The 144,179-nt window shown below is 39.7% G+C and overlaps 4 protein-coding genes, 1 long non-coding RNA gene and 1 other non-coding gene across 26 annotated transcripts; 1 reads left to right on the top strand and 5 right to left on the bottom strand.

Moving 5' to 3' along the window:
* Positions 1–5,462: 5,462 nt before the first annotated feature.
* On the bottom strand, positions 5,463–8,591 carry LOC104603744 (Tetratricopeptide repeat (TPR)-like superfamily protein). The gene has a single exon (XM_010267849.3). The coding sequence runs from the start codon at positions 7,576–7,578 to the stop codon at positions 5,839–5,841; it is 1,740 nt and encodes a 579-aa protein (XP_010266151.1). The 5' UTR covers positions 7,579–8,591; the 3' UTR covers positions 5,463–5,838.
* Positions 8,592–8,734: 143 nt separating this feature from the next.
* LOC104603745 (protein LAZ1-like) lies at positions 8,735–31,176 on the bottom strand. Of its 7 annotated transcripts, none has more exons than XM_010267850.3 (9): positions 30,838–31,163; positions 29,910–30,181; positions 29,749–29,805; positions 29,363–29,471; positions 25,481–25,665; positions 25,252–25,340; positions 12,502–12,763; positions 11,104–11,352; positions 8,735–9,372 (listed from the first exon to the last, which is right to left on the bottom strand). In XM_010267850.3, the coding sequence occupies exons 2-9, from the start codon at positions 30,057–30,059 to the stop codon at positions 9,019–9,021; spliced, it is 1,455 nt and encodes a 484-aa protein (XP_010266152.1). In that variant the 5' UTR covers positions 30,060–30,181; positions 30,838–31,163; the 3' UTR covers positions 8,735–9,018. The 7 variants fall into 7 exon arrangements, with proteins under 7 accessions (XP_010266152.1, XP_010266153.1, XP_088743601.1 ...); XM_010267851.3 differs by having other exon boundaries at positions 30,933–31,163; XM_088887475.1 differs by having other exon boundaries at positions 30,120–30,181; positions 30,838–31,162.
* Positions 31,177–34,585: 3,409 nt separating this feature from the next.
* Positions 34,586–36,228, bottom strand: LOC148791178 (uncharacterized). 2 transcript variants are annotated; one of them, XR_016076582.1, is made up of 2 exons: positions 35,814–36,228; positions 34,586–35,584 (listed from the first exon to the last, which is right to left on the bottom strand). It is a non-coding gene; the product is annotated as an uncharacterized LOC148791178 (long non-coding RNA). The 2 variants fall into 2 exon arrangements; XR_016076583.1 differs by having other exon boundaries at positions 35,818–36,228.
* Positions 36,229–41,310: 5,082 nt separating this feature from the next.
* LOC104603746 (BTB/POZ domain-containing protein) lies at positions 41,311–56,453 on the bottom strand. 9 transcript variants are annotated; one of them, XM_088887443.1, is made up of 16 exons: positions 56,321–56,453; positions 55,736–55,970; positions 55,103–55,137; positions 54,846–54,939; positions 53,776–54,617; positions 52,712–53,041; positions 51,699–51,929; positions 51,156–51,317; positions 50,503–50,715; positions 50,363–50,410; positions 50,227–50,285; positions 49,449–49,581; positions 49,289–49,363; positions 49,119–49,199; positions 41,901–41,969; positions 41,311–41,811 (listed from the first exon to the last, which is right to left on the bottom strand). In XM_088887443.1, the coding sequence occupies exons 5-16, from the start codon at positions 54,574–54,576 to the stop codon at positions 41,593–41,595; spliced, it is 2,421 nt and encodes an 806-aa protein (XP_088743569.1). In that variant the 5' UTR covers positions 54,577–54,617; positions 54,846–54,939; positions 55,103–55,137; positions 55,736–55,970; positions 56,321–56,453; the 3' UTR covers positions 41,311–41,592. The 9 variants fall into 9 exon arrangements, with proteins under 9 accessions (XP_088743569.1, XP_010266163.1, XP_088743568.1 ...); XM_010267861.3 differs by having other exon boundaries at positions 56,218–56,397; XM_088887442.1 differs by having other exon boundaries at positions 55,736–56,397.
* Positions 56,454–56,612: 159 nt separating this feature from the next.
* TRNAE-CUC (transfer RNA glutamic acid (anticodon CUC)) lies at positions 56,613–56,685 on the top strand. Its single transcript has one exon. It is a non-coding gene; the product is annotated as a tRNA-Glu (tRNA).
* A 2,341-nt stretch (positions 56,686–59,026) lies between these two features.
* On the bottom strand, positions 59,027–143,839 carry ATGRIP (Golgi-localized GRIP domain-containing protein). Of its 6 annotated transcripts, XR_016076237.1 has the most exons (23): positions 143,537–143,839; positions 142,418–142,921; positions 128,008–128,123; positions 125,096–125,265; positions 109,372–109,465; positions 108,156–108,242; positions 107,915–107,995; positions 106,639–106,764; positions 103,652–103,760; positions 103,486–103,565; positions 95,272–95,400; positions 95,085–95,185; positions 90,838–90,971; positions 90,637–90,734; positions 90,427–90,546; positions 90,273–90,300; positions 87,878–90,158; positions 87,452–87,557; positions 82,765–82,836; positions 82,647–82,694; positions 60,146–60,251; positions 59,957–60,015; positions 59,027–59,490 (listed from the first exon to the last, which is right to left on the bottom strand). XR_016076237.1 is itself a non-coding variant. In XM_088887747.1 (22 exons), exons 2-22 carry the CDS (start codon positions 142,875–142,877, stop codon positions 59,380–59,382), a joined length of 2,400 nt encoding a protein of 799 aa, XP_088743873.1. In that variant the 5' UTR covers positions 142,878–142,921; positions 143,537–143,839; the 3' UTR covers positions 59,027–59,379. The 6 variants fall into 6 exon arrangements, 5 of the variants coding, with proteins under 5 accessions (XP_088743873.1, XP_010266164.1, XP_088743874.1 ...); XM_088887747.1 differs by lacking the exon at positions 87,452–87,557 and having other exon boundaries at positions 59,027–59,502; positions 90,100–90,158; XM_010267862.3 differs by lacking the exon at positions 87,452–87,557 and having other exon boundaries at positions 90,100–90,158.
* Positions 143,840–144,179: the final 340 nt, after the last annotated feature.

The following is a 144,179-nucleotide window of genomic DNA, read 5'->3' as shown; positions in this document are numbered from 1 at the left end:
GAAATTGTAACAGCAGATTGCTGTAAACAAATCGTTCCTGTGGAAGCAAAAAGTAGGAGTTAAAATGAAAGGAGAAATATAGTGGGTTGACGGCATTCCCGTATGATGTAACCATTTTTGGTCACGTACCATTTTTTGGGATGTGTAAAATTTTTTGGCTAAGTACCTCGTGTTTGACCTGGTGGTGACGTGCCTTGGTGATGAGCTACTTGGTGGCGAACTGCCCGGTGGCGAACTGCCTGATTGCGAACTGCTTGATGGCGAACTGCCTGGTGGCGAACTGCCTGGTGGCGAACTGCCTGATGGCGAACTGCCTGGTGGCGAACTGCCTGGTGGCGAACTGCCCGGCAGTGCTCCCTGGTGGCAAACTGCCTGGTGACGAACTGCCTGGTGGCGAACTGCCCGGCAGTGCTACCTGGTAGCGAACTGCCTGATGGCGAACTGCCTGGTGACAAACTGCCTGATGGCGAACTGCCTGGTGGCGAACTGCCTGGCAGTGCTACCTGGTGGCGAACTGCCTGGTAGTGTTCCCTGATGGCGAACTCGTCACTTGACTTGCTCTTAGGCGGTCTGCAACTCAGAGGATGGTGGAGCTCCCTGGTGCAGCGCTACCCGACTACCCCCTGCGTGAGGTGATTTTCTCTCCTTTGTAAACGGCGGGAGCTGAGGGACCTGCGGGAACTGAATCAGAGGACCCGGGGGTATTTTCCCGGCGGGGACTCTCCGATGCCTAAGTTAGCATTCTGATTACAGAGGGCTTGGAGAGAAATGAGAGAGCTAGAGAGCGGGGGTTACCATACTCTTTTTTCTCCTTTTCTGGCTTTGGGGGTTGGAGTCCTTATATAGTGGTGCCCTCGCGGGTTAGGTGGGTAAAAAGCCTTCAAATGGTAAGACGTCATATCCCGTCAGAACCGGGGTACGGTGATGAACTCCTCGAGGTTGTCAGGTCGGCGCCTGTCAGTCGACGGGTCGGTGTCCGGGCCAGGTTGCCAGGCCGGCGCCTGTGTCTGTCGGCGGGTCGGTGTTCGGGCCAGGTTGCCAGGTCGGCGCCTGTGTCAGTCGGCGGGTCGGTGTCCGGACCAGGTTGCCAGGTCGGCGCCTGTGTCAGGGTCAGGTCATCAGGTCGGCGCCTATGTCCGGGTCATGTTGTCAGGTTGGCGCCTGTGTCCGGGCCAGATCGCTAGGTCGGCGCCTGCGTCCGGGCCAGATTGCCAGATCGGCGCATGTGGCAGGCTCATCCGGCCAGGTTGCGCAGGTCGCGCCAGGCTGCGCGCAGTTCGCGTGCAAGTCGCGCGCAGGCCGTGCCAGGTCGCGCGCAGGCCGCGCCAGGTCGCGCCAGGCCAGCCAGACCGGTGCCCAGGGGGGGGGGACCAACTTGGTAAGTTGTTGCCTGGGGGCTTGCCTAGTTGTCACGAGGTGCCACGTGTCGCAACTTCACTGGAGGGCCAAATCTGCCCTCATCAATTGCCCCCCACTTCCGAGCTGAGAGTAACTCAGCGAAGGGAGTAGATTTCTTTTGGCCCGTAAGTCGACGAGTTAGTAAGTTTTGATCCAATTCCTTAGGCTTTGGGAGCTGCCTGTATGTGGCGAGCTGCCAGTAAGACGAGGGGGTCTCCGCAGGTTTCAGTAGTGTAAACCTTAGGCTCTGGGGCAACTTATAGTTCACTTTTGCTGATTTTGTTCCTGTTGAGAAAGCGATTGGATATTTAGCAACAGTGTGGCCCGCAGGCTTTGGGAGGGACTCATAGTCTACTCTTTTTTATTTTCGCCCGTGCCGGAGAGGCGTCCGGGTCTTAAGTAGTAATGTGGCCCGTAGGCTTTTGGGAGTGACTCGTAGTCTACTCCTTTTTGACTTTTGCCCGTGCCGGAGGGGCGACCGGGTCTTAAGCAGTAATGTGGCCCGTAGGCTTTTGGGAGTGACTCGTAGTCTACTCTTTTTTGACTTTTGCCCGTGCCGGAGGGGCGACCAGGTCTTAAGCAGTAATGTGGCCCGTAGGCTTTTGGGAGTGACTCGTGGTCTACTCTTTTTTGACTTTGCCCGTGCCGGAGAGGCGACCGGGTCTTAAGCAGTAATGTGGCCCGTAGGCTTTTGAGAGTGACTCGTAGTCTACTCTTTTTTGACTTTTGCCCGTGCCAGAGGGGCGACCGGGTCTTAAGCAGTAATGTGGCCCGTAGGCTTTTGGGAGTGACTCGTGGTCTACTCTTTTTTTACTTTGCCCGTGCCGGAGAGGCGACCGTGTCTTAAGCAGTAATGTGGCCCGTAGGCTTTGCCTGTGAGGTGTCGAGCTATGATTGTGTTGCATCAGTTTCGTAATGCCAGTCACCCACTCCTACAAGAAGCTGCTAGGGGCTCGACCTTCGGGGGCAGCACTACTAACTTTAGGTTGCCAGCTCACACGGGAGCCTTGGAAGGCTCGACCGATAAGGGCGCCTATGTAGTCTGTTGGCCGTCAGCTCCCGCGGAAGCCACGAAGAGCTCATTTTTGTAGGGGGACCTTGTGGAGAGGACTGATGAGGCATCATCTGAATCGAAAGTAAGGTTGGTAGAGCTACTTAGTCTGTTAGCCCCCTGCATAGTTTTTGAGTTCATAAAAAATGTAAACTATAAAGTGATATCTTCAAAAAAGTGAGGACTTAGCTTTGGTAGGATGAGAACTTAGCTTTTGTAGGATGAGAACTTAGCTTTTCGTAGCGTATTCCCACAGACGGCGCCAATTGATGTAACCGTTTTTGGTCACGTACCATTTTTTGGGATGTGTAAAATTTTTTGGCTAAGTACCTCGTGTTTGACCTGGTGGTGACGTGCCTTGGTGATAAGCTACTTGGTGGCGAACTTCCCGGGGGAGAACTGCCTGGTGGCGAACTGCCTGGTGATGTTTCCTGGTGGCGAACTGCCTGATGGCGAACTACCTGATGGCGAACTGCCTGGTGACGAACTGCCTGATGGCGAACTGCCTAGTGACGAACTGCCTGATGGCGAACTGCCTGGTGACGAACTGCCTGATGGCGAACTGCCTGGTGGCGAACTGCCCGGCAGTGCTACCTGGTGGCGAACTGCCCGACAGTGCTACCTGGTGGCGAACTACCCGGCAGTGCTACCTGGTGGCGAACTGCCCGGCAGTGCTACCTGGTGGCGAACTGCCTGGTGGCGAACTACCTGGTAGTGTTCCCTGATGGCGAACTCGTCACTTGACTTGCTCCTAGGCGGTTTGCAACTCAGAGGATGGTGGAGCTCCCTGGTGCAGCGCTACCCGACTACCCCCTGCGTGAGGTGATTTTCTCTCCTTTGTAGACGGCAGGAGCTGAGGGACCTGCGGGAACTGAATCAGAGGGCCCGGGGGTATTTTCCCGGTGGGGACTCTCCGATGCCTAAGTTAGCATTCTGATTACAGAGGGCTTGGAGAGAAATGAGAGAGCTAGAGAGCGGGGGTTACCATACTCTTTTTTCTCCTTTTCTGGCTTTGGGGGTCGGAGTCCTTATATAGTGGTGCCCTCGCGGGTTAGGTGGGTAAAAAGCCTTCAAATGGTAAGACGTCATATCCCGTCAGAACCGGGGTACGGTGATGAACTCCTCGAGGTTGTCAGGTCGGCGCCTGTCAGTCGACGGGTCGGTGTCCGGGCCAGGTTGCCAGGCCGGCGCCTGTGTCTGTCGGCGTCGGTGTCCGGGCCAGGTTGCCAGGTCGGCGCCTGTGTCAGTCGGCGGGTCGGTGTCCGGGCCAGGTTGCCAGGTCGGCGCCTGTGTCAGGGTCAGGTCATCAGGTCGGCGCCTGTGTCCGGGTCATGTTGTCAAGTCGGCGCCTGTGTCCGGGCCAGATCGCCAGGTCGGCGCCTGCGTCCGGGCCAGATTGCCAGGTCGGCGCATGTGGCAGTCTCATCCGGCCAGGTCGCGCCAGGTCGCGCGCAGTTCGCGTGCTTGCCTAGTTGTCACGAGGTGCCACGTGTCGCAACTTCACTGGAGGGCCAAATCTGCCCTCATCACCGTACATGTCACAATGCTGGATTTTTTGCCGCCTTGCAGTCAGGACAGGTTAGGGTTAGGAGGAGACGAGGACAAGAGATGGGGAAGTGAGAGTTCGAAATGTTAGGGCTCGGATTTCTTGCCGCCAATTTATACTTTTTTTTTCTTTTGCGTTTTTATCTTTTTGCGGGTGGCTGAACTGAGTTTGTTCAGTTAACGGTTAAACACCCGTTAAAGTCAGTGGTTTTGTGAAAAGCAAACGTGGTCTTCTCTGATTGGCGCTTCACGCATCCTGTGAACCCACATATCCACATAACGCGGACTCCCCTGAAATAGGATAAATCTCAAAACAAGTTCGGATCATCTACCCACAAGAACTCTGCCCACGCCTACCCACAAAACACTACTCCCCGTGAATTAGGAATATCTCCCCCTGCATAATACTATGTAGAGGATGAGATGTTCTTCATGTGTGGCTCCGATAAACGTGAGCAGAATTCTCGTGGGTAGGAGATCGGGACTCTCTCAAAACAGTAAGGATTTCACATATTGCTGACCCACCCATAAGATATATCAGCTGATATGGGTATCGGGTATTGATTGATAGTTGATACGTAGAGCATAAATGCAAATATGTAGAGTGTAAAACGGTTCATATAAATTGCAAAATTGGGTTAGTTTTGCACTGACAAATTTACCTTCTTACCAAACAGACTTTTAGCTTTAATGGATGCAAACATGAATTCCAATAAAGCATATGATTTTTTTTTTTTATCAAAAGTCCACTTGAATGCAAATTTACTTCTTTTTTATTGACGTACTTTCACATCTTATTATCAATGTAAATATGCATTGGTCTGTTATTTGTCAATGCATAAATATAATGTTGCCAAATACAGGCAAAAGTGAACCAGAGTGCAAATTTACCCTGAACCCGGATTTACACTCCATTTGCATCGTTTCTAAACGCAGCCTTAGGTTCAGTTTGAAAGGAATACAAATGCAAATATGTAGAGTGCAAAACCTTATATTTTATACTATTTTGTATATATTTGTACTGTATATATTTGCATTTATACTCTTTCCAAACTAGCCTTAGGTTTCATACAATCATGCGATTAATCAATCCTATAGACTATTTTTAGGCTACAATCATGCATCAGCAATCAATTCCACTTCTATAAGCCTTGTTTTGATGCAGTTAAAATAATGCTTTGGAATGTCTTCCTCACAAACTTTTCGGCCTTTACCTGAAATGAAATAGTTTCCTTGTAGTTTTCATCTATTTTTATAACAAATCAATTGTCTAAAATGAATATGTTCTTGGCTAACACTATTTTGAATTGTGGGTTAGAATGCTATGCAACGGAACTGATATCGGCTCGGATTCCAAGCAAAACCAATGGAAAGAATTCATTTCATGTGATGGCATGAGACTCGATAATGAACCCTATTATCATATTTTAATTTACTTCTGACCCAACTGAAGAAGTTGCAACGGGGAGAATTTCTAACTCAGATGAGGCTTATAACTTGCATTCAAGAGTGAAACTCATTTATTCGTTGAATTCCAATCAGAAATCACGGGGAAACAAAACGTCGATAAATTTGACTGGTTGGCTGTAGTTCATTTGATGACTGTAGTCTGCACTGGTCCGTTAAGAATGAAGACCGAACCGTAGACATCGTGAGAAGCAGTAGATGATGCCAGAAGAAATGCACGACTGTTGGTCTGTTGCATTCCACAATCCACATGGCGTGCAGAATTCGGACTACTTTTATGGCGTGCAGGGATAATATGAACCGCTTTGGAACGTGAAAGATTCGATTCAGCATGCAGGTAGAAAATCTCTCTCATTTTCTTCTTTCTGGACTCGTCGTTACCAGTAATCTCCACAAGAACACGAACCGCTTTCGAATCGATGAAAGCGAAGCCGATCCCTCACCAAAATCACCCGGTTTAATACCTTTGAAACAACTTTCATCCATCCATGGCAGTCCAGGCAAGTCCTGAGGTTTTTTGAGACTCGAATTTCGGTTCTAGGACTGGTCTTTAGGATTCCATAGGCTGTCGCCAGCTTTTCGCTATGACAATTCAGGTTTCCTTCCTTTTCCTCCTCAGAAATATCCATCAAAACTAGTTCTCTGCTAGGAACAAATCCCTCCAGTTTAATCCGCCGACTCAATCTTTCCAACACCCTGTATATGGCCTGCGATTCAGGGTGTGTTTGATCACCCACCTTGAACTGGTGAACAACACCCCCCACCTCAATCCAACTCAATCCACTGTTCTTTCTAACTCCCTTCTTTCTCATCAATTGCCTCACTCTCTGAGCGCTATTCCATCTTTTTGCAGAAGAGTAGATATTCGAGAGCAGGACATAGTCTCCGCTGTCGGCGCGTGCCATTTGATTGATCGCAGCCTCACCTAATTCGGCCTTTCCGTGAATTCTACAAGCACTTAACAGCGCCCTCCATATTACGACATCCGGTTGAATCGGCATTTCCATTATCATTGAGTGAGCTTCTTCCAATAACCCAGCTCGACCTAGTAGGTCAACCATTGCTCCATAATGCTCGAGCTGTGGTTCGATTAGGTAATGCCTTTTCATTGAAGTGAAGTAGTCGCGACCTTGATCGACCAGGCCGCAGTGGCTGCACGCAGTTAAGATTCCAATGAAGGTGATAGAATCAGGAGTTTGACCTTCACGCTCCATTCGGGAGAGTATTGCCATTGCATCTGATGCAAGCCCGTGAATCGCTAGTCCTGTGATCATGGCATTCCACACAGATACATCATCCCGTCGAATGCTGTTGAAAATTTGCTTGGCAGTTTGGATCCTTCCACATTTTGAGTACATATCTATCAGTGCTGCGCTCAATATAAAATTGAGCTCGATTTGTTTCTCGATCATCAATTTGTGCACCCATTCGCCGTGGTTAAGAGCTCCAGTTCGAGCACACGCAGTGAGAACAGAAGCAAACGCGAACCCATCTGGACTGAAGTTCGAGTTGATCATCTGCTGAAATATATTTATAGCTTCCTTTGGGCGGGCGTTTCTAACACAACCCGCAATCATCGAGTTCCATGAGACAACATCTTTGCATGGCATTTGGGAAAACACTCGATTTGCATGATCAAATTCTCCTGTCTTCATATAACCTGCAATAATTAAATTTGCAGATACGAGATGAAAACCCCACCTGGGAATTTCACCGAGGAGTCGATTAGTGTCATCGATGCGACCACAGGCAACAAAGTTTGCTATCAGAGAGGATACAATGGATGGATAGGATTGGAACCCGGATTTAATAACGCTAGTGTGGATACAGCTTACGGTTTCGAAATTCAATGATATCTTGCAGGCTTCAAGAACAGAGAGAAGTGTTTGTTGATCGAGTTGGGTTACCCTGCAAAGAACTGTTTTATAGTCCAGAAGGGCCTTTTGTGGGGAACCCTTTTCTATGGAGGCTTGGATGACAGAACCACAGTGAGATGATAATAACTCTAGAGTTGATGTTTGTGCTCTGAGGCATTTTGTCGAACGGTTACGAACTGATTGAAGGTTCATAAACCATCCAAGTGACAATGGCGGCACTGTTATGTTTCTGAAGAACATATTCACAGTTTAAGTTGAGGGAATATACAACAACTTGCATCGAATTTTATAGGGGTAAAATGAAACTTGGAACTATCTATTCGGAGTGGACACTGGACAACGCGTCCTTCCTCTGTTGCCTGTTCCTGTTCTACCAAGGTTGGAGACTTGGAGTTGGAGGAACTCTTGATCCCAAGTGCCTTTTATTGTCGAACATAAATGATAAAACACAACGGAGGTTTTAAAGAAAAAAGGGGGAGAAAACAGTCAACAATAGTGTGTGATGTCATTAGAGATTTGGGCATTAAGGAGGCGGGTTTAAAGGTACCTCCCAAATCTCCTCTGTGGACTGTGGCACGAATTAATGGGCTCCAGTAAATGCTAATTGCTTAGCCCCACCTCCATCAACATATAGCATAGATGTCCAATCCATCAAACTAATGGACGCTCCAACTGGTCTGGGGGCAAAATAACTGATGAATCATTCTCATTGAGTACGAGGCATCAATCAAAACCTTTCGACCTTTTCATCCAGTTAGAAGTTTGGTCAGGAAGGGTGAACGGGTTTGGTGAGTTTGGTCCTAGTGTTTCTTTGACCTTTTCATTCCCTCTAAGATTATGAATGCTTGGCTGCTTCCAATAAAATATGTTTGTGTGCTGTGTGCATGCGTGTGACGGTGTGAATGAGGAGAGTGGATCTCAGATTTCCTGTATCTTTTTTATTTTCCCCTAAATTTCATACACTAAACACTCTGACAAGTATCAAGTACTTGTAAAACCAAGTCGCTCTCACATGTATGTGAGAGATCTTTGTGATCATAAAGCAGGCACATTCTTGACTCTCTTGAGGATTGGATGACGCACGAGTTGCCAGCTACTGAAGCATCAAGGATTTTTTCTTTTAAATGTATAAAGCCGCGGAGGAATATACCAAGACTTGGTTTTGAGATTGAATCCTTCAAGAGGAAACCTCTCTATCGATCCACTACTTGTGTCCGTGTTAAGGGATCATCGCATAAATCAGATAGGAAGGTGAAATTGTATGATGATGCTCATCTAGTTTGAGCGAGAGAAAGTCAAGAAAGCCAAATGATTAAAATTTAAAAGAACTTCTCAAGCAGATAATACCTGACTGCAGGATTCAGCCCCAAAACAACAGCTGGTAAGGGGAGTCTGATAACAAATGAATGCATTTGATGAGCTCAAATTAAATATACATAGAACTCACGGGTATAGTTATAGACAAGCACAAGGAATCATAAGTACAATACACAGCCCCCATTGTAAACTGCCTACAACAGCTAGCAAAAAATGGGGCCAGACGAACATGTACTCCAAAGACCATTTTCACATTTAGATCCTGTGCACCCCAGTACCTGAAAGCCTAATGAATGCCCAATTCCCAGGTAATGCCTCATCTCGCTTCATCCATGTCTAATGTTTTAGTATCAACATCTCTAGTTAATCTTTTGTGACCCATCTGTGCCCCCGAATTTGATACCCACCATAGGTTTGGTCACTGCTACTTTCTCCCCCACTTTCAGCACTCGTATATCCTGATTTTCTACGGTGCCTCTTTGACCTTGACACCCCACTATCACTGAAACTCCCATTCAAGAGAGGGTCATCTATTCCACGGATTACTCTTCGTGCTGGTGATGATGTAATGCAACTGTCATCCTTGGTTCTCCTTCTTTCCTTGTCATGCCTCTTTATGTTTTGGGAGATCTTGTGCAGTTTCTCATTAAACCGTGTGATCCCCCTCTCCACAGGCTCCACTGCTTGGTTCACCGTGAACCTCACATCATTCACAATCTGTACAAAAGCCAAATCCACTTTCATGTTAAGCTGATAACCATAACAAGAGGAATTCTAGCAACAGTGAGGTGCATTACTAAGTGCAACTACACACCAGAAGAGAAAACTGATAGGTATGGAACCCTTTTTTATTTCTCAAAAAAAGGGTAGGCCATTTGTCTTCAAGCATTTAGGCTATGTTTGGTTTGAAGGAAAAAGTAGGGAAAGGAAGGGAAATGTAGGGAAATCTTTACAAGCCTCATATAGGTTTTCCTACGTTTCCCTTCCTTTCCCTACTTTTTCCTTAAAATCACAGCCTTAGTTTAATGAAAATTAAGTTGACTGGTGCATCATAGTGCAAGAATTCCTACTACTAAATGTAGGATACAAAAATGAAAGGCAGAACTAACCAGCAGTCTACATTGCTAGTACTCACTTTAAGGTTTGGTTACAGATTCACATGGTACCTCAGGGAATGGTTGAAGATTCAAGGATAAATTTTTTAACAAGCTTCACAGGTCAGGTACTCCCCAACCAAGAAAAAATCCGTTCTGGACATCTAGAACATGGACTGTTTGTGCGCAAGAAGATTAAGGTCGACCTCAGGCAGCTGTTATATTCAGATTGATTCATTCTCTACTCAGGACAACCAGTTTGGCTAAGGTACTGCTATTAGCAGTTACGAGTCTGTGCCAACTGTGGATTAATAGGGCATGTGTGGATCAACTGTAAAAAGAAAGAGGAGGCCATCACAAATTACAAGCAATATCTTGAAAACAGAACGATAAACTTCCCCAGCAACTGGCTTAAAGCAGAGCACCAGCAAGAATTTCAAGCAGATCACCGGCCATCACAATGGTACTAGCACTCACAAACGCTTTATGGGTCCTGTAGCAACAGATTTCCAGACCAAGTTTTTGCCTCCTGGGAATTTCAAGTTAGGGCTGTAGCACTATGTTAAACTGGAAGAGTTTTGAAGAGGGAGAAAGTGATGCCTGAGTTTTAATTCGTGTGAAGGCCTTATAACTTTCTCTGTAGAACCCTAGGTTAATCTCTTCTTTTCTTAATGTCAAATTACATTAAAGATCTACTGTTCTACTTCAACCCTATAATATTCCTCATGAAAACTTAAGCTCAGTTATTTTTTGCCAGTAGCTATATCTATAGTTATGTCTTGTAATATTTTTCAATATCTTTATTATGCACTGTTGCAATGGTTTATTTTAGGGCAAATTATTGATTCCCTCACCTCCCAAATTTGTCATTGTTTGTAATGGTGACAGGTCGGGGAATCTGACACAATACAGGGGGTTTTTCAAAGTAAAATAAAAAAAAAGATTTGTGAGGTGAGGTAGACCATAATTTTCACTTTATTTTAACCTTAACCCTAATTCTTGGAAATTTAACAAGTAGTTATTGAAATCACTGTTCATACCACATCATGGGCAACCTGCAGAGGTATCAGACACAATGAGATACACAGATAGTAATGATGCCTTCAAAACTTTTATGACAATTTATTATGTGACATTTTGATGGTTTATTTCATTGCTATCGTAAGAATGCATATCTCAATATGCATTTGTATAGACCTTCCTATCCTGACCAACTGTTACATGGCTCCTTATCAGATTCACATGGACAACTGCATCTCCATCATTTGAGCAGTTGTTACAGTCCATGCAATTGTCACTTTAAATTGATGGGGTAACTTTGTCAGGTTCAACATAGGAAGTAGAGAAGACTTACATATTCGCCACCACCAATGACAACATCCCGAACACTTTCGCTGATAGTCATTCCACCTTTGACATCAATGTCAGGCTGGGGCAATCGTAACTTGGTGGGGCGCTCACTGTCTCTAACCTCATCAGGATCTAAAGGCTCCACAGATGCATAGTCTCCAAGAACAGAAACACTTCCAGGAAAGCGGTCTCCCATTAACTCGTATGGTTTCGCAGGAAATACATAGAGGTGAACAATGGAAGCAATGCCCATCTGTGCTGGAAGAACATATATACTTCTTAGACTTCAATATCTTGTTACAAAGAAGAATTGGTTAAAGAGGAACATCAATCAATATCCTGCTAGTTATAGTGTGTTTCCACTCTCCACTAAAACTAAATGGCCTTGCTTGACATCCAGTTACAGGGAAGGGTTCAATCATCACTAAAAAGTGTTTGATGACGACTAATCTACATGGCATGTCATGGTATAAAATTTAGTCATACCATGACCAGGCATCGGTTTTGGTCAAATATCCTCTTCTTCCTTTTTTCCCAAATGCACCAGTGAAAAAGAAAATGGGGCAAGATTCCATAAAATCATGCCTTTCTTGCTAAAGCTTCTTACTGCTCATGTGATAACGAGGGAGGAAGAAACCAGGAATAATCCATATCCAACCAAACAACCTCATGGTGTCAACAAATCTATTAAGAAAACAAGTGAATAAGCAGATGATCAAATAATTCCTCCTGCATGTCATGTAAGGCATATAAATTTTTGATGTCTCTATGTAAGATAAGACAATCTATTGTTAGGATCTTTATTAAGATAAGCTGTCAATGATTAATAATTATGGAATTACATTAACTCTCTCAACCCCAATTCCTAACAAGTATGTGTCAACAATTGTTAATAGGATGAAGCAAGGGCCACAATACATACAAGGACAAAATTGTCCAGCTAAAAGCTCAAGCAAATCAGATAAACACATTAGACTCTCATGCACAAAGGGTGGATGAGAAAACCAGGAAATGTGGTGGCATGTCATAAATCAAAAGGAGTAATTACAAATACCAGATTTCTCAATCACAAAATGGGCAAGGGGTTGATATGAAAAACTAAAATTCACATGTTCAACATGGACATGGGAAATGGCATATTATATTTTATTAAAATTTTTTTGTTACTTATCAAAAAAAGGAAACTGTCACATAGGTCGCAACTCAATAGATTCACATGAAAAACAATAGCTTTCAAAGATTAAAAGGGAAAGAACTAGCATGAATAGATGGCAAATATTCCAAAAAAGGACAATATGCAGTTTTGCACTTAAAGTTGTCTCTATCATACAAGAAACATGACAATACACAATCCTTAAGTCTAACATGGATACAAATGAAGAGAAACAAGTAAAATGAATACCTCTATACAAATGATGAAATCCTGAACGCTTGATTTGGATGGCAACCCTAGAGTTGAAGAACTTTTGAATATACCAAGTGTATAGATGAGTGCAATTCCCACACCTTGCCACCAGGTCAGAAAGACAATTGATTTAAATGTTAGAAACTTGGCCAATGGCTTTATGTGCTCCAGTTCATCTTTTGTAACAGTATAGAATTGAACTAAACAGTACAATGCCCATGATTGACTGAAATTGAGAACCACAGCCATGTATGGATACCTACAAATGGGAAAGCAGGTTAGGACAATCAGAAAAGCTTTATCAAAAAAAAAAAAGGAAATCCACCATAACTGAAAAAAAAGTGGAATCAACCAAGTATTTCATCATTTAGTATTCCCTGCTTATTGTAAACAATCAACAATTTCTCTTTGACATGCTAGCTTCACAAACTCCACGAAGTTAATAAAAGAATTATCAATGAGTAGTAATTTGGTTATATTCCCATTTTTACAAAAAAAAGGAAATTTTTTTAGGAAACAAAAAGAACCCAATAAAATTTTCCCACTGGAGGTGTGCCCTCAACTCAACTCAGTCTTAATTCCAATTCCCAACTATTTGGCATCAGCTATATTGGAAATGTATCCAAGTTGAAGTCCTACGGAAATTTTAGGGGGGGGGATGTTAAAGTTCTCTAGTTAAGACCTCAAAACAATGAGAAAAAATGCAAGCTCAACACCAATGTTTATTATCATGAGCATAATATTTTTTATTAGTAAGAGTAAATTTTATTGGTTACGAAAGATAACGGATTAAGTACAGTATGTGCTTAGCACCCCTCTTTTAGCTTAGACTAACCAACTACCTAACCCACTATAAACATGAATTCAATTACACATAACCCCTAAAATAACATACCTGTGGATCAATGTAAATTGCTCTCAGTTATGGCTGCTGTTAATCCATTAGAATGCAGTTTCCAAAATGAGGAAAGTGGATTGGGTGTGAGCAAAGTGGTAACTAGGAACTCCTCACTATTGGGGAAGTGGTTATAGAGGTTCCTTCTAGAGTCTAACAAACTGGGGCATGCTGCGAGAAGAAGCAATCGTGGTATGGTCATGGAGTGGCAGTCAATGGGTGGGATGTTGCTTTATCTGGTAGAGCTACCTTAGCCTCCACATGGGAGACTGTCACTATTCTCTTATCATCCTTTCTTCCTCTCATTACGTATGATGTTACTTTAGGGGACAGAATCAACTTTTGGGAGGATCTAGAGTGGGGGGATTTACCATTGATGCACAAATTCCTGAGTCTTTATGCTCTCTCTATTCACAGTAACAAAACCATAAACAATTGTGTCATGTTCAAGTGGAGAATTTATCTGTCACTAATTAATCTCCGGCACACCGCACACTTGTGTCTAAGAATTTGGGAGTGGTTATCTTCTCTCTTTGGTTGCAGGTGAATTCACCCTTTAGACATGGAAAGCTTGTTCCAACCGTTCTTTTTGACATTGCCAAGAGAGGAAGGATTATATGGAGGTATTTTCAAGGAAAAGACATTCATTTAAAATGATGAAAAATTTTAATTCATTTTCTATGGATGAATTACATTAGAGGCTACAAAGAACAAACCAAATTAAGCTAAACTTTGATAGCTCTGTATTGTGGGAAACCCAGGACAATCAGGTGGAGGGATCTATAGAGTAGTCCAGACATGCTAGGCTACTAGTGGTGTTATACGGTTTGAGAGTGGGAATATCACTAAGCTTTAAGAATTTAATAGTGGAAGGGGACCCAAAGGTAGTGGTGGCTGGTGGGTTTGATAATAGAATACTAAACAAATTGACAAAGGCTGTGGCAATATTGAGACATCATGAAAGAATTAATTGTTTGGCTGGGAAACTACAAATGACTTCCAAATTGAGTGTATAGATCAGCAAATGGTTTGGCTGATAAATTGGCCAAGCAACAGACAAGGGATTAAATATAATGTAATGATCACAAAAATGAGTTAGGCGGCAAGATGCCATCCTAAATTGAAGAATGTGTTGCAATATATGTATATAAATTAATCTTTTATTCAAATTCAATTAATAAAAAGTTACGATGTTACCAATTGAAAAAAAATAAAAAATTTTAATTTCTACATGTCCTGAACACCTTTCGCTTCCTAGCAAAACCTTCCAACTAGAGAACACTTCAGAAAATCTTTCCTCTCAGAAACAACAAAAATTTCGGTTCCACATACATCTTTATCCTCAACACAACATTTACCTTTGGGCAACTGCTTCTATAAATGATTGAGAGGAATCAGGCTGACTTCTGTTTATTTTGATATTCATATTTCTTTTCATTCTTTTATCCCCTTTTTCTTTCTTGATAACCATGAAAAGAACAATACACAGGAGTTCCACTTTTGTTTTCCCATTTGCTTGTCACCTTAGTTGTGCACTTGTGCTCTCCCACTTTTTTTTTTTTTTTTGGAAAAAAGGTAATTGATGAAAGAAGATTTGGCCCGACCTCGTAATCACTCAACACGTGGCAAAGGCAAACAGCTTGGCACAACAGCGCGCCCAGGGTGCGAGCACCAAAGGGAGGAAAACCAGCAGTCTGAACTCCCTACAAGGAGCCCGAACTCCCCACCAGCAATCCCTACGAGGAGCCCGAACTCTCCCTTAGGCCCCGAGCCACACAAGGCAATGACCCGAACTGGCCCGCCTCATGGCAGTTCGGGACACTCCTCTATCCGAACTCAAGACTTCACCTCGCTCGCCACTCCAGCACTTCGCCTCCGGGACGCCAAATTGAACAAACGTACCATACCTGACACCGAGGTGGTCCGTATCCAAGGGCGGCGCACCTGACTAACTTGGGATCTGACGCTTGACAGCCGCACTTCAACGGTCACCTACCACCGCCACCTGCCACCGTCATCGCCAGCCGCAGAGACGGCTCCGACAAAAGGGAGCAGTGGCAGTTCTATCCAGCAGAGGGGATGACACCCGAACTGGCAGAAGCCCAGAAGTAATCATACCCGACCTGACAGAAGCTTAGGAGTGAGTGCACGAGGTGGTTATAAAAGGCCCCCTACCCCCAAGAACAAGGTATGTGAACTTTGCGCCATCTGGTTTTATCTTGCCTAAGAAAGAATTCTAACTTGAGCTTCGGAGCAATCATACCGGGTTCCCCCCAGAGCTTCCTCATCTTCTCTGTTTCAGGCTCTCTGTAGCTCCGTTCAGAGGCAAGGTCGTTGACAGCTAAGACCAGCCGAATTGCGCACCATCAATTGGCGCCGTCTGTGGGAAATCGCTTCTAAAAGCCTCCCTCTAAACTCTCATAACCTCTTTTCTCCAAAAACCCCAACACTCATGGCTTCTTCCAACAACGCCGGACGTGGCACGGAGACAAACACCACCGGGGAACAACTTCAAGTCCCCGTGGTGTGCGTCGGATAGTTCACCATCCCCCTTTCGGTGGATGAGATCCCCAGCTTGAATGCGCCACATGCAGTGGCGCCCGTAAACCTTCCTGCCATGAGCATCCCCTTTCCTCTCCCTATCGAGACAACCTTTACTAAACCAACTGCCGTCCCCCTGGCAACCAGCCAGAACCAGTTGGACGACCTGATGCAATGCATGCGGGCAATGCAAGCCCAAATGCAACAATTCCAGCAACACCAGCTCCAGCAGCACCAAGTACTGCACAACATCTCCCGGTATCACTATCAACAACAGTTCCCCCAACTGCCTCTGAACCAACCACTACTTCCACCTCGGTACCCTACTACGAAGCCGGTTAAGGCCTCCCCACAGGATGGACGCCCCCACCAGGGAAAAGCCTCCCGGCCCCAGAACCCCCTAACAGCCAGGCCTCGTCCCCAAGCCGAAGAGAGAGAGAGATCACCCCCGCCTCGCAGCTCGCAGGCGGGTCAGGAACCTCGCCCGCAAGGTCAGCACCTCGGTGCTTCAGGCCCGAGTTCCCACTCACGAAGAACCGGTTCAGCGCCCTAGCAGCAGACTACGAGCATTCCGGGCCCATCGAACTCGGCAACACCAAGGCCAGTAGCGCCAGTACCAGGCCCACTCAACAACGAAGGCACCGGCGAAGTCGCCGAATTGCCACCCGTGTCCTGCCCAAGCTCAGAGGTAAGGAAGAGACGAGCTCGGACGAGGTAAAAGCTGCCCCGATTCTCTCAGTTCCTTCCCCCCTCGCATCAGAACTCCTGGTGGTCCCCATGCCCAGAGATTTCAAGCTCCCACCTTTGGACAAGTATGATGGGTCCTTCAACCCCAACGACCACATTGATGCTTTCCAGTCCCAAATGCACCTCGCCAGGGCCAGTGAATCGTGCATGTGCGTGGCCTTCACCACCACCTTCAGGGGGGTAGCCCGCACTTGTACAGGAACCTGGCCCCCGGGTCGATAAGATGCTAGTCCTAGTTCGTGCAGGTCTTCACCGCACACTTTGTCACCAACAAGCAGTGCCCCAAAACAGAGGAAAGCATCTTCAGAGTAGTCCAGAGAGAAGGAGAATCAATCTGGGGCTACATCAAGCGGTTCAATGAAGCGTGCTTGCAGATACCGCGGTTAGACCCCGCGGTGCAACTCGCGGCGGCCAAGAGAGGAGTAACGCACAAAGAGTTCAAATGGCACATGGTAGCTAACCAGCCCGCAACCGTGACCGAATTCCTCAAGCTCGCGGATAAGTTCATGAGAACAGAGGAAGAAATCAACCAACGGACCGAAAGCGGGAACGAGAAAAGAAAGAGGGAAGGCGAGCCCTCCAACCCAATCGACAGAAAAAACCCGACCCGGGAGCCAAAGCCGAACCAGTCGTTCCGAGCTCCCTTAGCAGTTCGGATGGATTACACGCCGTTAAACACGAGGCGGACCGAGATCTTAATGATGATCAAGGACACCCCATACGTAAAGTGGCCACCTCGCCTAAAGGGAAATCTGAACGAGAAAAATAAAAATTTGTATTGTAGTTTCCATAGAGACCACGGTCATAGTACCGAACAGTGTAATAATCTCCGGGATGAGATAGAGGGACTCGTCCGTCGCGGATACTTAAGGAATTTTGTACAGCATGATAATAATAATAACAATAAGGCAGGTTGGCAAGGGGAGCACAGAAAGGATGCCCCCAAATCTAGCAGCAGACCAGCCGAACCATTGCAGCGACAGCCTTCGGAAGAGAGGCCAGTTCGGGGAACCATCCATGTAATAGTGGGAGGTTTGGTGGTAGCAGGGTGTACTTCGGCAGCGGCCCGGACGTCAGTTCGCGAAGCAGCCCAAGAGGAACAGAACCCCCCAAAGAGACCAAAGATTGAAGAGCCAATCTCCTTCACGGAAGACGATGCGCGAGGGGTCCACTACCACCACGATGACGCGCTAGTCATAAAACTAAGGATCAGCGACTTCGAGGTCAGGCGCGTACTCGTGGATTCGGGCAGCTCGGCGGACATCCTCTTCAAGTCAGCATTTACCAGCTGCAGTTACAGAAGAGCGAATTAAAGCCCGCGAACACTCCTCTGGTGGGTTTCAGCGGAGAGGAAGTCAGGCCCCTCGGAAAAATAACAGTACCTGTGGAAGTCGGCACATGGCCTTGTGCGGTCAGACTCAACCATGATTTCCTGGTGGTCACGACCCCTTCCCCATACAATGCCATAATAGGGCGGCGAAGTACGCATATCCTGCGGGCAGTGGTCTCCACATACTATTTGGCAATGAAGTTCCCTACAGACTTCGGTGTAGGGGTAGTGCGGGGCGACCAGCTCGAGTCCCGCAAGTGTTATGTTGCCGCCCTGAAGGGAAAAACCAAGGCGGCCGATGACCTTGAACTGGAGCGGCCTACGGAGAAAGGCGAGGAACGAGCTTCGCCCACAGAGGAAACGGTCGCAGTCCCGACTTCGGCTATAGACCCAGCTCGCACACTACAGATCGGTGCTTCCGTCGAGGAACCACTACGAACCGAACTGGTGAGTTTTTTACTTCAAAATTTAGACATTTTTGCCTGGTCTGCGGCCGACATGCCCGGTATTAACCCTAGCTTGATAACTCACAAACTTAATACTGACCCTGTAGTCAGACCCGTTAGACAGAAGAAACGCAACTTAGCCCCAGAGCGCTGGAGAGCGGTCGACGAGGAGGTCGAAAAGCTCCTCGCAGCAGATTTCATAAGGGAAGTCCATTACTCGAGCTGGGTAGCCAACCCAGTGCTGGTGAAAAAGGCAAACGGCAAGTGACGCATGTGCGTCGACTACACCGACCTGAACCGAGCTTGCCCAAAAGATTGCTTCCCCCTCCCCACTGCCTAGTGGACGCGACCTCGGGACATGAGTTGCTAAGCTTCCTGGACGCCTACTCGAGCTACAACCAAATCAAGATGGACCAGTCCGTTGAGGAAAAAACCAGCTTCATAACCGAGTTCGGCCTGTACTGCTACAAGGTCATGCCCTTCGGATTAAAAAATGCCGGGGCAACCTTCCAAAGACTTGTAAATAGGCTGTTTCGGCCCTTGATTGGCACGAAAATAGAATGTTATGTAGACGACATGGTCGTCAAGACGCAGTTTTCACAGGAATTAATACAAGACTTAGATTCTGTCTTCCAAATCTTGCGTCAATTTAGCATGAAACTGAACCCTAACAAATGTGTCTTCGGTGTCACCTCGGGCAAGTTCCTAGGGTACATTGTCAACCGGCGCGGTATTGAGGCCAACCCGGACAAGATAAAGGCCATCCTAGATATGAGACCACCCCGGAAAGTAAAAGAAGTTCAGAGGCTAAACGGCCGCATAGTCACTCTGAGCCGCTTCATGTCCAAATCGACAGACAACTGCCTGCCCTTCTTCAAAGCAATCAAAGGCAAAGGGTTCGAGTGGACCCGAGACTGCCAGCTAACGTTCGACGAGCTAAAAAGCTACCTCGCTAGCGTGCCAACCTTAGCCCGGCCCGAGGAGGGCGAGGTCTTAGAACTGTACCTCTCGGCAAGCGACGAGGTGGTCAGTTCGGTACTAATAAAAGTAGACTGGGTCCAACGACCCATCTATTATGTTAGTAAAATTTTGCAGGGAGCAGAGACAAGGTACCCGCAGATAGAAAAGCTAGCATACGCACTAGTGATAGCAACTCAGAAACTCCGCCCGTACTTCCAGGCTCACACCGTCATCATCCTGACTGACAAACCTCTGAGGCAAGTTTTACTCAAGCCCAAGGTTTCCGGTCGATTGACAAAATGGGCCATCGAACTCAGCGAGTACGACCTCCAGTACAAGCCAAGAACTGCTATTAAGGCCCAAGCCTTGGCAGATTTTATCGCCGAGTGCACGTTTAGCCTCGAAGCCCCTCAGCCGGTCGAGCCCGAGATCCCCAGTTCGGGCGAGCCCGGAGCTCCCAAGCCAATAGAGTCTGAACCCCGTGAAGTAGCAGCCAGTGTAGCATCTCTCCTGGTTAGGCCAAACGCGAACTGGGATGAGGAGCCCTGGATCCTTCATGTAGATGGCTCCTCGAACCAGCAGGGCAGCGGGGCTGGAATAGTGCTACGCGGCCCGAACGGAACGAAATTGGAATACGCACTACGCTTTGAGTTCGCGGCATCCAACAATGAGGCGGAGTACGAGGCACTGATAGCCGGGTTGAACCTAGCGCGCAAGGTAGGAGCAAAGCACGTAGTTATCTGCAGTGATTCCCAGCTCATGGTCAACCAGATTACGGGCGAATATGAAGCACGCGAGCTCACTATGATTGCATACTTGGCAAAAATAAAGGAGGCTCTACTCAACTTCCAGTCACACTTCATCAGGCAAATCCCGAGGTCAGAGAACACTGAGGCCGACGCCATGTCCCGGTTAGCCAGCACGAGTCACAACGCCATGAGAACCGTGTACATAGATGACTTACCTCGGCCCAGCATTCTCGATGGGGCAGAAGAGGTCGCTCCCGTCCTTGAAGCAGAGCCGAGCTGGATCGACCCACTCGCGAGCTTCTTGCTAGATGGAACCCTCCCTGCGGACCGCAATGCAGCCAAGAGGGTGCAGTGCCAGGCAGCCAAATACATCATGATAGACGAACGGTTGTACCGACGATCCTACACGCTCCCCTACCTGCGTTGCTTGCGACCTGCCAAAGCTGAGCTCGTACTCCGCGACTCACGAAGGTCTGTGTGGCGGACACCTGGGGGGCAGAGCCCTCGCCCAAAAGGCACTTCGACAAGGATACTACTAGCCAACGATGAAGGCAGAAGCCGTCGAGCTCGTCAGAAAATGCGATAAGTGTCAGAAGCATGCCAATATCCACCATCAGCCTGCTGCCGACCTCAAGTACCTCACCAGTCCATGGCCCTTTGCACAATGGGGCATCGACCTCCTGGGGCCATTCCCGCCAGCAACAGGTGGGAGAAAGTTCCTAGTGGTGGCAGTAGATTACTTCACAAAGTGGATAGAAGCTGAACCTCTAGCAACAATCACAGCCCGAAACATACAGAACTTCTTTTGGAAGAACATAGTATGTCGCTTCAGACTACCTCGGGTATTGATCTCCGACAACGGCAAACAGTTCGAGGATATCAAGTTCCAAGAAAGGTGCCAAAATATGGGAATTCGTCAGAACTTCACATCGGTCGCACACCCGCAGGCAAACGGCCAGACAGAAGTAATGAATAGAGCCATCCTCCGCGGACTGAAAGCACAACTAGACCGAGCTAAAGGGTTGTGGGCGGACGAGCTACCAAGTGCTCTGTGGGCTCACCGAACTACGGAAAAAACCGCCATGGGAGAGACCCCTTTTAACCTCACCTACGGCACCGAAGCGGTAATCCCGGCGGAAATCGAAATACCTACATTGCGACTAGAAGCATATGACGATCAGACAAACGGAGATGAGTTACGCCCGAGGGCCCAGCTCGTGTATGAGTAGACCCAGAGTAAGCAGGAGCACCAGAGTAGGTGGGAGCCCCCATGTAAGTAGTCTTAGCATACGGGCCCCCTGTCGCTTCTTGCATTGGAGGAGCCATCTCGGGCTCCCTGGGCGGATCCCCTGACGGGTAGTCCGGTACCTCGGGCTCCGCAACCCGGGGCAGCTCGACGCGAGCTCGCTTGGCGACTCGCTTCCTCCTCTTCATGCCTTGAAACAAGTGCCCACCATGAGCCCTTCCTAAGTCCATCACACCTGCAAAAAAGAGTTCGGCATCAGAAAAAAGTCAGACAGAGCAAAATAGAACCTCCAAGTAAGGAACCTACCCGAACTCAGGCCGGCCGCAATGAGCTTGGCCTCCGTCAGATACTGTTGGCACTTTAGCCCAAGCCGCGCCCATTGCCGGAGGCCCTTCACCGTCTCTTTGTCAAGCGTAACACCAGAGTCAGGGGCGGCCACCCCCCACCCGGTCTGAAATGGCCACCCCAGCACACTTCGCACCCCAAAGTAGTCCCGCTTCCACGCCGGGACCTTGTTAGGAAGATCATGTAAAAGCTTAAAACCCGGGCGAGGAGACAGGTAATACGCCCGGGGAGGAGACCCGCTTGCTTCTTAAGCAATAGGATGGAAGAGAAGATCTCCAAGTCTAAAGGAAAGCCCTGTTCGCTAAACAAGGAGATTGTCCCCACCAAATTACGAATGGAGTTCGGGTGAAGCTGACCGACCGTAACGCCGAAGTGATTCAAGACCTCGACAAGGAGGGGATGGAAAGGCAATCGCAGCCCCGCAGCGAGCTGCTCCCGAAATATCACGATCTCATCAGGACTATGTTCCCAAGGAAAGCTACCCAAAGGTATGAAATAAGCGTACTCCCCAGGCAAATTGTAATAGGTAATGAGGGATTGGAGCCCCTCAGGCGTCATGGTCGAGGGGCCAAACTTGTCTAACGTCCGACCCCGACGAGAGGTGGACGCCAAACTACCCAAGGCGACTCGACCTACGGGTTTGAACTCTTCCCCGAGCTCTACCTCCGGCTCGCTAGGACTATCAGGGGATGCGACTCGGTTCGTAGAACCTGCATCTGACCCACTTGAAGAATCGTCTGAGCTATCCGAGCTAGACATCGAGGAGAGAAGGTGGATTCCAGGAAGGTACTCACTCGGAAAAAGCTTGAACAAGACCACGGGAACTTGAACGAGCGAAAACCTTGAATGCAAACTGAAAGCCTAGACGCGAGCTGAAACTTGGACGCGAGCTCAAGAGGCAAAGCACACAAGTGACAAAGCGACTGGGGTCCCCCACTATTTATACCCACAGTGACCGAGAAGCAACAACACAGATCAAAGCCAATCCGACAGCCCGCAACCGTGCCGACCGCACGTCCGCTGAGACCGAGACGTGATTGGCGCACGTCTTTTTGAAACTGATAGAGCACCGGCACACGTCTTTCTGAAACTGACAGGACGCCAGCGCACGTCTCCTCACATTAAAGGTGGCAGCGGCACGTTTTCAAATTTTGAAAGGACGCCTGCTGTCACGTCTCCCAACGGCGCGCTTTTTTTATTTTGAAATAAAGCGCATGCTGTCACGTCTGGCAGCATTTGCAGGCAGGTCGGCGCGTTTTCCATCTTTTGGGCGCTCAAAGAAACTAACCCTGACAACGCACCTCGCGCTATCAGTCAACCAAGATTCGAAGTACGGGACAAATCCACCTGCCACCTTGCGAACTCCCCGCACCAAGGCAAGACCCTCAACACGAGGAGTGGGGGGCAATTGATGAAGGAAGATTTGGCCCGACCACGTAATCACTCAACACGTGGCAAAGGCAAACAGCTTGGCACAACAGCGCGCCCAGGGCGCGAGCACCAAAGGGAGGAAAACCAGCAGTCCAAACTCCCTACAAGGAGCCCGAACTCCCCACCAGCAATCCCTACGAGGAGCCCGAACTCCCTACTAGGAGCCTGAACTCCCTATGAGGAGCCCGAACTCTCCCTTAGGCCCCGAGCCACACAAGGTAATGACCTGAACTGGCCCGCCTCATGGCAGTTCGGGACACTCCTCTATCTGAACTCAAGACTTCACCTCTCTCGCCACTCCAGCACTTCGCCTCCGGAACGCCAAACTGAACAAACGTACCATACCTGACACCGAGGAGGTCCGTATCCAAGGGCGGCGCACCTGACTAACTTGGGATCTGACACTTGACAGCCGCACTTCAACGGTCACCTGCCACCGCTACCTGCCACCATCATCGCCAACCGCATAGACGGCTCCGACAAAAGGGAGCAGTGGTGGTTCTGTCCAACAGAGGGGATGACACCCGAACTGGCAGGAGCCCAGAGGTAATCATACCCGACCTGACAGAAGCTTAGGAGTGAGTGCACGAGGTGGTTATAAAAGGCCCCCTACCCCCCAAGAACAAGGTATGTGAACTTTGCGCCATCTGGTTTTATCTTGCCTAAGAAAGAATTCTAACTTGAGCTTCGGAGCATTCATACCAGGTTCCCCCCGGAGCTTCCTCATATTCTCTGTTTCAGGCTCCCTGTAGCTCCATTCAGAGGCAAGGTCGTTGACAGCTAGGACCAGCTGGATTGCGCACCATCAGTAATGTATTGAAAAAAGAAAGAAAAAAAAAACCACCTGCACAACAACTAGCTGTGCCAAAAGATACCTCCACCTTTACAAAAAGTATTGCTTATGCATTACAAAATAACAATGCAGTATTCAAAAAATAGCTGTACAGTATATCTGTAAACAATCTATTCATTGCAATCCAAGAGTGTATTCTACCCCACAATTCGTTTTCAATTCTCTTCTATTTTTTCCAAGTCTTCAAATAAGAAATATTCATTCTTCTAACTCCATATCCAAAGAACCAGTGCAGAATAAGAAACACTCTTTATTTTTAGGGAGAATGACCGATACCCCTAGTGTCAGAATTTGTACTTTCAAAGTACATTTGGGGTAGGTGCCAGCTCGGAATTGATGCCAATTCACGGGCGGGTATGGGTGTATCCGTACTTCTCCGTTATTTTTATCCCCCTGGAAAAGAAAAGGCTCTTAGCACCCTCTTGCTGTCTTATTGTATTCACAAACAAACCATTACAGTTCAACCAGGCTCCAAGGAAGAGTTGATGACGTGCTCAACAGGATGGTCTTTAGATTGAAACACCCTGCTGTTCCTTTATTTTTTTTTTATCAATAACCAGAAATTTCATTAAATAGAAAGAAGGTACAACACCCTATTGTTCCTTTTAAGCACACAGCCCAGATAACAGCCAAAGGAATTGCTGCCCAGTAAGACTTCCCCTTTTTGTTCATCCCCTTCGTTATTGTCTCTACCTCTCCTTGTCATCTTCTTTCTGCTAAAAAAGGAAAGGCTCTTAGATCCCTCACTTCTGCTCCTTCTCTACTCGATGAAATCTTGTTTATTAAACAACAAAGCTGGTTATTTCAATCTTGATTCTAACATTAGATCTCAATATGCATTTTCTCATATTTGTAGATAGTTGTATGTTTTGTGTTACTTCCTTATCGTGAGAAGTGAGAAAAACATTTGTGAGCTCATTATTCAACAAAGCATATGGCCTCAGATAAAGACAAATGGGAGAGCGTGCTATGTGCATCTGGTCTCCACTTAGGTGGGACAAGCAGATGATGGCTTGATGTGCTTCTTATGCATGCACAAACTTGCCTTCGGTAATTGGTCCCATAAATTCAACTATTACTATGCTAATAGTAATAACTCTGTAGCGTGCTATGTGCTTCTTATGCATGCACAAACATGTGCTTCTTATTACATGTCTAATTGTAGCAATAACTCTGTAGTCAATGGATGTTGACATCAGCTTACCCACAACCCCATTTGAACTCTCCTTCACAATACACTCCAAAGGCTTCAAGAATGACAGCTAAAATGGCAGTAAAAGTCTTTATTATCATCTGCAAAAAAAAACAATAATAATAACATAAAAATGAAGCAGTAGATTATTTGCTTTCAAGTGTGTGAGTTTGTGTCTGAGGGAGGGGGGGTTGGGGGGAAGACAGATAGAAGATAACTCTCTGGCTCAAAGGAAACATACATATTGAACAATTCCAAACTTGATAACTTGGTAAAACCACTGATTGAGTTTCCATGGTTTTAAGAGATAATTCATTGGAAAAGGATGCTTTACAACTCCCCTTTCAGAACTAGGCTCTAACAAGGGAGTTTTAGGACCTGCACGTCCTTGCCTCTCTATAAACTCGATTGTCCTCTCCTCCCCACCTAAATAGAAGAATAAAGCTAGTCAAGTAAAATGAAAATGTACAAAGCTAACTCCATAACAAATCATTCAGATAAGAGAGGAAAATAAATGGCATAATATTAAAGAGGAAAGACAAACTACTAGCACATCTACCAGGATGTGAGTGTGCATTTGCACTTTTAGAAGTTTCCTTAGCTGGCTGCAGTTTTCTGTTTATAGAATAATTTTTTTAATCAGTTCTGTTTTTCAAGATATCATCCTTTTTGTTGTTAACAGTGAAACTATATTATGAGAAAATTTATGTACAAGCATTAAGCATTAAGTGCAAAGCACTCCTATGCTAGGGCTAGCATCTGCTACCCAGCCCTATCCCCTCTTATCACAATTGCTTAATTACAAATATACAAAAAAAAATCCCTATTCACTCCTTTTTTGGTTATTGTATCAGTCAAACCATTTTCTACTCTTGCCACCCATAAGTAACTATTTACCAAGTTCCTCACCAGGTAATTAATTCAAGATATGATCTTAACATTGACTTGTCAAAATACAAAAGGAATCTAGGATGCTGATATTAATTTACTATGCCCGAATAACCTGCAAACCAAAAAGAAAAATATGAGCCTTTCATTTAATACTCTTTCACATGCTGGTTGAAATTGCATGAGTCTTGATCAGAGCTTGCAATGTTAAAGAAGAGCCTTGTAGTGGAATAAGTTAGGGTGACAAAACTACAAGTGGAGTCTGTAGGAAGCATTAATGTTATCAGAGATACATATGTCTCAATCTATCAAAAAAAAGATACATATGTTTCTGTCAATGGCATTAATTGGTGGTATCCCATTTACAGTTTGCAGATGTGAAGAGGCTTCAAACTTGAAGGTAAATTTGGGAAAGAGCTCTATAGATGAAATCAATATGGAGGAGAAGGTGAGGAGATTTGCAGAGGTTTTGGGATGTTCAGTATTTGGGTGGCCAATTAGATACTTAGGACATCCCCTACGAGGTAATCCTAGGACTTTTAACTTTTGGAATCCTGTCATTGATAAGTTCTCTTAAGAAATTAGTGGCTTGGAAGAAGAACTACGTCTCCTTGGACTTGGAGGATAGAATTACCTTAACAAAATCAACCCTAGCTACTCTACTCATCTTCTACCTGTCTGTCTTTAGGATCCCAGCTAGTGTTGCCAAAGTTTTGGAGAAAATAATGAGGGGCTTTCTATGGGACCAAGGGGACACTAGAAAAGATCATTTGATTAAGTGGGACCTGGTGTGCACCAGTAAGGATGAGGCTTAGGTTTGGGCAGGTTGAGAAGCAGGAATGTGGTTCTTCTTGGAAAGTGTGTGGAGACTTCCTAGAGACTCAGACAAACTGTGGCATAAAACCATGGGATGCAAACTTAAACTCTAGAATTTCTCATTCCTCTCCTTGAAAATCTATTATGTCAGTTCTCCTGGTTCATGTCTTTTGTGGGGTGATCAGACTTTAAAAGATAAATTCCCCCTCATTTTTCTCTATTTTTCACCTAAAAGGTGCTCTGGTGTTTCAATGTGTCTCCATCTCTCAAAATGGCTTGGTTTGGAATCTTGGTCTCAGGAGGGGATCTATTGTGATCTCTGCTGAATTCTTTAGAAGGGATTTTCTTAGATGCCTAAAGGAGTGATAGCAGGGTTTGGGCATTTACTTCCTCTGGTTCCTTTTCTTGTGCTTCCCTCTTCAATGAGCTAGTCAGAAACCCAAGTTTTGCTTTGTCTTGTCCAATTAGTGCCACTTGGAACAGTCCTGCCAAAGATAAGAGACTTCTGTTGGGAGATTTATCATGATACAATTAATACTCGTGAGAACTTATAGCAAAAACCTTATTGGTGTATCTCCCCTCACTGCTGCCCCTTATGCAATCATACAGTGGAAACTCTTTCCACTTGCCAATCTCTTACATTTATGTATAGGCTATTTGGATGATTTTCCTTGATCTTTTTTGATGCAGGTGGATCCCTCCATCCAACCTAAGAAGCATATTCAAACCTTCTTATTTCTATCCAAGGAAAAGAAGAGGCAAGACATTATAAAATGCACAAGGGTGCCAGTGTAATGGTCTATTTGTGAAGAGAGACATGCAGGGCTGTTTAAGGATAAAGAGAGAAGCACGGGAGAGATCATTTAAAACATTTTAATCAAAATGGCACACTGGGTCAAAACAAGGAAGGAGTTCAGTTTGTTTACTACTGATGATATACTAAGAAACTGGAAATCAGTGGCTGAATCATCATCATCAAGAAAACCACCAGTGACAATTTAGTTGGAAAATCTGGTGGCAGGCCTCATCAAATTGAACTTTGATGGGTGCAGACTTGGGCATTTCGAAACAATCTGGAATTGGGGGTGTGTTTAGAGATGATGAGGGGCATGTTATAGCACTTTCTTCTGGACCTGCAGGCTATGGAGCTTCCATTAGAGCAGGATTATGGGAAGTTCTAGAAGGGGTAAAAGGGATAAATCTATGAACTAAGGTGAATCATAGTTGAAGGAGATTCAAAAGTGGTTACAGGGTGGCTTAAAAGAAACCAAGAAGGCCCATGGAAATATAGACATGCAATAAGGGAGGAAAAAATAACTATTGAATGTTCTCTGTGCCACGGGAGTTTGGATACCAAGATCTGCAGATGCTTTAGCAAATTCAATAGCTAAGCAAGGGGCATCAAGAAATTATTTGTAGGGATTAGTTTGGGGGGTCTAATGTTGGTTAACTATGGTAGTATGGTTAACCACCACAGTGGGCATTGCATTGGAATCCATGTAACAAATTTATATGCTTTAACATGCTATTTTCCAAAAAGGGTAAAAATCTCAGGCTGACAAAGGTCAGATAGGATATTGCGTTTGACAGCACCAAATTTGCAAAAAAAAAAAAAAAAGCCAAAATTTTAGGTCCATATTCAGTCCACCCCTCCCAAGATCCCAAATAGCTGGGACCAACATTTAATGGCCTCTTTTTTTTTGTCTCTAGCTCCAAAATCAATATATTTGTGGGACTTCACCTCTGACTAATCATCTTTTATCCTTGCATCTATTTCTAGAGACCCCTACTCAAAAGCAGCACAACAGTGCATGTTTGGTCCCCTCTTTGGAACCAGGCATCTTAAATACAGGTGGCATTTTCAGATGAATGGGGGGGGGGTGAGGGCACCATCTTGGTAGGGGGTGGGAGGAGATTATCGAGGTTTTACATTAGCCATATTCCAGTGCTTGGGCTTTGACAGACTGATATAGAAGGGGGACCTCAAGTCATCACTGAATGCATGCAAGAGGGCTTTGAGAGCCCATTGATATTGAGACATCATTCTATGGAGCCAAAGCCTTGATGTTCACAGTTAGCACCTTGTTTAGATGAATTCCTAGGTCTGCAACTCCAAAGGGCAATACTCTCACTCAAGGAGTGGTTGGGAGGAATGACTTGACGTATAAGTGGAACTGAACTACAAATTTCATATCAATGAAATGGGAAGGGGTGGACCTTGTTCAACATTTTGACAATTAAACTGGATTACCATGGAAACTAAAAACTTGATCTACTAACAACCATAATAATTAGACATTACAAGACAATGCATTGTGACAAATAAAAGTTTGATAGTGGATAATAATAGAAATGCAGCAAATTCTTGGAAAAAAAAGGTGAATATCAATGCAGAGCAGGCCTTTGCACAGATACATACCCAGACAAGCAACAAGGTATCTTCCGAAGCAATACATGGCAAAAGCCTCATAGCAGTCACGCAGAATCTCACAATCAACACTAATTGATGGGTCAACCAACGATACAAACTGCACAAGCGAATGCAAGGTCAAACAACATGATATGTTGTTCCGCAGAATGCACAGGAAGCAGGTAAACAATCCAGATTAAAAGATATAGCTCGAAAGATAGTGCTTGAAAGTAGTTAATAATTAATAAAAATTAATTAAAAAGACAAAATATAGAGACCAATAAATTTTTAATATCAATAAATCAAAGTACTTGAGATGTCACCAATGGATTTGACCATGTGCAAAATGTAAATATTTGTTCCTGGTATCATACAGTCTTGACTCAAAAGCATACCGATTCAACAGCATAGCAAGGAACCATTAAGATAACACCAATTAGAAACTTCTGTTCCTGTTAGAAGAAGACAGAAATAACTTTGAATTAATTATGGAAAAAGCAATGGGCATATTTATAGCTCAAATAAGCCTTATGAATACAAGGATTTGGACGAGAACCTCGGGATTTTTATATGCCGAAAGGTGCTCAAATAAAAGGTATGTTGAAAGTGAAAGAGTTAAAAGCACAAGTGCGCCAGCAACTAGTTCTACCCATGTAGCTGGATGGTAGGATTGTAAAATGAGATTGAAAAACTCTGTTATCTTCATTAGCTAAGATGACTTCTGACTGCCCTTGATTCTCATGGACGGGCAGCATAATGTATTTACCAGTTCCAAATGGAAAATCTTTGTGACACTGGCATCAGCTCATAGAAGCAGCACTTATGTATCTGAAAGCATGCATAGAAAGAATAAGCCAACTTATTTTATTTTGAAAGAGTAAGCCAACCATAAGACCAAAGCTTTGCAAACTATAACAATATGGTAGACCAAAATGAATTTTACTGTATATTGTAAGAACTAATATAATATATATAAAAGTGAGCTTAGACCATTTCCAATCCATATATCCAGCATGCTATTTATCACAACAAAGAATGAACTCCATTTAGACCAACAACACACATAAAGATGTTGGGTTAGGGAGGCTAGAGAGATCCCAAGGCATTAATATTGAAAAGAAAGAGTCAGTGACTTCTCCATGGTCGGTAAAGTTCAGTCTAGTGGTGAGAACAGCAAAAAGTCAAACAAGTCTAAACTTCAACCTAGCTCAGAACTTTTGAAACCATGAACCCGGGAGCAACATAACCAATTTAACTCAGAGCCCAATAGAAAATAAAGAAATCACATTACACCACTCATAAACCCTATGGAAAACAACATATCCTATTCTTGATCGCTTCGAATTCGTCTTAAACTCAAATGCACTCAAAGAAGACAGCTATGTATCAAAAATCAGACACAAATATAATCAGCTGAATATTCGATTAAAAGAACAGATGCTTCTGGTTGAAGGACAAGATCGAGAGGGGAAAAGATTTCGTACTATTGACAAGTGCTTCCTCTGACCAATCGAGGTCAAAGAAATATGAACCGAAAAGTTACCCTGATTCCGAGTAGGGTGTGAAAGGACAAAGAGACCTGATCGTAGGGATTGAGCAGATGAAGCCCTCTGTGTGTGATTCGGCCACTGATTCCCTTCCGATGGCCAACAAATGGTGCCAAGATCAACAAACGAAGACCGGAAGACCGAAGACGTACTATTTGAAACAGTTCTATCAGGAGCAGCTAAAAAACCAGCACGAAGCCACGAAAGCTTGAAGACCTTGCCGATTTTATATACGGGCTCTCTCCCCACCTATGATGCGAGAAGTGAATATTACATCCCTATCCAAAAAAAAGACAATACTTTATTTCGAAAAATAATTTCCGACTTTTTTCTCTGATAGTCATTGATAAACTATTTTCGACTCCGGGTTAGGATAAGACTGTGAACTTGTGAAGTGTTGTGGAAAATTGGGAAATCAGATACAAGTCAAAAATCTCCAACTCGATGGGATAATGCTGACTTGATAATCCGAGTTGATACGGCAGAATGCTAAAATATTTTAAATTTAAAAGGGATTTGGATAAGTTTTTGCTTTAAAACACTTTTAAGCACGACACTCCAAATAATTTATAAAAACATAAAATCTAAGGTCCGTTTGGAAGGGTTGAAGCTTTGATTAAGCTGCTTTTATTTGAAAAAGCTAAAGGCTAAAGCCACCAAAAGAATTTTTGGTTGTAACTAATAAGGGTGGCAACGAGTTGAGTTTTTCACGAGCTGTTCAAGCTCGGCTTGTGAAAAGCTCGATTCGGCTCGGTTTCAATCGAGCTCAAGCCCAATTTATAGGCTTGATTAATAAATGAGTTGATCTCGAGCCTAGAGTCGAGCTCGAATATATATATATATATATAGAGAGAGAGAGAGAGAGAGAGAGAGAGAATAATACATATAATAAAAATATTATAATTCTTAATATTTTAAATATCAAATATAAAATATTTTTTATATATAATTTTTTTATTTTTATAAAATATTTTTCCTCAAATCGAGCTCGAGCTTATGAGTTTTTTACTTGAGTTGAGCTTGAGCCTGATACTATTTAGCTCAACTCAACTCGACTCTAATCCACCGTCAATTGTAAGATAGTTGTTTTGAGTGTTTTTTTTTTTTTTTGGATTTTCACCAAACATTGCTTATAGGTTGCTAGGCTCGGTCCACTTAGAACACATCATAAGCCCTCTCAAATGAGTTGAGATCACTTGCCAACGAAAGACATTCCAACATCCTCCCAACCAACATGAGTTGACACCACTCACACCACATATCTCATGCATGGTGGGTCATAGTCTCATGCTGAGATGTGTGGTGTCTTATGACTCATATCATGTTGGGAGGGTGTTGGCACATCTTTTGTTTGCAGATGATCCAAATTCCTCCCAAACAGGCATTGATATTTTATTTGTGATGGTTTAGCTTTTGGCTTTGCTAGGCAAGTGATATCAGGTAGTTTGTAACATTGTCTTAAAAATCGGATTGGACGGTTAGACCATTTGACTCGAGAATTGATTCGGTTTTGGGTTGGGCCACTTTTTATGAAAAAAAATATTGACTTTGTCAAAAAACCATTGCCCTAAGCAATCGAACCGCTAAATTGTTTGACCTGAGTAGCGATTTAGCTAACCTCTCATATCTCACCTCTGATCTCTCCCCCTTAGTCCCCTATATCCTAATAAATTAATCCATATGCTTTTAAAGCTTTTTTTGAGCATCAATGTTAGTGGAAACCATTGGAATAAATATTCTAAATTAAAATACAAATTTAATTCAAGGTTTGTTTCTCAAAATTAATATTACGAGTCGAATTGTTCAATTTATACAGTTGAACCACTAACCAGAAACTAGTGACCAAAGTGATTTTGTTTTTGGGTTGGTTTTTAAAACCTTGTTTTGCAAACAATGTTTGTTAAAAAAAATCAAGAAGCCCAAAATTGCCCTTTATAAAAAAAGGGTAAGTTATTGATTCCCCCACCTCTCAAATTTGTTATTACAAAAAGCCACAAGTGGGGGAATCAAAACAATTCAAAGTTAAATAGGAATTTGTGAGGTGGCGTAAATCATAATTTTCACATAAAAGGGTAAATTACAATGACCCCCTTTTATTATGGGATCAGTAACAATTATCCCCCTTTGAACTAACAATTACCCCATGAACTTTCACTATGCGACAAATACCCCTTCCATTAGAGTTCTATTAGTTATGTTAAAAAAGAAGGTTCTCATTCGATTATTTTAAAATTTTTAAATCCTCAAACTACCCTTTGCTTATTTTTTGAACGGTTTATGATCCAATTAGTCGTACATACATACATAAAAGTCCTCTTAGTTGCTTTGATAGATCCTTGTAAGATTCTAGCTTAATTCAATATTCAAATGAAATGGTAGAGCTTTCCTTTTGATAGATATAAATTTAAGGTTTTCTACTAATAAATATATGAGAAAATTCCCTATAACGCCCAGTACCAATTTAATATCCAAACTTTAAAATACCACTAAAATCAAAGCCAATGAAAATCATATTCACACTATCACAGAACCCGAGGAAGGTCAGAACGTCTTCCTGTCAGTATATAAAACAAAGATTGTCGGCTAGTGCCGTCTGATCACTTTAACATGGTGTAAGAATCTGTTACTCCACGGCCCTTTGCGCATGTTAGCAAACCAAACATGGAGACATGGAGACATGGAGAATCTCCTCCACCGTCAAACCCTGCAATAAATCTTCTTCTGAAAAAAAAAAAGTGGACATCTGGACTTGAGTAGCACGGCACAACAAACCCAATAAGCCGAGGTTCCAATTTCTTAAATGGAACGAGCTGTTTCCTGAATTGAATTTCTATGAATTTAGACGGAGGAGTAGCTTTGGTGCTCAAATGTGGTAAAAACCAGAAAGTTAGTAGTGTACATGGATGGGAGGGACAAAGGGAGAAGATGGACTAGGGGCGTCTTCTAGTTCTAGACAGTAGTCCTAGTACTCCCATAAGAATGGCTCCTCCATCTGGAATCTGAAGTCGGCTTTTCCGGGCGAAAGCAAGGGCGAAAGCAAGCCAAACCTGTCGATTTGATTGCTATTGAGGTCTAGGAATGGGTCGGGCGGGTCGAAGAACAAGCTGTCTTCTTCATCTGTGTACGGAGAAACTGAGAATTCTTGGATGTCTTCAGACGTGGTGGTGAGAGATGGGGAGTGAGTGATTGGAAGAAATTCCGGTTCCGGTTCGGCACATCCAATCTGTCAGTGGGTGGAGTTAACAGATAAATCCATTGAATTGGGTTAGGTTTGAATTTAGAGAGAGAGAGAAAGGGTTAACAGATATGGGGTTGATCAGATCAGATGTCAAAGAGTCTTGTTCAAAGGAGCCAGACGACAGGTCTGCCTCTCTGCCGCCCTACCCCCTACTCCAATTAATAAATTGAAAATGGGGTTTTAACTTTGGAGCAGTCCACTCTACGCCTTGTTTTTTACAGTACTTGGCAGTGTGTTTTACTTAGCACAACAGTTGGCACATTCGGCTTCTTGGGCTTTCCTTGATACTTTCTGTATGTTGCTGCTGTTGAATTCTTTTGGGTCTGGTGAAGGTGTTTGCGCCTGTAGAAGAAGAAGAGAAAGAAGAGGTGGTGCAGGAGGTAGAAGTAAGATCCAAAATATCGATATGCCCGATATGCTGGTAGGGGTGTATCGGGCGTTTCGATATTTGTTTTTTTATTTATTTTATTTTTTTTTCAAAACTGGTTCAGGGGAATCGGTCTAGGACCCCTCCATCCCCTGAACCGATCAGACCTCCGATACATCCACCGTAGGGGCGTACCAAAAGGAAGATAATGAACAGTGTTTTATTTTAAGGGTAATTTTGGTATTTTCAAAAATATTAAATCACACACGAGGCCACGTGATATAAATAACTGGCGGTCCATTAAGGTAGGTACTAAATTGTTGCATTTTGAAAGTTCGGATACTAGATTAATGCGCTTTAAAGTTCAAGTACTAAATTGACACTCGGCTTAAAGTACATGTACCTATTGGGAATTTAAATATATTTATGTGAAGTGAAATATTTGCCGTATTAAAAAATAAATAAAATATACATAACAGTACTTGAAAGAAGGATATTGACATTCCTTTTCAAATTATATTTTATTTTAATTTTCAAACGAATAACTGGACGGATGCAAATCGGGTTGGCCCGAGTTAACAGTTTAGACAGTTTCAGGCTCGGGTTTCGAGTTGGGCTATTGAAAATTTAACAAAATCCCAACCCTAACCCGAAAAAGTTGCACCCCTACATGAACCTAATTTAGTGGTTCTAGCTGAATTTGGGTTCAAAAGACACGAGACCTTGATGGATGTCTTTAGTCCAATATAGGGTACTCTAAAAAAAACTTCAAACACGGATTATCACCAAATATCAACAAAAACAAGGAGCGTCTAATGAATGTAAAACTAGCTAATTCATTCACTTCTGTCATTAATAAAACTTCCCATTGATCTCAATCCTGTTCTACAATTTTGAAATATATGAACCAACTTCTGCCATTATCTTCTTAAAAAAATATTAATAATAAATGAGAGAGGCGAGATCTTCAAACCAAACTGGGGGTAGATACAATGAATATCTCGGATTCCTCTGAAGCTTGCCATGGAAACAGCCTGTTAATGCTCTTCCACCCTTCCAATCGTTTCATAGTAGTTTGCCTACAGAAGCACACACACTCAAATTACATGGAATGATGGACCAAGGTAACAATTCAGTTCTAACTGTTGACTCGGTATTACCAAATTTTCTTAAAAAATGAAATAAAAGAATAATGATAGATTTTCCAAATTAGCTCGTTACCATGGCTTCCAAGTAGCACATTCTCTCTCTTAACAATACAGATTTTTATAGCAGGAAATGATAAGAAAGAAAGGAATTTCGTAATACCTACGTGATAATGTAGCTTTCATTTTCAAATTTCAATTTCAATGAAAAGTTTCTTCCAAGCTCGGTTTCAGCTAGTTCTGAACCTAATCCTGACAAAAACCAAAGATAAATCTTTAGAAAGATCATAGAGACTTGAGTTTCATCAGAAAAAAAAAAAAAATTGAACCTGAAATGAACCACCCAAAGTCTAATTTTATAACTTGACACCAACATTGAATGCCATGATTGGAGGCTTGGAGCCAAGGATTCTCTTAACATTTGTCTGCTTTAGTTCTGTCTTTGTAACAGGTGTCCCAAGATACAAAAACTCTCATGGGTTAAAATATAACAACAAATAAAATTGAGTTACCTCTTCTAAAACTGGACAACATTTGTCTGCTTTAGTTCTGTCTTTGTAACAGGTGTCCCAAGATACAAAAACTCTCATGGGTTAAAATATAACAACAAATAAAATTGAGTTAGGATCTATTGACAAAATTCGAAAAGAAAAAAAAATTATGGTCATGAAAAGGAGGGGTGGGATTGGAAAGAGGAAATCAGGGTCTGTCGACCAAATAAGCCATGCTCATTTTTTATAATACTAGTAGAATGACCCATGTGATGCATAGGGAATTTAAACCAGTGAATGATTAATCATAACCAGGTATAGAACTTACTAAGTTGGGTGTGGTCACTTAGGTTGATTCTTAATTGGCTGTGTTAGCATCAATTTGTTTGATTATTGAAGCTTTGACCCAAAATGAAACTAAACTTCAATTTCTTTAATCTTAATTGAGCAGGACTTGTAAGATTAAGAAAATAGAATTAACTTAAAACATGATTAATGATTCCACTTAATATATAATGTAAATGTGAATATATAAAAGTATGCAAAAAGTATAAACAGGTACCACAATTGATGCATCTATATTTAGTTTGTGACTGTAGTTGTATATGTACAAGGAGGCAAATAAATTAACAAAAGGTTAAGAAACTACCACGTGCAGGTAATTACAATAACTTGTATGAACCATGTGAATGTTTAACTTGTATATGGGAAAGAAATGAAAAACAAGACAATTGTGTGATATACAGAAACTTCAATGTATTTTTATGGATCAAACAAAATGTTGAATGGAATTAGAAAGAAACTTCAATGTATTTTTATTGAAAATTTTGTGTTGCCACCACTCTAGAGCAAAGGGTTAAAGAGCCTAAATCATATAAATTGTGTTCAATATGCAGAAATCAGATGACCCACTGTCACATGGGGCCAAAAATATGAAAGAGATGAGTCCAAAATTTTCAATAATTAAAGGTTAATATTAACATTGCAAAAAGGGAATGGTTGCTAATGAGATTCATCATTAGAGTTATAAGTGCCCTCTATAGACTGACATATCTGCTCTGTTTATAGGATTTGTTTCTAACCCATGTTTATATGGGCTTAATCTAATAGATAATATATCTAAAGGGGAAAAGAAAAGAAATTGAGGAATGACCAACATTAGATAACATTAATTCAAAAATCAAGATATGGCACAATTCTGAGCTTAAGTTTAATTCAAAATGCAGTTTTCATGATAATTTTAGTTCATACTAATTTTCATGATATTTTAGTTCATACTAACTTTAATTCAAAATATCATGATATTTTATTTCAGCTCCATGGTTTTCTACTTTCTATGCTTTACTTTTGGCCCAAAAAAATTGGCCAATTTGGACTAATAGCACAAAAAAAGTAGCGTATATCATGATATTTTAGTTCATACTAACTTTAATTCAAAATATCATGATATTTTATTTCATCTCCATGGTTTTCTACTTTCTATGCTTTACTTTTGGCCCAAAAAAATTGGCCAATTTGGACTAGTAGCACAAAAAAAGTAGCGTATAAATAAATTGCATTCAAAAAAAAAAATTAAAACAATACATTAACTAAATCTAGAGTGCAGAGAACTGAAGTTCAAATATACTTTAATTCAAAATTCAATTTTCATGATATTTTAGTTCATACTAATTTTCATGATATTTTAATCCAACAGTTTTAAATTGGCATATGATGAGTGCAATTTCAGTTGTTGAGTGATGGGAGGGAGGGCTAGATGTTCAAGTTCCACATTCTATGGTGATAAATCAGAAATCTTTATTGGAAAAAACAGACCAGAAACATAACAAGGCAGGAATATTAGAGGTGATAAAATCATTAACTGGTAAAAAGTGATAAAATCATTAAACACTCTAGTTGTTATAAGTTATTTTGTGTCATTTTTTTGTTTCAATTTGTTCATAAATCTATCATCTATTAGTTGAACTAATGTTGTCTTGCTGTTGGGTTGGCTAGGAAGTGATAGCTTAGTGAAATCACAATACTGAAGCATCGTGAGGGAGATAAAGGCTGTAAAGGGATTTGTATTGTAATTTTAATTGGGTAGCAAGAATAGCCAATGCAATGACAAATGCATTGGCTAAGCAAAGGGATAAATAAACAAGATCTATTTTGGGTGCAAGTTGGGTATATATAATGTATATCAGCCTTATGTTCGGAAAAACTGATATATTTGTAAAAGCCGGGGGAAGAGTGATTTTTGAATTCAGTCTTTTTATGAATTGGGTCATAGGGACTGGATTTTGAGTATTGGGTATTGTGTCTGCCCTTCTTTATCTCCACAGCTTCATCCATTTCTCCAAATACAGGTCTCTTTCTCTCTCTCTCTCTCTCTGAGCTGAGCTAATAGTTATAATGGTGTCACTTCTGGTTCAGGATGTGCAGATGGAACTATGCAGAACTGAATAACTTGGGATTGGATTTAATTTCTTGGTTATTCCAAGGTGTGTTGGTAATGGTGTAAGCAATCTTTGATTATTTGTTTTTGTTAGGTCTAGAAAGAGTGGCAATCAACTTGTTTGTGAAAATAAACCGAGATGCTCGTCTTGGTAGTTTATTATTGAAATAATTAGTTTTTAAATTTGTTATTATTAATTTCATGTAAAAAATGCATAAAAATTGCAAAAAACAAATTGAAAAAAGTGTTAAATCACTTAAAACTATAGTAAGCAGGAATGACAAATTGAAAAAAAGATTATAAAAAAACAATTTGAAAACAGGTTCCAATAAAAATTAGATGGATAAAACTGTATTTAATGTTTATAAATGACAATGCTTTTATTAATATTTTATTATTGATAGAGAGTTGGTAAAATACATATTTATGTCCTAATTCTGTCTCTTCTAACAAAAAACAGCCCGTAGTTTCATATTCGACAAGGGTATATGGATCAACCCCAGTCACATGGCACCCCTCTATTTAAAAGGTGTGTGGGATCAAATCTGTGATTACATGAGTTTTCTTTGATATACCAACCGAGGGTTGACTCGTTGGTGTGTTAGCTGTGTTTGTTCCAGTATTGATGTGGAATTAAATCCTGCAATCAGCACATTGGAGAAAAAGGGGTCAGGGGGAAATTCTTAATGGTGCGTAGCGTCGAATATCGAAAAAATAGTTTTCTTTGATATGATCAGTGGCCTTTGGCACCCTATTCTTTTTTGCCCCAACACTGATTCATTCATAAAAAATGAAAAAAAAAAACTTATGGATATAGATAATTTACTTGTTTTAAAATGTTGAATATTAGCATGATTATTTTATCCTTAATTTTTTTAATTTATTTTTGTTAAATAATCATTTTAAAGTTTTATCATATTCCAATGATACGCTTGAATTTAGGGGATGTTCACCAATGTAAATGGCTTTGTTTTCTACTTTTATAATAGAGCCCCAAAATCATTGTTTCTCTTGTTATAAGCGTAGAAAGATAGTTTAGAAAGAGGATGCATTTATTTGTTTATGCTGTTTAAATGGCCCTTCAGATTTTCTACAATAAAAGATACGTTCAACAGGTTACCCAACCAATCAAGAATAAATATATGGCACCAAATGCACAGATCACTGGCATATTCGCTTTTAATTAGTTACGTAGTCCATTGCACATGCCTATGTTTGTACCAAATCCCAGTCCGTTAAATACCCATCACTCACTGCGGGCTGATTTGGCCAAAAATCATCCCACATTCCCATAACGTGTATAAGTCTAATACTGTTCTATCAAGATGTTATGAATATGCACACAATCATCCCACATTCTCAATGCCCACCTGTAGTTTCCTGTAGAGGTGGACCAGTTTTGGATTGAACTCCACCAGTTTTGGATTGAACTCCATCCAAACCAAAATCAATTTGGATGGATTGGATGAACCAACAAGACATTGAATTAGATCAGACCAGATTTAATGGTCCAAAATATTTATCAGATTGGATTAGACCTGGTCCATCCAAAATGAATTTATATGGGATTGGGTTGGATTGAGCCAAAACCTGGTCCATTAATAGAAGATAAGAATATAGGTGTCAATGGACCAGGTTTGGATTAAAATCAATCTAAATTAAAACAAATCTAAACAGATTGGACCGTCCAGACATTGAACTGGACAGGTCCATAATATTCAGTAAATTGGATGGACCTGGTCCATTTGTAATGGACTTACATTGGACTGAATCAGATTGGACCAAATCCAGTCCAATTGATACCCCTAGTTTCCTGTGGGTATGATTGTGTGGGAACAGTTTGTGGGTACTATTCTCTTTACAGGGATTCTAATAACAAAATGCAAATTATGATCTTTGATTTCAAATAGTAGAAATTGTCTACTAAGAGACCAATGCTGATGAAGAAAAAAATCTAAAACCCGAAAACAAATATCCACTGTTTACAATTTGTAAAAAATAAAAAATAATTAATTTAAAGGTGTCCATTTTATTGTACTCAAGAGAATGACAACAATTGGTGGTGGATAGCGGTGATGATCACTTGAAAATAGAGGATGTCAATCTTGAAGTTTTACGAAAAATTAGTAATAAAAAATTCATATTTACTAAGATCCTCTTTCCTCCAAAGAAAACTTGCGCCTACTTGGTCCTTTCCGCCCGAAATGCTTCTGTTGAGTTAGTTTTCAGTGCAAAATTCATTTGCAGTGGTATAAATGCATGAGCAACAAAATACGAGGGTTTCACTTTATATGAAAAAGAATAAAGATAAAAGGGTTATATACTTAGGAGTGAGGTAGGAATCAATATGATGTGGATCCGGAATTGAGGTAGGAGGAAGGTGGTGCAAATTTTACATCAATTTTTGAGATGCAAGATTTGCACTGCTAATGAGTACAAATGAGACAAAAAAGTATAAATTTTGTATGAAGAGTATATAGATCATAATGACAAACGAATATTTTTACCTAAAAAAAAAAAACCGATGCAAAACTGAGCTGGTGCAAAATTTATATCCAGTTCAGATTTGCACTGCGAACAAATAGTCCTAAGAACGATTTTTGACTTTGTGAGCATCACTTTAGAAATAAAGAAAATCGATGTAAAGAGTTTCTTAAGTAATTAAAATGATAAGTTTTGGTATTATTTGCTAAGATTATAGATGTGATGTTGCTAAAACAAACCCACCCCTGTGAATGATAAAGCTAGTATTGATACTTGCCATCTTTACCGCATATTTCCAGCAATAGTTACTCTTACACCTGTATATACAGGATAAAACAAGAAACAGACAAAAAAGTTGGGTACATTTTGAGAACACATGTGACTGAGCCTAATCTTTCGGTTTACCTTACAAGTGAAAAAATAAACTATACATATCAAAGGGAGGATAGACGTACGAGTTCAAAGGACAGAGTAGTAACAAGTCTGCCATCATTTACACAGATCAGACGCATTTTTTTTTTCCAGTTATATTAGTGAAAATAACCGTACAATTCCAGGAAGCAAATGGAAAGATTCCAGGGGCTCGAATTGCTAGTGGTGGGACCTGTCAAGATAACTCTGAAAAATCTGAATGGAAGCACTGCAGCAGGACCTTGCACAGGCCATGAGGCAAACTGACCAGGCTTGCATATTGTCTGATCATTTCCGTGTACTTTCAGGTCAGTCCAATTTCTTCCGTCCAAAGAACCCTGAAATAGTTCAGAAAGCTTTCTCAATTTGGTCTTTCGTCATATTTTCCTACGAGATGCAGAGTAAATAGGACAAAATTTTGATTTACCTGAAGAGCCCAACATCTCATGTATACATTTGAACCATCCTGTCTCAAGGTGTAGCAGTTGCACATCAGCTGTATCAACCAAAACCACATGATTATATTTACAAAGATTATCAATAACCCTCGGGATAAATGTGCAGAACTCAATTAAGGTAGTAGATGGAGTCATCTAGGTTATAGAGTAGTTATGGACTTGTAGAAAGACAATAAATTTAATGAATTGCAGGCTATTCATGTAACCTATTCCACATAGCTGGACTACTACTTTCTTGAATTGAGCTGATGTCATTTTAAAAGGTTAAGATATCAGATCTCATTACATCTACCACCCTTGTTCAATTTGATCAAACTTTTGGGATATTGAGAACTTAGAAAGATGGAGATGAAAGAATGCAGTTTATTTAATCATGCAGCATCAACAGCCTCCCTAATGATCCAAGCAGGTCAGTCTAAATACCTACAGAGGAAGGGTATTGATCAAAAGCTAGAACTCTAAAGTGGTATTTGCCAATGCATTCGTTTTTCTTTAGGCAGTTTTGTCAAAAAAACGGGACCAATGTAATTAATTTGTTTTCACCATTTTCACAATATGAAAAGAACAAAAAGTTGTTCTTTAACCTTAATTGATTTTCATTTTCAGGATTGGATCCCACATATCATGTAAGGCAATATGTGAGCAAAACTTGAACAAATTAGATAGAAAGTGGGCGCACTGAGATGACAATTTGTTTTTCAATTTCTGAAGTTAATGCTTTTATTTTCCCAATTCCGAGTATTCACTCTCCAGTTGCCATAATTTGAAACCAAAAACTTCGATTGCAGTATGCATTTCTCCATTCTGTGATGGATATTTGTTGCTGACAATGATGGCAAAATCTGCCATGAAGAAACAGGAAACAACCACAATGGGAAGCACCGCTAAAGTGGCCAATTGTCTGACATCATAAGCCCAGGAAAAATCAGGAATTATCTTGGTTGACCTTCCAATGACTCGTTTAAGTCATTATACCATTTGCAATAGCTATAGTAGCAGTTTGTTGGTTCAGATGTTGTGGCACTTCTACAAAACCAATGAGTTCTTCCTGCCAATCCCAATTCCCAAGGAACTGGAGAGTATACACTACGAAAGACCAAGGAGGAGAAAGAAGAGAGCAAGAAAGCCTGGGACTGTCACTCAGTTCAGGAATTTATTTCTTTCCCAATGAGGATTATTTCTGGTTGACTATGATCTTAAGTCAGGTATTCACTGTGGTCATCCACCATGTGAAATATGACTCTTTTCTAGAAAACCTTTCAAGTGAAAGATGCAACCATTCGCGTTAATGATCATTTCTCTATGATTCCTGAACGTTGTTGAGGTTCGACCTGCCCTAGAATTCTGTCTTGTTCGTTGACTGTAAAGTAAAGTGAACAGCAAGAAGTAGAAGTAGGAGAGGAAAGAAGAAGAGAGAAAAGAGAGAAGGTCTGGTTCGAATTAGAGAAAAAGTTATCCCTAGATTCGGCCAGATCTGTTATTATATTATTAACTTATTGGAAAAGACTTAAGTGCCCTTATTTAAGTAAGAGGCACTCGAACTAACATAACAGTACACATCAACATTCTCAACAAGTGCAAAGACCAAAATACCCCTTCACTAACATCACTAACACTCCCCCTCAAGCTGGTGAGTATATATCATATAATCCCAGCTTGTTACATATGTAGTCCACTCTCCCCCGACTCAAACCTTTTGTAAACAAGTCTGCCCACTGGTTTCCCGTACTAACATATGCAGTTTCTATCACTCCATTCAGCACCTTCTCTCTCACAAAATGACAGTCAACTTCGATGTGCTTGGTTCTTTCATGAAACACCGGATTGGAAGAGATATGAACCGCTGCCTGATTGTCACAATAGAGCTTCATTGGAGTACTGATGTCATATCCTATCTCTTGTAGAAGGTTCCTTAGCCACACTAATTCACAAGCAGTATGTGCCATGGCCCTATATTCTGCTTCTGCACTGCTTCTTGCCACAACTGTTTGCTTCTTACTTTTCCACGTTACCAGGTTACCCCCCAAAAAGGTGCAATAGCCTGTGGTAGATCGTCTATCAAACATAGAACCTGCCCAATCAGCATCAGTGTACCCTTCTACTACCAGTTTTCCAACACTCCTGTATAGCAAACCACGACCAGGAACTCCTTTCAGATACCTCACAATCCTTAGCACTACATTCCAATGTGGGACCAAAGGTTTCTGCATGAACTGACTCACCACACTAACCGCAAATGAAATATCTGGCCGAGTAATGGTTAGATAGTTTAGTTTGCCTACAAGTCGTCGGTATCTGCCAGGGTCTTCAAATACTTCACCTATATCACTGCTCAGCCTCGTATTTGTTTCCATAGGTGTCTCAATCGGTTTAGTACCCAGCAAACTTGTTTCTTCCAATAAATCAAGCACATATTTCCTCTGACACAAATTAATGCCATGCTTAGATCTTGCTACCTCTATGCCCAAAAAGTATTTCAACTTGCCAAGGTCCTTTGTCTGAAAGTGTTCCTGTAGGAATGCCTTCAATCTGTCAATGCCCATTTTATCATTCCCAGTCACAACGATATCATCCACATACACCACCAATATTATTTTGCCTGCCGAAGAATCAAGACTGAAGACAGAATGATCAACTTGGCACTGTTTCATACCAAACTTCTTGACCACCTCACTAAACCTGCCAAACCATGCTCGAGGGGACTGTTTAAGTCCATATATAGCCTTCTTAAGTCTGCATACCTACCATCCTCCCCCTGAGCAACAAACCCTGGTGGTTGCTTCATGTAGACCTCCTCGAGCAAATCACCATGCAAAAAGGCATTTTTGATATCTAGATGATGTAGAGGTCAATCATACATAGCTGCATAGGAGATGACAACACGAACTGACCCTATCTTAGCAACCGGGGAGAATGTCTCTATGTAGTCAATGCCATTGGTTTGGGAGTACCTTTTGGCAACCAGCCGCGCCTTCCGACGCTCAACACGACCATCTGGCAAGTACTTAACACTATACACCCACTTACAACCGACAGCCTGCTTCCCAGGAGGAAGAGCGGTGAGGTCCCAAGTGTGATTATGATGCAGAGCAGAGAGCTCTTCTTCCATAGCACGGCACCACTCTGGAGAGGTAAGGGCTTCCTGGACATCCTTAGGAACAACCACGGAGGATAACAAAGAGATGAACTGGCGATGGGAGGCGGAGAGGTAAGTGAAACAAAATTGGAAATAGGGTGAAGGGTGCAGGTACGTTTACCTTTCCGGAAGGCAATAGGAAGATCTAGGTCGGAAGCTGGTGTCGGAGATGGAGCTGGATCTGTCGACGGTGATGAAGTCGGAGGAACTGCAACCGGTACACGCGGGCGATGTGTATACACGTGACGATGGGTGGACGGTCAACAGACGGTGGCACCGGAGGCAAGGATGTAGGCATGACTGGAACCAGAAGAGGTGGATCAGCGACGGGAAGAGGAAGAGGAGGTGGTGATGTGGAGGAAGCAACATCACCGGACCCCACGAAGAACGGAGTAGACTCGAAGAATGTAACATCAGCACATACCAAGGAACGACGAGAACTGGGATGATAACACTTGTACCCTTTCTGAGTTCGGGAATAGCCAAGGAAGATACACTTCAGGGAACGTGCATCTAACTTGTCAGTCCCGGGACCCAGATTATGAACGAAGCAGACACACCCAAATACCCGAGGAGGAAGCGGAAACGGAGACATGTTGGGGAATAAGACACTAAAAGGAGAACGACCATCAAGAATAGACGTGGGCATCCGATTAATTAAGAAACAAGAGGTGAGCATTGCATCGCTCCAAAAGGTTTTAGGAACATTCATGTGGTGCATGAGGGAGCGTGCCATTTCTACAAGATGTCGGTTCTTTTTCTCAGCAACTCCATTTTGTTGCGGAGTGTAGGCATAGGAAGTTTGGTGTATAATGCCATGTTGGTCTAAGTATTCTTGAAAAGATGAAGACAAGTATTCACGACCATTATCAGAACGAAAAATTTTGATGTGAACGCCAAATTGATTGCGGATCTCAGCATAAAATTTCTGGAACATGGCAAATAATTCACTTCTTTCTTTCATTAAATAGAGCCACGTCATTCTTGAATAGTCATAAACAAAAATAACAAAATATCTGTATCCATTATATGACATCACTTTATAAGGACCCCACACATCTGAATGAATTAAAGAAAAAAGACTAGACACATGGTTATCGACCCTAGAACGAAAGGGAACACGATGGTGTTTCCCAAATTGACATGACTCACAATCTAAAACAGAAAGTTGACTCAATGAAGGGACTAAGGACTGCAACACTTTCAGCGAAGGATGACCAAATCTACAATGCCACTGGAGAGGAGAAATGGATGATTGAAGGGCCGTTGACGTTCTTCCACCACCATCAAGATAATACAGTCCACCGGCTTCATGCCCTCCACCAATCTTCATCCCCATCTTGAGATCCTGAAAAACACACATAGAGGGGTAAAATGTGATGGAGCACTTAAGGGACTTGGTCAGTTTACTAACAGACATAAGATTAAATGGAAGCTTAGGTACAAATAAAACAGAGGATAGGGATACAAGGTCTAGGTCAACATTACCAACACCACAGATAGATGATGTGGAGCCATTTAGCAAGGGTAACAGATTGTGATGTTGAGCAATGGGTGAGAGATGAAAATACACCTGGTGTTCCCGTCATGTGATCGGAGGCTCCAGAGTCAATAATCCAGGGGTTTGGTGTGAATGCCAAACAAGCCATACCTGAGTGTGCAAAGGTAGCTGTGTTCTGCTGCGACTTGGATTGAACAAACCTTTCATATTCATCCCGAGGAACACTCACCATCTCCTTGCCTGGACCATTTGAGGGAGTAGAAGGCATCGGATCAGCTGCCCAGTTCTCCTGTCTAGAGCTGAAACTGGTGTCACTAGTCATGGCATGGTTTTAACCATGTAAGTCATAGCAGTAGTTAATAGTATGTCCATCCAAACCACAATGAGTACACTTCCGTGGACCCGAACCATGTCCTCTACCACGAGCTCCCCCTGAATCTCTGCCTCCAGTACGACCACCACCACAGATATGTGTAGGTCCACCACTACCACTCCTGCCAGGCTGGGCTCCTCGAGCCCCACTTCTACCACCTCGACTTTTCGATACTGCAAATGCTGATTTATCTGAGACATTAGAATCCATAGATCCAATGGAAGCCCTCCGAAGACGAGCAAACACCTCCTCTAAAGATGGAAGAGCAGATCCCCCTAGTATCTGAGCTCGTACTGGTTCATACTCAGACTTCAACCCCACCAGAAACCGTGTCACATCAAGCTGCTCGCTGTTGCTATTGAACTTTGACATCAGAAGTGAGAGGATGATAGACGTTTAACTCATTACGGATATTTCTCACACTTGCATAGTACTCCTCAAGGCTCTGATTTCCTTGTTGCAGATTGAAGTATTCCTGATACAGTTGATATACCCTAGTGGTATTATCCTGACCTGAATACAGTTTCTTAGCATGACCCCACACCTCTTTGGCTGTGTCAAGAAACATGAAGTTCACACTGATTCTGGGTTCCATACTGTTCCACAACCATGTGATGATTTGTGCATCTTCCTGTTCCCAACCTTTATACTCCTGAGAATTAGTGGGGGGTTTCTCCTCTCTTATGTGCTTCACTTTCTTCTTCGCCTTCAGAAAAACCTCTACAGACTTGGCCCAAGGGACATAGTTCTCTCCATTCAGTTTAATGGAGGTCATTTGAACATTCAGGTAGTCAGTAGATATCATGACACTAGGTTTACTATCACTGTTATCTGCCATTGCCGAACTCCCTTATCACTAATTCTGAGCACTACACACTGCACACTACACACTACACACTTCACTGAAATCTGCACACTGATTTCAACAGTAATAAATGCTGAGAACTGCAACACCACAAACCTTACTCACCGAAATCTGCACCCTGATTTCAGCAATATTAAATGCTGAAAACTGCAATATCACAAACCCTACTCACCGAAGTCTGCACACTAATTTCAGCAATATTAAATGCTGAAAACCACACTTGTAACACCACAAACCCTAATCCACAGCTACCGGAAGTTTCACCATTAAGTAGACACTATTGCCCTTTGAATCACACACAAACCAGAATAAACCCTAGCATACTGCAATATGAAAACCCATCATACGAACTGTACTACACCTCTCATGTATTCCATAACAGAAAATATGCATAAAAAGAAACTTTACCTCATCGCCTGAAGGCCAACCACACGAAGGACTGAGACACCACTGCACCACACGTACCAGCCCTAATTAGGGCTTAGAAACCACAGCAACCAATCACCAACGACACAATCGGAGGCATAGGAACCTCCAAGGGAAGAGGGCGATCACTCCTTTTCAGCACTTTTCCCAGTCTCCAACTCATAGCTGAGAAACCCAAGAGAAACCCTAGTTCGAATGCGCATAAGACAGAATTCTAGCAAGTCTGATTTGTTCAATGTGGCTCTGATACCATGTTGAAGTTTGACCTGCCCTAGAATTCTGTCTTGTTCGTTGACTGTAAAGTAAAGTGAACAACAAGAAGTAGAAGTAGGAGAGGAAAGAAGAAGAGAGAAAATAGAGAAGGTCTGGTTCGAATTAGAGAAAAAGTTATCCCTAGATTCGGCCAGATTTGTTATTATATTATTAACTTATTGGAAAAGACTTAAGTGCCCTTATTTAAGTAAGAGGCACTCGAACTAACATAACAGTACACATCAACATTCTCAACAAGTGCAAAGACCAAAATACCCCTTCACTAACACCACTAACAAACGTATTTGAGCCGCTAGTCATTTACCAGCTATCCAATAAAGTCACAGGTCTTCAAATGTTTATTCTTATCCATTTTCAACATGATTTGGCATAGGACAGTCTCTCAGTGAGACTCACTGGATAGTAGTTCCCACGCTATCAAATGCAGACTGCATGAAACTAAAATTAACAAATGGAAGGTATAATACCCTTCTTTGTTCAGGGTTTTCATTGTATTTGGCCTTTATGATTTGCAGGTAATCTTCATAAGCATGTCAAACAGTGTCAAATAAGAAGCTTCCAATTCCAAAGGGAATAAATCAAAATTTGGGATGCTAGAGGCCAGAGACAGAACCTGGTGATCCTGGCCAAGGTCAACCATCCACCATGCACAATTCTTTCCATCCTCCATTCGAGGCCCTGCGAAAGAAGTTGCCTAAAACAAGCCAAGGTTAATTCAATTATCATACAGATAAGCTCAAAAGTCAGTGTAACATAATCTTCTCAAGAGACTAATCACCGTACCTGATATGTCCTTGATACTAAAACCTTAGGGTCAGTGTATCTTGAAGCAGGGCTACTAGCAGTCACTGTAATTTTCTGTAATGTCGAAATTCAGAGAGGTGATTAATATGACAACTTCCATTTAACACGCAGAGTGCTATATCAAGTGAGAATGCTTTACCTGTGCTAGAACAGGATTGACCCATTGATGTTCCCCATATGATGTTCCTGCAAAGTAAATGACTCCATTGTTGTCCCCGTCGCATATGTACTGGAGCTCCTTAAAACTAGATCGCCTATGCTGAAACCTTACACTATGAGAGCAAACTGAATTAGCTATAACACATACTGATTAAGAACTCTAGAAAACAAAACATGTTCTCTTTATTTGAATTTTTGAATGATAGAACCATGCAGTGTTATTACGGGCTTGTTGTATTCTGTGGCTGACTTATCAACAAAGGCTGTATTATACATTTTATTAACAGAAGAAAAAGAAAAATTTCAACAGGGAACAATTTCAATATTTGGAAGGCATTTTGTTCCATATGAATTATTGCTATAAGCAACATTTTAATTTTTGAGATCAGTAAGTAGCGAAGATGCTTTATGCAAATTATGATTTCTGATACTTTTGTTCTTCCTCTACTGTACCATGGTGGATATTCATGTGGTCAAAGTTCTTCTGTCCCTATATGATGCTACATCAAGTCAATTCTAATGGTCTAATTCGTCTGGATTGTAAAGCACATAGTAGAGTCATGGATAATGGAATTATTTCCCTTGACATAATTGTAATTATATATCATGGTGAATCATTAAATTTACAATTTTCTTTTGTCATGGGTCCTGCCAAGCATTTTGCATGTGAAGTTCCAAAGCATGAAAGAGCATTTTAACAGAAGAAATGAAAAATCCTGGATGGTTCAGATTGAAAGGTAAAGTTAATAAATGCTTACTTCTGATCATTTCCTGAGATTGTTACTCCAAAATCTGAATAATTTACAGCCTCCATCACCTGTAACATCATGCAGATAAATCATCCAAGAAGAAAATGGGAAAGAATGAAGAAAGCAAAAAGAGAGTTTCTCTTACAAGATGTTCAAATACAGCAACTTTTCTGGCAAGATTGCTCTTTTCCAGCTGCAACACCGTCAAATATGTACCAGATCTTGGTTATGCATGCCAGCTCATAAATGACATGCCAAATATACTTCGATACACACAATTTATACCTTCCTAAGCAAGAGCAACGGCATTAAAGGGAAGCGCACTAAGGGCAACAGGTCATTGACTGATTGAAGCCTCTGTCCAAAAATAAGTTCAGGAGTTGAAGATTTCAATAGATCATCAGCTGTTTCCCACCCACATTGTTCCTTTGCTTGCAAGCACCACAATAAGATGGCATCGAGAACTTTTTCTTCAGACGTTACAGTTAAATCAGGGTGCTGCAACCAACAAGTAGTATATGATTAATATATGCATTTTACTGACATATCTTGGTAAACAATCTCATAAATTACAATATTTCATTATAAGGAAAATTAGGAAATAAGGAATAAGGGAGAGTTAGAAAGGGGTAATGGTAACTCAAGACATCAAATAACCCAAAATAGTCTGGCTAGTACAACCAAATCTCCTAGCTGGGGACCTTAACTAATGATGTTTCACTTCAGCCATCTTTCACTATAACATTTCTGACCTTTTCTTTGTATGATTTTTTGATGAAAAGTTTTCACAATACATTGCACCTTGTGTATCAAAATTCCTGGTACAATTAACTGAATGAGCCATACTGCTCTCAGGGTGTTGATGTTTGTTCACTGACACTTTAAATCCTGGAGCTCAACAATTATATCAATGCATAACTTGAATAGAGGAAACTTACCTGAAGAATGTTTTTGAATGTTTCCTCGTCCAACAACACAAAGCCAGTGCTGGCAGTAGTACAATAATCGAAGTGCATTGAGAATTTCCTCTCACAAGTTTCTTCAATCAGTTTACAGGATGGAATCATTGAGATCACTTGAAGAATGGTGCACACTGAATCCTGAAAGAAATTTTCAAATAGTTAGTTTAAAAGGTATTAACCCTACAAATTTCCCAAAACCTTCTGCTGCCTGGTCCATTAAACTTGTGAATTATACAAAAAACTCTCGTATGGGCTTCTTCCAGTAGAACTCCAACCCTGCATATGTATGTAGATGAGAAGTATCAATATCTTATAATTCTTCACCATCTAAGGGTCTCTTCTTTTGTTTTCGGAAGTCTGAAGAAAGCAAGGAAGTCCTCTATACAGAACTGCTTCATTTGCCCATTCTTTTAAAAGTGTACCCATTACTCACATGAATTACAAACTAAACTATTTAAGACAGAAAAGAATATCATGTATTCCTAATAAAATTGCCTCGTGAAATTAGATGGAAAATACCTCAGAGAGGCATTCCAAGAGGATCTTGCAGCATTCCTGATGAAGGGGCATAACCCCAAATTGATCTGCCAATAGCAGAAGCTGGAGCAACAAGCTACACTTGTCCATGGCATCATTCACATCAACTTCTCCACTATACATGAATTGGAGCATAGCTGTGAAAGCTTCTGGTAAGACATCCTTTAAGCAGATTTCTGAAGAACTGCTCTCACTCATTCCATTAGTGAACATCTGTTGTCATTGTAGCAATTTCTCTAATCAACAACAGGTATAAATGTGACATAAGGAAAAAAAAAGGATGACTGATCTATTGATTGAAAGCAACAGGCTCTCTATTGAATGCTGAAGATGGATACATAATGATTCTTGATTCTGGCCACCATGTTGGCATATATGGCCAACAATCTGGAAAATAAACTATCTATTGCCATATTTGGTGCACCATCTTATCCTTAAGCATTTTATGCTTTCCTCTGAAGAAACACCTTCCTGTCACTGTGTATCTGTTTGCAAACTTTGTTTGCGCACATGAATGCATACATGGCCTAAACACTGCTTTATTGTAACCCCCCCCCAAAAAAAAAAATAAATAAATAAATAAAATAAAAAGGATATTTAAGAAAATTCTAACCAAAGATCTTACATCCTATTATCCTTTATACATCTTAGTTCCCTAGTATTCTGCATGCACCTGATAGATAGCATAAATAAAGTTCACTTGGTAGGTCATGGCCTGTTCTTGTTGTCTCATGCAAACTGCAATCAATTGTTTTATATTGAATTCTTATCTAGGAATTTTGGACTATGGGATAACAGTGCTGGTGAAAGTTTGTTCTTTTCATTTCTTACAGGTGCATCTTGTACCAGACATCAGGAACATTTTATAGGAATCCATTCAGATTGGCATAATAGTCCAGACGTCTGGTGTATGATGTATCCAGAATGAGAATGAAACTTGTGCCGCTAATGATCCTCTTTCAGGGTTCGTTAAAGAAGAAATATATCTTGATTACCTTCATAAATGGGGTACTCCATAAACTGAGGATGAGTTTATGTGAACAGGCAACAAGACCATGCCTATCAATATAGATGTCCACATCGCTGTACTTGCCAGTTGAAAATACTTGCTTGAGCTTTTGAACATTGATGGGGAGTTCAGATGGGAAGACCGTACAATGCTGAGGCCTGGAACTTGGATGTGAAATCTCAACTTTCTTACCCGAGTCAAATAATTTTTTGTTCAGCTTAAAGCGTTCAATCATCTCTTCACACTGCTTAAATAATGATATGACTTCAAATTGTAAGCTCAGATCCCTTAATGAAGCAAGCTGTGACTCCAGAACCTACACCATTTTTAGATAGGAATATAATTAGAAATTGGAATCAAATATCTATATATTAGCAGTACAGAATCAACTTTAACTTGGGATCCACTATGATCATAATTCTCAGCTATCAAGTCCAGTTTTTAACAGTCATCTTGCCAGGGGTCAAAAGACTCAAAACCTCAATCACTTTGAGCCAAGCAGACTTAAGGAGTGTATGTTTACAGTGCAAGTATGACAGATCATAACCACATGCTGTAAATAGAACCTCAGGAAATGTGGCACACATGCATTTTGGACTTTTAACTCAATAGGTCCCCACCTAGAAGATTTGTGATGCGCTGGTGCTAGTTAGACATTAGCCTGGTTGGTTGAGTGTTATCTGACCCATCGCATTTCTTTGGATGGTTAAAACGAACGCTTAAAAAGATCAAAAGAAACCCACAGGGTAAAGATTTGGATGGATTAAATCATCAAATTGGTTGCTTCTGACCAACTATCCTACATCACATGCTCTATTACTTTCAAAGAAAACAATATTGTTTTCTACCAAACAGAATATAAGTATTCACTTCGGATATGGTTATGGGTGAATACCCAAAATATAATCACAGCCACATAACCAAGACATATCTGACTTGGCTCCAGAAGAATAGGCTTCTGAACCTTGCTATAACCTTCGCTAACTTATCTATAGGAAATTAGGAAGAAGTGAATTGTAGGTTCATAAAAATAGGAAAACATGAACTCACCTGGGTCTGGCCGGTGTAGATGTACTGAAGAAGAGCATGGAGGATTGGATAGGGTACTCCTGGAAGATGGATGACCCCTTCATCCGACAAAGAAAAATGGAAATTACCAGAAGTTTCCAAAATAACCTTGTGTGCAGGGACTGCCTTTTCCTCCATACCAACCACAAAGAACATATCTGACAAATCCCAGCTCTCGAGAAAATTTTCAAGCCCCCACTCCTCGTAACCTCCATATCCATCTTCCAACTCCTCTTGGTTATCCTCTTCCCCTTCACCTTCATCATAATCCAGCTGCTTCCAGAGGGATATGTGATTCTGCGTCAGTGGCAACACATTGACGTTTCTGTACCCTACATGCTTGTCCCAGCTGCTGAGCCCGACATATTGGACTTTGCAGTTGGGATTTGAATCAAGCCACTGGAAGACAGGGTTTTGAAACGGGAAAGGACCCTTGCCAATACTAATCAAACCATCATAAATACTTATCCAATAGCTCCGAAAAGCTGAAGAACAGCAGAGTCCAACGCCGGCCACATCCACCACGGTCTTCCCATCTACCTCAATCTTCAACCTACGGTTCCTGTGGCTGCCCAAAACTACGGTGTAATTTGGGCTATTATCCGTTTTGTAGTGATAGTGTTGGCTACCAACATGCTCTCTGAACACAACCGTGACATCGTTGTGAGCGAAAGCTTCAAAAGCGACACAACCCCGTCCAGCTACCCTGAATCTCAACTCCTTTCTCCAAGCACACTCAAAGGGTGCTACTGTGAGGAACTTCTTCTGTTTCTTGCCACCCATTTTTCCTTGATAAACAAATTTTCTTCTCAACTGATCCCAAACTAGACGAAAAGCTCAGATTCAAGCATATTAGTTTGGTAAGGGCTAAAATATAAACCACGTTGGTTCCAGAAGATAATTCTAATCCACGACAAAGGAAACACAGACAAGCTTATTGCCTTATTTCTGCACCAAATCGGTTTATTCGAAATAGAAGACAGGGACCGATAACCCATCAAATCAATCTCCCTCTGTTCGAAAGTTAAAAATTATTAGAAAATCAGAATTACCTGGAAGCCATCAACAAGGATGAATATCAATTCTGCAAGTTGCTCCGGATTCGACATCACATTCTTATCCCAAAGCACCATGCAATGAAAATATCTTACAAGACGCCGAAATACAATGAACAAATCCAAGAACACGATCAGTCGCTCGGATTGTGACAACATAAATATCAGATTTCGAGGAAAACCAGCCACAGGTTTTCATGAATTGTGCAGAGCATCGAACAAAAAAAAAAAATCATGGTGGGCAAGTGTTATACCTGAAATTGATGTTGATGCTACCATCTCTTTCTTTCTACACAAAGCGGACATTCGGAAAAAACAGACAATAGATATTTAGACCAAAGAAAGAAACCAGCTACAGAGAGTAAGATTACCATTACCCAATCGAATCGAAGATTCAAAAAAGAGGAGAATAGAAAAACAGACTTTGATTAAACTCTTGAATTGATGATACGTTTCATATAGTCCCGACAAATGCGGTTATCCTCATATTATTTTATTCCTTAATTAAAATGCTAAAATCAAAGATTATGATATACATAATTTATTGATGTATCATGCGTTTTCGGCAACACGGATTTTCCCTTTTATTGATTAAGATATGGTTACAAACACACTCCCTATACGATAGACACGTGGACCTCTTCTCATGTTTTTCTGACAAGTGGCCTATGGCCTCTTTGGTTTCCAAGAAAATTACTGAGAAAGGAAAGGATGGAAAGGGATGCGATGAGAAACAGAAAATTTATTTTCTCATTGGGGTGTCCTGTGTTTGATTTGTTACTCAAAATATGTGGGAAAATCAAGTTCTCAGTGTTTGTTAATTGAGAAGAGTAACTGTTAACATTTACGAAGAAGAAGCCACCAAGAAGCAATTCAATCTTCAATACCTTGAGATACGGCTAGAAGTTTGGGGGCTTGCATTTGCAATATTCTTTGCGGCAACTCTACTGCAACATCCCAGAATATACAGCCTCCACTCATGCAATTTCAGGGCCTGTATTTGCTTCGGCTCCAACAACATTCTAATGTTTTTTTAAAAACTCTTTCAGAAGGAAACCCCATCTACGATACCGTCGGAATCAATGGCGTTCAGAACAGGGGCGACCAGATATTGCTAGTGCCCTAAAACGACAACAAAAAACAAAGAAAAACTGAGCATAAAAATATGCCCAAACCAATGGGTGTTGTGCCAGATGAATCATTGCCGGAAACAACAACAAAAATGGCTGGAGATCTGTCAAAAGGGGGTAAACATTGGATTGAGAGAGAAAAAATATCATATCGAAAATACGAAAAAGAGGGCTTAAATGAACCAATATCACAAGTAGAATGTTGTTCTGATTACGGCCAAAGTGATCAGAGTTCTAACCGGGAGGACGTGAAAGCTTGGAGTGTGGAAGAAAGACGAGACACTCAAACAAACAAACAACCAAAGTGATCACGATATATTTTTTCATTGTTTCCTTTCTCACCGGGGTGGCACCATTTCAGCGCGATCTCGCATTCCGAGTTTTGGGAGGTCGCGTCATGTGATTTTTCAGTCCGTCTCATAAAACAAACAAATGAAAATGAATATTAATGGGAGTATTCCCATTTTTTCATCCCAATCGCAATACCCAAACAGGCCATAAGTAAATCTACCTCGCGTCACACGCCTTCTAGATTTCTTTCGAAACTTGATTAAAATTCGGTTGGGGGGTGGCTATTGTTTCGACAGATGGATTTCATATGATAAATAGAACCTGAAATACACATAAGCATCAATCCGTTGTAGTCTAGTTGGTTAGGATACTCGGCTCTCACCCGAGAGACCCGGGTTCGAGTCCCGGCAACGGAATTTTAATTTGGGTTTTGTGTGTGTTTTGTTACTCTCCTTTTGTGTTTTTGTTTTCTTCTAAGCATCAATTATAATCCCATAAAAATCAAGAATATACAAGGCGCATTTTGATTCTAATTTGTGTGAATAAGAAAAAAAAAAAAAAAAAACGGAAGGAAAGATATCGCAAATCCATTTTATGTCTGTGCTGATGTGACCTATCGCCATGGTTGCAAAGAAACAGGATTCAGTCAGAGCAAAGTCCATTGGAACCGCCATCATAGCCTTTTCTCTGACCGAAGCCGATCTCAATTGCAAAATGCCTTCTCATTTCAAATTCTTAATAAATTTGCCATTTCAATTGGGTGGTGCGTGTAACCAAAAGTAAATACCTGGTTTTCCAAGCACAGCCTTATTTTGCTCCAATTGGTCTAGGGGCTTTCAAGGTTCAAAAATTCGATAGGCTTGATGTTAGACGTATCATATCATTTCGGTCGTTCCCTGAAACCCTAAATAATGGATGTTTTGGAATTTAGCCACTTTCAAGGGGTAGACTAGACAAGTTTAGAAGCCATCTCATCTAACATTCAAAAAATTCCAAAAAAAACTAAAGTTTGGAATTGGCAAAGCAGAAGTACCTAAGAATTGACACGAGGTTGGAGTCAAATTTTTTCCCTCAACACAAGAATAATTAGTTTGGATAACCAGGCATATGAAATGATTTGTTTGTTTTGAACCCTGTCAAAAGCATAGGGTATTCCTTTTCAGAAAAAAATAGGGCGAAGGACATTGAACCCCGATCTCCAGCAAGAAAAAAAAGCGTCCGAACACTGGTATTGTTACTTTAGGCTGTGTTTGGTTGCAGTACAATTTTATTTGTACTAATACAAATGCATTGGAGTGCAAATGAAAAAAATGTAAATTTTCACTTAATTTTGTTTTTTGAGTTTTACTTTATTATGCTTCATATCTTAATTTACTTTATTTGCACTGCAGTCAAACAAAATAAGCTAAATTTTGAAATAAAAATAGGTCAGAGTTTACAATTAAACCATTTTCACTGCCATAATTTTGCATCAGTGTAAATTTATTTAAATTGCAACCAAACGCTGCATTAGTTTTTATTAACCGTCGCCTGTATTCAAATCTTATTCAATTTGGAATTTGCAGTATCTGAATGTTATGTATATAGAACCATATACATCTATTAGCATTCTAGAATATATGACAGACCAGAAGAGGGTCTTCTCATGGCTCATTCAATGGAAGTAAGAGTACGAGTAAACTGTAATTATAGTAGACCTTTCTATAAGTCTAACTGTCCAAGGGATGACAACTTCCAGCACTTATCAACTGAGCTTGGGAAAACGAAAGGATGGGCGAATCAAAAGCGCAAGACAGTCCATCTTTTTTTTTTTAATTCTGGGTAGACAAGACAGTCAACTTCAAGGGTAGAGACTTGGAAGCCCTTTAATCATATTCGCAAAGCAATATGACTATTCTCGATCATTGCTAACTCAAGCAAATGGGACTAAACGGCTTGACGCTACGGTAATAAGAGTGACATTCGCGTCTGTGAAGCCAAAGGTTTAAGTCTGTTGATACCAATATTGGCTAATGATCTTTATCTTTAAAAGGTTAAGGGTGTAAATGTGTAATATTACATTTACATAATATTTGGTACCATTATCTATCAAAAAAAAAAAAATATTTGGTACCATTGGTGTTTCTACCTGAAAAGTCAAATTGGCATTCCTACAAACAGCCATTCAACATGTAAAAAACAACTATAAACAGCCTCAAATTACAGTTGCATGTTAATTTATATTCATCAACCCAAAGCATCTCAGATGGAAACAGTGACATCAACCCAAAGCATTTCAGATAGAAACAGCAATGGTACCAAACAGAACCTTAGTGGGTGTAAAAAAAAATTAAAAATTCTTGCAAAATAGCAGGCCAGACTGGCATTTGATGGAACTCTCTGTAGTGTGCAAGTACCCCCTAGTGACATTCTGTTGTTTGTAATGGCTCGACTCAGCATTTGCATGTTGCCTCTGTTATAATTTGCCCTCTTTTTTACTCATGAACGCATGGTAGCAATTAGGTTGCCACAGAGAGGATTAAGTTCCTCACAGCTGCCTCAGAGATTTTCTACATTGTAACAAGATTTCAAGTCTCTTATATGGTTCATCTAGTTAACTTCATAGATAAGTTTCTTCATTACAACAAGTGAGATTTTGGTTACTTCACATAGTTTATCTAGTAAACTCGTCCTCACCTGTGTATCCTTTTTGATGGCCTTAACAGAGGCATCAAACTGGTTTAGTGAATTCAAACAAATGAATAATTTGACTAACAATTTAAGAAAAAAATGATGAAATTGACTATATTGCTTACTCTTTCTCCCCCCCTTTCTCCAAGTTAGGTATCGAACATGTTATCCACATCTTTCTTTATTAGTTCTTTACAACATCTGATCTTTTCATGAATACAGCTCTAAGTTACAAAAAATACAGCACCAACGGGATCAAAGTTTCAAGATAGGAACCGAGATCTCCAAAAATTTCTACTGCATGAGCACACTTACCTAAGTTTTACCATAAACCTACCTTGCTTCTTAATTGGTAGGTGCTTGGACAATGTCTCTGTGTCTGAAGTGCCACTGTATTGTACTAGTTCCCAAGGAAAACATTTTGTAGCCTGTCCTTGCTGCTATGAAAATGAGAATCTAGAAAAGAGTGAGAGACTGGAGGATGTAGCATCACTTGCAGGGCTTGGTGGCATATCAGTTGAGGACCGATAAGCTTGTTGACACTTCTGGACCTGCAGGCGCCACTACATGCATGAAGGGAGAGAACTGACAGAAGGTTACTAAGAAAATAATTTTCATAATACACTTACAAACAGAGATTCTGTACACCCACCAATCTGCTGTCAAATCAGTTGGACAGATGGGCCGGGTTTTCAAAAGATTATCGGACAAATATTGCAGGCAAGCAAAGCAATATGATAAATTCATTCTTGGTTAAAGTTGTACGAAGGTACAATGGAATACTGAAATTATGTATGCTAGTCATGCATAACAATGCTGTTGTGGATGCATTCCTACGCCCGGGCCCATAACAAATGCAATGTTTGAGACAGCTAGGCTGGCCTTACTACTGCACTTTTGGCATCAGCATACTGAAGTGTAAACATCAATGAGATAATAATGGCAGGTATGGATAAGGTACACCTCCAGAATTCCATAACTACATGGTAGAACTTAATACAGAGGTGTAAACATCACCTCTTCAGGGCTGAACTGAAGTAGCATTCCTATTACAGGTAGCAGAGCCTCAACTTCACCTGTTTACAAAATTTATCAAGGTAAGCTATTCTTAAACCCTTGAAGATTTAAGCTATCTGAAGGAAAGAAAATACAGTAAAAAACCTCCATTTTCACAATTGTTACAAATATAACCTTTTACATGCGTACCTGTTTCAAGAAGTTTTAAGATAACATTTTTTAGATATGTCATATCTACCCCTTCCCTCTTCTTCATTCTTTCCATGTCCCGTAGCTCAGCCTTAAGCATTGCTTCCTGCACAATTATTTTTCAAAAATCAAGCAACTATGAAAACAGAGTGCTTTTGATAGCAATATAAGTACATCAACTGTGTAACGAACAAAATACAGAACAAAATGTTAACTGTTAACAGTTCTTATTACTTAGGCCCAGGGGCTTTTTTGTCATTGTATCTTATTTTTTATTTGTTGGGTCACCCTATTATAAATAAATTGGCTGGTGCTGCCAACCCACCTTTTTGACTCTCATTCTTTTTCTCCTCTCTTCTCTCTTCTTTCTCCCTTTCTCTTCACTCTCTGCTTTTTTGTCATTGTACCTTATTTTTTTATTAATTGTTAGGTCACCCTATTATAAATAAATTGGCTGGTGCTGCCAACCCACCTTTTTGACTCTCATTCTTTTTCTCTCTTCTCTCTTCTTCCTCCCTTTCTCTTCATTCTCTGCTGATGATATGGTACAAGTACTGGGCCTGAGAACAAATTTATCAAATGTTCTTTTCTTGCTTTTTTTTTTTAGATTGGGATTCAAGAAACTCATTTGCGACTGGTCTAGGAGAAGTTTTGTTCCCCTTCTCTGAGTTTTCTCCTCCTGTTGCTTGTGTGCCAAGAAAAATCTCTAAGACTGAGGCGACTGAATGCTGTGAGGGGGTTTAGCAGTTTTACAATCCCTGTATGTGGATTGTGTAGTCCTTTGCGTCCAGGTATGAGCTGTTTGTAGGTCTGGTATGACCTGTTTTTTGGTGTGGTAGCAGTAGTATACTTTCTTTTGTGATTGGGGTGATCAAGTGGCCTAGAGTTCGGCTGGACTGTGGTTATTAGATCTGTTTAGACTTGAAAACACTCTTGTTTGGTTCTGGAGTTGCTTAATATTGTTGCTATATTTGGTTTAGTAATGCTGTTTGTGTTCAGACTGTGGAGTGGTTTATGTGGACTGCAGTCCTTGTTTTTTCTTAGTGCCGGTCTGTGTTAAAAAAATGGTTCTTGTGTGCCCCCATCAAGTGTGTTTAAAGTTGAACAGTAAAGTTTATCATGTTCTTTAAAGAGTCTGCAATTTCTGGTGTTTCCTCAAACCAAAATGGACCGAGTGGGGGGCTGGATATGAATTTCCCTATGATTATTATTCCCTTAGATGCACTTAACTACCTTGAGTGGTCTAAGGGAATTAAGCTTTACATTACTGGAAGGGGAAAGATAGGGAGACAAAGTCTGGAAGTGCCGAACATGACAAATGGGACCGAGGGAATAGTATGGTGATATCGTGGCTTCTAGTTTCTATGGTACCATTGGTGAGAAAGAACTTCATGTGGGCTGATATTAGGAACAAGCCAAATCTACCTATTCAGAGCAGCAGAACTATGCAAAGATATACCAATTGCAAGCTGAATCATCCACTTGTAAGCAAGGGGAAAGGAGTCTCTCAATGTCTTACTCAGATTTGACATCAATTTGGAAGGAGTTGGATCATTATCAAAGTAGGGATTGGAAATGTGACAAGGATGCAAAAGCCTACAAATCTCTTGCCTCTTAGCAGGAGGTCTATGCCACCTATGTATGAATCTATAAGGGTGCAAATTTTGGGAAGGATCTCCCTTCAATCCAGGAGGTCTATGCCTTAGTATAGTCAAAAGAGAGTAGAAGAAATGGGATGGATAGTTCAGAGGAGGAGCCAATTGCTTTGGCAGCCAGGGGAGGTACAAACGCAAATGGAGGGAGTTCTTTTAAGAAGGGTGATTTCCGGAAGAGGGTCGATGACAAGGACAAACTCTAGTGCACTCATTGTCAGTGATCCAGACACACTAGAGAGATCTGTTGGGATCTCCATGGGAAGCCTAAGTGGGCTCAGGAGTTAAATAAGAAGTCAGCATAAGAACAAAATAAGAAGCCAGGTAAGCAGATCCAAAAGAAGTATAATTTTGCAACCATGGCTTCATAGGAGAATCAGACTTCTGGCTCCCCTATGAACCAAGAACATTCTTCTGGTTTCAATCAAGGAAGATATCATCAATTCATTCCATGACCATTTAGAGTTGTATGGTAAGGCACACCATTAGATGGATTCTGGCACTTCCCCCTCGACCTCCTCTGCATCTACACTAAGTAACTCTGCCATAGCCTTCCATGTATTTTCTCCTACTTCAGAACTCCCCTAGATAATCGATTATGGAGCCCCAAACCACATGATGGGTAAGTCCAATTTATTTCAATCCTATAACCTATTTCCTAGGAGGGATAAGATGAGACTAGTTGATGGCTCATTCTCCACCTAGCTTGTCAAGGAACCATCTCTCTCCCTTTTGCCCTTACCCTTTCCAATGTATTGCATGTTCCAAAACTTCCTATAAGCATGTTCTCCATTAGTAGCATTACCAATTCGTTGAATTGCTCTCTAACATTTTTTTTTCCTTCCTCTTGTGTGATATAAGATTTGACTCGAGAGATGATAGGTAAAGGTAGTATAGTTGATAGTCTCTATGTGTTGGAGAATAAAACTGATCTTGTAGTAGCATAGTCTATAATTCAGCCTAGTAAGAGTCAGGTTTATTTATGACACAGTTGTCTTGGTCGTTTGTCTTTTGAGTCTTTAAAAATTTCGTTTTTAGAATTATTTAAGTCAATGTCCATGTCTGAATTAAAATGTCAAATGTGTCAGTTGAGCAAATGTTGTAGAAATCCTTTTCATTCAATAAATAATAAAGCTGAATTTCATTTCCATATTGTTCATTCTGGTTACAAGTACTTTATTACACTTATTGATGACCATTCCAAATATGTATGTGTATCCAATGCATTCTAGGGACAAAGTACCAAAAATTGTGAAATATTTTCAATGTATGATATTTACATAGTTTTAGACTAAAATTCAAATTTTCTAGTCTAAGAATGCAAAAGAGTTTCCGTAGTGATCTCACCGAACTTTTTTCTTTGTTTGGATCCCTTCACCATAGTTCTTGTGTCAAAACACCCCAACAAAATGGCATTGTAGAAAGAAAAAAACTACCATCTCCTTAAGGTTGCTCGTGGATTGTTACTAAACATGAATGGTCCTAAACGTTTCTAAATGGATGTTGTTTTGTCTGCTGTTTACCTCATTAACCCTATGCCATCTTGGTTGTTGGAGTACAAGGCCCCACATCAACTCCTATTTCCCAAAGTCCCCTTGTTTTCTGTTCTTATGCGTGTATTTGGTTGTCGTTTCTTTGTTCATGACTTGTCTCCCACTCGTGGTAAATTTGACCCTTGTGCTATTCCTTGTGTTTTCCTGGGTTATCCTTTCTCAAAAGGGGTACTGGTATTTTAATCCTATCTCCAAAAAGTACTATGTTTCTATGGATATGTCATTCTTTGAGAGTGAGCCTTTTTTTTTTCCTATTTCTCCTCAGGGAGAGAGTAAGGTTAAGGAGAAATATGTTTAGGTTCAACTTCCTCCTCTTCTAGATCCTCTACCGTTCCGTGTTTTTCTTTGTCACCACAAGGGCCAACCGAGTTCAAGAGCCATGGAGTAACTTGACGTTGTACCACCTACATCATTCATATTCTCTAGGGGTAGATCCTTCTTAGCCAGGTACCATTATTCCCCTTGATATGTCCAACCCCATTGATATAGATGATTTTGCTATTGATGACTTGGACATCCCTATTGCAAAAAAGAAAGGGTATAAGGTCCTATACTACTAAACATCCCATTTCCCATTTTGTTCCCTTTGAGAACATCTCACATTCTTTTCATGCCTTTTTTTCTTCCATTGACAATGTTCCTATCCCTAAGAATGTGGTTGAGGCTTTGTTTATACCTGAATGAGCAAATGTAATGAAGGAAGACATTAGTGCTTTATATAAAAATGGTACATGGGAGTTTATGGATCTTCTAGAAGGAAAAAACCAATAAGAGGTAAGTGGGTATTTCCAATGAAACATAGGGTTGATGGCATAGTGGAAAGGTATAAAGCCCAATTGGTGGCAAAGGGATTTACACAGGTGTATGGAGTGGATTATGTAGAGACACTTGTCCTAGTAGCTAAGATGAACTCCATTAGGATCCTCCTCTCATTGGCAACTAATTTTGATTGGGATCTTCACGAGTTGGATATCAAGAATGCCTTCTTGAACAGTGATCTAGAAGTGGAGGTGTATATGATTCAACCTCTTGGTTTTTGTGCCAAAGGCAATGAGTAGAAAGTGTGCAAGTTGAGGAAGTCCTTGTATGGCCTAAAGCAATCACTAAAGGCTTGGCTCAATAGGTTCCATCAAGCTATATAACATATCAATTTTAAGCAATATCAGTCTGGCCATACTTTGTTTATAAAGAGGGGAGAAGGTAAAATTGTAGCTTTGATAGTATATGTTGATGACATAGTATCCATTAGAGATTAGAAAAGTGAAATTTAGAAGTTGAAGAAGTTCTTGGCCACTCAGTTTGAGGTGAAAGATCTAGGTCCCTTAAGGTATTTAATTGGAATTGAAATTGCCTACCCACAAAAGGGATCTTCATTTCTCAAAGGAAATAATCCTAGATCTATTACAGGACACAGGTAAGCTAGGAGTAAATCTAGTTGATGTTCCCATTGATCCAAATCACATGTTAGGTGAATATCATGGAGAGACCATAAATGATGTGAAATAGTTTTAAAGGCTTGTGGGAAGACTTCTATATTTATCTATGACTAGAATTTAATCAATTCATGTATGCCCCCAAGGCCACTCACATGGAAGTTGAGAAGATTCTCAGGTACCTTAAGAAGTTTCTAAGGGCAGGTTTGTTGTTCCAGAAGCATGAGCATTTTGAAGGTGGAGGTGTATATAGATGTTGACTAGGTTGGGTTAGTAGATGATAAGGAATCCACCAAGGATATTTGCACCTTTGTGGGAGGAAACCTAGTATGGAAGTGAAGTACATGGCTATATCCCATGGGGTGGCCGAAATTTTGTGGATAAAGAAATTGTTGGAAGAACTGGGATTTACAGTTGACAGTCCCAAGTCACTTTGTTGTGACAATAAGGCTGCTATCAATATTGCAACTAATCCTGTCCTACATGATAGAACAAAACATATTGAAGTGGACAGACACTTATCAGGGAGAAACTTGTGAGTGGCAAAGTGTGTACCCCTTATGTTAGTTCTGAAGAGCAACTTGCATGTCTTCACAAAGGGCCTACATCACTTGCGACACAGTGACTTGTGTGACAAGTTAGGCATGATAACTGCTGATATTTCTTATTACTTAGGCTGTAGGGGCTTTTTTGTCATTGTACCTTATTTTTTTATTAATTGTTGGGTTGCCCTATTATAAATAGATTGGCTGGCGCCACCAGCCCACCCTTTTGACTCTCATTCTTTTTCTCTTCCCTCTCTTCTCTTTTGTCTCTTCTCCCTTCTTCCTCCTTTCTTTCTCTCCACTCTCTACTGATAATACAAATATACAACATCGTTACTTGAGTATCTTTCCAATCATGAATTGTGGGAAAATGGATTAAAAACAAAATAAAAATTGAGAACAAATAGGTCTTATAGGTTTCCTATAAAAGAAGAGATGTACTGTGCAAGAACAACTCATCCTAGCCCTCAAAACAACCTTAACAACAATTGGAACCTACTAAGCTATTCATTGGGGGAGAAGTAATAATTCTCTATAGTTAATTAGATCTACCTAGTAGTGAATGACCTTGTAGTATAATATACAATCATTAGATATTCTCATTAATCCTTAGGAGACATTTAAATGGATTTTTTTTAATAATTTATTTGGATCAGATAGGCCAGTCATCAGCATAAGAACAAGTTGTTTTTTGGTGGACAATGTTTTATATGGTAATTTGGACAGATAGGGTTTATTATTATTACTACTACTCAAGCGGTTATATTAATAGTCAAGTGATAATAAAATTCAAATCCAATCTGATATTTAATAACATTGGATGCATGCACGTTCCCATTATCAACTTGGAGGGTGGGGGTAATAATCATGCCCAAAAGCTGCAACCTGGGTCAGGCTTAAACCATACTCAATCAGAAAGTGATGTTGGGATGGCATTTTCAGATTTAGGATGGGGCTTGTGCTAGGACGCCTTAAGCTGCTGAAGGTTGGTTTGAGCTTAGGATTGAGGCCTGAGACAACCTAAGCCAACATGTTCATCCTTTGTAGCCCAATCCAATAATCTGTTATTTAGTGTTTAAGGCTATCAAACGAGGATACCTTTACATGCCTAGCATACCCATACCAGGCATAGTATGTACCCAATATGACGTTGGATATTGCATGGACACTTGCAGAGTATATTTTATAACAGTAACACTTTGAAAATATGTAAAATGATATGTTTTAACAATCATACTACAATGAATCTTTGTTGTGGGATCCATACATTCAAACATTTTAGCTATCAAGATTGCCAAATTCTCCTTCAGAATCTTGGAAGATAATAAAGTTTTTCTTGAGATCAGATGTTAACAGATAATAATCTTAGTTTCCACGTTTATTATTGATTTTTCTTCTAGGTTATTTCCTATTTTGACTATAGTTAGGAGTACTAGATTTAGGAAATACTTAGGGATTTAAAAGATATTTTGTTTCTTTTTCAGCTTAGAAGTCAATATTCTGTTGCAATAAGCATATAATACCCTATGCATGGTTTTAAATGTCAACATATTTCCTAATATTTCCATCCATGCATATCAACATGAAATATTACTAGAATTGACATATTTTCCAATGAAAACTACCAATGCTATATGGAATACACGAGATGGAATTATAACATTATGAGTTGGCAATTGCAAGATATGCAGACTCTCAAAGAACCATTCAACCTAAAAGCTTAAGCTGTTAGGTGAGGTCCTTGAATAGGTTGATATTCTCTAAGGCTCCGTTTGGTTTGTGGGATGGGGATGAGAAAAAGGGAATATTCCAAAAATATTCCCTTTTCTCTTATTTGGTTTGAGAGAAAAAGAGGGATGGAATGGGAAAGACATGGGATGGCAGATCCCAAAATCATGGAATCGGGGTCGCACTGTGTGACCCCGGTGGAAAAACTGGGAAATCACTGTTACCACTTACCATCACGATGAACAGAGGAGGAAAGGTCAAGAAAAGCGAACCAGCGACAACGAAAAGGAGAGAAATAGTGTGACTCCGTCTTCCTCCCTTTCTCCCTTTCTCAGCGATGACGAACAGACACCCGTCTCTGTCCCTGGGTTCGTCTTCCTCTTCTCTTTGTCCTTGTCTCCCTTTCTCAGTGCGACTCCGTCTTCCTCTTCTCTCTTCTTCCTCGTCTTCTCTCCCTCTGTCTTCTCTCTTCTTCCTCTTCAGATTATAATGGGCTCAATAGGAGTTGCCTCTGTTCGAGCTTGCAGAGCAGTCCTTATTCAGTTCTCAGTGTCTACAAAGACGAAGAAGAATGAAAACTCGAAATTTCTAACTTCAGAATTCGCCCCTTTCAGAGTCCACAGATCTGTCGAGATGGAGCTTCAATGCAACCTATCAGAGAAATCGAGGAAGAAGACTGGTAACCGATTTCCTTGATCTCTCAAACTCGAACAAGGAAACCCTTCTCGTCGATCTGTCGCCTCTGTTCGTGAAGTTCCTGGTGAAGCTCATGGCGAGAGTCGCCTCTGTTCGTGAAGCTCTTGGAAAATCATCTTCATCATTGGCGAAGCTCCTGGCGAGAGTCGCCTCTGTTCGTGAAGTTCCTGAAGCTGTGCCTCTGTTTGTTCGTGAAGTTCCTGAGGAAGGACGAACGAAAGAGGAAGGTGAATAGTAATTTCCCATCCCATCCCATCCCACCCAAATCTTCCTACAAACCAAACGGAGCCTAACATGCCCCCTCACATGGAAGCCCATTGGGCTTGAAGTGTGAACAAGCACAGGCCCACCCATACCTTGTGCTGAAACTTAATTAATTACAATGGGGGTAATGAGGATTGAACACTAGACCACTTGGTCAAAGTGGCTCTGATACAATCTCAAAGAACCATTCAACCTAAAAGCTTAAGCTGTTAGGTAAGGTCCTTGAATATGTTGATATTCTCTAACACTGACTACTACTATTTTTGCCTACTTAATAAAGATGATGACCACTTTGAGGCATATCGAGTTCTTTTTGGAATTGATGTTCAATCTTGGTTTTTGTTTGTGTAATAGATTATTTGGTTGATCAATTAGAAACATTTGCATTTTCTACATGTTGAAGTTTTACTTGAACTTACTCTATTATGTGTTTTTACTCTTAACATCTACAAGACAATTCGTAGAGTATTATTTTATCTATTAACCTTAGTATTTTGGTTTTATTTGATAGTGTTAGTGGTGTTAGTAAAGGGGTATTTCAGTCTTTGTACTTGTTGAGTGTGCTGATGTGTACTGTTATGTTAGTTCGAGTGCCTCTTACTTAAAGAAGGGCACTCAAGTCTTTTTCAATAAGTCAATAATATAATAATAGGTCTGGCCGAATCAAGGGATTAACTTTTTTCCCTAATTCGAACCAGCCTTTCTCTCTTTTCTCTCTTCTCTCTTTTCTTCTCTCCTCTCCTACTTCTTGCTGTCTACTTTACTCTACAGTCAACGAACAAGACAGAATTCTATGGCAGGTCAAACTTCAACATGGTATCAGAGCTAGGTTCACCAAATCAGACTTGCTAGAATTCTGCCTTCTGCGCATTCGAATTAGGGTTTCACTTGGGGTTCTCAGTTGTGAGTTGGAGACTGGGAAAAGGGCTGAAAAGGAGTGATCGCCCTCTTCCCTAGGAGGTCTCTATGCCTCCGATTGTGTCGTTGGTGATTGGTTGCTGTGGTTTCTAAGCCCTAGTTAGGGCTGGTACGTGTGGTGCAGTGGTGTCTCAGCCCTTCGTATGGTTGGCCTTCAGGCGATGAGGTAAAGTTTTTTTTATATATTTTTTTTTTGTTATGGAATACATGAGAGGTGTAGTACAGTTCGCATGATGGGTTCTCAGATTGCAGTATGCTAGGGTTTATGCTAGGGTTTATTCTGGTTTGTGTGTGATTCGAATGGCAATAGTGTCTACTTAATGGTGAAGCTTCCTATAGTTGTGGATTAATGTTGGTGGTGTTACAAGTGTGGCTTTCAGCTTTTGATATCGCTGAAATCAGTGTGTAGACCTCGGTGAGTAGGGGTTGTGGTGTTGTAGTTTTCAACATTTAATACTGCTGAAATCAGTGTACAGACTTCGGTGAGTAGGGTTTGTGGTGTTGCAGTTCTCAGCTGTTGAAATCAGTGTGCAGATTTCGATGAAGTGTCTGTGTGTAGTGTGCAGTGTGTAGTGCTCCTAATTCAGTGCTCAGAATTAAGGGAGTTCGGCAATGGCAGATAACAGTGATAGTAAACCTAGTGTCATGATATCTACTGACTACCTGAATGTCCAAATGACCTCCATTAAACTGAATGGAGAGAATTATGTCCCTTGGGCCAAGTCTGTAGAGGTTTTTCTGAAGGCGAAGAAGAAAGTGAAGCATATAAGAGAGGAGAAATCCCCCGCTAATTCTCAGGAGTATGAAGACTGGGAACAGGAAGATGCACAGATCATTACATGGTTGTGGAACAGTATGGAACCCAAAATCAGTGTGAACTTCATGTTTCTTGACACAGCCAAAGAGGTGTGGGATCATGCCAAGAAACTGTATTCAGGTCAGGATAATACCACTAGGGTATATCAACTGTATCAGGAATACTTCAATCTGCAACAGGGAAATCAGAGCCTTGAGGAGTACTATGCCAATGTGAGGAATATCCGTAATGAGTTAAATGTCTATCATCCTCTCACTTCAGATGTCAAAGTTCAACAGCAACAGCGAGAGCAGCTTGATGTAACACGGTTTCTGGTGGGGCTGAAGTCTGAGTATGAACCAGTACGAGCCCAGATACTAGGGGGATCTGCTCTTCCATCTTTAGAGGAGGTGTTTGCTCGTCTTCGGAGGGCTTCCATTGGATCTATGGACTCTAATGTCTCCGATAAATCAGCATTTGCAGTGTCAAGAGGCCGAGGTGGCAGAAGTGGGACTCGAGGAACCCAGCCTGGCAGGAGTGGTAGTGGTGGATCTACACATATCCGTGGTGGTGGTCGTACTGGAGGCAGAGATTCAGGGGGAGCTCGTGGTAGAGGACGTGGCTCGGGTCCACGGAAGTGTACTCACTGTGGTTTGGATGGACATACCATTAACTACTGCTATGACTTACATGGTCCTCCCTCGACGTGGGCCAACCATGCCATGACTAGTGACACCAGTTTCAGCCCTACTCCCTCAGATGGTCCAGGCAAGGAGATGGTGAGTGTTCCTCGTGATGAGTATGAGAGGTTTGTTCAATCCAAGTCGCAGCAGAACACAGCTTCCTTTGCACACTCAGGTATGGCTTGTTTGGCATCCACACCCAACCCCTGGATTATTGACTCTGGAGCCTCCGATCACATGACGGGAACTCCAGGTGTGTTTTCATCTCTCACTCATTGCTCAACATCACAATCTGTTACCCTTGCTAATGGCTCCACGTCATCTATCTGTGGTGTTGGTAATGTTGACCTAGACCCTGTATCCCTATCCTCTGTTTTATATGTACCTAAGCTTCCATTTAATCTTATGTCTGTTAGTAAGCTGACCAAGTCACTTAAGTGCTCCATCACTTTTTACCCTTCTATGTGTGTTTTTCAGGATCTCAAGACGGGGATGAAGATTGGTGGAGGGCATGAAGCCGGTGGACTGTATTATCTTGATGGTGGTGGACGAACGTCAACGGCTCTTCAGTCATCCATTTCTCCTCTCCAGTGGCACTGTAGATTTGGTCATCCTTCGCTGAAAGTGTTGCAGTCCTTAGTCCCTTCATTGAGTCAACTTTCTGTTTTAGATTGTGAGTCTTGTCAATTTGGGAAACACCATCGTGTTCCCTTTCGTTCTAGGGTCGATAACCGTGTGTCGAGTCTTTTTTCTTTAATTCATTCAGATGTTTGGGGTCCTTATAAAGTGATGTCATATAATGGATACCGATATTTTGTTATTTTTGTTGATGACTGTTCAAGAATGACGTGACTCTATTTAATGAAAGAAAGAAGTGAATTATTTTCCATCTTCCAGAAATTTTATGCTGAGATCCGCAATCAATTTGGTGTTCACATCAAAATTTTCCGTTCTGATAATGGTCGTGAATACTTGTCTTCATCTTTTCGAGAATACTTGGACCAACATGGCATTATACACCAAACTTCATGTACCTATACTCCGCAACAAAATGGGGTTGCTGAGAGAAAGAACCGCCATCTTGTAGAAACGGCACGCTCCCTCATGCACCACATGAATGTTCCCAAAACTTTTTGGAGCGATGCAATGCTCACCTCTTGTTTCTTAATTAATCGGATGCCCACGTCTATCCTTGATGGTCGTTCTCCTTTTAGTGTCTTATTCCCCAACATGTCTCCGTTTCCGCTTTCTCCTCGGGTATTTGGGTGTGTCTGCTTCGTTCATAATCTGAGTCCCGGGACTGACAAGTTAGATGCACGTTCCATGAAGTGTATCTTCCTTGGTTATTCCCGAACTCAGAAAGGGTACAAGTGTTATCATCCTAGTTCTCGTCGTTCCTTGGTATGTGCTGATGTTACATTCTTTGAGTCTACTCCGTTCTTCGTGGGGTCCGGTGCTGCTGCTTCCCCCACATCACCACCTCCTCTTCCTCTTCCTGTGGCTGATCCACCTCCTTTGGTTCCAGTCATGCCTACGTCCTTGCCTCCGGTGCCACCATTGGTTGACCGTCCACCCATCCGTCACGTGTATACACATCGCCCACGTGTACCGGCTGCAGCTCCTCCAGCTTCATCACCGTCGACAGATCCAGCTCCAGCTTCGACACCAGCCTCCGACCTAGATCTTCCTATTGCCTTACGGAAAGGTAAGCGTACTTGCACCCTTCACCCTATTTCCAATTTTGTTTCACTTACCCACCTCTCCGCTTCCCATCGCCAGTTCATATCTTTGTTATCCTCCGTGGTTGTTCCTAAGGATGTCCAGGAAGCCCTTACCTCTCCAGAGTGGTGCCGTGCTATGGAAGAAGAGCTCTCTGCTTTGCATCATAATCACACTTGGGATCTCACCGCTCTTCCTCCTGGGAAGCAGGCTGTCGGTTGTAAGTGGGTGTATAGTGTTAAGTACTTGCCAGATGGTCGTGTTGAGCGCCTGAAGGCGCGGCTGGTTGCCAAAGGGTACTCCCAAACCTATGGCATTGACTACACGGAGACGTTCTCCCCGGTTGCTAAGATAGGGTCAGTTCGTGTCGTCATCTCTCTTGCAGCTATGTCTGGTTGGCCTCTCCATCAGCTCGATATCAAAAATGCCTTTTTGCATGGGGATTTGCTCGAGGAGGTCTACATGGAGCAACCACCTGGGTTTGTTGCTCAGGGGGAGGATGGTAAGGTATGTAGACTTAAGAAGGCTATTTATGGACTTAAACAGTCCCCTCGAGCATGGTTTGGTAGGTTCAGTGAGGTGGTCAAGAAGTTTGGTCTGAAACAGTGCCAAGTTGATCACTCTGTCTTCAGTCTTGACTCTTCGGCAGGTAAAATAATATTGGTGGTGTATGTGGATGATATCGTTGTGACTGGGAATGATAAAATGGGCATTGACAGATTGAAGGCATTCCTACAGGAACACTTTCAGACAAAGGACCTTGGCAAGTTGAAATACTTTTTGGGCATAGAGGTAGCAAGATCTAAGCATGGCATTAATTTGTGCCAGAGGAAATATGTGCTTGATTTACTGGAAGAAACAGGATTGTTGGGTACTAAACCGGCTGAGACACCTATGGAAACAAATACGAGGCTGAGCAGTGATATAGGTGAAGTGTTTGAAGAGCCTGGCAGATACCGACGACTTGTAGGCAAACTAAACTATCTAACCATTACTCGGCCAGATATTTCATTTGCGGTTAGTGTGGTGAGTCAGTTCATGCAGAAACCTTTGGTCCCACATTGGAATGCAGTGCTAAGGATTGTGAGGTATCTGAAAGGAGCTCCTGGTCGTGGTTTGCTGTACAGAAGTGGTGGAAAACTGGTAGTAGAAGGATACACCGATGCTGATTGGGCAGGTTCTATGTCTGATAGACGATCTACCACAGGCTATTGCACCTTTCTGGGGGGTAACCTGGTAACATGGAAAAGTAAGAAGCAAACAGTTGTGGCAAGAAGCAGTGCAGAAGCGGAATATAGGGCCATGGCACATACTGCTTGTGAACTAGTGTGGCTGAGGAACCTTCTACAGGAGATAGGATATGACATCAGTACTCCAATGAAGCTCTACTGTGACAATCAGGCAGCGATTCATATTTCTTCCAATCCAGTGTTTCATGAAAGAACCAAGCACATCGAAGTTGACTGTCATTTTGTGAGAGAGAAGGTGCTGAATGGGGTGATAGAAACTGCATATGTTAGTACGGGAAACCAGTGGGCAGACTTGTTTACAAAAGGCTTGAGTCGGGGGAGAGTGGACTACATATGTAACAAGCTGGGATTATATGATATATACTCACCAGCTTGAGGGGGAGTGTTAGTGGTGTTAGTAAAGGGGTATTTCAGTCTTTGTACTTGTTGAGTGTGCTGATGTGTACTGTTATGTTAGTTCGAGTGCCTCTTACTTAAAGAAGGGCACTCAAGTCTTTTTCAATAAGTCAATAATATAATAATAGGTCTGGCCGAATCAAGGGATTAACTTTTTTCCCTAATTCGAACCAGCCTTTCTCTCTTTTCTCTCTTCTCTCTTTTCTTCTCTCCTCTCCTACTTCTTGCTGTCTACTTTACTCTACAGTCAACGAACAAGACAGAATTCTATGGCAGGTCAAACTTCAACAGATAGTTTTGAACAAGATAATAAACTAAAAGGGTGCCTCTATGCTTCTTTTATCATTTCATAAATATTGTTGTGTATTTTTACATATTTCACATTGTTTCCATGTCTATGATTTTTATCTTATTACTTTATGGCATTCCCCACATCTATGGCATGTTTTCTGTATTTGGATGACCAGCATTTCCACCAACACAACATTTAAACCTTGACCTATGAGTCTATAAATAGGTGGAACTTTTTCCCAACTATATGTGCAACATGAATCCTGTTTTGCCATTCTGCTCTGTTCAGTGCCATATCCATTGTTATGAGAATGAGTGAAGGACTCCAACACTTTTTAAGGTGCTGGCTCCTAATAAACTCCCTAGGTGCTGGTTTCTAGAGAAGCCTAGGTGCTTACTCTTAGGGTATTGTATCCTTTTTCCTCTTTCTTTTCTTATTCTATAGATCTGTTTTAGACCTGACTTGACATGGTACCTACACATTAGATCTGTATTTCAGTATTGTAAGTCATGTCCTACATCAAAAGCCTAACATGTGCACTTCAGATTTTATATTACATGATAATAGTTATTTAAAACTAACCTCACACAACCCTAATGCAGTAGAACCTCAGCTTGGTACTAGGATCAGACTGCAAATGAGATGAGTTTTTTTTTCGAACTGTAAAGTACTTCATTAATATCCAAAACAAAATACAAGGATAACCCCTGTACAATGAGAATCTGTACCAGGGAAAACATATAGACCCAATTACAACCAGCCCAAAGCCAACAAAAACCTATAAATTCCTTACAGAAAGAAAATCTTGATAAAAAAGAACGTCTGTTTTTGAATAGAGTGATTTTCCAACCAAGAAAACACCATATTCAAAATCTTTTTGTAAGCCTCTTCTTTTGTACTCTGTCTCCCTTAAAAAATTCTGCTTGTAGAGATAGTTAGCAGCTTCGAGTGTGTGGTTCCATACCCACACTTAGTTAATTTATCCTTTTTTTAAGTTGGGCCGGCTGGCTTTATCCTAGTTTATACTTTTGTTTGAGTTTTATTCTAAATAGGATTAGAGTATGTTTTTTATTCTAAGTAGGATTGGAATAATTCCTATTCTTGTAAGGAGGTTAATCTATATAATAAAAATTATGGGGCGGCAGAATCAATCAACCGAACCCCTTTCTTCTTCTCTTCTCTTCTCTTCTTCTTCTTCTCTTCTTCTCTTCTTCTCTTCTTCTCTTCGAAGCCTAGTTATTCCTACCTTTTCTTTTCTGAATTACAGTAGAACAGAAATCTACTTGTTTTATTCAAGTAGGTATCAGAGCAATTGGCGAGAAAGACTAGGGTTTTCATGTAAGCCTGATCTGGTCGGCTACATGAGAATCCATTAGATCAAGATTTCTGCAATAGTTGCCTGGTTCTTGGAGGTTACTGGAGTGCTGAAGACTGCCCAAGAAGGAGAAAGATTCTTGGAGAATTACTCGGTGACCGGGAAGAATCAGAGTTCAGATTCGATCAAGGTTAGGGTTTCAAACCAAAGTGGACGATCGGAGTTTTTTTTTTTTTTTGAGAAAGGTACAACCTTTAAGTTAATTTGATCTTAGATAGAATCAAGAATTCTTTTTTTAGCAGCAGCATAATAAATCTGAGAATACCTTGCTGTTTTTTCCTTGGCATTAAACCCTTCGATCTCTTTTGGAGAATCAAGATCTGTTCTTTACTGATATTGATCTAGGGCCCTGATATTTTGACTGAAGTTACAGTTTTGAGAAGAAACTGTCGACTGAAATTAAGATCTAGGCACCTATTCTTTGCTGAGATCAATTTCTGGATTGTTTTTTCTCTGTTTTTTCTTAGTGTTTCAGCAGAAAATTAAGTTCTTGGAGTTTTGTGACCTATTTGTGATCTACATAGTATGGAAAAGGTTGGAAGTGAGGTGAAAACACAAGGGGAAGGTTTTTTGGGGCTGGTAACATGTCTGAAAATTCGTTCCAGATTACCACTGTTAGGTTTGATGGAACAAATTACTTAGAGTGGGCCCAATCGACAATGATGGCCATTGGAGGTAGAGGAAAATTAGGGTATGTGACTGGAGACACAAAGAAAACAGCCAAGGAGGATACATCTCATCCAAGATGGGTTCAAGAGAACTACTTGGTGATGACTTGGCTATGCAACTCTATGCAGCCTCACATCACATAGTATGGAAAAGGTTGGAAGTGAGGTGAAAACACAGGGGGAAGGTTTTTTGGGACTGGTAACATGTCTGAAAATTCGTTCCAGATTACCACTGTTAGGTTTGATGGAACAAATTACTTAGAGTGGGCCCAATCGACAATGATGGCCATTGGAGGTAGAGGAAAATTAGGGTATGTGACTGGAGACACAAAGAAAACAGCCAAGGAGGATACATCTCATCCAAGATGGGTTCAAGAGAACTACTTGGTGATGACTTGGCTATGCAACTCTATGCAGCCTCACATCAGCCGAAACTACCTTTTGGGCAAAAACAGCCAAGGAGATTTGGGACAGCATGAAGGAGACTTATTCTCAACCCCTTAATGTGGCTAGAGCTTATGAACTCAAGTGTGAAGTAAACAACCTCAAATAAGGGGAGAAGTCAGTCTCAGTGTATTTTGCTACTCTGAAGTCTCTTTGGCATGAAATTGATCTCTTGAAAACTATTGAATGGGAAAGCCAGAGAGATGCAGCAACATATAGAGAACTGATTGAAACAAAGAGTGTTTGAGTTCTTAGCCGGTCTAAATTCAGATTTTGACATTACAAGATAGCAACTTCTCACTAGGGAGAGTGCGACCGATAAAACTCAGATTAGATGTTCGTATAAGTTCAGATCAGAAGAAAGAGAAGGAGAAAAGGTCACAGCCAAACTAGAGAGAAAAATTCAAATCCCTCTAATCGGCCCTTCTTTTATTTATACTCTTCTAAGATATACAAGAATTACCATTGTGCCCTCACTTAAGTGAGAGCCACATCAGCTGAACAATATATATATAACTAAACATAAAAGGACTATACTACCCTTGTACAGCCGGCTCTAACAGTGACCTTATCTCAAGCCTACTCATTGGTTCACAATGAAGAGAGTAGGAAAAAGGTTATGCTATCTTTTCAGCCTACAGAAGCAGCCTTGGCAGCAACAAAATCTAAGGTTGGAGGAGAGAAGGATAGGGAAATTAAGAAGGAAGACAAAAGAGACATTGTTTGTGATCATTGCAAGAAACCTTAACACACCAGGGACACTTGTTGGAAGCTGCACCCTCACCTAATGCCAACAAGATTTAGAAACAAGAAGGGGAGTGCTAATGTGGCAACTACTACAGACAGTGCATCTTCTTCCAGCACAAGGACCACATCTTTAGATGCTTTAGCTGCTGTCCGGGCTGCATTGACACAACTAGAAAGTGAAGCCAGTATTACTGAAACATCTCGACACTTAGGTACCACATCTGCTTATTCTACTTCAACCCTTGCTCACACAGGAACAAGAGCTATAGTATGTCATGTTTCAGCCCTAGGTAACACTAGACCATTATGGGTTATAGATTCAGGTGCTTCAGACCATATGACCAGTTTATCTACCTTGTTTACCACATATTGCTTAACCTCTGGGAGAGACAAAGTATCTATTGTCGATGGCTCCCTTGTGCCGATTTCTGGCAAGGGAAACATCAGACTATTTGATGCCATCTCCCTAACCTCAATTTTGCATGTTCCTAAGCTTAGTGCTAACTTGCTTTTAGTTAGTAGTATTACAAAAAACCAAAATTGTTCAGTAACCTTTTTTCCTGACTGTTGTGTTTTTCAGGATCTGGAAACAAAGAAGGTGATTGGGATTGGCCATGAGATGAATGGAGTTTACCTGTTTGATCATCCACAGGGAAAATGGAGTGAGGTTGGGAAATCATTTGTCTCTCAGTCTTGGAGTCAAATTATACTTTGGCATAATAGCTTAGGTCATTTATCTTTTGGGTCTTTAAAGAGTGTTTTCGGGTTTATTTGAGTCAGTCCAAGTGTCTAGTTTGAAGCGTGAAAGTTGTGAACTTGCAAAACACTATAGATCAACTTATCCTTTGAGTTATAAAAGAAGCAATCTTCCTTTTGAAATTGTGCATACAGATGTTTGGGGGCCATATCATACTCCTACCATGGGAGGGCACAGTTATTTCTTATTATTTGTTGATGATTGTACCCGCTTCTCATGGGTTTACCTTATGCACTCTTGAGATGAGGTCCCTTCTTTGACCTAGGCTTTTCATCAAATGGTTTTGACCTAGTTTGAAATCAAGATCAAAATTCTTAGATTTGACAAGGCCAAAGAGTACTTTGCAAAACCCTTGGCATCATATCTCCTAGATCATGGGGCCATTCATCAGAGCACCTGTCATCGTACACCTCAACAAAATGGGGTTGTTGAGAGAAAAAATAGACATATCCTAGAGGTAGCCAAAAGCATCATGCCCAACTCTAATGTTCCCATACACTTCTGGGGGGATGCAATTTGTACAGCTGTTTACCTTATTAACAGGATTCCTTCACGGGTTCTAGGCATGAAAACACCACCTCCTGTATCCAGACAAAGACCTGTTCACTATTCCCCTCAAAACTTTTGAGTGTACTTGTTTTGTTCAAATCCTTGGACCTCATCACTCCAAGTTTGATCCAAAAGTTACTAAATGCATTTTCCTTGGGTATGCACAAAATCAAAAAGGATATTGCTGTTATGAGCCTGTTTCAGGGAAACATTGTGTCCATAGATGTCACATTTTTTGAGGATATGCCCTACTATCATAGGGCTTCTCCTCAGGGGGAGAGCAGTGAGGAAGGGATTTCAGTTTCAACCCCAAGAGTTTCGTTACCTGTTCCAATTACTGAGGGGGAGTGTCGTGAAGAGGGTTGTCAAAAGTGCAGGGAGTTCAAAGTGTATCACAGAAAGTGGTGGAAGCAAGTTGATTCCCATCCTCAGCAGCAGTCCAAGCTGATCCCAACATCTTCAACAGCCCCAAATCCAAACAGTACCATTGCTCCTACTATTGAGACAACCTTTGCAGATACTACAAATACTTTGCCTGAGCCTGACACTGTTGATCCTCAGCCTCCACCTTCTGATCTAGATCTTCCAATTGCAATTCGTAAGGGGAAGCACCGTTGCACCTCATCCACTGCCCATTGTATCTCTAAGTTCCTTTCCTATGATTGTCTCTCAGAATCCTATAGATCTTATCTGGCAAATATTGCTACTATTCCTATACCCAGAACGGTACAAGAAGCTCTATCGGTACCTGAGTGGAAGGAAGCAATGAAAGCAGAAATGGATGCTCTTGTTAAGAACAATACATGGGAACTAGTTAACCAGCCTGAGGGGAAGAAACTTGTTGGATGTAGATGGGTATTTATGGTAAAGTATATTGTTGATGGTTCTGTAGAGAGGTATAAGGCTAGACTGGTTGCAAAGGGATTCACACAAACTTATGGCATAGACTATATGGAAACCTTTGCACCAGTTGCAAAGATGAACACTATCAGAGTCATACTATCCATTGCTGCAAACTTCTCATGGCCACTATTTCAGATGGATGTGAAGAATGCTTTCCTCAACGGAGACTTACAAGAAGAGGTGTACATGGAGTTACCCCCTATTTTTACAATATAAAGCAGGAAAGAAAGTTTGCCTACAGAAGAAGGTTTTATATGGGCTGAAACAATCTCCAAGAGCTTGATTTGACAGGTTTAGACTAGCTTTGGAAAAATTTGGTTACACACAGGCTCAGTCACATCACACTCTTTTCTTTAAGAAAACAAACTCTTCCCTGACCCTATTGGTTGCCTATGTGGATGACATTGTGATAACAGGCAGTGATACTGGGGAGATTGAATCACTTAAAAACATCTTCACAAGGAATTTGAAGTTAAGGACTTGGGGGAATTGCATTATTTCCTGGGAATTGAGGTAGCTCGATCTAAGCATGGCATTTGTATCTCTCAGAGAAAGTATGTTCTTGACTTATTAGAGGAAACTAGAAAGTTAGGAGAAAAGCCTGCTGAAATACCCATTGAGCTGAACCATAAAATAAGTGCAGAGAATGGAGAACCACTTGAGGACAGAGCTATGTATCAAAGGCTAGTTGGAAAACTACTTTATCTTTGCTGCCTTGATTTGGACTCTTTGGGAAGAAAGGAATATTAGAATTTTTCAAGAAAAGGAAAGGAGCAGTCAGGAATTGAAAGACTGTGTGCTAAATAGGGCAATACCTTGGCTGAAGACCTTGGAAATCTTTCATCAATTCTCCTTTAATGACCTTTGGAGAAAATGGTCAGCAGTAACGAGGTGTTCATCTCTAAAGGACAAATCAATTACAAGCTGGTCTCCTCCATCCGAAGGCTCACTGAAGTTGAACTTTGATGGAAGTAGCATGGGTACTCCAGGATTATCCGGAATGGGGGGTGCTTTGAGAAATGAGAAGGGAGAGATTTTGTTGCTCTACTCAGGTCCCTTGGGAATTGGGGACTCCATCGGGGCAGAACTTTTAGCTGCTGTACAAGGGGTGCAATTTGCAAACCAGCTGGGGGTACAACACCTAACAATCGAGGGGGATTCCAAAGTGGTGGTGGGTTGGTTGAAGAATCTTGAAGAGGCTATGTGGCGTTACAAGAATGAAATGAAGAAATTTAGTTGGTTGACAAGGAATATGTTGGTCACTATACAGTGGGTGGGGAGATCAGCAAATACTTTGTCAGATGTGTTAGCTAAGCAAGGGGTAAATAGGGAAGAATTGTTTTGGGCTCTTTTGTGATTCTTTCTTTTCTTTCCTAGTTTACTTGTAAGATTCAAGGAGGGGCTGCAGCTCGCGCCTCTCCCTAGGATGTTGTATGAACTCACTCTAAATCTGCTTCTGAATTAATAAATTTATTATCATTCATAAAAAAAAACTACTTTATCTTTGCCTAACTCGGCCAGATATCTCATATGTTGTCAGTGTTGTTAGTCAGTACATGCATTCTCCCAGGACCACTTACCTCCTTGTAGTGGAAAGGATGCTTGCTTACTTGAAGAGATGCCTAGGGAGAGGCATACTCTTCAAAAATAGTGGTCACATGAAAATAGAGGTATATATGGATGCGGATTGGGCTTGGATGTGTTGATGACAGGAGGTCTACCTCTGGATACTGTGCATGTAGGGGGGGGGGGGATTTTGTTTCTTGGAGAAGCAAAAAACAAAATGTTGTTGCTTGTTCCAGTGCAGAGGCTGAATACAGATCCATGGCCAATGGTGTTGTAGAAATATTATGGCTAAAATCCTTACTTAATGAGCTGGAAATTGATTATGAGAAGCCTCTGATGCTGTATTGCGATAATCAAGCTGCGATTAATATTGCCCACAACCTAATACAGCATGACAGGACTAAGCATATCAAGGTAGACAGACATTTTATCCGAGAACGAGTTGCATCTCAAGAAGTATGCCTTCCTTACATTGCCTCGGACATGTAGTTAGTTGATTTCTTCACCGAAGCAGTCACAAAAATCAAATTGGAGACAAACTTACGCAAGTTGGGCATGACAAATATCTACTCCCAACTTGAGGGGGAGTGTAGTGATTAGCAGCTTCGAGTGTGTGGTTCCATACCCACACTTAGGTTCTAGTGTGTGTGGTTCCATACCCACACTTAGTTATTTTATCCTTTTTTTAAGTTGGGTCGGCTGGCCTTGTTTATCCTAGTTTATACTTTTGTTTGAGTTTTATTCTAAATAGGATTAGAGTATGTTTTTTATTCTAAGTAGGATTAGAATAATTCCTATTCTTGTAAGGAGGTTAATCTATATAATAAAAATTATGGGGCAGCAGAATCAATCAATCGAACCCCTTTCTTCTTTCTTCTCTTCTTCTCTTCTTCTCTTCGAAGCCTAGTTATTCCTCTCTTTTCTTTTCTTTTCTGAAATACAGTAGAACAGAAATCTACTTGTTTTATTCAACTCTCCTATTCTTTCACATCACACATTCACACTGCCAAGAAGACTGCTGTGGGGAGGATGCTCCAAGATACTCTTCCAGCCTTGTTTAACCCTCTTAAAGACTAAGCACCTATGAACCCCTTCACATCAGATGGGACACACATTTTAACTCCAACAGTTTTATCCATATCCAGTAAACAAAGTCACAATGCAGGAAAAGATGACAATTTGATTCTTGGGATTCACTCCGGGTTGGCCCTTAACCTGAACCAACTGCCTGGGTTGCACTGCCTACACAACTATATTTTTCAGGGTTTTTTTTGGTAAATATGTATTTTAGGTTTAGTTGACTATCAATTACTTGTTTCTATTGGTACTTAACTCAGTTGCACTGTCTGTATATAACTATATCACAATATAGTTTTTAAGTTTAGTTGATTACCAATCTAATGCTATATTTCTACTTTTCTAGTACAAAAGTTTACATAGCCCTTGCACCAAGTAAGATCAGAACTTGTGAGTTTGTTTTTAAGATGTATATCAGTATAAATGTATACATAAAAAACAAAGGCAGATAAAATCATGAAATGTTTAAGTCTTCAAGATTCGTTTGTACCTGTTGACTGTGTAGACGATTTTCACGTTCAAGCTCTTCGATTTCCTCCTGAATTAAATTGATTGTCAGCACATGCTTAATAGGGAATACATAGAATCTAAGAAGAGGTGAGACTTACTTGAAGTGCTAATATGTGCCTTTGTGACTGTGCTAGTTCTTCCTCCCTCTGAGCTTGTTGCCGTGCCAAAAGCTGAAATGACCATGAGTTCACTGTAAATTCCGAATTTCCGACAAACAAGAAAGGATCCTTACACATCAAATATGCTCTTTTTAAAGAGTTCACAAAATTTTCAGCAAATTTTAACATATAAAAAGTAGCCAAGCAAACCTTGAGAATGTCTGTGTTTTGACAATTGATCTTTTCTTTTTTCTGATGATTAACCAACAGAATTTTATTAATGCTAATAAAAAGAGTACAAGTAACAATCTTACACCCAAAGGAAACGATTAGCCTCAGCAATTGATGGAGAAGTTTTTTGATGACAAAAATTGATGGACAAGTTGAAAGAAGATCAGTAATCACCAAGTGCTGAGTGCAAATAGTGTTCCTGAGTTTTGAAAGGGCTTGTTTTCTTTTTGCAGTCAAGCCTGTTTTTTTGTACATCCTCTCATGTAAATCTTTTTTTAGTTGAATGAAAAGTTAACATTTCTCAAAAAAAAAAAAAAACTCCAAATGATTAGTATTAACCTGCGAAAAGTACATAGTAGACAATCAAAACTATATATATATACTAGTAGTGCGATGCACGGGAAAACCCAATGTCTAATTTGCTGGTAAAAATTATCAAAAGGATTTATTGAATGTCGGCTCCTGGTAAATTTCTAAAAGTATATATACTAAATTATTGATTTTTTAAATATATTAAATAATTTATTTTCTTTTTTAAATATATTATTTACAAAATTACACTAATTTATCTTTTACTTTTCAATATAAGTTAATTAATAATTTCCTTTACTAAAATTTTCCAATATTATACTAATTTATATTAATAACAGAAATAATGTGTAATTATTGGTTCAAATTAACATTTTCCTTTACCAATATTAATTTATCTTTAATAATTTAAAATGAAAATCACACAATTTTTAAATAATTTTCCAAAATCTATCAAATGTAATAAAAATTCCCAAATTTCCAAAATATTCCAATAATTTTCAATAATTATTTACTACGTTTTAAAGAAATTTTCCAAAATTACATTAATATATATATTTTCATTTTCTTCTCCAAAATTTTCCACAATTATGATATTTTGTTTGCCAATTTGCAAACTCCACCAACTCTTTTCCAGAGCTATAATTGTTGAATTTATTTTTCAATTTTATAATTTTTAATTAATTTTAAATGACATTTATAAAGAAATTATTGGTTGAAAATTTTGTATATTCATTGATTTCTAGTAATTTTTATGGAAAATAACACAATTTAATTGCTAGTGTAATTAATTTTAAGAAATTGCAACTATAGTAAAACATTTATTATAATGATTACTCTATTTAATTACTACACCAAAATTCCAATAATAATTATTTTGAAAAAATAATTAATTTAACTACACTAATAATTATTATTGGAATTACAGTTATTTCAAAATTATTGCAATTACAATATTTTGAAAATAACAAATTTTACGATAATAATTAATGTAACTTAATAATTATTATTTGGAAGAATGAAATCAGGGTCCTTTGACGATAACATTGAGCCATTCTTATTTTTATTAAACAGTATGGCCGGCTAGAAATAAGAGGAAGAGAAGAGAAGAGAGGAGGGAAGAAAGAAGGGTTTTGCAATGTAACAGTGCTGGTGGCGCCAGCCTTTATTTTAATATATATAGGGCGGCATAAATAACAAGGGAAAAGACCCTTGTGCCCCTGAGTATAATAACAGACATAACAGAAAGAAAAAAACGAAATAAAAAGCACTTTAATTAGCCAAACAGGCCCTAACATCAACAACTAAATTATTTTAACATTATTTTAACACTCCCCCTCAAGTTGGAGCATAGATGCCAATCATGCCCAACTTGTCACACAAATCTTTATGCCACACATGATGGAGACCTTTGGTGAAAATATCTGCAAGTTCTTCTAAGTAGACATATGGTGTACACACACCTCCACTTTCAAGTTTCTCTCTAATAAAATGCTTGTCCACTTGAATGTGTTTCGTCCTGTCATGCAAAACTGGATTAGCAGCAATATTGATGGCAACTTTATTGTCACAGTAGAGTGACATAAGATTGCTTACTACGAAACCCAGTTCACCTAACAGATTTCTTATCCACATGATTTCCGCAACCCCATGAGCCATCGCTCTATACTCTGCTTCAGCACTGGATCTAACCACCACACTTTATTTTTTGCTTCTCCATGTGACAAGGTTTCCTCCTACAAAGGCACAATACCCACTGGTAGACTTTCGGTTATTGACTGCTCCTGCCCAATCTGCATCAGTATATACTTCCACTTTTAAGTGACTGTGTTTCTGGAACAACAAACCAGCTCTAGGAAACTCTTGAGATATCTCAAGATCCTCTCTACAACCTCAAAGTGAGTTGTCCTAGGGCTGTGCATGAATTGACTAAGGACACCCACTGCATAGGCAATATCAGGCCTGGTCATAGACAAATACAAAAGTCTCCCCACGAGTCTCTGGAACATTTTTACATCTTTCAAAAACTCTCCCTGACCGTCTCCCAGATGGTGATTAGGTTCAATAGGTGAATCAAATGGTTTTACCCCCAACTTGCCTGTATCTTCTAGTAGATCTAGTACATACTTCCGTTGGGAAATAAAGATGCCCTTGTGAGAGCAGACAACTTCAATTCCAAGAAAGTATCGTAAGGGGCCTAGATCCTTCACCTCAAATTTAGTGGCTAAGAATTTTTTCAGTCTCCGGATTTCAGCCTCCCAATCTCCTGTGATCACTATGTCATCCACATACACAATAAGAGCTGCAATTTTACCTTCACCTCTTTTCACAAACAGAGTATGATCTGACTGGCATTGTTTGAACCCCATCTGTTGAACTGCTAAATGGAACTTACTAAACCAAGACCGAGGTGATTGTTTCAACCCATATAGAGATTTTTTTAACCTGCACACCTTTTGTTCATTGCTTTTGGCACAGAACCCTGGGGGTTGGGTCATGTACACTTCCTCTTCCAAGTCACCATTCAAGAAAGCATTTTTTATGTCCAATTGGTGAAGATCCCAGTCAAGATTTGCTGCCAAGGAAAGAAGAATCCTGATAGAGTTCATCTTGGCTACTAGAACAAAAGTCTTTGCATAGTCCACTCCATACACCTGTGTGAAGCCTCTTGCTACCAGTCTAGCCTTGTACCTTTCAACAGTTCCATCAGCCTTGTGTTTCACTGTGAACACCCACTTGCACCCCACTGGTTCCTTGTGTTTCAGGAAGGTCTACCAACTCCCAAGTGCCATTTTTGTGTAAGGCATCAATTTCTTCCTGCATTGCATCTGTCCATTCAGTTTTTGACAAAGCTTCTGCCACAGTCTTAGGAATGGGGACACTATCCACAGAAGAGAGAAAGGCACGGTACGAAGGCGAAACATGCTCATAGGACACAAAATTAGAGATAGGATGATTAGTGGTACAAGACCTAACACCCTTCCTCTTAGCAATAGGAATATTAAGATCATTGGTGACAGGTGAATCAACATTTAGAGGAACAGACATATCAATGGGAGCAAGTGTACCTGGTTGATGAGATGGATCGGCCTCGGGTGAATCCGATGATGTTGGTTGCATAGTGTCAGGCTCCACAGCTCTTGAACTCTGTTGGCTCTTATGGCGACGATGAAAAACCCGGAATGGAGGAGGATCGGGCAAAGGAGGTAGTTGAATTTGATTCGTCGCCTGTTTCTCCTCAACCCTACTCTCCCCCTGAGGAGAAACTGAGAAAAAAGGTTGATTCTCAAAGAATGAGACATCAATGGAAACATAGTACTTGCGGGCAATGGGATCATAGCAACGATACCCCTTTTGAGATAAAGGATAACCAAGAAAAACACAAGGAATAGCCCGAGGATCAAGCTTACCACGAGTAGGGGACAGGTTATGGACAAAACAATGACACCCAAAAACACGCATCAGAATGGTGGACAGCGGGGCTGTAGGGAACAAGAGCTGATGTGGGGCCTTATACTCTAGTAGCCGAGAGGGCATGCGATTGATGATATATTTCGCACACAAGACTGCATCATCCAGAACTGTTTTGGCACATTCATATGAATCAACAAGCCACGAACAACTTCGAGAAGGTGACGGTTCTTCCGTTCAGCCACACCATTTTGTTGGGGTGTCCTGGCACAAGAGCTTCGCTGAAGTGACCCACTCAAAGCAAAAAACTTTGTGAGATCACTATGGAAATATTCCTTCACATTGTCCGACTGGAAGATATGGATTTCCGTTTGGAACTGAGTGAACACCATGCGTTGAAAATCTTTCACAATTTGTGGCACTTCATCTCGAGATCGCATAGGGTAAACCCAAGTGTATCTAGAATAATCATCAATCAAAGTAACGAAGTACTTATAGCCAGCCGCAATAGGTAGAGTAACAGGGCCCCAAACATCAGAATAAACAATATGAAATGGAAATTCAGATCTTTTATTTCGTAAAGGTAAAGAACTTCTACAATGCTTACTCAACCAACAAGTTTGACACTGTAATTGACTCACTGACAAGGACTCAAACAACTTTGGAAACATAACTTTTAACAACTCAAAAGAAAGATGACCTAAACGACTATGCCATAAATAGGCTTGACTCTCACTTGACAAACTCGTGGACTCTGTCGCCACTAGACCAGCATTATTCTCCAACACGTAGAGACCATCCACCATGCTTCCTCTACCAATCGTCTTCCCCGAGGTCAAATCCTGAAACACACATGAAGACGGAAAAAAAGTGACTGAGCAGTTCAAGGAGTGAGTCAGACTACTAATAGACAGCAAATTAATAGGTAATTTCGGAACGTGCAGTACATTAGGAAGAGTAAGGCCAAGTGGGAGAGGTATGGTGCCTCGGCCAACTATGGTAGAAAAAGAACCATCAGTCAGTCTTACCTTATCTCTCCCAGAGAGAAGGTTATATGTCTGAAACAAATTAGACTTACCAGTCATGTGATTTGAGGCTCCGGAGTCAATAATCCAAGGAGAATCAGTAGTATGAGATGACACATGGAAGGTTGTGGCATTACCTGATGTAGACGCAAATGAGGTAGAAGGAGTAGGCCCAAAATCCATCTGGCGGAGAGTCCTACCATACAATTCCAAATGTTCACAGAAGGAGTTGATAATATCTTCCTTAGGGTCAGAACTGGAATGTCTCTCTTGAGTTACTGAAGGACTAGTCTCTGTCGATGCCATATTAGCTGAGTTATACCTTTTTTGATTCTGCTGGCCTGGTTTCTTGCCCTGATCAGGTGCTGACTTCTTACCCAAATCCTGTGCCCATTTAGGTTTTCCATGGAGATCCCAACATGTATCTTTTGTGTCATGTCTTCTGGCAGTGAGTGCACCAAAGCTTGCTCTTACCATCTGATTTTTTCTGAGTGTCACCCTTTTTAAAACCACCTCCGACATTTGTATCTGAATTTCCCCGGACAGCTAGGACAACTGACTCCCCTTCTACACCATTCATCACACTTCTTCTGCTTTCTTCTGACTGCACCAAGGCATACACCTCTTGAACTGATGGCAAGTCTTTACTACCCAAGATCTGCACCCTGATGGACTCATATGACGGATTCAGCCCTAGGAGGAAGGCAAACACTCGTTGCTGAGATACAAGTGACTTATAGGCCTTTGCATCTTCATCACACTTCCAATTCACATTCTGATAGTGATCAAGTTCTTTCCATATTGATGTCAAATCAGAATAGTACATCGAGAGACTCCTCTCCCCCTGCTTGCAAGTAGAGGATTCAGCTTGTAGTTGATATATCTTGGCATAGTGTCTCTGCTCTAAATAGGTGGACTTCGCTTGTTCCCATATCTCACAAGCAGTTTCAACCCACATAAAAGTCTTCCTTACTTGTGGCAGCATTGAAACCAAAAGCCAAGACATCACCATACTGTTCTCTTGGTTCCACCTATCATGCTCAGCACTTCCATACTTCGGTTCTTTCACTCTCCCATTGATGTATCCTATTTTCCCCCTAGCAGTGATGTAGAGTTTTATTCCCCTAGACCACTCAAGGTAATTCAGACCATCAAAGGGAATAACAGCCATGGGAAAGCTCATATCCATTCCCCCACTCACTCCATTGTGACTCCCTGAAATCTCTGAAGTAGCAGAATTCTCAGTCGACATGGTCAAACAGTAAATCAATCCCAAACACTGGACTTAGGACCCCTCCTTACTCCACAAAACAATGCTCCACTCAGTTCACACCCACACACTTGGGTTTAACAACCAGGTTGAGCACAAACAGTACCAAATTCCGGACAAAACAGAGGTAATATTCGGCAGATTTTAGACCTGTATAGTTTTAACAGTCCCAACCTACCAGAATTCCAGAATGTCTAACAGCCACTAATCAGCAGGAGAGATCCTTCTTACTTATAGTCAAATCAAACCATTGAGAAGACAGGTCATCCTTGACCTACAGTTGTCTTAACACATGAACAGGATCACACGATCCAAAAAACCAGGGGGTACACAGATTCGACAACATTCAGCCGCCCAGACTCATAGGGTTTCCACTCGGCACATGACCAAGGAGGGTAAAGAAGAGAAAAAACAGGGAGAACTGTACCAGTTGTAGCTGTTTTTTTCAGTCCCGAATCAGATTTCTGTTCCGCCCAGGTTCTGCTAGTTTGTCCGATCTGTTCTCTCAGTAAGGTTGTTCGATCTGCTCTCTTTAATCAGTATTCCCACTCTGATACCATCTTGACAGTATGGCCGGCCAGAAATAAGAGGAAGAGAAGAGAAGAGAAGAGGAGAAGAAGAGAAGAGAAGAGAGGAGGGAAGAAAGAAGGGTTTTGCAATGTAACAGTGCTAGCGCCGCCAGCCTTTATTTTAATATATATAGGGCAGCAGAAATAACAAGGGAAAAGACCCTTGTGCCCCTGAGTACAATAACAGACATAACAGAAAGAAAAAACGAAATAAAAAACACTTTAATTAGCCAAACAGGCCCTAACATCAACAACTAAATTATTTTAACATTATTTTAACAGGTAATATAAAGGGAGAAATGACTTCGTCTCAGATATATCACTACATGAAGTCACGGGGAAGAAACTGGTAGTCAGGTAGAAAGTACCCGACTTATTGAGCCATTAGACATGGCTAACACTTTTCATATTTCATATTTCCCTGCTCACATTTTTCATATTTCAAGTTTTTGTGTTTCCACAACCAAGTGCCATGCATGCTAATTGCTAAATGCGATTTTCTGAATAAGATGTGATATACCAGAATTTGCTGTTCTGCTGCGGAGGTGCTTGAACTTGGTACCTCCTGCTTTTGCAAAGCTATGGAAATCCATTGAAGAAGGAAATGTCAAAAACCCTTGGATAAATTCATGATAATAACTCTTCATCAAATAGTATAGGAATTGACATATTACAGAACAATGCTTCACTAACCTGTGTTGTGGTTGTTGTGAGGCTGAATCTAGGAGAAGCCACCTCTTGGTCAGACCATTTTTTTATAAATAAAACAAAACATACATTTTATAACAAAATGTAAGCATTTTGGGTTAGTATTTCAAGGTTTACAAATGAATAAACAGGAACGTACAGTTGTCCTTGATTCCATAGCTCGCTGTAGATTTTTGTTATCATCCAAGAGCCTAGAAATCTCTTTGTCCTTCTCCTCCATCATTCTATCAGCAATATCACGAAATGAATTGTGTTCTTCCTACAAGTTACAAATATCATTCATAAATTGCATGTAATTACATAACTTAAGAAGTGGACCTTCAAGATAAACAAAAACAGCGCATGGTACCTTCAACTTCTTATAACGCACGTTGAGCTCTTTTAATTCCTTTTCTAGATTTTCCCTAGCAGATGTATCATTTTGAGCCTCTAATGCCTCGCATCTCACTGCAAAAATATCAGTCCTGGTCTAAATCTATGTATTCATTTTGAATTCATATAGACAACAATTACAATAATGAACATTTTTAGCTCAAAAGGGATGAATCACATCGCCAAGTTTGCTCCAAATTCTCAAGGTTTTTCTGCCATGCTTCTTTCTCTGATTGGTAGAAAGCATTAGCAGCATCAAGCTTCATTTCTGTGATCCTAATCTGCTGCTCAGAATCACTAAGAGCTGCATCTCTGAATATGGAAAAAAAATGTATAAGATGATTTTTAATGTAGTTCACAATGTTGAACACAATAGCCGAAGTAAAGAAATCAAAAAGAGCATTCTTTCTTTGCAAATGAAACACATTTACATCAGGACGCTTTAGTAAACTACGCTTGTTGAAAAATATAATTAGTTAAAAGAAAGTACAATCATGTATGGATTTCTATCAGCTGATAGAAAAACATAATTCTGTGGCAGCAGTGACAAAGCAGATCCATGTAGAGAACTTTTAAGAGAAAAGGAATATGAATGGAAATCCTCTTCCACAATACTTGTTTCTTTAAGAAAACATGCCAAAAAATTCAATAATTCTATTCATTAGTTTCAGTCAATGATTTCAAGTAAGCTAAATTTCCCATATCTCAATGAAACCATCCAAATTTTATTAAGACTTTAATGTTTCACAGTAGGCAATAAGACAACCCTCACCTGGCTGAAATCTTTTTGATCAGTTACTAGTAAAAATTGTATCATCAGAAACACATGTAAAATACAAGATATACAGTCTCTCTACAGAAAATGGCAGATCGATTGAGCTGTCTCAAGTTGCCCCTGACTCTGCTCTGATAGGATCCCTTATACAACAAAAACTATCCTTTATCCCAGTGGGTATCAACCACTGAGGTAAAGTTGCTCTCTACCTGCCCATTGTTTTGCTAATACATCCACAACAGAATCAGCACTTCTTTTTACCCATCTCAAGTTTACTTCCAAGTCATGTCAACGATTTGTATTTTCTCCTTTTTTGATCAATAACAGTAATTTTCATTAAAGATTAAAGAGGAATAAAAATACAAGAAGAGGAAGGGTAAACTTTCTTAACTCTCCTCAAGAAACTTAAACATTACAATTGAGCCCAAACAATTGACTTCTTCCCACCCCTTGTTTTGCTAGAACATCAGCAAAGGCATTAGCAGTTCCTTTAACCCAACTAAGCCTAACATCCATATTTTGTGTCAGCCACTTTCCTCTCATTTGTATTTTATCCTTTCATTATTATAGTTCCACCATCTAGCTTCCCCCTTTTGCAACCAACCCACCACCAACTTGGTATCTCATTCAATAATCAACTCTCTAATTTCTATTGTTCATATCCTTTGACCTTTGTACACCTTCTGTCAAGCCATAAGCTCAGCCCTAAGAGAATCTCAACCAATTGAGCCTAAAAAGTGCAATTCTTCTGCCCTCCTCATCTTTGAAAGGTCATTCCAATACCAGAGACACACGGGTTCCCTGCACTACTTCCATCAAAATTAAGTTTGATAAATCCACCCGGAAGTGGAGACCAAAGGAAACTTGTAGCAGCCTTATAAGGGGCTGAACCAGCCACTTCCTTCCAACTTCTAATCAAGTCATCTGCTGAAATGTCATCAAATATTTCCAAGGATCTTACCCAATGAACCACCCTAATGTTAATGGCCTCAATAGCAGCTTCTACACATTAGTACATTACTGATAAAAAATGCTTCTACACCTCTCTCCTTTTCTGAAAAATTTCTCAGATTTCTTTCTTTCCAAACAGTCCAGCAAACAACGGCTCTTGTAAATCTCCATATCATTCTTCCCCTTTTCTTTGCCCAACCAAAATCTGGAGAGTCAAACAAGCTTTGCAAATTTGGTGAGGGATTCCACCTACACCCAAACAAGGAGAGAAACAATTTCCAAATATAATAAACAAAGGGGCAGGAGATTAATAAGTGATAGTCAGTCTCACCATTGGCCTTGCAAAGAAAACACCAATAAGGGGATATGCACCAATTGGGTCTTTTTCTTTAGAGTAGATCATGGGTATTTATTCTTTCCAAGAAAGCTTCCCAACAAAAAACCATAAATCCCTAGGTTTCTTGTATTGCTCTTTTTTGGTTCTCTTTAATGTAATTTTTTAAAGTTTATTTCTCCCAATTCAATCTACTAGAACACCTTACTCATCTAGTTGAGATTCCAAAACATCAAAATGTTCCTAGTCGCAAACTATTATCTAAATGGCATCTTTCAAACTATTAATGCTTTGTTGGAATTGCTGACGTTACCATTTATGACCAACCTAGGAAAAATTCACCAATAGGAATGCACCGAAGTGTCTAAAGTAGGGATGCAAATTGCAATGAAGCCGAGCTGAGCCGAACTTCTATGTCTTTGCTCAATTTGAATAAAATACTAAGCTTGAGTTTGGATCAATAACTCGAAAATGAATATATTTATATATATCATATTCTTATATTATATATAGAATATAAAAATATATTCTCATGATGCATATTATAAAATATATTTTTATATTCTATAATATGTATATATATGTTAATCGAGCCAGGCTCACAAACTTTCGAGCCGAACTTTTTATTTGTCAAGCTCGAGTTCGAATAACTAATCGAGCTTACCTCAAGATTTGAACTAGACTAGAATCAATTTCAAACCAATCCTAATTGAACTCGAGCCCAAACAATTTGATTGGAGCTCGATTCGAATGCAGTCCTAGTCTAAAGATCCTCCAATCCTTTACATGCCTAAGTTCCCTACCAATGCCACATTCCCTTGAGAGGATTGGATATAAAGATATTTAAAGCCCAATAATCCATGGCATGAAAAATTCTTTTAACATTCCTAAGGTCTCATTCGAATTTTTTTAAACCCCTCAATTTTCTCCAAGTGGAGGGTGGGCCACTTTAAAATTTTACTAATCCAGTCATTGTATTGAAGATAAATACAAGGTAGGACATAGCCTACCTTGCCCCAACCCATGTACAAGGTGTACTCATCTTTATCAATAAACCCATAAATAAAAAGGAATAATAAATTAATCAATCCCAACCCTAGGAAGAAAAAGGTCATTGAAAGGATGTAAGTGAATAAGACATGGAAGAGAGTCTCAATTATCAAACACCATGTTGGATAGATTATCAAAGGCATTATTTGCCAATGTGTCTACAACCGAGTTCCCTTCATGGAGTACATGAGAGAAAGTAATCTGGAAACCGTCCAAATAAGAATAGACATCATCCAACCAGCTAAGGATATTCCAAGGTGCTTGAGCTTTTTCCTTGTAGAATATGAATTGACACCTAGGAATCACTCTCAACTTTCACTATATGTAGATCGACAGCATTGCAAAAAGAATAGCATCCAGTACAGCCTGACATTCAGTTTCCGTATTAGAGCAGTGCCCATAGAACTTGGAGAAGGCAAACACAAACTCACCATGATTCCCTCTAAAAATACCACCACCTCTTGAAATACGTGGGCTTCCTATTGAAACCCCATCAACATTTACCTTGATCCACCCTCTTTTTGGAACTGATCAAATTCTTATGCGAGTTTTCTTCCTCTTCGTCCAAATAGCTTCTACCTTTAAGACTCTTAATAAAATAGCATTAGAAAAGGACAGCTCCCACAATGAAGGAGCTCAGTGTAGCTACTAGAGCCAAAGCCAATCATATATTCCTTGAATCACCAATCCCGAAGTTTTGGCCCTATCCTCAATTCTCCTAGAGCACCATTCTTTCCAGATTTCCAATATAATAAGGATGGTAGTGGTAATAATTTTCATCACCCATGAAGACTTAGACATCTCAAAGGACAAACAATAAAGCAACCTTGAACGAGTTGTTTGAGTGGCAATGAAAGGAACACCCGGCAATTTGTCAGTGCCTACAATGGCTTTTGTTGTGGATCTGTGTTGGTTCTGTGCCCTATGGGTGGGGCTTTGCAGTTTGTTGGTAATTATTATTCGGGGTTTGTTTCTCTAGTGATTCCCTAAGTAGTGGGATGCATCCTTCTACATATTTGTACCGGGGGGTGCTGTTGGTTTTTGCTTTTGGCTTTTCCCTCATTTTTGTTTACTCTCCATGTTGGTATCTTCTTTCTCCCTCCTTTTACTTTGTAGTTCTTGCTTCCCTATAAAATAAAATAAAGTAAAATGGAATATTTGTTACAAGTATCTGGTTTTTATGCTACAAGTATAAAGATGATAGGAATGACCAAACAAATAGATGTGGTAGTATTGAAAGATAACTAGATAATGAAGATAAAGAAAACATATTCAGATGAAAGCACTCATATTACAAACTCTCTAAGATTATCACCTTGTTGCAAGCTCTTTATCATGATTAGCCAAAGCATCCTGAAGATCTTGAAGGGCCCTATCTCTTTCTGCAGATGCCAGTGCCACTTCTTTCTCAGCTTCCTAAGGACAGAGGCAATGTGATAAACCAGAAGGAACAGTACAACTTTTCACTCAAATTAGACCAAGTTTATCATAAGAGTATGTACTTTTATGGCTTCCTCTTGAGCTTTGAGTTGATCAGTGTCTTTTGCTGCAGCTAGTTCTGCGTCCTTTTTCTGAAGAAGCGCATGGGCACGGATCTTGTATGAAGAAAATTCACTTTCTAAGCGGATGATCTGCAAGATATAAGCAAAGTGAGGGAGGAATCCATATATTAGGACAGTCAATAAATCAAAAGGAGCCCTTCATCATTAAACTACTCACATGTGGTTTGGTGCCATAATGTGGTGCTATTACATAAATATGAGAATACCAGATGAGGCTTCCTTAATAAATTTATTCTAGTGAGAAGAAGATGGCATATCATGTACTCTAAGCTTAGTAATGGGAGGTTAGAGAAATGTTAATGACACAAGACCCCCCCCCTCTTATACCAGTAACAAGTGCATCATACACCATATATCTGAAACAGTCAGTCCAGTTGGCTCCTTCAGACAAGGTATGAATGTATGATAGTAAGGTTCATACGGCCAGCATTAGAATGATTAACTCATTGCTAAAGATACTGTTTATATGGGCCAAACTATCAAGATCAACTAATATACCCAGGACAGCTTGGGCATGATTCGACTTAGAGGTACTTACCAACCCAATAATCAAGCATGGGCTCAATGTAAGGCAAGGTTCATGAGTTAACAACTGGCATTGAATTCTAAAGAATTATAACCACGCCCGTATCTAGATTCACATTCAGCCCCTGAAAGCTTATCATTGGAATGGGAAGAAGCAAGTTTGGGCATGGCTTAGGTCCAAGTGCCAGGTGGCCCAAGTCAGGTTATTAACACCCAAACCTTTAAATGCTAGATAAGGTGAATATATGCATTGGCTGGCACTGGGTAAATGCCTTTCAGTTACAGAGTGCAGATTCTTTGGAAAATGAACCACCATGGCAATAAGCATCAAAGCTCAAAACAAAAATGCATGGCATGAGCTATATATAAAGCTTGTAAATGTCTCAGATTCACTATCCTAGATCTCCTTTGTTATTTTCATACATAAAATTTTTATTCAGTTGTGGCTTCATAATTTAACAATGGATATGGTACTAAACGTATTGGACAACTTGGATACGGATACGCTTTGGAAACGCATGGATACGGATGAAAAATATGGAAATGCTTGGATACGCTAGGGAAATACATACAAATTCCATAAATACATCAACAACACTAAATTTAAAATCAAATAGTCACAAAATAATATAAATACATAGGAAATGTATATTAAAAAATATATTACAATTAATATAACGGGATGCATAAATATCATACAATGTTATTGATAATGCATCAATCAAGAGTCCATGACACATAACATATGCGCCATAGTTGTCAAAGCGACTAGGCGATTTTTAAAAGTGGCCCCGCCCAACGCCAAGTGTTTTTTGTATTAGGCGCTCATGCATATACATATTATATAATTTTTTGAATGCCTTTATATATATTGTATCGTTTTATTGGTTGGTTTTATTTTATTAGAATACATCCTATTGTATGTTATAACTTTTTTATAAAGATAAATCTTTTTTACTAATATGAAAGTTTCTTTGGGTTTGAGTTCTGAACTGAGACTGAGAAGAGAAACCGAGGACTCAGTCCAAGTCATCATCATTCTTCTTTTTTGGTCCTTAAACAGTCCAATTGTTCTGTGGTCCGCTTTTTTTCTTACTTTTTTGGGATGAAACAGGGGCTCTGCCTCTTCAACCTCCTCCTCACTCCTCCTTTCTCAAATCAACCTAGTACTCCAGTACTTTATTTTCTAATTTTTTCAAAAAAACTTTTGGAAATGAAACAGGGGTTCCACCCCCTTCTTCTTCTTCTTCTTCTTCTTCTTCTTCTTCTTCTTCTTCAACAAGCACTGCACCCCAACTTTCTAAAACTTTCCTATATTTTTTTTTTATGAATGAATGGTATTTTATTAAATAGAGATAGATGAAGCACCCTAAGAGGAGGCACGAGGTGTTACCTCCCCTTAAAGGTGGTTCCAAACCCAACTCTTTTCAGATTGCAGTTACAAATTAGCCAAAAAACAGAGAATCCCTTGAAGCCCCTTGTTTAGCTAAAGAATCAACCAAAGCATTTGCTGATCTACTAACCCACTGAAAGCTAACTGACATGGTTCTCGTAAGCCATTTGACTTTTTTTGATGATGTCCCTATATCCCCAAACAACAGTTTCTGGGTTCGACATCCATCCCATTATCACCTTAGAGTCTCCTTCAACTATCAAATTAGTCACTCCAAGTTGGTCGGAAATCTGTGGTCCTTGTACCATAGCTAATATCTCAGCCCTTGTAGAGTCTCCATAACCCACTGGACCTGAGAATAAGGACAAAATGTTGCCATCCTTATTCCTCAAGATCCCTCCTATACCCGAAGGTCCTGGATTGCCTTGACTTCTCCCATCAAAGTTCAACTTTACAACTCCTTCTGGAGGGGGTAACCAACTTGCTTGTATTCTATTTTTCTTGGATGATGTGGAGGCCACTGCTGCCCAACTCCTTCGAAGGTCATCACTAAGGTAATCCGCAAAAAGATCAGTAGTTTTTAGCCAAAGGATTGCCCTTGTTAGTATACAATCCTTTATTTCAGAAATGCTTCTCTCCTCCTGGAAACTTTGGCATTTCTTTCCTCCCAAATGGTCCACAAGAGGGCTGCCCTAATACATTTCCACATTACTTTCCCTCTCTTTGTTGGCCAACCAAAAAAAGATGGATCAAAAAGTAGATTTATTTCAGGAGGCAGGTTCCACCTGTACCCAAACAGCATAAAAACCCAATTCCAAATATTTACTGTAAAAGAGCGAGAAATCAGTAAGTGATAACAATCCTCATTCTGCACTTTACATAAAATGCACCAATTGGGGGACAAGCATGAATAAGGTCTCTTTTTTGTACATTATCCACAATATTAATTTTACCATAATACACTTCCCAACAAAAACCAGCAATTTTGGGTGGAACTGGCCTTGACCAGACTTCTTTAACTGGGAACAACAAAGGGGAAGGAGTAGAGCAAAGGGACTTAAAGAAGGAAGAACAAGAGAAGGATCCACTCGAGGTCAAAGACCGAATTCTTCTATCTGGTTTAGGAGGGTCTAAACAAACAAAATCAAGTAAAAGTAAGAGCTCAGAAGCAGAAACTGATTCCTCATCCCTCAACCCTCTATGGAACCCAAAATCCCAATTAAGAGACAATGGGAGAATGGGAGGAGAAAGAAATCTCGAAACAAGCTCCTTTTTATAGAGGGAAATAGAAAAAAGGGAGGGATAGAGGTCTTTTAATGGTTGGTTGCCCACCCAAACGTCTTCCCAAAAAAGCACAGAATTACCATTGCAGACATCATACCTTATGAACTTGAGAAATTTTGGGAGGATGCCAAAAATTGCTTTCCAAGGTGTAGTGACTGTGGCCCGTTGAGATACCCCAACATCCCAACCAGATTCAGAACAACCATGGATACTAACCACCACCTCATGCCACAATCTCTCTCTTTCCAGAGGCCACCTCTATAACCACTTGCCCCAAAGAGTTTCATTCTTATTTACTAGGTTCCCTAACCCTAAGCCCCCTTGTTCCTTGCTTTGACTCACCATCTCCCGTCTAATCAAATGATCCTTTTTCTCTGCACCTAGTTCCCACAAAAAATCCCTCATCAACTTTTCTATCTTCTTGGCTTCCCTAACAGGTATCCTAAAAACAAACAAAAAAGTAGATGGGTAAGTTTGCGAGTGTGGCCCTAATCAAAGTTATTCTAACCCCAAGAGAGATGTAGTTCTTTTTCCAGGTCACTAGCCTTTTTTCAAACTTCTCTACCACCGAGATCCAAAACCTACTTTCCTTTGGATTTGCACCTAGGGGAAGTCCTAGATAGGTCAAGGGCCAAGTAGAAATAGGGCATTCTAAGCAGGCAACAATAGACTCCAACTCCCTTCCCTCCACATTTAGTCCCACCACACAACTCTTCTCAAGATTTATTTTCAGGTTTGAGACATTCTCAAATATTAGATTTCTCAGATTCCTTGCCCTCAACAAATTACATCCCTCACAAAAGATTATGATATCATCTATAAACTGAAGGTGGATAACCGAAACTTGATTTCTTCCTAATCTCCATCCTCTTATCAATTCAACCCTGTCTGCTATTGACAAAAGTCTATTAAAAACATCAACAACCAATGTGAAAAGGAAAGGGGACAATGGATCACCTTATCTCAAGCCCCTACATGCAAGGAAAAAATCCTTTACTACTCCATTTACTAAAACTGAGTAATGGCAAGACGTCAGACAACTACCTATCCACTTGCACCATTTATCCCCAAAACCACACTTTCTGAGCACCTCTAGCAGAAAACTCCAATCCACTAAATCATAGGTCTTTTCAAGATCCAATTTGCAAACAAAACCTTGCCTACCTAATCTTCTCATCTCTTCCACACTTTCATTTGCTATTAAAATTTGGTCAACTATTTGTCTACCATGAACAAAAGCACCTTGAGTTTGACTTATGATGGGAGGGAAGAGCCTTTTTGATCCTCAAAGATAAGAACTTTGCCAGTATCTTATAGATGCTTGTTAGCAAGCTAATTTTTTTCACTATTTTTTAATAATGCTTTTTTGGGACGAAACAGGGGCTCTGTCCCTTTATTTTTCTCTCCTTTTTCGCAGCATTCTTCCTTTTTATTAGCCTAAAACAAGACCTCCGTCACCTTAAACACAGTTCAAGTCTCTTACTCCTATTTTTCTTTTTTGCTCCATGTCCTCTAAAACCCTTATGTTTTTTTTTCTTTTTTAAAAAATATTTTTTTGTGAGCAAAACATGGGCTCTGCCCCCTTATTTCTCTCTTTTTTTTGTTACATTCCCTATTTTTTTGGCCTGAAACAGGTATGATGTATATGATGGCACCTAGGCGACTAGGTGTCATGTGACCGCCTAGGCTCACCTAGGCGCCTTGACAACTATGATATGCACATATTATATTTTAATTAACAAAAAGTCAACCAAATATTAAATTCTAAAATATAAATTAAAATATCAATTAATAAATTATAAAAATATATAGTCTCAATTTAAAATATATCAAATATGTTAAAATTTCTAAGATACATTTCATATGCCAATTTTTAATTACTAAAATAATTATTGCATTATTCATATTTTTGTTTCTATCATTTTTCTAAAATTAAAAACCATATTTTAATATAAATGTTGATTAGTAAACTTGATAAATTCTATTCAATATTATATTCTCAAATATTTTGTAAACACTTTTTATTTTTGTAAATAGTTAATATTTGTTATTTGTAATGTAAATTAAAATTTTAATTAATAATTTAAATATATATATTTTAAGTACTAAAATACTTATTCTATTATTAATAATTTATTTGCATAAATTTCTTGAGATTAAAATCATCTTTTAATTTTAATGTGGATTTGATAGATTATTTATTCTATTAGTTTATAAAATATTAATTTTGAATGTTGTTTTTAATTTTTAGTTGGAATTGTTAAGCATATGTATTATTTATTTGGATTACATGTACATGTAGATACTATATTTAATATAAGTTATTTTATTTCAATTACTAAGACAAATTAAGTTGGCTTAGTGGTTTAAGAGTTAATTCAACACACACATTGCGCACTGGGCGACCTAGGTTTGAATTGCTCTAACCCTCATTTTTTAGTAAAAAGGCATGGCGTATTAGTCCATATCGCATTGTATCGAGTTGATAGACACCAATATGGGCCGATATGCACTTGTATCGACCCAATACACACGATTGGCATGATACACCTCCAGTTGTAGCGTATCTCATGTCGGGTAGTGTTGATACTAATACAGTACGCCCCTATCAAACGTATCGTATCAATATTTAAATCCTTGGTTGGGATAAGGCTTAGATGATGATAACGGTGTGGCTTCATAGAGTTTACTAACTATGACATAACTATCAAATTTTCTTTCACCAACCTTGCATGCTTTGGACCTTCAGGATCCAGTTCAACCTAATAATCTGTGAGACAACCTAATTTCCCATGTCCACCAATATACATGCAAGATGACTAAAGCCCACTTCAAATAGTCATATCCATTAAGTTTCATAGTGATAACTTAGCTATCCACACTTTCTCTAGTAACTTCAAACATGGATGGAATCCATAATCTACTTGGAGTCGTTCCTAGAAGATTCCATACCAGTCTTGGATTATCAGAAAACCAAAAATAGAATAAAAAGCAACCCTAGGGATATGCTCCCAAGAGAAAACTATAACCCTATGCACAATGTATGACAGACCACTCCTATAGGGGCTGGAAGAAATAGGGGGAACTCACCCCAGAGGCTTAAAACACTCACTATATTCTGATCCAATAAAACCATAAATACCTAATTACCATTACTGATTTCACCCATAGGCTGCAGAAAAAATTCTTTGGCTTTTCTTGACTTTTTGGGAAAATCTTCACAAACCTGAATTAGTAATCCAAAAATCATCTAAAACCAAGTCAATAATTCTGATATTATTAGCTTCTTTAATATCATATGTAGACTATTGATCCTAGATCTGCATGAGTTTCAACTAGAAGGTATATGCAAGAGGGATCTAAGGATAGTGGGTTCCAATACCTTTATTTTTTTGAAGAAGGTAAAGTATACTAAAAATTAGAATAAGAAAATAGAGGTGAGAAAAGAAAAGAGAAACAAATTTGAGAGGGGAAAAAAGGTATGAGGAATACAGCCTCTCTCCACTATGTGTTGAGTAGGGGTGTACAATCTGTTGGTTTGGTTAGAACTGAGGACTTAACCGACTATTTGGTTTGACCATTTTCTTCAACCGAACTGATCCTAACTGAATTCGGTTCTGTTGGGCCCTGATTCCACATAAATGATAAACATTTAACACCTAACGAATAATTAATAATTAATAAGTGTTATTAATTAAAAGTTAAAATGGCCCCAAAACCCAATGGTTTTAATTAATTAGCTTTTATTAATTAAAAGCTAGAATAGGCCCAAATCCCTATGCCAATGGGGAATTGGCGAATTGGCCATTATATACAAACAAGTAATGATTAATGAACAATTAATAATTAATCTAGGTAAGTTAGAATAGGCCCAAAGCCCTATGCCAATGGGGAATTGTCAAATTAGGCGATTGACCATTATTTACAAACAATTAATGATTAATGAACAAATAATAATTAGTCTAGGTTTTAATTAACTATTATTAATTAAAAGTTAGAATGGGAAATTGCCAAATTGGTCATTGGGAAATATAATAATTAATTAGCATAAAGTATTAAATATAACACTAAATATGTAATATACTTAATTAAATAACAGCGCTAATTCGGTTTTTGGTTCGGTCTGGTTGAAAATTTCAGCCAAACCAAACCGAACCGAAAACCGAAAACCGATTTTTTAAAAAACAAAAACCAAACCGAACCAATACCCAAATTAACCGAACCAAACTAGCTTATTTGGTTTTGTTCAGTTCGGTTCTCTTCTCTCACAATTCTCCCTTCTCTTCTTCTCTTTTGTATCTTTTTTTTTCTGCTGATTTCTACTCTATGTATACAACTTCATAACACAATGGAAATGACCAGTATGCCCGTGGTCATTTACTACCCATCTCCCTTGGATTTAAGAAAATGAACAAAATAAATAACATTGGAAATACCCTTAAATATATTTAAATCTTTCTTACATTAAAAGAGTTTTTAAATAAATTAAATCTAAAATGCTACAACACCATAACACATAGAGGAAAGAAAAGTTTACAACATGGTTTTTGAACATGTGCCATTTTGAATACTTCTAGTTAAATTCATACAAATAGAACAATTGTACCCAATCATTTAGATGTGTTATATCATTATGCTACATCTGTTACATTATAATAACAGCATAGTTTAAATTCACAAAAAAAATATATAAATGTAATAAATATGAATATGTTTATTGCATTTCTTTGCAATAGAGGAGATACTGCTTCGTGATTGAGGTCTACATGTATTGAAAGTTTATTTAAATGTACAAGTCGGATGTACTCTCAATCTGCAAGAGGCGTGTTGAGACATACATTAGTTGTTAATAACTTCATATTTATATTCCCACAAAGTACTTCCACATTCTTAGGGACCAAGATTATACTGAAACCAAATTGTAAAATCTTCCAAGAAAAAAGATCTGATACCTCCTCCCTGGCAGCTGCTAGGTCAGCATCTCTTGTATTTAGGAGCTGGTTTTGCACAGACAATTCTAGTTCCAGTTGACCTGGCCATAAGAAAGATAAGGAACTTAAAATTTTCTTCTACACATAGTAAATCACACAATAGTATAGTGTACAATCTTGAAAATACTTTTTAATTTGGCTGCTTCAATTTCAGCACGTATACAGCTATTCTCAGCAACCTCCAGCTTACTTTTCAGTGCTTGGATAGCATCTTCCCGGCTTTCTTTTTCTTTTTCCTGAATAAATTGGGCATATGAACAAGCTATGAAGTCATCCACCCATCCCTTGACAGAGTTAACAGTATATGTCTTATTGATGTATAGTTACAGATCAGATCGAAATGACAGCTTGTCAGTTTCAACTTTCAAGCACAAAAACTACGAGTTTTCATAAAAAACTAAAAAATGTTATTTATCAAGTAGAAGCCTTGCATATTCAGTCAGATACATTCAAATGATAAATATGTAACCCTGGAACACAAATAGTAGAAAGCTTTAGAAAACCAACAATAAGCTTTATTTATAAGCTATGATCCTTTCAGACACTGAACTAAGAACAGGGGGAAAGAAATACAAGAAATGAAAACTGAATGTTCTACATTCATGCTTGCAATAGAACTGCATTCAGAGTAGTTGTACATTGTAAGAAAGCATATCAAATCAGTTGGTACAACATCAACTCAAAAGGTCATCTGATTAATATGTTCATAAAGTATCTTGAATAAAGGAAATCTCAAGACATGAATTGAAGGCTGATTTAATGGTACAACACACTGCATTTAGACAGATAGGGACAGATATTAGACTGCAGGTGCAAAAGGATGCCATATTGGACTTCTCATAAGTAACAATCATGTTAATTACTACTGGCATTTCATTACATTACACAACATATTCATCCAAGTTATTTCTTCCTAACCCAAGCAGATACCCCCAAGAATGGGACAGAAGAAAATGTTGTGCTTTTGGTATGTAACAAATTGCAGAGTAGATAAAATATTTAAGTAAAAGAAAATATGATGATATGCCGCTTGCCCCATTATGTCATACTAAAGAAGAAAAGTATGACATAATCAGAGATTGTGACAGAAAAGAAAGATATCTCCTAAAACATCATTAACAAGGTTCAATATCAACCAAAAATCTGACCTAGACGCAGCCCTGTTGACACCTTCAAATTCAGGATGGACCACCATCCAATCCACTAACCATGATGCAATATCAACAATTGTATGGCTGGAAACATTCATTTTTAGACAAGAATGATACAGATAACTGGAATTCTTTTGCAAAGAGGTTTTCCTTATCTTCTCCAATATCACCCCCTCTCCATTGCATTCAAGAGCAAGCAGCATACTGCTAAAACTCCCCGTCCAGATTACCCATTCAGAAAACACCATTTGGCAAGAAAACTAGCTTAATGAAGATCTACAAGAACACAAGAAGCCTCCAAATTTCTCAATTGACAACTCCCCAATGCAAAAGGCTGTGGTCAGAGCCTCATCAAAGCAACAATCAAGGACCCCTGCTGAACCAGGAGGTTACAATTAGATGCATTTATTTATTTTATGCCACCATTATCAAACAAATGTTCAAACCTGCAATTAATATATGGTTCGTGAGATTAGGGATAAGATTTGAGCATTGAGCCCCTTTCAACCACAGTAGAGAAAAGGGAAACCAAATGCAACAGCTGTACATACATCCCATCTTTTTTTTTATGAATGAAGATAATTTTATAAAACCAGAAAAATAAGGCATTACGGGAAATCCATGGAGAGGCACGAGCTGTTACCTCTCCTAACAAGGTATTACATCAAGTTAAAACATGAATAAAGTTACAGTGCTGCCCAAAATAAATGTTCCCTTGAAACCCCTGGCTTAGCTAACCCATCCGCTAAGGTATTTGCTGATCTTCCACCCAAAGAGAGGTAACAGTCATGCTCCTTGTGAACCAATTAACTTTCCTCAGTAAGTCTTTGTATCGCCATATAGCTGAGCCTGGATCTGTCAGCCATCCCACAACAATTTTGGAGTCTCCTTCAATTACCAAATTCTGAACTCCTAATTGTTCTGCAATCTGAATACCTTGTACAGCCACTAAAATCTCAGCTCTATTAGAGTCTCCTATTCCCGTGGGGCCTGAAAACAAGGCTAGGATGTTGCTATCCTTATCTCTCAGCACCCCTCCTATCCCCAAAGGACCTGGATTTCCTTGACTGCTACCATCAAAATTCAGCTTTACCCAACCTTCAGACGGAGGCACCCACACTGCAGATATCCTGTCCTTCCTCGTATTACTATTAGCCACAGCTATCCAGTTTCTCCAAATATCATCAAAAGAAAAGGTATGAAAGGAATTCACAGTTCTCAACCAATGAATGGCCCTAGTCAAGATACAATCTTCTACAGCCCGAATGCTTCTTTCCTTTTCTTTGAATAACCTTGCATTTCTTTCTTCCCAGATTGTCCACAAGGCAGCTGCTCTAATACATCTCCACATAGTTCTTCCTTTTTTTGTAGGCCACACAAAAAAGGAAGGATCAAAAAGTCGACTTATGTCTGTGGTCAGATTCCACCTGCACACAAACAAAGCAAAAACCCATCCTTCCACCATGGCTTGAAAAACAAATAAGATTTCTTTCAGTAACAAGTGGAGCTCCCAGACCTATTAAGTGAGCTACATACGTCAAGGCCATAGGAAGGCATCATATCCCAACCTTCCGTCCAACCCCTCTCCCAAAAGAATTCCTATCTTCTAAATGTTGCCCCTTTGTGAATCACTTCTCTCAACTAGGTTCCCCTTTCTCTTCAGAAGACAAAACTACCTATGAAAGCCCACAGCCCAGTCCTGTTTTGAATCAGAATAATTGTGCATGTTGCGTCATTATTACCTTTGAGTGATAATAGAATCTATACTTTACAAGCATTTCTACAAACACATATGCACATGCCATGTCAACATCGTTTTGTCTGCCATTACAATCACACATACATCTCATGTCATGAAGTCCAATAAAAAATTTAAGAGAAAGTATCAAATAATGCCTGCCTATAAATTTAAAGCAACAAGATGATGATATGGAGGCACTCAAACCAAAAGCTCCAGTCATACATGCTCATTTTTCAATTGAACAAGCTCTCCTTTTACTGTCTCCACAGAAGCTCGAAGTCTTGCAGCTTCACCAGTTGAAGCTGCATCCATCTCTGCAATTTTAGATTCCTTCTCAGCTACTAGAACCTGACAAAACAGAAACAGATTCACCATAGTTTAGGTCAGTTCACAATTTGGAAATTGGTACAAGAACATGAAGAGTCCACATTTGCTCTGAGACTACAATATGGAAGATAAGAGGGATAGTGACAAAGGTGATTAAGATAGCCCCTATATCCATCATACCATGATGTTCTGTAATTTCAGCAGTATGAAATATGTTTCACGCACAATCAAAACTATGTTATGTTTGTACAATTCAAGCATGATAGCCATCTAATTGAAACATGTATACTACTTAAATTCAACAATAGAAAAATACGAGGCAGTAACCAATATTCTGAAAATTGTAATTGTATTGTAAACAATAGATTCAAACCAAATCTAATCATGAACCATAAGAGTTTCAATTTTTTTTTTTAAATGTATATACTAAAACATGGATATATATATATATAAGAGAGCTATTTTACCCATTTTTAAATCCATATTCATCATATATGTACTTACTACAACAAAGCTTATCACTTTTACACTAGAAGCATAAGCTGATATAACCTAAAAGTCAATCAACACACAATTAATGGGTCCTTAACCTAGAAATGATTAAAGGCCCTTGAAGAAAATTAGAAAGAAAAAAAAAAAAAAGTGGAGAACTAGGTCCCAGTTGGATAAATTTGAATGACATGAATATATATGATGGGAATCTTCATTTAGCCCCACCTCACAATTTTTTACTTCACCATACAGTTGGGAACAGTGATAAGTGGGGGGAATTGATGCCAATATGTCATAAGTGGAGGCGTTGGAAGTTTTGAATTGTTGTGTGTGTACAGTGAAGTAAATCATACTATTCAAGAAATCATAAGATTTTTTATGAGTAATAAGAAGCATTTTATTAAAATCAAGTAAAAACTATCAAAGGATACAGCATGAAATTCCAAGAGGTGTGAGATGCAGCCTCAAAAACAAAACAATATTCAAGAAAACACAAGATTCACATAATAATCATAAGATTTTTCCAGAAAAAAAAAAGATTCAAACCAGCTTAGGATTCACAATTTGAATCATAAAGAACAAAATTTTGACAACTATGGCTGGAAGCCCCCAATGTAAGATGTAGCAACCAATCGAGTAGAAACAAAACAAGACGTGGACCTATATCAATGAGTCTAACCTGTAGTGAAGATATTGTTTCAGCTGCTTTGTTTCTATCAGATATTGCATCAGCAAGTTGGGCTTCCAAGCTTTCTACTAACTGGAGAAAATAAAGATACGAGAAAAAAGATTATGGAGAAGAATCAGAGTCATAACTTGCCCAATGCAGCCATAAAAATAAAATGAGGGGAGAAGAGAATGACCAAATTCCAAAACTTTATAAGTAACATATGAGATGCATTTAAAACTCCATATTTTACCTTCTGGTGTTTAGCAGAAAGCTCAGCAATTGAATTTTGTCTTTTCTCATCTGCAGCTTGCAATAAGCCCCTCATATCTTCTAACATCTGTGCAAATATGAGTAATTTAATATGGTTTAGATGATCAATAGGTGTTACAATTTTCATTTTGACAATATTTCTTATCCATTTGGCCACAATATTAAGTCCAGTTGGTATTTAAATTTTAATCCACAAAAAAGCTAGTTGGATCTCACAATTAATCTACCCTTAGACACCAAAGATACACCAAGACCTTTATCCATTAAGTTCCTTTCCCTAACTATCCTTTTCACTATCCTACATCAATCTATTTTCTATCAATCCCCTTCAATCAAACTGCAGGGACTATGAAAAAAGACTTTTACTCCTGTACTAGACCATTGGATTTGTGTCTACAGATAATTGCTTCTGCAACTGTATCACCCAATTGCATATGCTTTGGAAATAGAGTTGTGCCTCAACCATACTCCTAAATGGCCAAATGATCAAAAGAATCATAAATTCCATGGGCATGGCAAGACGGAAATAAACAAAAGCAGATAACAGTTAGGTACAGCAGCAGAACACAATCATACAAAGTTAGAGGGAAATAAGAATGAATGAGACTAACATAATCTTTTTAATCAGTAACAAACTAACATGATTTATTAGAAATATCTAAAAATCTCTTTTTTTATAAAGAGATTAAGATTTCATTAACATATAAATTGAATAGAAAATATAAAACCTAGAACCATGGGTAAAGACTAAAGTGAAATGGTTCTTCAGGCAATTTAAATACAAAGACATTGAAAACAAGAAAAACAAAAGAACATCTAAACCATATAGAGGCATGTAAATTGCTGTTCTAAAATGTCAGTCATCATCTACAAAATTTCAGTTACTATGTAATACCCAAAAAAATCTACAAAATCTCAGTTTGTAATTTTTTTCAATGATATTATCCTTGCAATTGGAAATACTGAAAAAAGTGAAAATGCAGACATTCACAAACATCAACAAGGATATTGCAGGATATTTGTATGTACAGTACTTATGCATTGGTACACTTGCACTAAGAACAGTAAACCCTTCAAGAGTATGTTTTTAAGTTTCCAGTAAATAATACCAAGCCACAAGCATGTGATTTCAACAACATACTGGATATAAAGAGAGAATTCATATCCTCATGACATAGATCTGGGAGTATCCAAACCTGTTCTTTCTCTAAAAGGGACTGCTGCAAACCTTCAAGAGCATTCTCTTTGGCTTCCAATGAACGGCGCATTTCTTCAATGCTCTCACGAAGCCTAGAGGTTAATGAAACTGTTAGAAGAGGGAGACAAAAGATAATCCACAACTACACAACTTGGCATATGAGATCAATAGAGTTTTTTTCTTTTTTCTTTTTGATAGTCATATGAGATCAATGGAGATAGGAAAAGGTTTATGCATTGTCCATTAGAGAGTGGGAAGATATTGAACAAGAGAAGGCCTTCAAAGCAAATGTTCTAATTTTCTTCACAAAACCAGTGCTTTAAAAGGCACGCCTGCACATAGGCGAGGTGCATACCCAAAAATGTGCCTCACCTAGGTCCTAGGCCTCAGCCCAAGTGTGCACCTTTTGAAAATTTGACGCTTTTTTTTTTGTTCATTCATTCATCCTAATAAAATTTCTTAAAAAGCAATTAAAATTATAAAATCATTATTTTTGTGTGAGAACTAAGAGATAAGCAAGAGAGAGGGAGGCTAAGAAAGGAATTAGAGGATATCCTTTTCAAAGAAGAAATCACCTGGAGGCAGAAATCTAGGCAAACATGGTTAAAGGGATAGAAACACAAAATTCTTCCATGCCTTAGCCAATGGCAGGAGGAGGAAATTTTTCATATCCAAAATGGAAGTTGAAGGGGAGACTATTGATCAACAAATTGAAATTGCTAGTTGCCCTTGTTAACCATTTCAAGTCAATATTTAGAAAACCTCTCTGGAAGACTTTGTGTGGAAGGGTTGGAGTAGCCAAGAGTTGAGGATGATCAAAAAAGGTGGTTAGAAAGAAGGTTTGACTTGGAGGAAATAAAAGAAGCAGTTTTTTCAATGGATAGATCTAAAGCACCAAGTCCAGATGGCTTTACTATGGCTTTCTACCAAGACTGTCGAGACATTTTGAAAGAGGATATCCAAAAGGTGTTTGATGAATTTTTTAACAGAGGAGTAATTAACCCAGGATTAAATTCTACCTTCATCGTTTTGATTCCAAAGAAAGTAGGAGCAATACAACCTAAGGGTTTTAGGCCCATTAGTCTTGTTCACAACCTTTATAAAATTATTGCCAAGGTGCTATCAAGAAGAATTAGATCAGTACTTCCTTCTATAATATCCTTAAATCAAGGGGTCTTTGTAAGGATAGGCAGATCTTGGACCAAATCCTTATTGCCAATGAGAGTGTGGAGGAGCTAAAGAGATCTGGAAAGAAAGGCTTGATTTGCAAGCTCGATTTAGAGAAAGCTTATGATCTGGTGGACTGGGATTTCTTAGTAGAAGTGATGAGGAATTTTGGCTTTGGAGATAGGTGGTGTAAGTGGATTACGGGATGCATTAGTACTTGTTATTACTCACTCTTGGTTAATGACATAGTGGTTGACCACTTTCCAGCCATTAGAGGTATTAGAAAGGGGCACCCTCTCTCTCTATTCTTATTCACATTAGTAGCAGAAGTGCTAGGAATTCTTTTCCAAAGAGCAGATTTAAGGGGTTTGGTGAGAGGTTGGAGAGTGGGAAGAGAAAGAGTGCCTATTACTCATCTGCAATTTGCCGATGATACTGTCCTATTTTGTGAGGGAGGTGATCTAAATTGGGTGAGGAATATGAAGGAGGTGATACAAGTCTTTGAGAAAATGACAAATCTGAAAGTTAACTTCAATAAGACTTGTGTGGCAAGTATCAACATGGAAGATGAAGAAGTAATTGAATGTGCAACAATATTGGGTTGTGAGGTATGTCAGTGGCCTATGAATTATTTGGGTTTACCTCTAGGGGGCAACCCTAGAAGCGTGAATTTTTGGAACTCCTTGGTGGATAGATTATCAAAAAGGCTTGCCTCCTAGAAAAGGAATTATCTCTCGATGGGTGGAAGAATTACATTGATCAAATCAACTTTAGCAAATCTGCCAGTTTACTTTCTTTCGGTCTTTAGGATGCCTATAGGGATTTGTAGAAGGTTGGAGAAGATAATGAGGGATTTCTTATGGGAACCAGGAGAGGAAAAGAGGGATCATAGGGTGAGATGGGAAATGGTGATTAGAAATAAGGAGCTAGGGGGTCTAGAAATAGGAACATTCAAAAGAGGAATACAGCCTTGTTGGGTAAGTGGTTATGGAGATTTCAGATGGATCAAGACAAGCTGTGGGCAAAAGTGATTAAAAGCATACACGGGCTGACGGTAAATGGCTGGGACATAGGAATTTCAGCTAGAGCATCAGCAATAGCACCTTGGAAAGCCATCCATGCCATTCTTCCTTGTTTTCTACCCTTTGTCAGGTATAATTTGTGTTCTGGAAATATGGTAAGGTTCTGGGAACATGTGTGGGTGGGGGAGACACCACTTAAGGATCAATTCCCTTCCCTGTTCTCCTTTTCTAGGTACAAAAACTTAACCGCCTCATCTTTAGTTTCTTCTGTTGGTTTAGGACCTCAACTTAATTAGGATTTGGGTTTCACACGAGGTCTTAGAGATTCTAAGATGGAGTCGGTGTGGTCCCTAGTTCAGGTACTTCAAAAGGTCTTCTTAGAACCGTCAAGGGGGGATTTCCGAATTTGGACCCTTTCCTCTTCTGGCTCTTTCAGTTGTGCCTCCTTTTTCAATGCCCTGGCCCAATCTTCTCTTACTCTTGCCATTCCCTTCCCTTCTAAAGAAGTGTGGGGAAGACAGGTCCCATCTAGGGTCGGAGCACTCTGTTGGGAAATAGCTTTGGAAAGAATTAATACTTGTGATCATCTTCAAAAAAAGAAGCCTTTTCGATGCTTGTCCCCGCACTGGTGTACCCTTTGTAAAGTCGATGGTGAGTCTTGCTCTCACTTACTTATATCCTGTCCTTTTATTTCATCTATTTGGGAGTGGTTTCTCTCTTTATTTGGTTGCATGTGGACTCCCCCATCAAGCATTTGAAGTCTCTTCACCTATTCAATTGGTAGTTGGATCAAAAAGAGGGGAAAAATCTTGTGGAGGTGCACCAGGGCAGCAGTTTGTTGGACGATTTGGGAGGAAAGGAACCAAAGGAAATTTTCTAAAAAAGAAAGAAGCAGGGACACAATTATAGAAGTGATTTCTTTGAGGGTAGCACAATGGGTAAAAACAATCAACCTATTTGAGGATACTCTAATAGAGACCATTGTGAACAATTGGCAGGAAATAGCAGTCTCGGCTCCTAACAAAATCAATGCCCAGCCGCTGTGGCTCCCCCCGATGGAAGGTTTTATCAAACTCAACTTTGATGGGAGCAGTGAAGGAAATCCAGGGCCATCAGGGATTGGTGGTGTTTTTAGAACAGAGGCAGGTTCAGTTAAGGCTGCAACTTGGGCCAGATTGGCCCGATACCAACCCTAACCCAACCTGAAAAAGTTGGGTTGGGTTGGGTTGGGTCGGGTTGATGCTTGGGTTAGGGTTAGGGTTGAAATTTATGAACCCAACTTTATTTCGGGTTGGGTTAGGGTTGACCCCTCGGGCAACCCAACTCTATAGTACATATCATATATAAATATATGTTATATATATGATATCATACATTGATTTATTTATATGCATGATAGTTGTATAGCCCCTACTACATACTATCATTTATTTCTTTTAAGATAATCACTTCACTTAATCCTAATTGGAAATACCAAAACCTTAATAACATTTTTTTATGTTTTTGAATATTTTATTCTTTATCTCCTCTTTGTTGTTTGCCACCCATAGCTTACTGCCCATAAAGATCTATTGTAAGCTATAACTCATAATAAACTATAATAATTTAAAACACTTTTTTTTTAATTTTGTACTTAAAGAACCAATAAAAACATCGACAAACAAATACTAATAAAACATAGGATTAATATATGTAGTGAAAGTTGAGTTAAGATCTGAGATTAAGAAGTTCTACGAGATTTTAAGGGATGGGAAGAAGGTTGGGTTGGGTTAGGGTTGAAGGAATTTAGTTAGGGTTAGGGTTGGGTATTAGGGTTAGGGTTGGGTTGAAGGTTGGGTTGGGGGTTTAGAACTTAGGGTTGGGCTAGGGTTGGCCTCAACCCGACCTAACCCGGCCCAACTTACAGCCCTAGGTTCAGTTATAGCCTTTCTTCAGGACCAATTGGAGTTGGAGATTCATTGAGAGCAGAAATTCTGGCCCTCTTGGAGGGGGTAAAAAGGGCTAAGGAGTTGAATATAAATAGGTTGATTATCAAAGGAGATTCACAAGTGGTAACTGGCTGGATAGAGAAAGCAAATGATGGGTTATGGGCATACATTAATGAACGAAGGCATTTCAAGTGGTTAACCCAAGGAATGGATGTGCGTGTCTGGTGGGTTAAAAGATGTGCTAATTCATTTGCAGATGCTTTGGCCAAACAAGGGGTGGGGAGAAGTCAATTGTTTTGGGCTACACTGTAAATTTCCTTCTGGGGGTGTGGTAAGAGGGTTTACCTCCCCCCACCATTGTATTTTAAACTTTTTTCCCAATTAATGAAAGTTTTGTGTTATTGATCAAAAAAAAAAGAACTAAGAATTTAAGACCCTGACATGGACTTGTTTGGGCTTACCTCGAGGGATGTGGCACAAAGGCGGTTCGGAAAATCAGGAATGTAATATGTTTTACATCACATTAGCTACTTGAAGTAATGCAATTGAGGAAAAAAACAGATTGTGGATTTTACATGTTTGAAAATGTTTTATATGTTTGATTTTATTTTTAAATTCTCATTTGAATACGCTTTACATGTTATGTTTATGTATTTTAATTTTAGATAATAGGTTTTTTACTTTTTTAAAACACTTATTTTAAAATTTAAGTTTATATTTTTTATTAATATTATGGTTAATATTTTTTTTATTTCGTTTTTGCGTTTTTGGCATTTTTTTAGCTTTTTTTTTATTTTTGTGCTTCAAAAAGGCACGTGCCTCGCCTTGCTCCTTAGGTGCAAATTGACCCGACCCCTATGCCTTGCGGTTTTAAAACACTACACAAAACACAAATCTAAGGTGATAAACACCAGTTGGTCCTCCTTTGGAGAACCTCACAAGTATTGATTTTCAAGTGAAATAAATTCCAACAAAAAAGACCTTAATTTGAGTGGAGCCTAGCCCCCTTCCACACTGCTTTCGCCAGAAACACCATTGAGGATTGCAAATATGAAGGATTTGAAAAAAAACAAAAAAACGCACTCATCCAAGTAACAAGTTATCGTCATAAGTCCTCCCCAAAAGGCACATTATACCTTTTAAAGGGTAGGAAAGCTATTAAAAGAGCAAAGATGGCCTTCCAGAGGGAGGTCAAATAGGCACTAGCAATAAACCCAACATCTCACCCATTAGCCATTGTTCCATAAATACTTTTTTACAGAATGCAACAACTTATCCAACTCAAAAGGAAAACTCCAGATTCATTTCCTCATCAATGAAGAATTCCCAATTACTAGTCTAGGGGCCATTGCTTGGTGTTATGGAAAAAGTTTGAGAACACGTTCGAGTCTGAGGGTGGATTAGGTCTGTATCCAGCCAACTCCTTCCAAGACCCATTGGATAATGACCTTTATTCCTAATAATCAATCTGCCAATACCCAATCCACCCTCCTTTATTTTACAAACTACATTTCAGCTGATCAAATGGCCTTTCTTAGATTCCCTACTCCCATAGGAAGTCTCTCATGAATCTTGCTACCCATTTTGCAACCAATGTTGGAGCCCTGAATGTTGAGAGGTAATAGATAGCTAGGTTCGCAAAGGTTAGCTCTTCCTCCTGACTATTGTTAGTGCCCTGAATATAAAAGTGAATCTTCCTACCAAAGAGCTCAAAGAGAAGACAAATCTAGAGTTGCCTCCAAATTTTAGTTCTAAATAGCTCAATGGCCACTTTGACATTGCATATCCCAAGACTTCAACATACCTTCCTGTCATCTTCCCATTGAGATCGATACCTGCTAGACAACTCTTTCTAAGATTTAAATGCTCTCAAAGAACTTTAATAATAGATGGGGATTCCTGACTCCCTCCTCCCCTTTTTCCTCACGAAAAAAAATGTCATTCATGAATTGCAAATGAGTTACAACCACCTACTCCCGAATGTATTCCAAGTCAATCTGCTCTTGAAATGAGGTAATAAAAAACATTTGAAATCAAAGTAGACAGAAACAGGTGGCAATGGATCTCCTTGACTAAGTACTCCTTTTATAAGAAAGAAATTTTTTGTTGAGCTATTGGCTAGTAGGCACTGGTAGATATTCTTGTGTTATTATTAAAACACATTTTTTATCAATAAGAAAGGTGTCATTAACTTTTAAAAGCAAACCAAGGTCCAAACCAGAATACAATCCAGGTCAAACAACCTGGACCCCCATGGAATTACAATATAGCCCAAAACATATGATCCCTTGACACCCCTTGCTTGGCAAAGCAATCTGCCAAGCTATTTGCAGACCAATTTACCCAAAAAAAAACTAGCATCAATCTCTCTAGCTATGCACTTTATCTCCCTTAAGACTTGTCTATATATCCATACTCCTTGATTACCACACTGTAATCAAGATATTACTAACTTCGAATCCCCTTCAATCTCCACTCTCTTTTTTTTTATCAATAACTGTGAATTGAATTGAATTAAAAATATTAGAAATTACAAGCAAAGGGGTTAAACCATCTTAGCTCCCGAGTGCAACCATTGAACACCAAAAAACAATTACAAAACAGCCCAAAAAATAGAGTTTCTGTTCACCCCTTGCCTAGCTAGACCATCTGCCAGTGAGTTTGCGCTTCTCTTTACCCATTTGTACTGAATTTCAATGTCCTTAGTCAGCCACTTAAATTTTCTCTTTTCGTTGCTGTAATTCCATATCCTAGAGTTATCCTCTTTTAACCAGTTCACCACAACTTCAGAGTTTCCTTCTATGATCAGCTTGTTAAAATGCATATCCTTTACTCTTTGTACCCCTTCAAGAGCTGCAAGTATCTCAGCCCTCAAGGAATCTCCCACCCCTATTGGTCCAGAAAACATAGCTAACAGATTCCATTGTTCATCTCATATTGCTCCCCCTATTCCAGATGGCCCTGGATTACCCATACCGCTGCCATCAAAATTCAGTTTAATAAAGCCATGAGGTGGAGGAATACAACAAGAGTTTGATGCCTTCTTAGCTGAAGTTAATTCTGCAATCTCCTTCCAGTTTCTTGGCCCTTTTTGTTGGCCAATTTGGCATGTAAATGAATAAGCTTTGCACATTCGGGGGGGTCCACCTGCGCCCAAACAAAGAAGTACACCATTCCCAAATGACTTTAGTAAACCGACAGGAAATGAATAAATGGTATCCAAACTCTTCATCAGCTTTGTTGCGAAGTATAGAGGGAGAAAAGAAGAAGATTTTCTTTATTGATAATGTGATGATGAAAACATATTGAGCATACAGGTTAAATAAGAAGAGATAGGAGAGACAAACTCCTAGAATCTCTCTCAATCAGGGATTGACTAAATCTTTCCCTTAATCCTAGGATATGACTTTCCTAAATTTATTCAAATCTAATCCTTCCTAAATTTATTCAAATCTGTAATCAATCAAATCAAATCTTTCATTCAAATCTGTAATCAATCAAATCTTTCTAAATTTGCCGCAAATCCTATCTTTCTTAATTTGCCGACACTCCCCCTCAAGTTGGTGCAAAGATATCTATCATGCCCAACTTGCTAACTTGAAGTTCAAATGGCTGTCTCAACAAGCCCTTAGTCAAAACATTTGCAACTTGCTGCGTGGTTGGTACAAATGGAGTGCAAATTATTCCTTCTTCAAGCTTCTCCTTTATAAAGTGTTTGTCAATCTCAACATGTTTGATCTTGTCATGTAGAACCGGATTATGAGCAATGTTGATAGCTGCCTTGTTATCACAATACAGTTTCATAGGAAAACTCACTGGTCTCTTAAGATCTGCTAGCACCCTCTTTAGCCAAAGAACCTCATACACTCCTTGAGCCATTAATCTGAATTCAGCCTCAGCACTACTTCTAGCAACTACACTTTGCTTCTTGCTTCTCCAAGTAACTAAATTGCCCCAAAGAAATGTGCAGTACCCCAAAGTTGACCTATCAGTGATCGAGCCTGCCCAATCCGCATTTGTATACACTTCAACCCCTCTCTTCTCATTTTTCTTGAAGAAGAGTCCTTTTCCTGGTGTGCCTTTTAGATACTTAAGAATTCGATACACAGCTTCAAGATGTTCTTCGTACAGGGAGTGCATAAATTGACTCACCATGCTCACAGCGAAGGCAATGTCAGGACGTGTGTGTGTGACAAGTAAATCAATCTTCCTACCAGCCTTTGGTATCTACCCGTATCTACTGGAACCCCATCTTTAACTTCTCCGAGCTTAGCTTTAACTTCTATCGGAGTGTCTGAAGGTTTGCATCCACTCATTCCAGTTTCTTTCAAGAGGTCTAGAATATATTTTCGTTGCGAAACCACAATGCCCTTCTTTGATCTTGCCACTTCCATTCCAAGAAAGTACCTTAGCTGGCCTAAGTCTTTAATCTCGAATTCCTTGGCTAAGCTCTGCTTCAGTCTGTTCATCTCTTCAATATCATCTCCAATCAAGATTATGTCATCAACATAGACAATCAGAACCGAAATCTTGTCTTTGGTGGATCTTTTTGTGAAAAGAGTATGATCAGATTGTCCTTGACTTTTAACGAACCTTGTGAATCTTTCAAACCAGGCTCTAGGAGACTGTTTAAGTCCATATAGAGACTTTTTTAGCTTGCATACCTTAGTTCCAAACTTCTCAGTGAAACCAAGTGGAGGCTCCATATATACTTCTTCTTCCAAGTCTCCATTCAAAAAGGCATTCTTCACATCCAGCTGATTTAGTGGCCAGTCAAGATTAGATGCAACAGATAAGAGTACTCGAACTGTATTTAGTTTCGCCACTGGAGAAAAGGTCTCAGAGTAGTCCACTCCATATGTCTGAGTAAAGCCTTTAGCTACTAGGCGAGCCTTGTATCTCTCCAAGGATCCATCTGAGTTGTACTTTAGAGTGAACACCCATTTACAACCAACAACTGTCTTTTCATCCGACAGATCCACTTTCTCCCAAGTAGCATTCTTTTCCAAAGCTCTCATCTCCTCGAAAACAGCTTCTTTCCACTCAGGAACATTTAGAGCCTCCTGGATACTGTTAGGAATGGATACACTAGACACTTGTGAAATAAAGGCACAATATGAAGGTGAAATATTTTTGTAAGATACAAAATTTGACAGAGGATGTTTTGTACAAGACCTAACACCTTTCCTAAGAGCAATGGGAAAATCAAGCTAACTGGAAGAATTAGTATTACCTGGAGGAATATTTTCAGGGAATTTTGGAGAATTATCATGAATTTCATGATCCACCCTCAGATCAGATTCTTGTTGATGCTGTGGAATAGTGCCTCTCCTTTTCTGTGCTAGATATTCCCTTGAATATACAAGGCCTTTATATTGTTTTGCACGCATCTCTGTTGTTTCAGCTTTTTCATTTTGAGATGGCATCACCAAAGGTTGTTCATTTTCAATATTTAATTCATTTGTTTCCACTAATTTTGTATTTTCTACCTCACTTTCTTTCAGTGACTGGTTGTGAGGAACATCATTATGGACAAATTCAAACATTAAATCAGAACCCTCTAAAAAACCATCTTCACTAGTGTTGCTCTCCCCCTGAAGATGGGAGTTGCTGTAGTACGAGGTTCCTTCAAAGAATGTGACATCCATAGTCATAAACATCATTTTCAAAACTGGATCAAAGCATTTGTAACCTCTCTGATTAGTGGGATAGCCTACAAAAATACATTTATGTGCTTTTGGATCAAGTTTTGAACGTTTAGGATCATGGATATGAACAAAGGCCACACTTCCAAAAATTTTTAAGGGAATGTTTGTCACTAGCCGAGAGTTTGGAAAACAGTCAATGAAAACATGTATGGGTGTTTTAAAATCCAAAATTCGTGTAGGCAGTCTGTTAATCAAATAATTGGCTGTTAAAACGGTTTCTCCCCAAAGATACTTAGGAACCTTAGTTTGAAAACTTAGGGCTCTAACAACTTCAAGGAGATGTTTGTTTTTCCTTTCAGCCACCCCATTTTGTTGAGATGTATTATTACACGAACTTTGGTGTACAATTCCTTTCTCAGCAAAAAAATTCCCTAACACATTGTTAAAAAATTATTTTCCATTATCACTTCGAAAAATTTTAATCTGAATCTGAAATTGTGTTTGAACCACGTTATAGAAATTTTTGAACACAGTTTCAGCATCAGATTTCTCTTTTAAAAGGAAAACCCAAGTGACCCTAGTATGATCATCAATAAAAGTAATGAATCAACGTTTTCCAGAAAGAGTTGTTACTCTAGAAGGCCCCCAAACATCACTGTGAATCATGGTAAATGGTTTTGATTTTTTATATGGTTGAGACTGAAAAACAGCACGATAATGTTTTGCTAATTCACAAGATTCACACTTGAAAACTGAATGATTTTTATTCATGAATAACTTGGGAAATAGATGCTTTAAATATTGAAAGCTAGGATGTCCTAATCGATAATGCCATAACAAAACTTCACTGTCACTAGAAACAGAGATAGAACTGAAACAAGTCTGTCGGTCTTGCCTTCCAAAGGTTGATTATTTATTAAAGAGGTAGAGGCCACCATCCTGTTTAGCACCCCCAATCATCTTCCCCGAGGTTAAATCCTGAAATTCACAGCAAGAAGACCAAAAATTAACTCGACAATTATGATCAAGGGTTAGTTTGCTGACTGATAAGAGATTGTATGATAGGTTAGGAACATGCAGAACATCTTTGAGGTTTAGAGAAGGAGAAATAGATACAGTTCCTTTCCCAGCAACAGTAGTAAAGGAACCATCTGCAATCTTAACCTTTTGATTCCCTGCACAGGGTGTATATGAAGAAAAGAATTGCGAAGTGCCGGTCATATGATCAGTGGCACCTGAATCTAGTATCCAAGAGCCATTAGATTTGGTACAAGCAATGGCTGGAGTGAAAAAATTACCTAACTGAGCTAGAGAACAGGATGGGTTATAATTTCTTAACGATTGAGATTGAAACATTTTATATAAGTGCTCTATTTGTTCCTTTGTGAAAGGAAGAGACTCTGAGGATGATTGCTGCCCTGGATCCGAGTTGCTTACTTGAAGTGTGCGGACATCTCCCCTTGACTTGTTGTCACTGCCTGATTTTTTCTTCCAACCCGTCGGTTTCCCGTGCAGCTTCCAGCAGGTTTCCCGAGTATGCCATGGCTTTCTACAATGATCACACCAAAGCCTCTGCTTTCCTCCTCGTTTAACTCCGTCTAAGTCTGCACCTCGGGCCACAAGAGCGGACCCTTCATTCTCTGTTTTTGTTTCACTAACATTCTTCAACATCACTTGTCGCCGTGCTTCTTCTCTATGCACTTCTGAAAAAACTTCTCTTATAGTAAGCAAGGGCTTTCGTCCTAAGATACGTCCCCGAACCTCATCGAGTTCTTTGTTCAAACCAGACAAGAAGACAAAAACCCGGCCTCTTTCTATCTTCTTTTTGTACCGAGCACTGTCACTGAGACTTTCCCATTCTTCTTCTTCAAATAAATCCAACTCTTGCCAAACAGCCATCATCTCATTGTAATAAGTTGTTACTTCACGTTCACCTTGTTGCATCTTCCACATTTGGGTATTCAGTTCGAATAGTTGTGAATGATTGTCCAAATTTGAATAGGTTTCCCTAACAGCTTCCCACACATCGCGAGCCGCCGGCAGAAACATGAATGGTTTTCCAACCACCGGATCCATAGAGTTGATCAACCAGGCGGTAACCATCGAATTTTCAGAATGCCACTGCCTGTACTTTGGATCATCAATGGCTGGTGGTTTCACTTCGCCATTCAAATAGTCGAATTTCCCTTTGCTGTCGATCACCAACCGCACAGACTGAGACCACTCAAGATAATTTTTTCCATTCAATTTGTGAATGGTAATTTGAAGGGAATTCTCAGAAAGAGAAATAACCGCTGACTGAATACCTCCCTCCGAAGACGTCACACCACTGGTAGCATCCGAAGATGCTGAACCTGAGCCAACCATGGCGGCCTTGAAATTCATGATCGAACCCTATGGCTCTGATACCATGTTGCGAAATATAGAGGGAGAAAAGAAGAAGATTTTCTTTATTGATAATGTGATGATGAAAACATATTGAGCATACAACTTAAATAAGAAGAGATAGGAGAGACAAACTCCTAGAATCTCTCTCAATTAGGGATTGACTAAATCTTTCCCTTAATCCTAGGATATGACTTTCCTAAATTTATTCAAATCTAATCCTTCCTAAATTTATTCAAATCTGTAATCAATCAAATCAAATCTTTCATTCAAATCTGTAATCAATCAAATCTTTCTAAATTTGCCGCAAATCCTATCTTTCTTAATTTGCCGACAAGCTTTACAGAGAGCACACCAGTGAAGACACAAACAACTATTGGGTCTTTTTCTTTGAAGTAAATCGCCTATATTAACTCTTTCCTGAAAGGCTTCCCAACAGAAACTCCCAATCTTTGGAGGTATAGGAAGACACCACACCTCTTTACCTTCAATCTCCACTCTCTGCTGTTTAGCTGTTTTATGAGCCTCAAACCAAACAACAGAGCCATAATTTCTGCATTTAGGGAGTCCCCAATCCCTAAAGGACCCAAGAAGAAAGCCAAAATTGATCCATTTCAATCCCTCATTGCCCCTCCGATACCAAAAGGACCTAGTTTTTTTTTTCTTTGATAGATAACAGAAAATATTTCATTAATAGAAATCACCTAACTGCTCAACAGAGAACAGCAGGCCTGCAAAGTACAAAGTAGGAGGAAACAAAGAACTACAAAAACAGCCACAAACAGAAACTTTACAAATTACAGTCCAGGCCCGGGCAACCCCAATCTAACACCTCTTCTCCCAGCCCAGGCCCATGATGAACCCTAACTCAAAGAAAATAAAAAACTCTAGATTCAACATCATTACCCATTGACACCATGCCAATAAAATGGCCATAATTTTCATGATGTACATTGGGTTCACAATATCATGGTAACTCAAAACCTTTCCAGAGATGCAAAAAAAAAATCAACTGACATGTTTTGGCCACTAAAAAATAGTCGTAATGAAAAAGCAACACGATTCTAACTTAAAATCTAAGAAAACTTTGTAGACCCAAAATGGCACATCATTAACTCAAACTAAATCTTCTAGATACCATAAAACAACTTACTAAAAGGGCAACAGGTACTGAAATTTTCAAACTCCAAAATCTTTGCAAATCTAGAAAATACAATAAGTTACAGAAATTCCTTTCCGGATTCAAAGGGCTAAGAAATTAAATAACCATTAAACTACTATTTATTTCAATTAAAGTAAACATTCTCTTAGGACCTCATCTAGAGTGCTTAAGTATGTGACAAAATGACAATATGAAGTAAAATAGACTAAGTGCTTATTTGAATAAGCACTTAGTTTGGGCCAGGACCACACCGTTAAGCACTTATTGACATTTGGGAAATAAGCCCGAAATAAATGCTTATTGAAGAAGCCAAAAATTCCAGCTTTTTTTAAGTGATTATACAATAAGCACTTATTAAAAATTTTGATTCCAAAATTGTCCCCAATTAGATTTCAAAATACCACTTATGCCCTTCAATTGTCCAAAAACATAGGGTTTGGCTCTTCGACTCTTTCTTCTCCCTCGTCTTCTCCAACCAGTGGCGGAGCTGCAACTTGACCCTTTCTTCTCCAATTGTCCTCTCTTTTTTTCTTCTGCATTTTTACATCCTTAAACAATCAATAGTAGAGTTTTTTTATTTTCATTTTTTTCATGTTTCATTTTATTCTTCTCCATCGTCCTCTCACTATACCAGTGGCAGAATTGCAGCTTGCACTGATCAACCAGTGTAAGGTATGGTCCCTTTTTGTTTTTTGTCCGTTTTCTCATAGTTCGGGGGGTTTGGAGTTTACCCATTTTTTTCTTTTTTTTTTCCAGTTTTAACTTTTAATCCCAAAGAAACTCTGTCACTCTTCTAATCACACTCATCGTCAATCAAGTATCCACTATCTGTTAATCTGATGCGTGTTTCAGCAGTTGAAAGCACGCTCAAGTAAGGCTTTGTTTTCTCCTTCTTCAGGTTTTAAGAAGAAGGATCCTGTTCTAACACTCTTGGAAACAGGTATTTGAATTTCAAAGGATCCTGTTCTAACATGCTTGGGAACAGAGATTTGAATTGATCCAAATTATGTAGCAAAGCCTGCAGTCGATAATTCTTTGGTTCTGTCTTGATTGTCTGAATGCCTATGCCTGTTTGTTTCATGGTCGATCTGCTTTCCACAGTCTTTTTTGGGTGGATTCCTCTTGATCTGGTACGAATGTCTGCTAAGAATTCAGTTTTTTGATCGGTTTGTGTTGATTGAATCTATTGGTATTTGTGGGTGGTTTTGGCTTGATATTGGTAGAGAGGTTGTGGGTGTGGTTTGCCTTCTTTGTTTGGAATACCATGTTGTCATTTTGGGATTTAAGTGGTTGGGTTTGGGAATTCTGGTAGAAGGTTTTGAACTAATATTTTGATCCTTAAAAGAATGCATAGGATCGTATGTCATTTGATGATCGTATTCTTGTAGACTTTCTTTAATCTGTCAATTTTGGATTTTCTTTTTATTTCTTTTTTTTCATAATGTATGATTTGCATAGAATTGGATTGGTGATTTATTATAGGAGGGATAACAAACAGAAAGTATGAGTAGAAAACAAGTAGTAAGGAAGAGGAGAAACAGTAAAAAAAGGAAAACTAATTAGAAGAGGGAACGGAACCCATAGTGCACCAGTTTTGTCACTCCAATTAATTAAAATTATCATTTTAATGGCATATAATTTGCTTGATTTACTGTTTAAGAATTTGTTAAATCATTGTACATGTGGCACTCTCAAAATGAGGGTTAAAGTTGTCTTTCTAAATGAAATAAGTGCTTATTGGAGAAAAAGACCACCAAACACCTAATAAAAAATAAGTGCTTATTTTTTAAAATAAGCACTTGAAAAAGCTGAATGTCAAATGCAAATAAGTGCTTATTCGAATAAGCACTTGTTTTTAAGCACTTATTTTTCAAATAAGCACTCCCAAACTTGGCCTAAGAGAGCTCAATAATGTGCACAAAAGACCATCAGTTAAACCAGCCAAGAGTGGTACTTTTTGCAAGGATCTAAATGGAATGAAGGGAGGATAATAGTTGAACTTAAGATTGTAAAAAGGACTTGGAGGCCTTATACTTCAGCAAAAGATATGGCCAGGGAAACAGGAATCACATAGCTAATTCTGAACGATTGGAACAAGGCTTTGCATATTATTTATCCAGAGAATACAATCTACACATATTTCCTTTTGTCCTTGTGAGATGGTAGAACCTCAATGTATTTTTACATGCATACAATTCTTTTAATATGCAAACAAATATTTTAATCTAAAGTCTAAACATAAGCCATTTATTTTATTAAAAGACAAGTTGTAACAATCAATACAAAAGGTAAGCTTCAACGATAATACATGATATTAATCATAAAGTCCTATATGAAAAATCAGTAATAGCTTCTTTTTGTATGAACATGTCATCCAAAATTAATAATAACAACTAATGGGATATTGTACTTATTATTTGTAGTACGTAATTGTTGCCTATCCACATCCATTGCCCGCAATGCTTCATTTGCGTGTTGCCGTGAGCGTTCAAGCTCTTGCTGCAATGAAGATTGCTGGGATGATGCTCGCTCAGCCACTTCATTCACTTCACGAAGGTGGGCTTCAAGGTCATCCTTTTCCTGAAAGTCACAATCCCAATCAAGATACGGACTCAACTCCTACATAACTAAGAGGTGCTTCTTTCTTTAGGAGAAAAGCAAGCTAAATAACTTTTAAGGCAAAAACTGTCCAAGACCAACACTAATCGCATCATATATATATATATATAACCACATTATCATATACGTCTGTCTTAATATAAATTAATTCTATTTCATTATTCTCCCATGTTTTTGCTGAATATTGACCCCCAATCCCCTACACACATAAAGAAAGGAAAAAAAAAAAAAGAAGAATGTTCATATCTCCACCAAGAAAATTTCCCAAGTTTTTCAATAAACTTATAAACAAAAGAAAAAAATAGGGAAAGGCATATTGGTTCGCTCCAGCATAGATGCGGATTCAATTCCCACAACCACCAAATTTGGGGGGCAGGGGGTTATTAGTGGTGCGCATCACAAAAATACCAAAAAAAAAATAGAAAGCTGTGGGCACAAAAATAACCTGTTTAACGCATTTCAATCACTAAATTAGAAAGTTCATTCATGCTTAGAAAGGCAAAGTTTACAAATTTCAGGAACTTGTTTTTTGAGAAAACAAATTTCAGGAACTTAAATCAAGAATTCATTTAGAAATTCCTTTGTTTTTCATATGCATGTTGTTGGCATATTGCTATAAGTATTTGTTTTGGAGCATGATTAGCTGATGGTATATAAAATATAAATAACGCATAAAACAAAAGGTGAAAGTGGTGGAGAGGTTCATTTAAGTTTTCTTCCAATAATCCTATACTGGTATGGAATTGCCACAAACAAGGGGAACACCAAATGGTCAAACTGTCAAAGGATGCACTCTTTCTTGGAAAAACAAAGGTTAAACATTTTGCAAATGATTTCTGGATGCTTATAGTCATACCTTTTTGTAAATTTTTGAAGGTAATATATTGCCAACTAGTTAAAAGCTAGGCACTAACAGGTCGCTGCATCAACTATAGAGGTCAAAATGACTAGTCATTGGTTCATTTTTTTTATCAGCACAAAATATATTTATTTTATTAGATTTAATTAAAGTAGTTAGTATAACTTGATGACAGGAATGTAATCCCCCACTTTCAAACCCAAGTTACATAGAAGCCCAAAATAGTTGTTGTCTCATAACCCCTTGTTTGGCAAGGAAATCAGCTAATCAATTTGCAATTCTTCTAACCCATGTAAATTCAGCCTCTATTAACCTTAGCAATCCTTTCCGCTTCCCTTATCACATGTTTAAGAGTCCAATGAGTACGACTGTTGCAGTTTGCCCATGAGATAATTGAACCCCCTTCCACCTTAACCCATCTAAAACCCAACTGCTTTGCTAACCAAAGACCTTGCAGCAGTGCCAACAGTTCAGCCTTCAAAAAGTTTCCCAGACCAATTGGCCCAGAAAACAAGGCCAAAATCCTCCTCTCAGAAATTCTGATTACCCCTCCTATTCCTACCATACTCGGGTTTCCAATGGAGCTTCCATCAAAAATCCAATTGGACTTTGTTGCTTTCCAGCTTACTCTATCTTTTTCTCTCAATGACTGCTATTTAGGTCCAGGCTCTTAGAATGTCAGTAACTAAGAAGATTTGAAAGCTATCCAATGTCTTTACCCATAATGACACCTTTAATTTTATGCTGTCTATCACTTCCTCCAAAGTCCTACTTTTTTCAGAGAAGATCCTATTATTCCTTTCTTCCAAAACCACTCAGCAAATTGCTGCTTTAGTGGCTCTCTAGAGCACCTTCCCTCTTTTTTTTGATTGCCTCAAGAAGTTAGAACTGAACATGCCCACCACACCTTGAGGAGTCCCACCTGCACCCAAAAAGAGAACAGAAAAACTCCCAATTGATTCATTGCATTGATAGTATTGCTATTCCTTGCTTATCAAAAAAAAACAAAAATAAAAAAGATGCTATCCCTTCATTGTGATTTCAGCCAATTCCTACAGGCCCACATTTTGAACATCTTTGGAGCACAATGAGTATTTCTGCCATCCATTAGGGAATCAGTTCTATGTCAGCAGCTGAAGGGCCTAAATGAAAGGAGGTAAAGATGTTCATGGATTCCAGTATGCAAAAAAAGTTCAGTGCAGCGTCTTACTCTCAGTTTTTTATTTATGATTCACTGTACATGCATCATAGGCACGAGTTGCTGTAAAAAATTGGACTGAAGGCCTACTTATACTCTGTTCTCCCAATAAAGCTTTTTGATTACTTGTGCGTGTGTGTCTGTACAGCTAGATAGATTGTGTGTGTGTGTGAGAGAGAGAGAAAGAGAGAGAGATGGAACTATGACTTTCTAGACATTCTGGAGAACCATTGTATAGCTCCTTGTTGAACAATGTGTCACATGCACATCCTTTTGCTTTCTGATTAATAAACCTTCTTTTCTCCCAAGAAAAGTTCTGTAAGGTGTAGATGAAACAAAGTGACATGGCCATTTAATTTCTTGTACAAGGACATCTAGTCCCTCATAGAATTATTGTATAATACAATTTTTTTTATAGGTAACAGAAAGTATTTCATTATATAAACAAGAATATACAGAAAGTGATACAATCAGGGAATGAGTACCCCTTAAAGCATATGTAACAACTAAGTCCAATACAATCACTCCCTACCCAACACTTACATATAATACAATTTTAATTCTATCTGTCAACAAATATTTCATATGCATCCAACTGCTACTATAACCACAATATATAAAGAAATACATAGATAAATATAGTTACCTTCTGTATCTCTTGAATACGCTGCTTTGCCCGTTTATGAAGCCTGCCAAATTTAGAGTCAAGTTCAGTGTACTTCTCATCACGCTCTTTTATTTCTTGGTCCATCTTCTGTTGAACTACAAGAATAAACAATGAAATTAATTAAAAATTTATAAAGTCAAAAAGAACATTTAGAGACATTGCAGTATTTTTTTTGATAAATGAGTGGAATTTTATTAAACCAGCAAATAAGAGTTACATGCAACCTGAGGAAAGGCACGAGAGACAGTGCAGTGTTAAGGGATATGGAATAAGTTTCAAATTTAATGGTATTTTATTTTTTTATTTTGCAAGAATTTTTCTTTTTGAGTTCTATTTTTATTTTGTGACAACCCAGTATTTCATTTTTCTATAGTTACTACTCCTACTTCTCTTAATTAAAACTGTTGAAGATCAGCTCAAGAACATCATGTCAGTGGGGACGCACTGACTGCAGAGCTAATTGGACTCCTGCAGGGATTAAGATTTGCTAGGTACTTTGGATTCCTTAATTTGGAAGTGGAAGGGGACTCTCAAGTGGTCATTGCATGGACAAGATGTAGCACCCAAATCCCATGAATCTATAGGCATACTTTTAGGGAGATTGTGAGCATTGTAAGGGAGCTGAATGTTACTTTCAAATGGGTGAGAAGAACAGCAAATGAGATGGCAGATACTCTAGCTAAACAAGGGGCTAGGAGACCCCAATTGTTTTGGGCTGAACTGTAAACTGTAATTTGGAAAAGAACACTCTCACCCTGTTGTAATTTTCTGTTCTAACTCTAATAAAACATTATCTCATTGATAAAAAAAAACATTGTGTCTAGTTATAGGCATTAATGGTTGGTAAGCATTAACAAATACCCTCACTTCAGAGATGTCAATCCAGTGCATCTGCACAGGAACCTTGTTGAGGTGCTTCACCCTTCAGGGTTTGAATCTCAGCCTCAGCTCACTCTTTGCCTAAAACCTATCTGTGATTTCTTGTTGATGGGAGCTATAGAGATATTGATGGCAACCGAGGGCCAGCTGGGATTGGGATACACATTTTGGATGTCAATAGTTCTCTCTATTGTGGGCTTTCAGTGTCCTACTGGGGAAGCTGAGGTTGCTAAAGCAAAGTTAAAGCTTTTCTAGTGGGTCTAAGGATGGCCAAATCCATTCAAGTCAGGCCTTTTCTTGTTGACGGTGACTCAAAAAATATGATTGGTCAGGTCTCAAGTTCTATTGTGGGGCCATGGAGATCTGCCCATTTCTTAACTGACATCCGGGAGATTTCATCAGAATTTGTTGTTTCATATAGATGAACTCCAAGAGAATTAAGTTCATTGGCTGATCTTCTTGCTAAATCAGGATGGATAAGGCTTCTTCATATAGTGTAAATACATTGCCTATGTAAATCTGGTCAGGTTTTTCTTTTTGTACATCCCCCCCCCCCCCCCGCTTTTTCTTTTGAATGAGAGTTACCATTTTTCAAAAAAAAAAAATAATAGTAGGAGTACAAACTAGGGTACACATGACTGGAGACCAAGAGATAGCTTAATACATCTTCCATTTTCAATAATTCATAACAAAGGAGAGATTGATGAGGATGTCCCCCGTAGGCAAAATGGAGGGATGTACCCAGAGTCCTATGTGATACTTCGGCTAAAAGGAAAATTGTATAAAACAGTTGTACAGAGTAAAGTGTTGGGTAGTCAAGAAACAACATATCCAACAAAAAAATGAGTGTAGTAGAAATGTGAATGCTTAGATGGATGAGTGGTGGCAAAACTAAGAAGGGTGTAGTGAGAATGGGCCAAATGGGCCTTAGTGTCTTTATTTCTTTTAAGTTATGTTTTAAGTTTATGTTCTTTCAGTTATGGGCCTTTTTGTTTTGTTTTATTATTTCTTTAGTGCTGGCCGCCCCATTAAGGGCATCCAGGGAATTGTACTCAGTTTCTTTTCTTCTCTTTTTCTATATTTTCTGAATTATTGCAGGTGTGTTTCACAACTTGGTATCAAAGCAAGTTCTCACCTTCAACATCTTTCTCCTTTCTTAGCCCATATGCAGTGTGTATGGAGAACAAATCAGCAGCTTATGTAGCCCAGTTAGGAGGGTTTTTGGAGAATTTTCCCGAAAACCCTAGATAATTGAAGAAATCTTGTTACAGGTCCTAGAGACACTTTGTAGCTAGCAATTGGGGATCAAAGGGGAGCTCTTTGATTTCTACTAAGGGTGGCTTGGATTGGACAGAGTTCTAGAACCTCTAGTAGCAGTGGTTGAAGCCTCTCTCCTCTCATCCTGTTGGATCCTATGGAACCCTATTTTTGGGTGGTTAAAGAGTTGTTGTTTGCTTGGAATACAAAATCTAGCTTAATAAAACCCTAATTTGATTTTCGTTCGCACATGTTCACTCAATGGAGCAAACTGGAGGAAAAACCAAATATCCCACATATTCAAGGTTTGGACATGGGGGGCTAGTGGAGACTCTGTTGGGGGCAATGACCACTATGAAATTGGATGGAACCAATTATTTAGCTTGGTGTCGGTTAATTAAAATACATGTGTAATAGAGGGAGATGGAATTACATTATCGGGAGCAAGAAGAAAACGGCGAAGGATGACCCTACCTATGAATGGTGGATGTAGAAAAACTACATAGTAATGGGTTGGTTAGTGAACTCTATGCAGCCACATATTAGTCAGCACTACTTATGGATGGAAGCTACAAAGGAAGTTTGGAATAGTGTCATAGAGACCTATTCCCAAAAGTTTGAAGAAAACTGAAGAGAGGAGAGCTTGAGAGTTCAGCAATGAGGGTCTGAGAATGAGAGTTTCGAACCAACTCTCTCTCAACACCCTTAGGTGGGCAAGAATTTACAAAGAACTTAATATAGACAGGATGGGCCCAGAATAAGGCCCATTACAGAAAAGAAACATAAATAACAAGAAAGAATAAACAACCTATGGGCCATTCGGCCCATCTTCTCTACACTCCCCCTCAAGCTGAGCATAGATGTCAATCATGCCAAGCTTGCTGGTATCATGCTGAAGTTTTGCCTTGGGAATGCCTTTGGTGAGAAAATCTACCAACTGTCCTTCAGATGTGATGAAAGGAAGACACACTTCACCCGAAGAGATCCTTTCCCTAATGAAGTGTCGATCAACTTCAATATGCTTGATTCTATCATGTTGCACTGGGTTGTGAGCAATGTTGATGGCAGCCTGATTATCACAGTACAACATCATTTGGCTTGTCATATTCAACTCCAAGTTCTTCCATCAATGATTTTAGCCATAATAATTCAGAAACTCCATGTGCCATGGCCCTGTCTTCTGCTTCAGCAGAGGACCGAGCAACAACCGATTGTTTCTTGCTTCTCCAAGAAACAACATTACCAGCCACCAAGCTGCAATACCCAGAAGTAGATCTTCTGTCATCAATGTTTCCGGCCCGGTCAGCATCGGTGTAGGCTTCAAGTTTCATATGACCATGCTTGGCAAACAGAATACCTTTTCCTGGGGAACCCTTCAAATAACATAGGATTCTCTCTGCTGCTGCCATATGAGTGTCTCGGGGAGCATGCATGAATTGGCTAATGCAACTGACTGCATATGCAATATCTGGCCGAGTCATGCATAAATACAAAAGTTTCCCAAGAAGTCTCTGAAAGATTCCTTTGTCTTCTAACAATGTCCCTTTTGAGGCTGAGAGTTTATGACTCATATCAATAGAAGTAGCAACTGGTCTAGCACCCATCTTTCCAGTCTCGGAGAGCAAGTCAAGAACATACTTCCTTTGGGAGATAAGAATCCCATCCTTGGATCGAGCCACTTCTATACCAAGAAAGTATCTCAAGTCCCCTAAATCTTTAATCTCAAACTCTGTATGGAGAAAAGATTTTAGATCATGAATTCCTGAAACATCATTACCAGTCACTACAATATCATCTACATACACAATGAGGTATACTGCCAGAGGTCCACTCCTCTTCACAAAAAGAATATGATCGGGCTGTGTCTGCACATAACCAAAGTTAACAAGTGTTGTTCTAAATCTCTCAAACCATGCTCTACGGGACTGTTTTAGTACATAAAGAGATTTCTTCAGCCTGCATACCTTCCCTTTCATATCAGTTCCATACATCCCTAGAGGAAGAGACATATAAACCTCCTCATGTAATTCACCATTCAGAAATGCATTCTTCACATCCAATTGATAAAGGGGTCAGTCAAAGTGAGCAGCTAAAGATAGAAGAACCCTCACAGATGTCATCTTGGCAACAGGTGCAAAGGTCTCTAAATAATCAATCTCATATGTCTATGTATAGCCTTTTGCAACCAGCCTGGCCTTGTACCTTTCAATAGTGCCATCAGCTTGGTATTTGATAGTAAAGACCCACTTGCAACCGACTGGATCCTTCCCTTCAGGCAAATCCACCACTTTCCATGTGTCATTCTTGTATAGGGCATCGATTTCAGATCTCATAGCATCCCTCCACTCTGGAATCTTAAGAGCTTCTGACACAGACCTGGGAATAGGATGAGAAGCAATAGAAGAGAGATAGGCAAAGTATGGAGGTGAAAGCAAACTTTAATAAAGGTGCTTGGAAATGCAGTGTGCAGTGCACTTCCGTTTTCCTTTCCTAACAGCAATGAGAATATCAAGGTCAGGGAATGATGAATCCAAAGATGCTGAAACAGTACCTGTTGTCTCTTCTGTGACTGGAAGTGTATGATGCTCATGTGTTGTAGGAGAAACAACCTACACATTTCTAGATCTTTGCCTTTGATACACCTTGGGATTGAGGATAGAACGAGGAGGTAGAGTACTGAGACAAGGAAAAAGGAACGACTGATCCACCCTTGATGCATTTGAAGGAGAAGCAGACACATCAAGAGACTCAACAGGGACAGGAAGAGGAAGAGCAAACACCTGTGACAAATCCTCCCCCTGTGGACAATGTCCTTCTGGAGAGGAACCATAAAAGGGGGAAAGCTCATCAAAGGTGACATCTATTGAGACATACCGATTGCCAGACTTTGGATCAAAACAACAATAACCCTTCTGTGTGAGAGAATAACCAAGGAAGATACACTTTTGAGCTTTGGGTTCAAATTTATGCTTTTGGACACTTGGAACATGTACATAACAGGTGCAGCCAAAGACACGAATAGGAACAAGAAAAAGGTCCTTGTCTAGATGAAGAAGATTGAAGGGAGACTTAAACCCCAAAACCCTGGATGGCATATGGTTTATAAGATATGTAGCAGTAAGAACAACATCACCCCAAAACCTAGTAGGAACATGTGAGGCAAATAAGATACTTCTTGCAAGTTCGACAATATGCCTATTTTTCCTCTCAGCAACCCCATTCTGTTCTGGGGTCCTAGCACATGAGCTTTGATGAATAACCCCCATGTTAGAGAGATAGCAGGATAGGTTTTTTTCAAAGTATTCTTTTGCATTGTCAGATCTAAAGATTTTAATCCTGGTATCAGATTGAGTTAAAACAAATTCATGGAATTGTCTTACAAGTCTTGGAACTTCATCACGAGATTTCATCAGGAATATCCAAGTGAACCGAGAAAAATCATCAATAAACAAGATAAAATATTTATAGCCACCCATGGAAGGTAAGTGGTAAGGCCCCCACACATCAGAATGCACAATATTAAAAAGAAAAAAAGATCTTTTATTACTCAAAGGATAATTGTTTCTACAATGCTTTAATAATTCACAAGACTCACAATGAAGACTAGACAAACTAATTCCCTTAAACAGTTCAGGGAAAAGATGACTCAAGGCAGAAAAAGACAGATGACCAAAACGACGATGACACAACATGATCCAACTAACAGACTCTGAAGAAACAGATCCAAGAGCAGCATTCCCAAGATGATCAGTGCATTGTTCTGGGGTATCAAGCAGGTATATTCCGTTCGCCTCATGGCCACTCCCAATCACCTTTTGAGACTCCAGATCCTGAAAAACACAGTAGGAAGGAAAGAAGGTTACACAACAGTTTAGTGACTTGGTTGCTTACAGACAACAAATTTGTATTTAGTTTAGGTACATGAAGGGCAGAAGGTAGGAACAAGGAATCCGTAGCCTTGATGGTTCCCTTACCAGAGATAGGGGCAAGTGAACCATCAGCTAAAGTGATTTTATCACGTCCAGGAAGCAAGTCATATGAAACAAATAGGGTAGAAAGATTGGTCATATGGTCAGAAGCACCTGAGTCAATAATCCAAGGGATCTTGAGATTACCTGAAGTGGTAGCATGATTGGCAGAAGCCCTTATACCTGAATGAGCAAATGCTGAAGCAATAGAAGAATTGCTTGAAGGGTTGGAAGAAGACATTTCTTCACTATCTAGCCCGGCAGCTACATTTTGGAAGAATTGCTTGAAGGGTTGGAAGAAGACATTTCTGCTCTCATGGCTGCCAACTGTGCAGAAGTAGACATTTCTTCACTATCTAGCCCGACAGCTACATTTGCACTTCCTGATCTTTTACTATCATACTTTTTCTGAAACCGACTGGGAACAAGATTAGGATGTAGTTTCCAGCACTTATCTTTGGTGTGCTTTGACTTATTGCAGTACTCACATATAACTTCTTTCTTTCCTATGCCACCAGAAGTTCCAACATTCCCTTTGGGTTTAATCCCCATATTGGCAAAGTGATCATTCATATCAGCCCCTTGAACCTGAACAGCCCTTCTGCTCTCTTCACTACTCACCAATGCATAAGCTTGTGACAAAGAGACACACTCCTTGGAAAGAATATTTTGTTTTGTGATATCATATTCTGGGTTTAGTCCAGTTAAGAACTCAAATACCCTGTTCCTTTCAACCAATTTTTTGTAGGTCTCTGCATCTTTTGCCATAGGGACTTCAGAGTTGAGAAATATACAGCAAGAGATTTCTCCCCTTGTCTTAAATTCTTTACATCACTTCTCAATTTATATGCCCAGGCCACATTGAGTTTTTGTGAATAGGTTTCCGCAACACTATCCCAAATTTCTTTTGCTGAATTCATCCATAGGTAGTGTTGGCTGATTTGTGGCTGCATTGAGTTCACAAGCCACCCAATGACGGTGTAATTTTCTTGCATCCACTTCTCGTAGGATGGATCATCTTCTAGGGGAGCCTTCTTACTCCTGGAAATGAATCCCCACTTTCCCCTACTACAAACATGAATCTTTACTGATTGTGACCATGCCAGATAATTAGTTCCATCTATTTTAACTGTGGTCACAGTCAATAAGGAATCATTTGGAGTCCCCTGAACCAGTCCATATTCAACACCACTTTTGTTTTCAAACTCTGAGGAGTACATCATGTAAACACTCTAAACAGAGTTCAGCCGACCACAAGAAGACAATATACTGAGTTCAGCCTTCAAGAAGTAATCAGAAACTCTTAGGCACTGTGCACTCAGCCAAAGTACCTTTTCAAAGTTGTGCACTCAGCCAAGAAGAGTAAATACCAATCGGTATTGCTGAACAGGCCTTTTCACAAACACAGTGTGGGCAATAGAGACAGCCCCACTGTCAAGGAAGAGAAAAGACCCCAAAAAATAGTTCGTACAGCCCCTTAAAACAACCAAAAATGAGTAACAATACACAGCCTTGTTACAAGGATGTTTCGGCAGGTTTTAACAGTCCAAGAAGAAGAGAAAAAACAGCCCAGAAATTTCTGGGTTAAACCAGATTTAATGCAGTCGAAGGTAGTACAGAACAGCTAGGGTTTTCGGACACTTGAACAGTTCAAACACAGTCGAAGATAATACAGAACAACCAGAAAACTAAGCACAACTTACAGTTCGAGCTTCAACAGTCCAAACATAGTCGAGCTTCAATAGTCCAAACACAGTCGAACTTCAGAGCAGAAAACTGAGCACAACTTACAGTTCGAGCTTCAACAGTCCAAACACAGTCGAACTTCAGAGTAGAAAACTGAGCACAACTTACAGTTCGAGCTTCAACAGTTCAAACACAGTCGAGCTTCAAAAATAGAACCAAGTTGTTCCCCTTCTCCTTCCCCTTTTTTTTTCTCTGATTCTTCCTAGCCACCGAACCCCTTCCCCAAGAGATTCTAGTCTTGGGCTCGTCCACTGACCTCCAAGAATCAGGCAGTATGTGACTAAGCTTCCAACCCTATGATATTCAGGTTCAGATATGCTCTGATACCATGAAGAAAACTAAAGAGAGGAGAGCTTGAGAGTTCAGCAATGAGGGTCTGAGAATGAGAGTTTCGAACCTACTCTCTCTCAGCACCCTAACATTCTTTTATTAAGATATATTTGAATAATTACAAGGAGGCCCTTAGGTGGGCAAGAATTTACAAAGAACTTAATATAGACAGGATGGGCCCAGCATAAGGCCCATTACAGAAAAGAAACATAAATAACAAGAAAGAATAAACAACCTATGGGCCATTCGGCCCATCTTCTCTACAAAGTTGAAGTTGCTCGGGCCTACAAATTAAAGAATGATGTGAATAATCTAAGATAGGGAAAAAGCCCTTAGCCATCTATTTCTCCATGTTGAAATCTATTTGCTAGGAGATTGATTTGATGGAGATTGTTGTTTGGGGTTGTACAAAGGATGCAAAAACACATAGGAAGTTGGTGGAAAGAAACCAGGTCTTTGTGTTCCTCACGGGACTCAACCCGGAGTATGATATTGTGAAACAGAATGTTTTGGCAAAGGATGAGGTGACTTTGTCTCAGGCTTATATGCTATGGTGGAGTAGTGAGGAGAGTAGAAGACAGGTTTAGTCTGTAAAGTCGTAGGTTGATCACCATGCCAATGTCGAGATGAAGCTAAAGGTCAACACTAGGAAGAAAGATGTTATCTGTAAGTACTGCAAGAAGCCTAAACATACTAAAGACACTTATTAGAAGCTGCACCCAGAGCTCATTCCTGCCAAACTTGAGAATGGAAATAGTGGAAAGAGGATTGAGAATGGAAAAGGTGGAAATGCAAATGTAGCCACCTCCTCACAGAATGAACTGGGGTAGAGTGGTGAGAAATCAGTGGGAAAGAAACTTGTAGACACCAGAGCCGAGTATGAGAAGTATGGCCAAATAACCAATCATATGAGTCTACTGCTATAGCATCTACTTCTTCATAGGCAATTCCTTCCTCTGCGTATGCACACTCAGGTATTCGTGCCACTATAAATCATGCTCTATTTCAGGTACTCATAAAATCACTTATCATAATTGATTCTAGTGCCTCTGACCATATAAACAGTGTTTCACATTTATTCACCTCTTACCAACTCCTTTCTGGCTAGGACAAGATATCCCTTATTGATGGCTCCCTTGCCCCTATCACGGGAAAATGAGACATTAAGACCTCACATGCCCTGACCTTATCATTTGTTCTTCATGTACCTAAACTCAATACCAATTTGCTTTCAGTTAGTAATTTAACTAAAACCCTAAATTGCAATGTGACCTTTTTGCTTTCATATTGTGTTTTTCAGGACATGAAATCTCAAAAGGTGATTAGGAGAAGCTATGAGGCGAATGGGATCTATCTGTTAGACATGCCTATGCCCTATGCAAAGCCAAGTACAACCTCAAAGAACTACATTTGTTTCTGAGTCCATTAGTCGTATTATGTTATGTCATAGTCATTTGGGTCATTTGTCTTTCTCTTCATTTTGTCAGTTGTTTCCAAAACTATATAAAGGAATAAGTCTGCCAAGTCTACATTGTAAGTCTTATGAGTTCTCAAAGCATTGTAAGAACACTTATCCTTCAAGTAATAAAAGATTGACTACTCCTTTTAATATTGTTCACTATGATGTGTGGAGGCCTTAGCATTTATCTTTTATGGGTAATTATACATATTCCATCCTGTTTATTGATGACTTTTCACGATACACCTAAATTTACCTTATGCACTCTCGTGCTGAAGTGCATAAACTTGTGCAATAGTTCCGTGAATATATACTCACTTAGTTTGATACCCGCATCAAAATATTTCGATCAAACAATGCTAAAGAATATTTTGAGAAAGACTTTACCTCCTACCTTGAGAAATTTGGGGCATAGTTTTCAAGGCGTATAGGCAATTCTGGGCAACACTGGGGTGCCTAGTCGCCTTGTCACCTAGGCGTCCCCTTGGCGATAACAATTTTATAATATAAAAAAATTGACTTTTAGCTAGTTTCCTAGTTTTATATACCATTCAGCATGTATGTTAATTGAAAAAATAGCAAGTCTCTTTATTAAGAACATTAAATTTCCTCTAAAAAATGTGGCAAATCAACACACCTTAAAGATAAAAATCTTTTACATATATTAATTTCATTATTTTCAAAAATAATACTACTATAATAAGTATTTAATAGAGCAAATTCATATTAATTAACAGCTAAAGAAGGTTATTAACTTTATATTATAAATATTCAAGATGGAAAGTAAAATAGAAAAAAAAAAACAAGGATGGAGTTTCTATTTTACTTAATTAGAGAGACAGAATAGAAAAAAAAATAACTTTATTATTCTATTCTTTCTTTCCTCTTTCTTTTCTTTCTTTCTTTCTTTCTTTTTCTCTGCTCAAAACCCTTTGATCTTTTAAATTTCAATCATAAAACATCAAAATAAAGTATAATTGATATATATAGCATATAATAAAATGTATTAACACATACATTAATAAGATACAACAATATAAATGATATTATAAAAGGCGCCCGCCTTGTCATTTTTGTCGCCTAAGCGGGTGCTTAGTTGCCTAGAAGGGTGCCTAGTTGCTAAAAGTCAAGGCATTTGAGCGAGGCACCCAGCCAAGGGCGCCTAGGCGACACCTTGACAACTATGATTTAGGGTTGTTCATCAGAGTTTTTGTCCATACTCCACAACAAAATGGAGTAGCGGAAAAGAAAAATAGACATACTATGGAAGTTACAAGGAGTATTCTTTTTGCTACCCATGTTCCTATGAAGTTTTGGGGTAATGCAGTTTTAACAACCACTTATCTTATTAACCGTATGCCTTCCTAAGTCTTGGGGTTAAGGTCTCCTTTTGGAGTCCTCTTTCCTGGTGTTGAGGTTTTCTCTATTCCTCTGCGTGTCTTTGGTTGCACTTGCTATATCCACATTCCCAGTTCCAAGAGATATAAATTTGAACCACAAGGCTCAGAAATGTATCTTTCTTCGTTATGCCTCCACAGAAGGGTATTGTTGTTTTGATCCCATTAGTGGCACTCGGCTTGTTTCCATGGATGTCACCTTTGAAGAGTCGGCCCCTTTTTGTAGTCATCCTTCTAAGGGGGAGAGTTCTCTTGAATTTTTTCCTTCACCCCTTCCTTTTTCAGCTCCAGTTGAGTCTCATGTTGAGCCCTAGACAATTACCCCCACTCCCATTAAGGGATCCTCTCCTTCGAAGTCTTCCACTCCTGCTCCTCCCCCTCCTCTTGCTAGTCAAGTTTTTAGCACACATCCTATTCTCCAAAGTGGTACCAACAGCAAAGGTTAAGGCAAACATAGGTTGATCCCACATCTCCAATTGAGTTTCAGGTGCTTCCAATCACCAAAGAGAGGACAGGTTTGACATCTCCACCACCAGCACCCTCGCTTCCAGACCTTGACCTACCCATTGCTCTAAGAAAGGGTAAGAGGAAATGTATAGCTCATTGCATTTCCAAACACCTCTTATAGCTTGTCATCCCCATCCTGTTATTCTTTTCTAGCCTTCATTTCCTCTTAACCCATCCCAAAGTCAGTGATTGAAGCCTTAACCAAACCAGAGTGGAGGGATGTTATGAGGATTGAAATAGAAGCACTTCATAAAAATAATACACGGGATATTGTTGACTTGCCAGCTGGAAAGGAACCTGTTGGGTGTAAGTGAGTTTACACTATCAAGTATCATGTAGATGGATCAGTTGAGAAATACAAGGCACGTCTTGTTGCCAAGGGATATACCCAGGTGTATGGGATAGATTACACTAAGACCTTTCCTCCAATTTCTAAAATGACTTCTATGAGAATTTTTTTATCCTTAGTTGTGAGTTGTGATTGGCCTTTTTATCAGTTTGATGTTAAGAATGCATTGCTGAATGGTGATCTCACTAAAGAAGTATATATGTCCCTTCCCCCTAGTATATATGGTAAGGTGTGCAAATTGAAGAAGTCATTTATGGCTTGATACAATCTCCACATGCTTGGTCTGACAGGTTTAGGGCTGCTCTTGACAAGAGCCTCTTGTTTAATCCGGCTACACTCAAACTCAATCAGATCAAACCCTCTTTGTTAAGAGGAAAAATACTCTAATTACATTTCTTATAGTTTATGTGGATGATATTATTATTACTGGCAGTAATATAGAAGAAGTTAATGATCTCAAGAAGTTCTTCGATTTTCAATTTGAGATTAAAGACTTGGGAGAGTTGTAGTATTTTATGGGCATTGAGGTTGCTAAGTCCAAATAAGGTACCTTTATTTCTCAACATAAGTATGTGTTGGATCTTCTTACTGAGACTAGAAAACTTGGTGCTAAACCTGCCTCCACCCCTATTGATGTGAATCATAAACTCTCAGCTAATGATGGAGAACTTTTAGCTGACAGGAGAGTGTTTCAACGATTACTGGGGAAACTTCTTTACCTATGTATGACTCATCCAGACATTTCATATGTTGTGAACTGTAATTGTAATCAACCAATTCATGCATGCTCCAAGAGGTCCACATATGGCTGCTGCAAAAAGGGTACTATGCTATCTTAAAGGAATTCTTGGGAAGGGTATACTATTTGCTAAACATGATCATATGAAGGTAGAAGCATATACAAATGTTGATAGCACAAGTAATGCTAATGATAGGAAGTCCGCATCAGGCTATTATGCTATTGTAGTTGGGAATATTGTTTCTTGGAGAAGTAAAAAGCAGTCATTGGTTGCTAAATCTTCAGTTGAGGCAAAGTATAAGGCTATGGCCCATGGGGCTTCTGAGTTGTTATGGCTTAGATCTCTCCTTGATGAGATGGGTGTCTCATGTGACAAGCCATTGATGTTATATTGTGATAATTAGGTTGCTATTAAAATTTCTCACTACCCAATTCAGCATGATAAAAGTAAGCACATCAAGGTAGACAGACACTTTATACGGGAGAGAGTGGTCTCAAGAGAGGTGTGCCTTCCTTTTATTACATCAAAAGAGCAACTAGCGAATTTTCTAACTAAGGGAGTTCCAAAAGCAAAGCTTCAACATTATGTAAGCAAGCTAGGCATGATTGACGTATATGTTCAACCTGAAGGGGAGTGTAGTGAGAATGGGTCGAATGGGCCTTAGTGTCTTTATTTCTTTTTAAGTTCTGTTTTAAGTTTATGTTCTTTCAATTATGTGGGCCTCTTTTGTTTTGTTTTATTATTTCTTTAGTGTTAGTCGCCCCATTAAGGGCATCCAGGGAATTGCACTCAATTTAGAATTAAGAGAATAAAAGATATCTTGGGTGGCTAGATAGAGAGGATCAAACTCTTCTCTTCTCTCTTCCCTTCTCTTCTTCTTCCTTCTTCTTCCACAAACCTCTACTGAAACCTTTCTTTCTTCTTTCTTTTCTTTTTCTATATTTTTTGAATTATTTCAGGTGTGTTTCACAACTAAGGGCATGATAAAAAATGAAGCCATACGAAGGAACCTAGAAGTAGCTCCAATAGGTTATAAAATGAGAGAAAGTAAACAGATGATTTAGTCACGTAAACAGAAGACCATCTACGACACCCATTAGAAAAAGTAATTCGTTACAAGTTGAAGGGACTAAAAGACTTGGGTGGAAGTAATAAGAAATGATACAGGCACCCATAATTTAACAATACATTGAACAGAACAGAATGAAAAATAGGATTAATGTAGCCAACCCCATATAGTTGGGACAAGGCTTAGGTGTTGATGCTGATGATCCATTCAGTCCAAGAAATCACTGGATGGATTACCAGAACTCTCATAAGGGCTTAAATACTCCTCTCATTTAGGGTTTAGCACTATTGGTGGAAAAGTTTTGCAATTGAAGATTGGTTGGCTCCAGAGTAGGCTTAATAGCCCATAGATGTTGTTGCATTTCATTAGAAAAGCCCAGATCTCACCACTATTTTAAACAATTTGTTCTAATGGTTTCCTAAGTCAGTGAATTCTGTAGCAGATGGGTTGGCCTGAGTCGGGATCTCAGATCTCTGAAGCAGATTTGTACCATGGTCTTGTTTATTAGGAAAGTCGTCTTTATGTTGGTTCTCTATTTTTGTTGTTTGGCCTGTTTAATATGTATGCTTGCTTTATTCTCTGTTTTCTTCTTTTAGATGATCTTTTTAAGTAGAAGTATGAATCAAATAACCAGAATTATAATTTTATGGTGTTGAGTAGCTGGAGGGGAAAAAAATGTGCATCTGACCTTCAGCCAACTTGACAGAAAGTTCTTGGGCTTTTGCATCTGCCTCGAAGTATGCTTCCCGGAGATGCTTCAAAGCATCCTCTGCAGCATTTTGTGTCAATTTCTGCTCCAGAAGTTCTTTGTTCAAAGATTCTATCTTTTCATGTAGCTCATTCACATTTTCAGACCTAACCCCTTCCTGCCCAGTTTTGCTTGCTTGACTGCAAGCCTCACTATGCAGGTTTTTCAAGCCTTCAAACTGAGCTTTCAAATACTCATTCTGAAAATTGAGTTCGATAACCATCTGTACAAGCTGCTCACGAGTAGCATCAGAGTATTGGATAATATCACAGACCCCATTTTGCTTTGTAACATCGTCATCCCCCTTCATGTTCGTGTCAAACAATTGTTTCTCTGGTTTTACAGCAGATTCTTTATCACCTTCCGGCATTCCATTAATTTCTCCATCTCCTGTCGACATTACTGCCTTGATGTAGTCAGCGTACAAGCTTCGCAAATTGGAATCTGAGGATTGTAAAATGCAAGAAAATCTTAGCAATGGGATGAAACATATAAAGGAAGATGTCGTTGACATGACAAAAACAACGGTATTAAAATCCAGAACATAAGGGAAATTTAATGCATTTCTATATGAGAAGTAAGAAAGTAAGAAAATCCATCTTTCCCCTAAAAACGCTTTGAAAAGCGAATTTCTTAATAAATATAGACTGTCAAGTACTAATACTCCATTGGATCTTTTCTTTCTTTCGCACTACTTTTTGAAGTTGTAACCCGAATGCCGAAGAAGAGACCAGAGCCAACCCACCCACCCACCAATAAATAAGAGAAAAAAGAGCTTTGAATTGGAATTCTAATCTCCTAGCACAAAACGGAGGGAGGAAAGGAACACTCTGAAACACTATAACGAATATAATCTTGTTCTTTTGAAATTTTTTCACTCAAAATCCATCAGATCCTCGAATTACAACTTTATGCGCACGGCATATTGTATCAAGTCAATAAGATTTCAGCAAAGTTTCGTGATCTATCATGCTACATTCTAATATACGAACAAAATCGAATAATAAAGATGAATTCAAGACGGACAGGATTGAGAATTGAGATTTAGCAAAGACCAACCTAAATAGTGTCAGATCCTTGAATTAGACTGCTCGAGGACTGATCAACTCCAACAAATGAATCAATACAAACAACAGAATTATATTCACTGTCCCTCGTGTTGAGTCCTTTAAAACAAGTGAAGCTGGTGTTAGATCGCAGGTCTTAGAGAGGCCAGACCTCGTCTCATGCTTACAATGTGTGAAAGACAAAATCACAAAAGGAAACGCGCTTCCCGTATTCTGAACACATCGATAACTTAAGCCTTCAGGGAATTTTTGAGGTATATTACACATGTAATTGTGTCAAATTTTCAATCGACATACCGGATATGAAGCATTCCGGGGCGGTTTGATAACAGCTGAAGTCACTGAACTTAATGAATTATTGTTTTGTCTTTTAGTGAATAAGGCTCCGTTTGCATAAGCTTTTAGAATGTAGTAAAAAAGAAAAAAAAATAAGTATTTTAAGCATTTAGTTGGATTTGAATTAAAATACATTATAATACAAAGCCCCAAAACAGAAAACCTAAGGGCTTGTATGCGAGGATTGAAGCTTTGATTAAGTTGTTTTCATTGGTATGAATTGGGCAGGCTAGGGCTTGGTTTAAACTCACCCAAGCTCAATCCTAGATTGAATTTGAGCCCGAAGTCAAGCTTGATCT

Source organism: Nelumbo nucifera, chromosome 5 (genome assembly GCF_055504915.1).
Source record: "Nelumbo nucifera cultivar China Antique chromosome 5, China Antique-T2T, whole genome shotgun sequence".
Classification (NCBI taxonomy): Eukaryota; Viridiplantae; Streptophyta; class Magnoliopsida; order Proteales; family Nelumbonaceae; genus Nelumbo; species Nelumbo nucifera.
This window is presented reverse-complemented; position numbering and strand designations above follow the sequence as displayed.

Coding starts and splice junctions, on each gene's coding strand:
- LOC104603744 (XM_010267849.3), bottom strand. CDS start 7,578: ATGTTCTTCAGAAACATAACAGTGCCGCCATTGTCACTTGGATGGTTT.
- LOC104603745 (XM_010267850.3), bottom strand. CDS start 30,059: ATGAAGATAACAGAGTTTTTCAATCTCATTTTACAATCCTACCATCCA. Junction 25,666..29,362: donor ATACCTTGTTGCTTGTCTGG/GTATGTATCTGT, acceptor TCTTCTATTTAG/GTGGGGAGGAGAGGACAATC. Junction 25,341..25,480: donor AGTTTGGAATTGTTCAATAT/GTATGTTTCCTT, acceptor TTTTTTTTGCAG/ATGATAATAAAGACTTTTAC.
- LOC104603746 (XM_088887439.1), bottom strand. CDS start 54,576: ATGGGTGGCAAGAAACAGAAGAAGTTCCTCACAGTAGCACCCTTTGAG. Junction 53,042..53,775: donor TCTACACCGGCCAGACCCAG/GTGAGTTCATGT, acceptor AAAATGGTGTAG/GTTCTGGAGTCACAGCTTGC. Junction 51,930..52,711: donor GGAGTACCCCATTTATGAAG/GTAATCAAGATA, acceptor CAATGACAACAG/ATGTTCACTAATGGAATGAG.
- ATGRIP (XM_088887747.1), bottom strand. CDS start 142,877: ATGTCGACAGGAGATGGAGAAATTAATGGAATGCCGGAAGGTGATAAA. Junction 107,996..108,155: donor TTTCTGCTAAACACCAGAAG/GTAAAATATGGA, acceptor TATTTTCTCCAG/TTAGTAGAAAGCTTGGAAGC. Junction 90,301..90,426: donor CTATGGAATCAAGGACAACT/GTACGTTCCTGT, acceptor GGCTTCTCCTAG/ATTCAGCCTCACAACAACCA.